At 41.2% G+C, this 141,449-nt stretch overlaps 1 protein-coding gene across 1 annotated transcript; it reads left to right on the plus strand.

Annotated features, from left to right (window-relative positions):
- Positions 1 to 12,706: 12,706 nt before the first annotated feature.
- LOC139472600 (nematocyst expressed protein 4-like) lies at positions 12,707 to 98,652 on the plus strand. Its single transcript, XM_071255062.1, has 2 exons — positions 12,707 to 12,759; positions 98,298 to 98,652. Exons 1-2 carry the CDS (start codon positions 12,707 to 12,709, stop codon positions 98,650 to 98,652), a joined length of 408 nt encoding a protein of 135 aa, XP_071111163.1.
- Positions 98,653 to 141,449: the final 42,797 nt, after the last annotated feature.

Below are 141,449 nucleotides of genomic sequence, written 5' to 3' on the forward strand. Positions count from 1 at the left end.
AGATATCAGAAATGGGCGGGTTTCACAAATTGATGACGGTGCCAGTTTCCGCCTACATCAAGAAATGTTTACCAACACAAATTGTTTGTTATCATCTTTAACGTAACAAACATTACCAAGTATGTTTGAAAGATATCAGCATTTAATTTTAAACATTCTGTCAAGTTAAGTTTTAATCAGTCAGCAGAAACACCGCACATGCTGACTCTGTGGATCGATGGATCCAGGCAGTGTGTGGCAGAAGAAATAACCTGCCAATGTTCCTGCCAAGAGACTACAAGAAGGGTTTCATTCCTGACATGCAGTGCTGATTCATGTCTCAGAGTGCCAAACACTCCCGTCTTTGATTACTCCCAGACTCTCCCGTGAGGATCCGCGTTGGAACAGGTCTTCAGCAACCCATGCTTGCCGTAAAAGGCGACTATGCTTGTCGTAAGAGACGATTAACGGGATTGGGTGGCCAGACTCGTTGACTTGGTTGATGCATGTCATTGCATCCCAATTGCGTTGATGTCAATCACTGGATTGCCTGGTCTAGACTCGGTTGTTTACAGACTGCCGACTCAAGCTGGAATATTCCTGAGTGCGGCGTTTAACACACAAAAAACAAACAAGCAAGCAAAACATCAATACTAGAATATGCAACCTAACATCCCTGATCCGAATACACTGGCAGTGACAGCTTCACAGGAACAGATATTAACATAGCGAGGTGTGAGTGAATGTGGTTTAACACAGAGTAAGCAGAAATCTACCAATATCACGACTGCCTGTAAATAATTGAGTCTGGACCTGGCAAGACTTTTTGGTCACATGGTGCTATAGATTAGCCTCTGGGGTTCGTGAACAGGATATTATCGCGACACAGACACAGCGTTCCATCAACTGTTCCGCCATGTATTGAAACACATGTGACATCATTGACTACAATCGATACAGACTTATTTCAACTGTGTCTGAGTAGTAATCTTAAAAACGTATTTGACAGCTCTTTGACACTTAAATGCTTCTTTTTCAGATTCTTTGTTCTATTATTAACAAAGACTTGTCGTTTTGTTGTTGTTTTGTTTTGTCTTGTGTTTTTTTGGTTTTTTTTGTGTGTTTTTTTGGGTGGGGCGCACGCTTGAAATTCAAAAGAGTTCGTTTTAAATGTGTTCAAACAGTAAACAGTATGTCAGTATGGTATTTGGAAAATCGACACCTCCACAAAACTCATTTGATACCCAATAAAAAAAATTTCAACACTAATGTTTTATTTATCGTCTGGTTTGTTTCAGAAACACCAACACATCAGACGACTTTGTCATCCAAGAAAGGATATTGTTGCGTTGACCCCTGACAAAACCAACATTGACTTAATTTTTTGTTGTTTTGTCTTTTTTCAAAGTGCGAAAATGAGCGTTGTTGTGTTGTCGTCATTTTTAAAAAAACAACACATTTTTCATGCATTTTAGACAATCTGCATATTTTGAATTCGTGAGGTAAACACCGAAACGTTGTGTTCCTCATAATAAAGAAATTGAAATCCATAAATTCTCTTCCTCATGTGTATCACTTCTAAATGCCTTTCAGCTACTTAAAGATGCCTTATCAGTCTCTGACTGCCTCCAAAGTCTAGAGGTAAAGCGTCTGCCCAGAGAGAGGTTGGATCCCCGTCCGCGCCATACCAAAAGATGTTCAAAGATGGTACCTCTTGTCTGGCGCTCGGCATTAAGGGGCTAAAACAAGGACTGGTCGGCTCGGAGTCGGTATGCTGTGTCTGAGTAGGAACTCCTGTTGAGCTGCGGCATGGTACATAGAGGTTATCACGCGAGTGTGTTTGGGGATGGTAAATATCCTGCATTAGGAATAAACATTGGATTTAGCGAGCCTTGGCGAGCTAAATACATAGTGTTTATTCCCAATACAGGATATTTACCATCCCTAAACACACAAGCGTGATAACCTCTTTATCATATAATGTCATTCTTCAATTCTGTGCTTGAAAATCGCTTCCCCTCACTTACAAACATTACCTAAACATTGCGAGTTTTCCTGGAATGCGCGCATTAATAGTTATCACGTCACAGGGTAGGTGATGAGTCAGTCGGACAGTGACAGTAGCCAATATAGTTCAAACTGAAATCTGTTTCTTATACAGTGGCGAAGCAACATATACGCAAAACAACAATTGTTTTTACTTGCCTTTCGCAACAATCCATCGGTCTGTCCGCTAGAGTAACTGCCCTTTGTCAAAGGGAAGCTACTCTAACCCTAGTCTATGAGACATCACGGCCAGTGATTGTTCACAGTCGGTCTGTTCTGTCATAACGTTAAGAAGTGTAGTCAGATGTATACACAGCGCCAAAACGAAACAAGGTAACAATTCATACATATTTCGCCTAAACCCAACTATTTTTATTTGTGGAAAAGGTTTCAAGCCGCAGAGGTCTACAAGCACAGATATGGCTTCTGATCCCGCTTTGCTAGGCCTAGTGCCCTCGCAAAATTGTTTCGAAATTTATATCTCCAAAGTTGCCAAAACTTATAAAATGCCTTAGTTACGTCGCAGTTCGACACTGACTTTCAGTATATAAGACTTTTTTTTTTAATAATTGTATCAATTATCCCTGTAGTTTATCCAGATTCACGATGGTTAATTCTGACTCGATCGCCGAATGACAAGTGCGACGCCATGTTTGTTTATGAACACTGAAAGTAGTCCCTACTTGAACTTTGATATTTGCATCTCTATCCGCATATGACCCCAACGGATATCGTTTTTATCCGTTGGCTTTATCCTGCCGAGAAACCTACCCATTATATGATAAATGTGTATCTCAGTGAGCTAGCACTATAAAATCGGCAACATCCCGGACAAGTACAAGCAGCCCCCCACACACACACACACGTGCATGCACGTCGCTATATGAGTGTAATGATCTGGGACGTGGCGTTAAACCCAATATCAACCCACCTACCCAGTCTCTGGCTGGTCTTCCATTTAATGACACACGTGTTTTATGGGAGTCAAATGACCAGTGAAGTGTGCTTCGCTATTTTGGGTCATCACCTCCGACGTTAATGTCATAAACATTTGTATTTTTCAGCTGGGAAGGTTACCTTAATGCTATGTTGCAAACGTTACGCTTCACCGTGAAGAGTCATGTCCGAGTGTGGGTAAAAATGAAGGGGAAATGGACATCATAATGATCAGAACGTTCGCTTGTCAGGTTGACAGTCCGGGTTCGAATCTTCACATTGGGATGAAACGTCCTACGCCGCGATAGATGGATGGCTAAAAGCGGCGTCAAACCGCATGTTCCTCCAAAGCTGTAGTACAGAATGGATACATCTATCCCTGCTGTAAAAAAACATAGCTGATGTGATCTGTTTTTCTTACAGAAAGTAGACGTTCTACGTCTGCAGTGTCTCCTGTCTGAACCTCTATGCTACGTTGTAATAATGACATTTCCGGCCGAGACCAATTTTCCAAATTAACACAATAACCGTGGCTAGTTGCCGACATCTAGCTTTGTCCGGTGTCGTATCTTGATTGAACTATATTGCAACGTACATTGAAGGAAACATTTTTCCGGTCCGTAGCGGGGTCTCATTCCTCCAATATGGATTTAAGCATTCTTTGTTTCCAAACTAATTTGATTTCCAGAGAGTTCATGAGTCTATTTTTGTATGTAGGTTGGAATCGTACCTGTTACCAAAATGAAGTATAAGGAAACTCGAAGGACGATATATACTTTGAAACCACGTAAGCTTGAAATCCATTATCTCGATACTTTGAGACGATGTAATTTAAGGGAACTTATAATTGGTTTTAGTTCAAACTCTTGAACTTCATATATTCTGTTTGGCCCCTATAAATTAAGTAAACTAGATTTAACGATATTCATGTCTCGACACTTTTTGAGGTTTTCAATGTGCTTCTGGTGAATACAATTTATAGATATGACATTATATTCTGTTAAAGTTCATATTAAGAAGATGCTGCTTATATGATAACATTCGCGAAAAGGAATGGCTGCTTTCTGTTTTCTAATGACTGGGGCAGAGGGCACACCATTGATCCAGTTTGATACAACTTATTAGAACCTTTACTTTGAGGCACATGCTTTGATTTATTAAAGTATTAGCAGACATCAATGCCATTCGAATGTTAAAAAATACATTATATATATGCCACAACTTAAGATTAAAAATATCTATATAGTGTATTTTGACTGCAAATCTTAACATAAGGAGATGATAATGCGTGTTATAGTGTATGCTATTTGTCTTATATTAGTCTGTACATAGAGAATCTAATAAAGATCAGGTGTAAAACATCATGGGTAAGACAATAGTTTAGGGAACGAAATAAGATCTGACTGGTTGAGAAGCGTATGTAAAATTGACCAGAAAGAGTAGAAATACGAGGCCTGGTCAAAACGTTCTAAGCGTACCTAACTGTCGACTGTTGGGCACAACAAAGTCAATATCGTACATTGTTTGAATAGGTTATAGCAAGTGTATTTGATATGATTGGGGCCTTTTGTAAATTGGTTACAACCAGTTGAGCGTGATAGGGGTCCGCATGAACACAGAAATGGAAATGAACGAGTACCGAGCAGTCCTCAAGTTTTTGGCTTTAGAGAAAGGTTCTCCCCAAGAAATTCGTGATGTCACAAGTGTATTGGGCTAATTGCCCTAGCTATATCACTGTCGTTGGATAGTCATGCTCAGCTGGGAAAGAACTTATGCTTCAGATAGACGTACATTGTATTACCATTGCTGAACTTGGGGAAGACGCAGGTCTAGGCCATGGGATATGGCGACAACGATGACCTCAAAGCAGCCGTGAATGGGGTTTTTTCAGTGAGGCTCCTAAAAACTTCTTCCTGACTGGAATTGAAAAGCTTCACTTTCGATATGAGAATTGTTCTGAAAAGAAGGAAGATTATGTTGAAAAACAAAATTAAAAATTCTTTCACAATTCTCGGTTTTGTTTGTTAGGCTCCGAACTGGTTGACCAGCCCTCGTCGTCAGGTTTATCTCATGGACAATTATTCCTTTCTTGTGATATTATTGTTCTTGACGATTTTTTCCTTGAATGGGTTAGAAAGGGCAAGGTTTCTTATATTTGGTAAAATTATAACATTAACAGAAGTATTTGCCCTTTATTCCCAATACAGGCAACTACAGTTATAACGAACAAATGCAAAATTATTAAATATACAACAAATGGTCGGGACTAAAGAATGAGTTTGTTTCATCGGTCAATTCGTTATTAACGTAGTTTACTTTTTAATGTTTTGCTTTGACAGGAATGTCTAGTGATCTCAATATCCAGTTTTCAATGTCTTGGTACTTGCTTGCAAACCACATGAGAAGGAAGGGTTGTGCTTTTCTGATATATTCACAATGTCAACAATGCGACGGGGTGCTTGTTCACTTACATGTCTGTTTGCTGATCAATGTGTAATTCTTTAGACACCTGGCATAACATGAGACATTTATTTGACGTTTAAATTCATTTCTTTTGTACATGAAGCATTTGGATAGCAAGGTAAGTGTAATTTTGAGCGTGGTCTTTGTCTTAAAGCGAGAGCGTTTTCGAGCTAGATTGAATTAATTCCTACAACAGTGCCTTAACACCAGATGAGACACACGCCAGCTTTGTTTCTGCCATCAACGGTTTTGTTTGAGCAGATTCCGTGCCTTTTTTTTAAGCAAACGATGAAATCATGACTTCAACATTCACATTAGAGGTTATGACGTCTTCAGCTAATTTTGTGTTATCAACTATCACTCCATCATTTATGACGCGTTTTATGACGCTCGTTGAACTCTGTGTAGAAAGAGCATGCTCCATGGGTCCCAGTCTTGTTGCAGATCCATTGAGTCTGACTGTGCATCTGAGATTTTAATGTTCAGTTTGTATTGTATATACAAGACAACAAAGAGTGGTGACATGATGCAGATCCATCGATCTTTGCATCTCATGATCAGGTTTTAATGTTCAGTTTGTATATACAAGACAGCGAAGAGTCATGGAGCCCTTGTGAATTGGGTAATCTCGTATAATGAGATTGAACAATCTGACTGCTTGTAAAAGTCCTGTCACATACCGGTCACATCGATACCAGGCCACAGTTTAACACTGTGGCAGTGTATTTTAATGTTAAACAATGATTGTAACTGCATTTCAGTGTTGCTGTTGAGATTCGGAAGACGCTCCTTGCATTTAGTTTGGGTAGCGATTAGTGTTAGGAATGTAGCACTATTCAATGTAAGCCGTCGTCAGGAACTTACTATATTTAGATGCAAGTGTGGCGTGTAAACTTCTAGTATATCGTGGACTATGGACTATTCCGTCATGTTCTTGACTACCGCTGGACTGGTGTGGGCAATGTGTAGATGTGTCCAGTTGCTAGTTGAACTGTATATATAGTGGGCCAAGAGCGTGTTTCCATATCTCTCACACTTTATATCACATCAAGACCGGCTTTCTTGTGAGGATCGCTCCTCATCACCAGAATCCCTGTCTAGCCCATCTCGGAAGCTTGACAAATGACGTCGCTGGGTGAATATATATTATTATCACTGACTTAAGCTATCACCACTGTATTGATATTTTTTATACTGACCACTGCTAACGCATTGTATATTGCCATTGAATATTGTACTACCACCCTATTGTTGACTGCCATGGTAATTGATGTGCAGTAATTTGTGTTGATTTGTAAACCTAGTCAATTTTGTTATATAATTCTTCATTGTATACCATTTGTTGGTTGTTTGATGATTTCACACTAAGTTCTTTCACCTACATATTTCACCTATTGTTTCAATTTGGGAAACGACATGAAAGAACATGGATTCTCCACTCAGACACAGAAAATAGGGACGGACAGACTAGTCCAGTTCCTTATGTACCTTTGTTGAAAAAAATTGGAGATTAGCAAAACTATACATATTCTGAAAGCTTTCAATGTACAGATGAAGAAAACCAATGTTTCCAAATTTTCCCATCATTCATTTGGCGGCCATCTTGGATTTCAAGATGGCGGCCATTTTTGCCCATATTTGTCAAGTCTAAGGCTTCTGAGGTGTTTATTTTGTCATTTAATTGTTTATATGTGATATTATGCTTACTCATATGTAATTTAGACATGCTTAAGGTAATGATTTCATATTCTTAACAAAAAACTACCTCAACTTTTCTAATATCTTAGTTGGATTTTGCAATATTATCAGTAGTGTGGATAGAATCCTATACGTTACAACAGTCTATCACAAAGTAAAATTGTTAAAGAATATATTGTACCTTAATTATCATATGACCCCTTAAAAACTGTCATTTATCCAATAATTACCTATGGTTATATGTTTCTCCAGCAACTCAGCAACATAAGAGCCATCTGTATCAATGCCTTGGCATTTAAATTTTCAAAATGTCACATAGAATTGTCATAGTCACATTACACCAAAATAGGTCCCTTAATGTCTTGAATGATAAAGTCACAATTCCTGATATGTGTCTTGATATCATATTCACAGAGAGTCATCAAACATGTCATTGCTGTCATCACCATTATTAGTTGACATATTTGTGTCATCGTCGTTCTCACACACTGAGGTGCAGAGGCAGAGTTCTGTACATGACAAGTTGTTTGATCGACATGTACATCTTTGGGTCAAACAGTCTTTCCTACACTGACACCTCACCATCTCAATAATAGCTTTGGGGGCTGGGAGAACATCCATTGTTGTTGGTTGGATCCGGTTATCTTTGTCCTTATGGAATCCATGTTGAAGTGGATGTAATTGGATCTGATGGGCGATATTGGCTTGACCCCACACAGAAGCTTGAATATGAACCCTCAGAATGTGCTGCTTTAGAGCACCCAGTGTTGGTGGTAGCTTGTCACTCTCTGCCATATGTTTGCAGAAGAGATACCATCTGAGCTCTGGAATATCTGTCTCAGAGAGGCCTTTTGGACAGTAAACACTGCATACAAATCTGGACAATGTTGAAATCATTTGGTCACAGAGTTCATCACTTGTAGTCAGCACAAGGAAAGCATTAACAATATCATCATCCGTTTTCAAGTATTTCTGAAACCATGTTGCCTTTGCTACTCGGGAAAATCTGCCTGTATTGTCAGCTCCTGTGAAGGCATGGAAGGCTGGCAAAGCTGATGATTTCCTCACACCTAGGGCTGTCCAAAGAGGCTTTATTGGAAGAACATTTGAGGCCATTGAGAGTGTGGTGTTTTCCAGGAGACTGCTGTAATTTGCAATGGTCAAAACAAGGACATCAGTGTCAGGAGAGAAGATTGTCAACTGCGAGTTCCTTGGATTGCGCTGTGAAGCTGAAATAGCAAGATATATCATGAGTGTGTCAGCTTCTTCATGATTGTTAGCTTCAAACTTCAAGTCTCTGTTGCTCCTGGTACAGCCGGATGCAGATGCAATAAAGGTTTGAGACGAATCAGCATTATACTCCAGTGTCTTTTCTGCCAGGTAGTCTGTCAGATCAGCTTTTGTTTGGTCATGAGACAGAAAACGATTTAACATGATGTGCTTGATTCTGGTGTCATCTCTAATTTGGTACTGAATGGGATCTCTTCCTTGGCGTCTCTTTTCTCTTGTTGCAGATTTGAGGGAATCTTGCTTGTATGTGTCAAAAGCAAGTATGACCTCATCAAACCCTCTTGCCAGGTTCATCACTCTGTCATTGAAGAGCTGACTGAGATCTTCAACTGTTTCCACTGTATTTGGTAACTTTGTCATCTTCTGAAGTACAACCATCCCATCTATAACAGCAATTTTTCTTGGGATGTTGTTGAAGGTTTGATTTTGTTCTGTGTCACTGTCATCAACTGTGTTCTCTGACTGACTTGCTTCATAGTTCATTGCTTCTTCATTTACAAACTTTGTAAGACTGCTGATCAACTTGGACCTGTCGGTGCATGGTAACAGAAATCCACTTGGTGAAAACAGTGACCTTGGAGTCAGCGTGAACTCAAAGTTACCAATTGCCTGTTTCAAGTCAATGTCTCTACTTGATCTGGCAAGAACCATCAGCCTTCCATACAAATCTTTTGTTTCTCTGAGATCCACATTCTTATCTCGAACTGTTTGCTTTTGGTATCCTGACATGTACATCTTGTTGTTTCACTGGTGCCCAAAGACTCACTGTCCCGTTGATTCGTTGAGACACGTACTCTTCATAGAGCTTCTTTCCTGTTTCATCAATGTGTAGGATCTGAGACACAAACTCTTCAGGGACATAGGCATGCGTCATTAAGTTAAAGATCTCGTCACCTTCAAAAGCAAATGGATTACCATGATCCAGAACAGCAGATTTGATCTTGTCAACTGCAGTGTGATCCCGACAAATGACTCCTGGTGAAAGGTCATGATGTTCTTCCATATCTTTTGCCTCTCGATGAAACTGACTTTTGTACTCACTAGCAAGACGAGAGAGTTCTGGAGAGGCCAAAAAGAAACGCTGCCTGGCATTGGAATTGTTTGAGATACCAATCAAACCTGAGTGAACTTTCATTAATCTGTTCAGATGTTCACATGCATGATCAGCTCCTATGGATGTAAATGGAATGTCATTCTTTGTAACTGATATGTTTCCAGCTTCAAACTTCAGTCTCGGGGAAGTCGATCTTCAGGGCATGCATGTCAGCAATATATCGGGGCCACAGTCGTTTGTACTTGAGTCGGTCCATAGCAAAGAATAATCCGCTCAGTTCTTCTCCAGCCTCAAGATGAAGCTTCAGATCTGCATTGCGAGAAGCTGCTATGAAGAACAGAATTGTCTCAACTCGATGTAGATAATTCATCAGTGATTTGAACATAGCGATCTTTGATTTCTCAGTCTCCCATTTCAGAAATGATTCCATGACTTCTTCATTCTGAATTTGACCAATCAGATTAGAATGTTCATCTTTGACAATTTCAGCCTTTGATGATTTATCAGTCTTCCTGCATGCTCTTTCGATTTCAGCTGCTGTTTCCACACAAACTTCTTGAAGTTGAGGATATTCCTTGAAGAACTCTTGTAATGCTAATTCATAGAGTGCCATGTAGGTATACATATGAGCCCGCAGACAACGTTTGTAATGCGTACATGTAAGAACCTGTCTTGTTGTTGTGGGGCCAAAGACATCAGCTTCCATCCATGCATCATCAATGCCCGAGTTTTCTATGGACGTGCCTAAAGCTCTCAGCGCAGCCATGACAACATGCAGTTCTCCCAGTCGTGGCACAATATTTTCTTTGGGTTCAGGCTTAGCATCTAGGAGTTTGATTACCTTCTCATAAAGGGCCATGTCAAATGTGATGACTGTAGGATGTTCATTTCCAACTGCTAGTTCTTTCAACTTCTTAGCTTGCAATATGACAGTGAGCAGTGTAGACCATTCATGTGCTACTTCTGGAAGGAGTGGTAGGGCACCAACTCTTTCTCGCAGGCTTCAGGGGAGTAGAGAACAGCCGGTTTTCTTCGGTCTTTTTGCAGAACAGATCTGACGGATGGTAATTCTGTAAGTATCCTATCTTTCAGCCACTGCCTGGAATAAGTAGGTACATGGTCAGACAAGCAGTCTATACCTCCCAGCATGTTGATATATGTAACTTCAATATCTCCCATTGACAGATAGGCCTTGTTGTCTGTCTGTCTACATACCAGATTAATAAGTTCGGTTAAACAGGCACGTTGATGTCCAGATTCAGATCGCTTGTTTTCTTTGTGGGCTTCCTGGCGCAAAACATGAAATACATTTGTAGTCCAGCAGTTTTTGTGGTATCTTACATCAATGGAATGGGCATCACTTGGAGAGATTGATGAATAAAGTCTGGTCTTTAAGGCAGGATTGTTTGAAATTTCAAAGGCATATCTTAAATCTTCCCCAGCATTTAAGGTCCTGACATTAAAAAGTGTCTGTCTGTCCTCTTCCTGGCAAAAGAAGCACAAGTCCTTGACCAATGGTATGTAGACGACCGTGTAAATGGTGCGGATGTTTCCTCATGGAGATCTGTTCTTTTCCTTTTACGGCCTCTCTTTTTTGAAGGTGTGGAATCATCAAGTATTTCTTTCTGTGTCCTGTCTCGTGCTCGCTGTATTTGATCGCTGTTGGTAGCATTGGAGTAGCAAGTCCGATGCCAGGCAGCACTGTGAGATGATAAAGTCTCTCTGTCACAGCCTTCAAGTCTTCGCCATATACCAGTATATTCACCATCATGGACATTCGCTCGTTCAAACAAAACATGGAGTAAGCGGTCCTAAGAATACAATCTTGGTTGCGATACTAGTATGGATGATCCATGATGGGCATTCTTTTGGCACAGAATACAAAGATTCCAATCTGTAGTGACTGATGTTCATATCTTCTGACTCACTTGCCCAAGCTGTGGTAATGATATCATCATTTAGGTTGAAATTTTCCTGAAACAAACAATACTGATCATAAAGTAAAAAAAAAGAAGAAAATAGAAATAGTATTTTTTGTTGGTTTTTATAATCAAACATCCTTTATTAAAAATATATGTCCAGAAATATTTTTTAAAAGTGTTTGTGCTCTTTAGTAAAAAAATTCATTTCAAGTCTTCATACTAGAATTTGCGATTATTCATAGTTGTTAGGAAAACATTACTAAAAATGTTTCATGTATACTACAATTTCTTATGGGTTTTATTTTGCAAGTGAAATTACCAAAATATTTTACGTATCGGCTGAGGTCTGCAAGCAAAAGTAATTAGTTGTCTGGACACAACAATGTGTGACATGCACAGAGCATTGCAGTGGGGCCCTTTTAAGGATGTATTGAAAATTGTTTTTAATGCACGCATATAAATTTTTTACATGTACGTTTAAAAGATAGGCATGCTACGTAAAAGTATATAAATTATCTATGAAAAATTTAAGAAACAAGAATAATTGCAATATTTAACAAAAATAATTATACTGAATCCCTAAACGGGCCCCAAGGTATCAGACATCATATAACTTTTATGTAGCATAACTTGAGCTAAATAGGATAGTTTACACTAAAATTGAAATTTCCTGAAACTGAATATACGCTAGGAAGCATTTCTAGTTAAGTTTAACATGTAGCAAATGGTTGCAATATACTTTTACTGAAACAGATCAAGCCTATGTTGTCAGTCATGTTATTATGAAGAAATCATTGCCATTCAATTTCTCAATAATTATCAATGAACCAACATAGATAGCACGCGTCATAATATTCTATAAATATTCACTTACCTATTTAAATGAATTTCAGCGGGTCTTGGTTGATGATAAGCCTTCCTTGATGATGGAAAAACTCTTCTTGTCAGAGTTGTTTCAGCCATGTTGACTTGAAAGGTCAATGTCACAAGGGGAGATAACTCATTTTCATAATATTTACCTACAACTAGTCATTATTGCTGTCATTTACCCTGGCATCAAGTGGTCAAGTTTGAGCGTCATTTATTCGCAAACTATGGACCCCAAAAATTGGAAACATTGGTTTTTATGTTGAGTAGGCTCTATAGTATGTAAAAATATATACAGATGCAAATCTCCAAATTTTTTGAACGAAAAATTAAAAACGTACACAATACAATGGACTAGACCTTGTTTTAAGTCATTAATGCCGAGCGCCAGGCAGGTTAACAACAAGTTACATAGTTTAACGTGTTTGGGTACGTACTGAGGAACTAGAGGATGGAACCAACGACCTTTCCGCTCTCCAGTCAGACGCCCAATCCAGTACTCCGGTGAGTAAGGTGTTTGTGTGAAAATGACATTGAATAACACAATCTACAACACGAGTCAACACTTACCGTGGGCCCATATACAACACGTGTCAATACTCATCATGTCAAATACACAAAACGTGCCAATATGTACCACGTTTGAACAAACAACACATGTCCAATATACTGATCTCCAGGGAATATCGACCATCAAACATTGCTATCCCCCTGCACAATGAAGGCAATTATACCTTTCCAGAGATTTCAACCGTTTAGATTTTGTCAATGATGTTCTTTGTCCAAATGTGATTGAAACTTCCGTATCTAAAGTTATCGCTTATGGTGAATAGCATTAAAGCATATCACTTGGGAACAATAACAATCAGCAATGCGTGAAAAGTGACAGTTAGAAAGCTCCAGTGAAACCTTGGGGAAATCTCTAATTGAAATGTGAAATTCATAAAATTACACCATTTCCGTTATTGACGTGTCCGGCACAATAATACAAGAACAGATATTGGAAAACATTCCTCCGATTACAATCAAACAATTTACAGGGCAGACGTGCACATTGCTACGCAAAGATTATATTAGCTTCGTGTTTATTCCCAAGCAAATACTAACGTCGATGATGATCTTATGAGTGATGATATTACGAACGAAGTTGAGACCGCCTCCGTGGTCTCGTAGAACGTCCGCCCGGAGAGCGGAAGGCCCGGGGTTGAATCCCCGTCCGCGTCATGCCAAAAGACGTTAAAAGATTGTACTTGTTACCATGTCTGGGGCTCGGCATTAAGGGCAAAAAGTCCAGAGTCAGTATGTTGTGTCTGAGTGGGGTAGATGTTTCTACTGTAGATGTTTCTAGCAAATGTGAATATTATAGATATTTTAAAATGCAAATATGCGCAGAAAAATATTTAACTGATGTAAATATAAGAAAATGCAGAATATCATTAACACAATTTAGATGCAGCTCACACAGGTTAATGGTTGAAGTTGGCAGGCACAACAAAATACCCAAATGTTTAAGATTATGTAAACAATGTTCTTTAAATGTTGTCGAAGATGAATTTCATTTTCTACTTGTATGTTGTAAATATGACAATTTAAGGAAAAAATATATTGAACAGAAATACTATGTACATCCAAATAAATACAAGTTTATCTCTTTAATTTCACATGTGAGCAAAACGGCTATACAAAATCTCTCTCTCTCTTTATATATCATGCCATGTTATTAAGAAATGAATCCTTGTAACATTCCTAACAGCTTCTACATTGTCATGTATTCTGTACTATGGGCCTGTGGCCTTACAGTTATTTATGAATAAACTGATTGAAACTGATTGAGTGGGGTATTCATGTGAAACGCACGCACGCACACACGCACGCACGCACGCACTGAGAAAAATCCTACTAAATTCTTCTAACATTGTCAGTAAGAGCGACCTGGTTAGTTGACAGCGAATTCCCTTTCCTGTCTGGTACATTGCTCGTGGCAGCATTGAAGAGAATAGGTATCCTATTTCAGTTTACAATTTCAACATGTTTAGAGACCTAACACGTTTAAACAGGTTTACATAAAGTGTATATCATCAGGACTTAATACAAATATGAATGAGATGTATAATGTGTATTGAAATTAAATGTGCAAATCAGACTTACACGCACTTGAATAACACATACCCCCAGCACTTACAACTAAATTGGTACAATATTAACAAAACAATGTACAAATACACCAAGCTGATGGTGACTGGGAACATTGACACCTGTGACCATAGCACATGTTGTAGCGTGATGGACTATACGACCAGAGGTTGCAGGTTCGAATAACGCAGAGGTAAAGACCTCTTTGTGTTCATAAGTGTGATGCTTCTGTATGCCTTTTAGTATTAACGGAATCTGAAACAGACAAACCGATGGTTTCGAACCGAGCACCGATCGACAAGACTGAGGTACTGTACCTCTTAGCCAGGCAGGTAATAGCCTCGGCCCATTTGCACAACACAACTGTTTTTTGTGTTGTCGACTGTTGATGTAACGCTGCACACATGAATACTCCAGCTATAGGAAAGCTTGTAAATAAACAGTCTGAACCTGACACTCCAGTGATCGATATTTGTGCATTAATCCACATCGTCGAGGTATGATGACGCGCCATCAACAATCTCCGTGCCTGACCACCCAATATATTTTGGTCGCCTTTTAAAACCAGCATAGGTTGTTGGGGACCTGTGGTTTGTCCTGGAATCCCCACGGGGCCAATGGGGTTTAAGCACGACAGTTGTTACAATAACCATACCTTAATATAGACAAAGATTGCAGCCTACAATTGCTTTGCTCAAGAGGTCACTGGTCCCTTTTTTAGTTTCATAAAGACAGATGGTGATATGGGCGACCAATTCTGACTTTATATCCCAACGGGGTTCATGATATTTGAATTTAAAATTCCAAATAACTAATTACCACATAAATATAGGATTTATTCTACCTTGTATCCAACAACTAAGGAGAAGGTCGAATGTTTATCCTTCCCCTGCTGGGGGACAGTTGGGTGATCGATATTTATGGCTGGGGAAGGATTTAGAACAAGGCTTTTGGTCCATACCGACTCAATCATGATTTATACTCTGAATAACCCTCTGAACGACCAAACACCGCAATGGGAAATTCTTATCTAATAATGTATTCTTTGGAGCAGACTTCAATAGATATTGCCAAGCATGATGAAAACACTCGTACAATGGTAAACCAATCTTGTACAAAACAGACAAGAGATTCAGTCGCCTTGTCCCTCCGGTGAGACTGTTGTATTAGCGTCTATTGGGACCTGCGTATCCTAATCCAATCTGGTGCAAGCGTTTGACAATTAGCCGCCAGTGTGTACAGTCAAACCAGGTTCGCTTGCAACAAAGTTATATGTTTGGATCAGCTTCAGGGCGAGCTTTGTTATTTGAATCTGGGCGTTGAAGCGTGTTATCTTAACCAACACGTTGCTACTGACAAACGATGCATGCAGATCAGATATTGGCTAGTGCAGCCAACTTGCTATAAGGTCGTTGTGTTAATTTAGGCAAATTCGTCTGGGACGGAAATGTAATTATTACAACCTATTACAGAGGTTACAGAGATTCGGCGTGGTGGTGACTTGTGGTGCTGCCGAAGTCTCCCGAGAGCTAATATACGTGTTAATACACTTCCACTACCACGCCGCGATTCGCTGTGCAGAGTTGCGTCCCTTGGGCATGCCATGAACCTATGATTGTAGGTTCGAATCCCGTTTCGACCCGATCTAGGTTTGTCAGCACCATACCCGTGTTCCTGGGTTTCACCAAAGTGTTAACGTCTGAGACCTGCATCACTTCGAGCTTTCCTCACAAATTAAGCATAAACACTGTGATTAACTAGAATACTGTTCAAAGCAGCGTTAAACTCAGTTCACTCACTCACTCGAATGTTTGTTTGTTATTTGTTTTTTGTGTGTCAGTGAGTGAATTATAAACAGTGTGTCTGTAACATCACGGCATGTCAGCTGTGTTTTGTGGCCCAAATGTTATTCTGGCCTTAAGCTTATACCACTTTGGTAGCATCCGCCAGCATATATGCATGTTGTGGGCAGACAAGGCTCTGCACACGAGTCAACTGATGAAACCAAACTATTATGGTACGAATAGGGGATTCAAGTCTGCACTGCTTATCTTTACTTTACTTCGATTGAAGGTTTGAATCCTAGATTCGTTTTGGTTATGATTCTCGATGTGTCAATATCCTTTCACGTGGGTCTCACGCGAAGAGAGTGCGTGAACATGGTTTGACACCAATTTTAGTAATATTCCAGCAATATCAAGGTTGGAGATATTAGAAATGGGCGGGTTTCACAAATGTGGCACTTCGCTGATTGATGATGGTGCCAGTTTCTGCCTGCATCAAGAAATGGTTTCCTACACAAATTGTTTGTTATCATCTTTTACGTAACAAACATTACCATTCGAATGAAAAATCTCGCATCAATACTCAAAAAGCATATTTGAAAGATATCAGCATTTTATTTTAAACGTTCCGTCAAGTTAAGTTTTAATCAGTCAACAGAAACACCGCACATGCTAACTCTGTGGATCGATGGATCCAGGCAGTGTGTGACAGAAGAAATAACCTGCCAATGTTCCTGCCAAGAGACTACAAGAAGGGTTTCATTCCTGACTTGCAGTGCCGATTCATTTCCCAGAGTGCCAAAGACTCCCGTCTTTGATTACTCCCAGACTCTCCCGTGACGATCCGTGTTGGAATAGGTCTTCAGCTACCCATGCTTGCCGTAAAAGGCGACTATGCTTGTCGTAAGAGACGATTAACGGGATTGGGTGGCCAGACTCGCTGACTTGGTTGAAGCATGTCATCGCATCCTAATTGCCTTGATATCAATCACTGGATTGCCTGGTTCAGACTCGATTGTTTACAGACCGCCGACATATAGCTGGAATATTGCTTAGCGTGGCGTTTAACAAACAAACAAGCAAGCAAAACATCAATACTAGAATATCCCTCCTAACATCCCTGATCCGAATACACTGGCAGTGACAGCTTCACAGGAATACCAGATATTAACATAGCGAGATGTGACTCAGTGAATGTGGTTTAACACCAGAGTAAGCAGAAATCTACCAATATCACGACTGCCTGTAAATAATTGAGTCTGGACCTGACAAGACTTTGGGTCACATGGAGCTATAGATTAGCCTCTGGGGTTCGTGAACAGGATATGATCACGACACAGAGAGAGCGTTCCATGAACTGTTCCGCCATGTATTGAAACACATGTAACATCACTGACTACAATCGGTACTGACTTATTTCAACTATGTCTGAGTAGTAATCTTGAAAACATGTTTCACAGTTCTTTGACCCTTGCATTGATTGCTTCTTCAGTTTTGTCCATTCCACCTTTTTTTTCTTGAAAGGAAAAGGAAAACAATTATGTTGTTGCGTCAAAAGATCTTCGACAAAAACCTGAGAGCTGTTTTATCAGCATGGGTATTCGCCTGATACAGACTCTTTGTTCTCTTATTAACAAAGACTTGTCGGGGTTTTTTTGTTGTTTTTTTTTGTTGTTTTTTTGGTGGAGAGACGTTTGAAATTCAAAAGAGTTCAGTTTAAATGTGTTCAAACAGTAAACAGTATGTCAGTTTAGTCAAGGCGTAGGAGCTTAATGTGGGAAGAAAGTCAAAGGTGCTACAGATCGTGGACGTTCACCCACTTGTATGGCTCTGACAAGCTAACAAATCCAATCACGTCTAATCCTGGGTTGAATTTATTGATGAGAAAAGGTCGTTAATCTCTTATCCGTTATTTCTATCAACTAAATTTCATTTATAATGTGTCGCGGTATTACAAGACAATACCGTGTTATTGACGTAATTAAATTGGTTGTAAAACAAGGTTCAATACAAATTGAAGCCAATTGTTCTCAATCGCAAATCAAGACACGTGGTTTTTGGAAAATCGACACCTCCATAAAACTCATTTTAGTTTTCTTTGATACCCAATAAAAAAATGTTTCTACTCTAATGTTTTATTTATCGTCTGGTTTGTTTCAGAAACACCAACACATCAGAAGACTTTGTCATCCATGAAGGGATATTGTTGCGTGACTCCTGACAAAACCAAGCAAAATTTGTCAACATTGACTTAATCTTTTGTTGTTTTGTCTTTTTTGCGAAAATGATCGTTGTTGTGTTGTCGTCATTTCAACACACACATTTTTCATGCATTTTAGACAATGTACATATTTTGACCTCGTAAAGTACCTGAAAAGCTGTAAAGCTGTAAATGCGAGATGACGACACACTTAATGAATGTACTTTTGAGGGTTTGAGGATCATATTTATAGCGTAAAAAGTGTCTGGCAACACTGTCTCATTGAAGACACATTATAGTTAATTACCCCAGGCTACCGTTTGCCCATTTTCTTTTACTAATCAGTGATAAGTGAAGTGTCCATTGCTTAGAATATACACCGAAACGTTGTTTTCCTCATAATATAGAAGTTGAAATCCATAGATTCTCTTCCTTATGTGTATCACTTCTAAATGCCTTTCAAATACTTAAAGATGCCTCATTACTCTCTGACTGCCTCTGTGGTCTAGAGGCAGAGCGTCTGCACAGAGAGCGGTTCGATCCCCGTCCGTGTCATACCAAAAGATGTTCAAAGACCTTTTGTCGGACCCTCGGCATTAAGGGGCTAAAACAAGGACTGGTCGGCTGGGAGTCAATAAACTGTGTCTGAGTAGGAACTCATGTTGAGCTGCGGCATGGTACATGGGTATCTCAATAGGCTAACGCTATAAGGGGCGGTCGGGTAGCCTAGCTATTAAAGCGTTCGCTCGTCACGCCAAAGGCTCGGGTTCGATTCCAGACATGGGTACAATATGTGAAGCCCATTTGTGGTGTCCCGCGCCGTGATATTGCTGGAATATTGCTAAAAGCGGCGTAAAACCACACTCACTCACTCACTCACTCACTCACTCACTCACTCACTCACTCACTCACTATATAATCGGCATCAGACCGGGCTAGTACAAGGAGCTGCACACACACACACACACACACACACACACACACACACACACACACACACACACACACACACACACACACACACTCATAGCATGCACGTCACTTTATAAGTGTAATAATCTAGGACGCGGCGTTAAACCCAATATCACCCCACCTACCCAGTCTCTAGCATGTCTTCCATTTAATGGCACACGTGTTTTATGGGCGTCAAATAACCAGTGAAGTGTTTTCGTTATTTTGGGTCATGAGCTCCGACGTTAATGTCATAAACATTGAAGGGTTTTGTCCGAGTGTGGGTAAAAATGAGGGGATAATTGGACGTCATAGTGGTCACAATGTTCGCTTGTCAGGTTAAAAGTCTGGGTTCGAATCTTCTCTTCTCTTGGAATGAAACGTCCTACGCCGCGATAGATCGATGGCTAAAAGCGGCCTCAAACTGCATGTTCCTCTAAACCTGTAGTGCAGAGCGCATACATCTAGTCCTGCTGAAAATAACATAGCTGATGTGATCTGTGTTTCTTACAGAAAGTAGACGTTCTAGGTCTGCAATGTCTCCTGTCTGGACCTCTATGCTACGTTGTAATAATGACATTTCCGGCCGAGACCAATTTTCCCAAATTAACACAATAACCGTGGCTAGTTGCCGACATCTAGCTTTGTCTGGTGTCGTATCTTGATTGAACTATATTGCGACGTACATTGTATGGCACATTTGTCCGGTCCATAGCAGGGTCTCATTCCTCCAATATGGATTTAAGCATTCTTTGTTTCCAAACTAATTTGATTGAATATTTCCGGAGAGTTCGTGAGTCTATCTTTGTATGAAGGTTGGAATCGCCCCTGTTACTAAAATAAAGTATAAAGAAACTCAAAGAACAGTGTATACTTCGAAACCACGGAACCTTGAAATCCATTATCTCGATGCTTTGAGACGACGTAATTTAAGGGTTCTTATAATTGGTTTTAAGTCGAACTCTGCTCCTCTCAAACTTCACATATTCCGTTTGGTCCCTATTAATTCGAGTAAACTAGATTTAACGCTATACATGTCTCGACACCTTTGGAGCTTTTGAATGTGCTTCTGGTGAATAAAATTTAGATATGACATTATATTCTGTTTAAGTTCATATTTAAAAAGATGCTGCTTACATGATAACATTCGCGATATGGTATGGCTGCTTTCTGTTTTCTAATGACTGGTGCAGATGGTGCAAAATTGAGTCGTACGTGTCGAATCTCGGATAAGTCGACCTATTTATTTCCAGTTTGATACAACTGTATCAGAATCTTTATTTTGAGGCAGTTGCTTTGATTTATTAAAGTATTGACCTGTCATCAATGCCATTCGAATATGTTAAAAATTACGTTATATGTATGACACAACTAAAGATTAAAAATATCTATATTGTGTATTTTGACTGCAAATCTTAACATGCAGAACATGCATCTTGAACATAATAATATATATCAGTAGATGAAATGAATCATTAGTTTGAAATTGTAGCTATGTAGTCATGGCAGGAAATTGTGTATCTACTGGTTCATGCGGAAGATGGCAGAACGGACATCCATACTTGTAGCTGGTTGCCGTTTGGGAAGAACTTGCCGTCAGAATTGCTACAAATTACATATTGGCATGAAAATTGCCTTTGTACCTATTATAGTTTTTCCCATTTTGACCAGTGGTACAGGCAATGTATGCCATTGATGACATATTCACCATCAATATCAATATCATACATTTATTGATGATGGACACAGATAAAGTGAGAGAGTGAGTTTTGTTTATCGCCGCTTTTAACAGTATTCCAGTTATATCAAGACGGGTGTATGTTATAGTGTATGCTATTTTTCTTATATTAATCTGTACATAGAGAATCAATTGTAGAACTGGCCTAAAATATCATGGGTAAGACGATATTTAGGAAATAAAATAAGAGAAGCGTATGTAAAATTGACCAGAAAGAGTAGAAATACGAGGCCTGGTCAAAACGTTCTAAGCCTAACTAATGTTCGATTGTTGGGCACAACAAAGTCAATATCGTACATTGTTTGAATAGGTTATAGCAAGTGTATTTGATCTGGTGGGGCCTTTTGTAAATTAGTGACAGCCAGTTGAACGTGATAGGGGTCCACATCAACACATTCAAGTCTTCAAGATCAGTGAAGAACATTATAGCCACTGTATTCTGAGATGCAAAGGGTGTAATCCTTGTTGATAACTTTGAAAGTCAAAAGATGATTACTCGTGCTTACAATGCTGATTTGCTTCAACGCCTGAGATATTCTGCCAAAGAAAAGCGTCGAGGAATGCTGACTGCTGGAGTTCTACTACTTTATGACAATGCCTCTACTCATATATCTGGACTTGCAAAGGCTGCTGTACGACAATGCGAGCTCGAATAGCTTCCCCACCCGCCATACTCGCCAGGTCTGGCACCTAGTGATTTCCACCTGTTTCCTAACTTCAAAGAACACCTTCGTGGAAAGGGATATGGCGACAACGACGACCTCAAATGTGTCGTGAATGGTTTTTTTCAGTGTGGCTCCTAAAAACTTCTTCACTTTGGATATGAGAATTGTTCTGAAAAGAAGGAAGATAATGTTGAAAAAACAAAATTAAAAACACAATTTCACAATTCTTGGTTTTGTTTGTTAGGCTCCGAACTGGTTGACCAGCCCTCGTAGTCAGGTTTATCTCTTGGAGAAATAATCATATTTTGTGATATTATTGTTCTTGACGATTTCTTCCTTGAATGGGTTAGAAATGGCAAGGTTTCTTTTAATTGGTAAAATTATAACATCAACAGAATTATTGGCCCTTTATTCCCAATACAGGAAACTACAGTTATAACGAACAAATACAAAATTACACTCAGTAACAAAAGTTTAGCAACACCGTATTTAAATACACTAAATAAGAAAACTCAACAGAGAAATGGTTTTTTTTTATTATCTTGACCATTGTGTTGTTCAATGTGACATTCATGAATGTTCGACACAGTTGTGGCAGCAATAGGAGAGATTGGGAAAAGTCACATGGGTGCTTGTTGACCATTTTCACACATGACTGTTACTATCCCTCAGCAGCGAGTGTGACGTCCACCGACCTGTTGTACCACCACACAACGTTTACGCATTCCTCTAATGAGCTTCCTGACCTCACCAAGAGTGATGGTTGCCCATGCTTGTTGGAGGGCAAGGCCAAGGTCACGAATGTTGTTGACGTTAGGATGGTTCCTTCTTAAACGTGTCCCAAGGATATCCCAGGCGTGTTCAATGGGAGCAAGATCTGGAGATCTAGCCTGCCAATCGAGGACGTCAACGTTGTGTTGTTGCAACAGATTCTGAGTCAGTCGAGCTGTGTGGGGGGCGTGCATTGTCTTAATGGAAGATGTGTCCAGGGTGAGCTCTCATGAACGGTAGAACCACTGGCGTTATCACCTGATCGCAGTACCGTTGGGCAGTCAGAGTGTTGTTCAGCACAATGAGGTCTGCTTTCCCACCCAAATGGATTCCTAACCAAACCATTACACTTCCTCCACCATATCGATCGTGTTGAATGACGTTATTAGGGTCAAATCTCTCTCAGCGTCGTCGCCATACGCGGGCTCTTCCATCCATAAACCGAAGGCAGAAGCGGGATTCATCTGTGAATAACACTTGTCTCCATTGTGCGTGGCGCCATCTTTGGTGGATCCGTGTCCATGCGACTCGGTCTTGGATGTGACGTGGCGTTAAGGGGATGCGTCGAAGTGGACGTCGAGCCTGCAAAGCGGCTGAATGGAGGCGATTAAGGACAGGCTGTGCATGTACACGTGTTCCAGTTGCGCGATGAAGTGCCTGAGCAAGTTCTGGTGCACTGTTTAGTCTATTACGTCGTGATGACGTCACAATATAGCGATCTTCCGCGGTCTACCGCTGCGGGCTCGATCTTTCACGGTCCCAGTCTGTGCAACACGTGTCTGTAGACGGGAAATGGTGATGTAAAGCACATTAAAGTGTCTCCCAACTTGTCTCAAGCTCATCCCTGCCCTTAACATGCCAATGGCTTCATGTCTGGCATTTTGAGGCATTCCTCTGCGTCGACCCCTACTTTAAATCGTGTAGCGTCCAGTGTTTTCCTTTCAACAATGAGTGCCGCTAACGTTTCATCGAGGTTTTATAGCGATTCATTTGACGAGATTCACGGGAGTCCCGATGTGAATAAAATCATGTGCAATGCACGTGTAAATGAAGATGTCACTAAAAATCAGCGTAACTTGGTGTGTTGGTGCGATATGTTCTCTCCCTGAAGTCAGTGCATTAGTCTGTTTCTGACATTTTGCTCGTTTTCAAACAATGCTGAAGAGTTGGGTGTTGCTAACCTTTGTTACATATACAAGTGTATTACATATACAACAAATGGTGGGGACTAAAAAATAAGTTCGTTATATCTGTCAATTCGTTAGAAGCGTCTTTGTTATAACCGTAGTTTACTGCATAATGTTTTGCTTTGACAGGAATGTCTAGTGATCTCAATATCCAGTTTTCAATGTCTTGGTACTTGCTTGCAAGCCACATGAGAACGAAGGGTTGTGCTTTTCTGATATATTCACAATGTCAACAATGCGCGGGGTGTTTGTTTACTCACATGTCTGTTTGCTGATCAATGTGTAATTCTTTAGACACCTGGCATAACATGAGACATTTATTTGACATTTAAATTCATTTCTTTTGTTACACGAAGCATTTGGATAGCAAGGTAAGTGTCAGTTTGAGCGTGGTCTTTGTCTTAAAGCGAGAGCGTTTTCGAGCTAGATTGAATTAATTCCTACAACTGTGCCTTGACACCAGATGAGACACACGCCTGCTTTGTCTCTGTCATCAACGGTTTTGTTTGAGCAGAGACAAAGCATTTTTTTCTTGAAGCAAACGATGTAATGATGACCTCAAAATTCACATTAGAGGTTATGACGTCTTCAGCTAATTTTGTATATTAGCTATCACACCATCATTTATGATGCGTTTTATGACGCTCTGTGAAATCTTTGTAGAAATGGCGTGCTCGATTGTATCTCAAAGTTGTGAAATGTAGACACAAAGGCTGGTGTTGCTGGAATATTGCTGGACATAAGGGGAAAGATAACTATTAAAAGTTGAAGTGTAGTTTTGTGGATCTAACTTATTTAACAGTTTCTTTGGCATTGTGTGTGTGATTGTGGGGGGGGGAGTCCTTTGTATCTCAAATCTTAATGTTCAGTTTGTATATACAAGACAGCGAAGAGTCATCTAGCGGCCTTTGATCTTGTCAAAAATCGACTTATAAGTTTTGATAAACATCAGTTTATGCCACTTCATTTTGGAAACGTTGATCCATGACGTCTTGCGATGCCCTTGTGAATTGGGTAATCTCATACAATAAGATTGAAAAGAGATTGAAACTTCTGCGAGCACAGTTATCTTATAAACATTCGTGTCTGTTGAGTCGCTTTGAAAAGGTTGTTCATCTTCATTTACAACCGCCCTTGCACCAGAACAACAGACGCATTACTATGTCAAAGTACTTCCGTGATACTAAACAGTAAGTTGGTCTAACGCAATTTCGAACAGAATTTCACGCTTGATTTGGACGCAGATCTCGGAGTCGATTGTATATCATGGGCATGTTTTATGAATCACTATTAAATAGTAATGATACCAGGTGTTCGCGAAAAGGCGAGTGTATCCTGCCCGACGGGCGGCATCCGTCACAAACACACGCAGAGGCAAGTCAATTGTTCACCCGAACAAATTTGAGAACATGTGGTACAAGTCAAATTAGGGAATTGCATTGGATATCATTTTTGTCACTGATGTGTCAAAAAATCTTTGTAAAATATAGGGTCAAACTTTAAGATTACGTCGGACTGCACGTAAACGTTGCATCATGGGATTCCAATCCGGGTCATCAGGCACCATTGTCATCCGTTCGATCCGCATCTGTTCGTATAATTGGGTGATACATTAGCATCATGCGACATGCACTAGTATAATATCTGACTGATGGTTGGGAATGATACATGATGAGGATTCTTGCTTGTTTGTTTCCTGTGATCGAAACCACCAGTGCTGACTGTTGTTCCGACCTTTTCATTAGTAGTTTTTACCTGCAATCAATCCTCATAGTGTAAGAGGATTTCCTTTCTCTGGTAAAATATATACTTGCTGTTAGATTACCAAAATTCTGTCAGTTAGAATCAACATTTCGAATGCATGTACGTGTGTGTGTGACTGCTTGTAATAGCCCAGTCACATACCGGTCACATCGATACCAGGCCACAGTTTAACACTGTGCCAGTGTATTTTATTGTTAAACAATGATCGTAACTGCATTTCAACGTTTCTGTTGAGATTCGGAAGACGCTCATTGCGTTTAGTTTGGGTAGCGATTAGTGTTAGGAATGTAGCACTATTTAATGTAAGCAGTCGTCAGGAACTTACTATATTTAGATGCAAGTGTGGCGTGTAAACTTCTAGTATATCGTGGACTATGGACTATTCCGTCTTGTTCTTGACTACCGCTGGACTGGTGTGGGCAATGTGTAGAAGTTTACAGAAGTTCTTTCACCTACAGATTTCTGGGTTCATATATTATTTCAATTTGGGAATCGACATGAAGGAAAATGGATTCTCCACTCAGACACAGAAAATAGGGACGGCCAGACCTTGTTTTAAGTCATTAATGCCGAGCGCCAGGCAGGTTAACATCAAGTAACATCGTTTAACGTCTTTTGATATGACGTGAGGATCTAGAGGATCGAACCAACGACCTTTCCGCTCTCCGATCAGACGCCTAATCCAGTACTTCAGCATTTATCAAATCGGCCTTGGAAGTGTGAAAATGACATTGAATAACACAATTTACATCACGTGTCAATACTCATCATGTCAAATACACAAAACGGGCCAATATGCACCACGTTCGAACAAACAACACATGTCAAATATACTGATCTCCAGGGAATATCGACCATCAAAGAGTTGTATCCACCTGCACAATGAAGGCAATTATACCTTTCAAGAGATTTCAACCATTTAGTTTTTGTCAATGATGTTCTTTGTCCAAATGTGATTGAAACGTCTGTATCGCTTATGGTGAATAGCATTAAAACATATCACTTGGGAACATTAACAATCAACAATGCGTGAAAAGTGACAATTAGAAAGCTCCAGTGAAACCTTAGGGAAAATCTCTAATTGAAATGTGAAATTCATAAGATTACACAATTTCCGTTATTGACGTGTCCGGCACAATAATACAAGAAAAGATCTAGGAAAACATTCCTCCGATTACAATCAAACACTTTACAGGGCACACGTGCACTTTGCGAGGCAAAGATTATATTAACTTCGTTATCATCCACAATGCAAATACTAACATCGATGATGATATTGTGAGTGATGATCTTATGAACGAAGTTGAGACCGCCTCCGAGCTCTAGTGGTAGAGCGTCCGCCCGGAGAGCGGAAGGCCCGGGGTTGGATCCCCGTCCTGCGTCATGCCAAAAGACGTTCAAAGATTGTACCTGTTATCATGTCTGGTGCTCAGCATTAAGGGGCTAAAACCCCTGATCGTCTCTGAGTCAGTATGCTGTGTCTGAGTGGGGTATTCATGTTAAACTGCGGCATGGTATCTCAGTGTGCTAGCACTACAAATCGGCATCAGTCCGGACTAGTACAAGCAGCCACACAAACACACGTGCATGCATGTTGCTATATAAGTGCAATAATCTTGGACGCAACGTTAAACACCATTTCACCTCACCTCACGAACGAAGTTGGAAACGATATAAGAATTGATGACACATGATCGGTGACACGAGCATGTACAAAACAAGAATCCGACAATAGTAAGTATCGAATATTTATGAAAACAGAATAAATAGTTTTATATAAATGATCACCGAAAATCTGTTATGAAACCATGTGTTCTAGAAAATGGCGATCCTGGCCTGTTTCTATATGCATATGAATCGGATTAGAAAAAACAAAACAAGATAATTTGGCAAAGACGTTAACCACCAGCTTGAGATATATCGATGATCTGATATCGTTAAATAACCATGAAATAGCAATTGACTTCCACTGATTTATATAAAGGAGACGAGTGAGACCGTCTCGTCTCTTTTCATATTAATCTCTGCATAAAGTTTCAGAGTGACAAAAGACTCCGCAAGACTATACAATGATTCGTGCAACGGTGTTAGCTCAAAGACATGTTGTCGTAGCTCTCAGCGCCCTGAGACCGTTCTTGTGATGTTCAAAGTCACGATTGATCTTTGTGTCAGATGACAGACCAATGTGACGACAATATACCTTCAGAAGAACACATGGCAAAAGCCAACCCGTTATCTTCCTCCAATGCGTGGATGTCTTGGCCTCGTACACCCTTTACAACATATATAAGGGCAACATAAATATCCTGTCTTACATCTACACTACTGTTCTTATGGAGTGTCCTCTCGATTGCGAGCTTGGCTGTTTTGACCAATAGTGCCAATCCTCCCATCATATGCAACTAACCTAAAGCTGTGACTAACATGGTCAAGGGTTTCACTATTTGATAGTGATTCATAAACACATGTTCATGATATAGTCGCAACCCTACGAATCCACTCTGATTGTAGCAGAGGTTCGTTATGAATATAAAAACGGTTATGTCATATTCATTTTGCATATTTTGATAAAGCGAATATATATTACCCTTGATTTATATCGACCTAAGAAATATACAATATCTGATCCCTGATAAAAGTCTACCAAGGGAATATGTATTGCTCTGCGTAATATGTCCACAAGGTGTAAATAATCCATGCATATTGTGATATATTATTCTAGTACATGATTCCTAGTAGACCTTATTCATTAATATGTGCCGACCAGAGCGAAATGTTCAGACGTTATCTGGTGTTAGTGTTAATATCAATACATGAAGAGGAGCAATAAAAGAGCAAAGTGACAAGCCATATCGCTTTACCATATGCATCAAGTAACATGTTTCAGAGAAGCAATAAGACATCCACAAAACTGTATGACAAGACAGTTTACAGTAGTCATCTTTCCCTTTATCGAGCAATATTCCAGCAGCTCCAGTCGTTGGGGCTACATTTCACATTTTTAGGAGTACAATCGAGCATGCTCTTTCTACGAAATTTCCTAGGAGAATTAACATGTGTGTCCCATGTGTTCAGTGACCCTAAAGTCTTTTTCCTAGGTGAAGTTAACATGTGTCGCCCATTTGTTCAGCGACCCTAATGTATTTTTCTAGGTGAAGTTAACATGTGTCCCATGTGTTCAGCGACCCTAATTTATTTTTCTAGGTGAAGTTAACATGTGTCTCCAACGTGTTCAGCGACCCTAATGCATTTTTCATAGGTGAAGTTAACATGTGTCCCATATGTTCAGCGACCCTAATGCACTTTTCTAGGTGAAGTTAACATGTGTCTCCAACGTGCTCAGCGACCCTACTGTCTTTTGTCCTAGGTGAAGTAAACATGTGTTTCCAACGTGTTCAGCGACCCTACTGTCTTTTGTCCTAGGTGAAGTAAACATGTGTCTCCAACGTGCTCAGCGACCCTACTGTCTTTTGTCCTAGGTGAAGTTAACATGTGTCTCCAACGTGCTCAGCGACCCTACTGTCTTTTGTCCGAGGTGAAGTTTACATGTGTCTCCAACGTACTCAGCGACCCTACTGTCTTTTGTCCTAGGTGAAGTTAACATGTGTCTCCAACGTACTCAGCGACCCTACTGTCTTTTGTCCTAGGTGAAGTAAACATGTGTTTCCAACGTGTTCAGCGACCCTACTGTCTTTTGTCCTAGGTGAAGTAAACATGTGTCTCCAACGTGCTCAGCGACCCTACTGTCTTTTGTCCTAGGTGAAGTTAACATGTGTCTCCAACGTGCTCAGCGACCCTACTGTCTTTTGTCCGAGGTGAAGTTTACATGTGTCTCCAACGTGTTCAGCGACCCTACTGTCTTTTGTCCTAGGTGAAGTTAACATGTGTCTCCAACGTACTCAGCGACCCTACTGTCTTTTGTCCTAGGTGAAGTTAACATGTGTCTCCAACGTGTTCAGCGACCCTACTGTCTTTTGTCCTAGGTGAAGTTAACATGTGTCTCCAACGTGTTCAGCGACCCTACTGTCTTTTGTCCTAGGTGAAGTTAACATGTGTCTCCAACGTGCTCAGCGACCCTACTGTCTTTTGTCCTAGGTGAAGTTAACATGTGTCTCCAACGTGTTCAGCGACCCTACTGTCTTTTGTCCTAGGTGAAGTTAACATGTGTCTCCAACGTGTTCAGCGACCCTACTGTCTTTTGTCCGAGGTGAAGTTAACATGTGTCTCCAACGTGTTCAGCGACCCTACTGTCTTTTGTCCTAGGCGAAGTTAACATGTGTCTCCAACGTGCTCAGCGACCCTACTGTCTTTTGTCCTAGGTGAAGTTAACATGTGTCTCCAACGTACTCAGCGACCCTACTGTCTTTTGTCCTAGGTGAAGTTAACATGTGTTTCCAACGTGTTCAGCGACCCTACTGTCTTTTGTCCTAGGTGAAGTTAACATGTGTCTCCAACGTACTCAGCGACCCTACTGTCTTTTGTCCTAGGTGAAGTTAACATGTGTCTCCAACGTGTTCAGCGACCCTACTGTCTTTTGTCCTAGGTGAAGTTAACATGTGTTTCCAACGTGCTCAGTGACCCTACTGTCTTTTGTCCTAGGCGAAGTTAACATGTGTTTCCAACGTGTTCAGCGACCCTACTGTCTTTTGTCCGAGGTGAAGTTAACATGTGTCTCCAACGTACTCAGCGACCCTAAAGTCTTTTGTCCTAGGCGAAGTAAACATGTGTCTCCAACGTGCTCAGCGACCCTACTGTCTTTTGTCCTAGGTGAAGTTAACATGTGTCTCCAACGTGCTCAGCGACCCTACTGTCTTTTGTCCTAGGTGAAGTTAACATGTGTCTCCAACGTGTTCAGCGACCCTACTGTCTTTTGTCCGAGGTGAAGTTAACATGTGTCTCCAACGTACTCAGCGACCCTACTGTCTTTTGTCCTAGGTGAAGTTAACATGTGTCTCCAACGTGTTCAGCGACCCTACTGTCTTTTGTCCTAGGTGAAGTTAACATGTGTCTCCAACGTGTTCAGCGACCCTACTGTCTTTTGTCCGAGGTGAAGTTAACATGTGTCTCCAACGTGTTCAGCGACCCTACTGTCTTTTGTCCGAGGTGAAGTTAACATGTGTCTCCAACGTACTCAGCGACCCTACTGTCTTTTGTCCTAGGTGAAGTTAACATGTGTCTCCAACGTGTTCAGCGACCCTACTGTCTTTTGTCCTAGGTGAAGTTAACATGTGTCTCCAACGTGTTCAGCGACCCTACTGTCTTTTGTCCTAGGTGAAGTTAACATGTGTCTCCAACGTGCTCAGCGACCCTACTGTCTTTTGTCCTAGGTGAAGTTAACATGTGTCTCCAACGTGTTCAGCGACCCTACTGTCTTTTGTCCGAGGTGAAGTTAACATGTGTCTCCAACGTACTCAGCGACCCTACTGTCTTTTGTCCTAGGTGAAGTTAACATGTGTCTCCAACGTGTTCAGCGACCCTACTGTCTTTTGTCCTAGGTGAAGTTAACATGTGTCTCCAACGTGTTCAGCGACCCTACTGTCTTTTGTCCTAGGTGAAGTTAACATGTGTCTCCAACGTGCTCAGCGACCCTACTGTCTTTTGTCCGAGGTGAAGTTAACATGTGTCTCCAACGTACTCAGCGACCCTACTGTCTTTTGTCCTAGGTGAAGTTAACATGTGTCTCCAACGTGTTCAGCGACCCTACTGTCTTTTGTCCGAGGTGAAGTTAACATGTGTTTCCAACGTGCTCAGCGACCCTACTGTCTTTTGTCCGAGGTGAAGTTAACATGTGTTTCCAACGTGTTCAGCGACCCTACTGTCTTTTGTCCGAGGTGAAGTTAACATGTGTTTCCAACGTGTTCAGCGACCCTACTGTCTTTTGTGCGAGGTGAAGTTAACATGTGTTTCCAACGTGTTCAGCGACCCTACTGTCTTTTGTCCGAGGTGAAGTTAACATGTGTTTCCAACGTGTTCAGCGACCCTACTGTCTTTTGTCCTAGGTGAAGTTAACATGTGTCTCCAACGTGTTCAGCGACCCTACTGTCTTTTGTCCGAGGTGAAGTTAACATGTGTCTCCAACGTGCTCAGCGACCCTACTGTCTTTTGTCCTAGGTGAAGTTAACATGTGTCTCCAACGTGTTCAGCGACCCTACTGTCTTTTGTCCTAGGTGAAGTTAACATGTGTCTCCAACGTGCTCAGCGACCCTACTGTCTTTTGTCCTAGGTGAAGTTAACATGTGTCTCCAACGTGCTCAGCGACCCTACTGTCTTTTGTCCTAGGTGAAGTTAACATGTGTCTCCAACGTGCTCAGCGACCCTACTGTCTTTTGTCCTAGGTGAAGTTAACATGTGTCTCCAACGTGTTCAGCGACCCTACTGTCTTTTGTCCTAGGTGAAGTTAACATGTGTCTCCAACGTGTTCAGCGACCCTACTGTCTTTTGTCCTAGGTGAAGTTAACATGTGTCTCCAACGTGCTCAGCGACCCTACTGTCTTTTGTCCTAGGTGAAGTTAACATGTGTCTCCAACGTGTTCAGCGACCCTACTGTCTTTTGTCCTAGGTGAAGTTAACATGTGTCTCCAACGTGCTCAGCGACCCTACTGTCTTTTGTCCTAGGTGAAGTTAACATGTGTCTCCAACGTGCTCAGCGACCCTACTGTCTTTTGTCCTAGGTGAAGTTAACATGTGTCTCCAACGTGTTCAGCGACCCTACTGTCTTTTGTCCTAGGTGAAGTTAACATGTGTCTCCAACGTGTTCAGCGACCCTACTGTCTTTTGTCCTAGGTGAAGTTAACATGTGTCTCCAACGTGCTCAGCGACCCTACTGTCTTTTGTCCTAGGTGAAGTTAACATGTGTCTCCAACGTGTTCAGCGACCCTACTGTCTTTTGTCCTAGGTGAAGTTAACATGTGTCTCCAACGTGCTCAGCGACCCTACTGTCTTTTGTCCTAGGTGAAGTTAACATGTGTCTCCAACGTGTTCAGCGACCCTACTGTCTTTTGTCCTAGGTGAAGTTAACATGTGTCTCCAACGTGTTCAGCGACCCTACTGTCTTTTGTCCTAGGTGAAGTTAACATGTGTCTCCAACGTGTTCAGCGACCCTACTGTCTTTTGTCCTAGGTGAAGTTAACATGTGTCTCCAACGTGTTCAGCGACCCTACTGTCTTTTGTCCTAGGTGAAGTTAACATGTGTCTCCAACGTGCTCAGCGACCCTACTGTCTTTTGTCCTAGGTGAAGTTAACATGTGTCTCCAACGTGTTCAGCGACCCTACTGTCTTTTGTCCTAGGTGAAGTTAACATGTGTCTCCAACGTGTTCAGCGACCCTACTGTCTTTTGTCCTAGGTGAAGTTAACATGTGTCTCCAACGTGCTCAGCGACCCTACTGTCTTTTGTCCTAGGTGAAGTTAACATGTGTCTCCAACGTGTTCAGCGACCCTACTGTCTTTTGTCCTAGGTGAAGTTAACATGTGTCTCCAACGTGTTCAGCGACCCTACTGTCTTTTGTCCTAGGTGAAGTTAACATGTGTCTCCAACGTGTTCAGCGACCCTACTGTCTTTTGTCCTAGGTGAAGTTAACATGTGTCTCCAACGTGCTCAGCGACCCTACTGTCTTTTGTCCTAGGTGAAGTTAACATGTGTCTCCAACGTGTTCAGCGACCCTACTGTCTTTTGTCCTAGGTGAAGTTAACATGTGTCTCCAACGTGTTCAGCGACCCTACTGTCTTTTGTCCTAGGTGAAGTTAACATGTGTCTCCAACGTGTTCAGCGACCCTACTGTCTTTTGTCCTAGGTGAAGTTAACATGTGTCTCCAACGTGCTCAGCGACCCTACTGTCTTTTGTCCTAGGTGAAGTTAACATGTGTCTCCAACGTGTTCAGCGACCCTACTGTCTTTTGTCCTAGGTGAAGTTAACATGTGTCTCCAACGTGTTCAGCGACCCTACTGTCTTTTGTCCTAGGTGAAGTTAACATGTGTCTCCAACGTGTTCAGCGACCCTACTGTCTTTTGTCCTAGGTGAAGTTAACATGTGTCTCCAACGTGTTCAGCGACCCTACTGTCTTTTGTCCTAGGTGAAGGTAACATGTGTCTCCAACGTGTTCAGCAACCCTACTGTCTTTTGTCCTAGGTGAAGTTAACATGTGTCTCCAACGTGTTCAGCGACCCTACTGTCTTTTGTCCTAGGTGAAGTTAACATGTGTCTCCAACGTGTTCAGCGACCCTACTGTCTTTTGTCCTAGGTGAAGTTAACATGTGTCTCCAACGTGTTCAGCGACCCTACTGTCTTTTGTCCTAGGTGAAGTTAACATGTGTCTCCAACGTGTTCAGCGACCCTACTGTCTTTTGTCCTAGGTGAAGGTAACATGTCTCTTCAACGTGTTCAGTGACCCTACTGTCTTTTGTCCTAGGTGAAGTTAACATGTGTCTCCAACGTGTTCAGTGACCCTACTGTCTTTTGTCCTAGGTGAAGTTAACATGTGTCTCCAACGTGTTCAGCGACCCTACTGTCTTTTGTCCTAGGTGAAGGTAACATGTGTCTCCAACGTGTTCAGCGACCCTACTGTCTTTTGTCCTAGGTGAAGTTAACATGTGTCTCCAACGTGTTCAGCGACCCTACTGTCTTTTGTCCTAGGTGAAGTTAACATGTGTCTCCAACGTGTTCAGCGACCCTACTGTCTTTTGTCCTAGGTGAAGTTAACATGTGTCTCCAACGTGTTCAGCGACCCTACTGTCTTTTGTCCTAGGTGAAGTTAACATGTGTCTCCAACGTGTTCAGCGACCCTACTGTCTTTTGTCCTAGGTGAAGTTAACATGTGTCTCCAACGTGTTCAGCGACCCTACTGTCTTTTGTCCTAGGTGAAGTTAACATGTGTCTCCAACGTGCTCAGCGACCCTACTGTCTTTTGTCCTAGGTGAAGTTAACATGTGTCTCCAACGTGTTCAGCGACCCTACTGTCTTTTGTCCTAGGTGAAGTTAACATGTGTCTCCAACGTGCTCAGCGACCCTACTGTCTTTTGTCCTAGGTGAAGTTAACATGTCTCTTCAACGTGTTCAGTGACCCTACTGTCTTTTGTCCTAGGTGAAGTTAACATGTGTCTCCAACGTGCTCAGCGACCCTACTGTCTTTTGTCCTAGGTGAAGTTAACATGTGTCTCCAACGTGTTCAGCGACCCTACTGTCTTTTGTCCTAGGTGAAGTTAACATGTGTCTCCAACGTGTTCAGCAACCCTACTGTCTTTTGTCCTAGGTGAAGTTAACATGTGTCTCCAACGTGCTCAGCGACCCTACTGTCTTTTGTCCGAGGTGAAGTTAACATGTGTTTCCAACGTGTTCAGCGACCCTACTGTCTTTTGTCCGAGGTGAAGTTAACATGTGTTTCCAACGTGTTCAGCGACCCTACTGTCTTTTGTCCTAGGTGAAGTTAACATGTGTCTCCAACGTGTTCAGCGACCCTACTGTCTTTTGTCCTAGGTGAAGTTAACATGTGTCTCCAACGTGCTCAGCGACCCTACTGTCTTTTGTCCTAGGTGAAGTTAACATGTGTCTCCAACGTGTTCAGTGACCCTACTGTCTTTTGTCCTAGGTGAAGTTAACATGTGTCTCCAACGTGTTCAGCGACCCTACTGTCTTTTGTCCTAGGTGAAGTTAACATGTGTCTCCAACGTGCTCAGCGACCCTACTGTCTTTTGTCCTAGGTGAAGTTAACATGTGTCTCCAACGTGTTCAGCGACCCTACTGTCTTTTGTCCTAGGTGAAGTTAACATGTGTCTCCAACGTGCTCAGCGACCCTACTGTCTTTTGTCCTAGGTGAAGTTAACATGTGTCTCCAACGTGTTCAGCGACCCTACTGTCTTTTGTCCTAGGTGAAGTTAACATGTGTCTCCAACGTGTTCAGCGACCCTACTGTCTTTTGTCCTAGGTGAAGTTAACATGTGTCTCCAACGTGTTCAGCGACCCTACTGTCTTTTGTCCTAGGTGAAGTTAACATGTGTCTCCAACGTGTTCAGCGACCCTACTGTCTTTTGTCCTAGGTGAAGTTAACATGTGTCTCCAACGTGCTCAGCGACCCTACTGTCTTTTGTCCTAGGTGAAGGTAACATGTCTCTTCAACGTGTTCAGTGACCCTAAAGCATTTTTCTAGGTGAAGGTAACATGTCTCTTCAACGTGTTCAGTGACCCTAAAGCATTTTTCTAGGTGAAGGTAACATGTCTCTTCAACGTGTTCAGTGACCCTAAAGCATTTTTCTAGGTGAAGGTAACATGTCTCTTCAACGTGTTCAGTGACCCTAAAGCATTTTTCTAGGTGAAGGTAACATGTCTCTTCAACGTGTTCAGTGACCCTAAAGCATTTTTCTAGGTGAAGGTAACATGTCTCTTCAACGTGTACAGTGACCCTAAAGCATTTTTCTAGGTGAAGGTAACATGTCTCTTCAACGTGTTCAGTGACCCTAAAGCATTTTTCTAGGTGAAGGTAACATGTCTCTTCAACGTGTTCAGTGACCCTAAAGCATTTTTCTAGGTGAAGGTAACATGTCTCTTCAACGTGTTCAGTGACCCTAAAGCATTTTTCTAGGTGAAGGTAACATGTCTCTTCAACGTGTTCAGTGACCCTAAAGCATTTTTCTAGGTGAAGGTAACATGTCTCTTCAACGTGTTCAGTGACCCTAAAGCATTTTTTCTAGGTGAAGGTAACATGTCTCTTCAACGTGTTCAGTGACCCTAAAGCATTTTTCTAGGTGAAGGTAACTTGTCTCTCCAACGTGTTCAGTGACCCTAAAGCATTTTTCTAGGTGAAGGTAACATGTCTCTTCAACGTGTTCAGTGACCCTAAAGCATTTTTCTAGGTGAAGGTAACATGTCTCTTCAACGTGTTCAGTGACCCTAAAGCATTTTTTCTAGGTGAAGGTAACATGTCTCTTCAACGTGTTCAGTGACCCTAAAGCATTTTTCTAGGTGACGTTAACATGTGTCTCCAACGTGTTCAGCGACGTCTTATGCTTTTTGCTAGCTGAAGTTAACATGTCTCTCCAACGTGTTCAGCGACCCTAATGCATTTTTCTAGGTGAAGTTAACATGTCTCTCAAACGTGTTCAGTGACCCTAATGCATTTTTCGAGGTGAAGTTAACATGTGTCTCCAACGTGTTCAGCGACCCTAATGTCTTTTTCCTAGGTGAAGTTAACGTGTGTTTTTCATGTGTTTAGCGACCCTAATGTCTTTTGTCCGAGGTGAAGTTAACATGTGTTTCCCACGTGTTCAGCGGTCCTGTTATCTTTTTCCTAGGTGAAATTGACACGTATCTCCTGTGTGTTCAGCGGTCCTGTTATCCTTTTCCTAGGTGAAATTAACACGTGTCTCCTGTGTGTTCAGCGGTCCTGTTATCTTTTCCCAGGTGAAATTGACACGTATCTCCTGTGTGTTCAGCGGTCCTGTCATCTTTTTCCTAGGTGAAATTAACACGTGTCTCCTGTGTGTTCAGCGGTCCTGTCATCTTTTTCCTAGGTGAAATTGACATGTGTCTCCTGTGTGTTCAGCGGTCCTGTCATCTTTTTCCTCGGTGAAATTAACACGTGTCTCCTGTGTGTTCAGCGGTCCTGTCATCTTTTTCCTAGGTGAAATTGACATGTGTCTCCTGTGTGTTCAGCGGTCCTGTCATCTTTTCCTAGGTGAAATTAACACGTGTCTCCTGTGTGTTCAGCGGTCCTGTCATCTTTTTCCTCGGTGAAATTGACATGTGTCTCCTGTGTGTTCAGCGGTCCTGTTATCTTTTCCTAGGTGAAATTGACATGTGTCTCCTGTGTGTTCAGCGGTCCTGTTATCTTTTCCTAGGTGAAATTGACATGTGTCTCCTGTGTGTTCAGCGGTCCTGTCATCTTTTCCTAGGTGAAATTGACATGTGTCTCCTGTGTGTTCAGCGGTCCTGTTATCTTTTCCTAGGTGAAATTGACATGTGTCTCCTGTGTGTTCAGCGGTCCTGTTATCTTTTCCTAGGTGAAATTGACATGTTTCTGAACATAAGACCGTAATCAAGTAACTATCATTGGGTATATCAGGCAATGTCATGAAGCTAATCTCTACTTTACTGCTATATTTCCTCACTTAAGGTGATGGTGTTCTATCCTGGGCATATGACCTGCGTTGCGTGATGAATAAACACATATACGTCAAACACACGTGCATGTACATCCATTGAACAATTGATAATTGATGTCCACGGGCAATATATAGTTCCGTCCTTCTCCTTTGGACCCAACACCATTAATATGCTCTGGAATTTGTGGAGCCGAATCCAAGACACAGATATGTTCCTTATTTTACTATCATTTTCCGTTAACGTGTACGTATTTATAATAACCTTTCTTTGAAAAACATGTTTGCCATTCTAATATACTAATTTCCTAAATAAGCTTTAATTTCATCAGCTTGTAATGTGTGACGATAGGAATACCTCAGCTTGGTGTGCTGTTTATTCTAGAAAAGCATAAGCTGAGAAAACATTGTTAGTAAAATAACGTTAATGTCATTTGTCATTTAAAATGTGTATCTAAAGGATCATAATGTACGTGGTCGTGTAGCCTCATAGTTAAAAGGGTCTTCTTCTCATATCGTCCTTCCTACATTTCTGTCCGACGGTTCCACCAAGAGGCAATGGGTACGAATTGCGACAACCGATACGCTGTGATGTACCTGGAACAGCCACAGCTCAAATAAACTCCCTGCCCGAATGAGTTGCGGCGGCATCCCATTGTCGCTGTTGGTAGGCCTAGGAGTGAGTTTGGTTTAACGCCGCTTTTAACATTCTAGTTATATCACAGCGTTTCAGCTTGATGTGAGAGGAAAGTCCGAAGTGGTGCAGGTCTCAGACGTTTACCACTTCGGTGAAACCCCCGAGCACGGGTATGCTGCTGACAAACCTTGAAACCCGGAATTCGAACCCATAATCATAGGTTTCTGGCATGTCCAAGGACGCAACTCAGCATAGCGAATCGCGGCGCCTCAGACGACTGGGCCACCCGTGCCCCCTTGGTTGACCTAGGAATTGGCGACAAACTTTTATATGTTAATATGAATACTTGCTGGTGTAAATGTTGTTAAACATGTACACATTCATATAATTCGTTTGTCCATCTGATCGATGCCATTCATCAAGCAGGTACGTGCGGAGTAAGTATGCATATATCACGGCGCGGTATACACAGCGCATCTGGACCCGTCAAACCACACTCTACTACCTGTGACATGACTACAATATGAAACTATTGATAATAACAAAATCGATAAAAACCTTCTGCAGGAATGACCTCTAAAAATAGCCATGTCTAAATAGAGATAAATTCCCAACATCTCAGACATGAGGTCAAACATTACTGTGTTTGATTGAAGCTGCAGATATTGTTTGTACACAGATTGACATGGTTCCCTTTCAGCACCCGATCTCTAGTCTCGTCAAGATGCACTCCACCATATTAACAGTTTCGGGATTACATCGCGGATCACCACAATGACCTTCCAAGAATAGCATGTCTGTGGTGGGATTTCGACCTTAAACTGTAATATCTTAGAGTCCATGTACAGTGTGGCCTTTCAATGTAAACTGATTGCAGCGTTCGGAGATTTAGTCTGTATTCGCCTTTAGAAGTATTTCAGGGCGCCATTTACCAAAGCCAAAGTTCACGTTAACCTATACACTTGGCCGTTTTACTTTCTCGAGAGTAGGCAATTTGCAGACACAATTCATTTTCCTGACGTTACAAATCTTCCTTTATCGCATGATCTTGTCTAATTTTCAAGATTTATTGAGTTTGTTAGATTGATACCATATCCTGTGCGTAAAATGTGCAGATTAGTGAAATGTAGTGAAAAAAGTTTCATCTTAGCCATGTATTTTCCTTATATTCTCAATTATCGGGTTGTTTTGCTTCTCAAAATGTATTGCTTGACATACTCAAATCCAAATTAGAATTTTTGTTTTTTTCATAAAACGAATTAAGAATAAACATATGTATCAACTACCGAAAGTCGGCATGAATATATCAGATCAGAAGCTAACAATCTAATCACGTTTGTGTCCGGGTTAAGATTCCGGTACCTGAGATTTTTTAAGAACACATTGGCTATGTTTTATTACTCTTCTGCATATCTTTTTAGCGGCTTCCTACTTTTTACAAAAAATTATAACATAATACACTTTAACATCCCAGCTTTCATCTGACAATGTGCCATTGAGGGCACACAGAGAATTCATTTGCAGTGTTTCCCAGACTGATTAAGTGTTTCGATCGTTTTGATTGATGGCGATGTCACTTGTTAACAAATTTTGTTTAAAGAACACAATTTATCAAATTCACTAATCATTTGTTGTAAAGGGGGATTGATTCTATTTAGCAACAAACGGTGTGTCTGCTGTCTTCTGACTCAGTAGGAGCGGTCGGGTAGCCTAGTGGTTAAAGCGTTAGCTCGTCACGCCGAAGACCGGGTTCGATTCCCGACATGGGTACAATGTGTGAAGCCCATTTCTGGTGTCCCCCGCCGTGATATTGCTGGAATATTGCTAAAAGTGGCGTTAAACCATACTTACTAATTCTGAGTCAGCGCTGCAACGTGCACTGTTGCTCCATTCGCAACTTTATTTAGTCATCCTCAAACTTCAAACAAAGAACATAACATGTTTTATAACATTTGGTAATTTCTAAAGAAGACAATTGAAAAAAACAGTTCGATGTAGGACTTGTTGCTATTTCATTTGACATCTTTTATTCAAGCGAAAATTAACATTGTGGTCAGATGGTACTCTTGTGAAAGCATCTTGTGAGTGGTAAATTATGTTGTATTTTGGGTTTTTAGAAGATGTAATTTATTTTGGTGGTTTGGGTTACTGGAATTGAAATTATAAATATATTTTTTTCCTTTCATCTGCATACAAAGGACATTCAAATAAAATATGGAATTCTTGCAAGTGAGTGAGTGAGTTTGGTTTTACGACGATTTTAGCAATATTCCAGCAATATCACGGCGGGGGTCACCAGAAATGGGCTTCACACATTGTACCCATGTTGAGATGCGAACCTGGGTCTTCGGCGTGACGAGCGAACGATTTAACCACTAGGCTACCCTACCGCCCCTACTGCAAGTTCAATGAACCCTGGCACATAGTTATTCTAATAGCATTTAATTATTCTAAACAATGGAATATTTCAATTAAAGATATCATGAAATCCAACACTGTAGAGTTATCACTGTTGTTTTCCGTATGGGACACGTGTAGGTGGTAAAGGGGACACGTGTAGGTGGTAAAGGGGACACGTGTAGGTGGTAAAGGGGACACGTGTAGGTGGTAAAGGGGACACGTGTAGGTGGTAAAGGGGACACGTGTAGGTGGTAAAGGGGACACGTGTAGGTGGTAAAGGGGACACGTGTAGGTGGTAAAGGGGACACGTGTAGGTGGTAAAGGGGACACGTGTAGGTGGTAAAGGGGACACGTGTAGGTGGTAAAGGGGACACGTGTAGGTGGTAAAGTATCTGTCAGGGTGGATTCAATACAGTTTGACCTAAACATAAATATAAAAATAAAACTTTCAAAAGGCTTATGTTTTAGCAACGAAATAAATGTCGATCGTTGTATTTTTGTTTTGTTTTGTTTGTTTTTTAACGCCGCAATCAGCAATATTGCAGCTATATGACGGCGGTCTGTAAATTATCGAGTATGGACCAGACAATCCAGTGATTGACATCATGAGCATCGATCCACGCACTTGACATACAATGACATGCATCAACGAAGACAGGGAGCCTGACCACCCGATCCCGTTAGTCGCCTCTTACCACAAGCATAGTCGCCTTTTACGGCAACCATGGGTTTGCTGAAGACCTATTCTACCCCGGATCTTCACGGGCCTGGATCATTATAGAAAACAATGGTACTTGATATGAGCCGTGTAAGAAATGAAAGGAATCAAACAGAAAATAACAAAAGGGCTATGAATATTAGCTATGAACTATAGTAAGAATCCATGGTACTCGTCCACAACCTATTGCTGCACGATCCAAACCTGAGAGCTTCTTTAAGTTTCTTGTTCCATTCCTTTACACGTTCGAACAGTAAGAGACAAACATCGTCAGTAACAAGTACCAACCGTAACATGAGCATGTATAATAGCATCTTCATCACAACCACATGATCGATGTGTTTGGTCCATTCAGTCCCCCAGGAATACTGTTTAATGCGTGTTTGAACATCTCTGATTCACGGCGGTAACATGGTAATGAATAGCTCCCCCTTCCGCACCGAGTGTTGGTTTTGTCAAGTCAGCACCCTCCGATAAAGCTTTTGTAAATGAACCGATCTTATGATCACGTTAGATGTGAGTGATGTATGGATTACTTCAGATGTGCGAAGCACTACGGCTAATAGATTAATAACTGCGTAAGCGTTATAACTCGGGCTCAAAGCGCCGACATGTCTCATGAAGCTGACATAACTTTGATAGCAGAGATTGGGAAGGAGAAAAAATGGTTCAAGTTTGTGTTTATTTTTTAACAATTACCAAGCTTCATCAACTACGGAAAATCGCCATAAATATTACTGATATTACTAACAATTTTGAGAATGATTATTGAGGGTCTGTGATCAGGTGATTATACTGAAATTGACTCTTGAAGTTTAAGTTTCTCTCTGAAACTAAAACAATATTGACATTGTTTTTAAAAACAGATCTTGTCTCTTCTCAATTCCTTAAAGGGCAAGTAAAGTCCACATTGCAAATTTGCAGATTTTATAAAGAAATTGATAAACGGAACTAGTGTAAAACAAACGATAAAAAACGACAGGCGAAATCGTCCCCAAAACGAAACAATCTGCCACTGAGGGTATTCCTATTACTGGGGTTAAAACGGGTTCTCGGTGTTTGACGGTCTGGTCAATTTGAATGATCAATGACACCCAGTCTGCCTGCTTCCGCCTTGGATTGCTTAATAAATTACGTCTTTCTCTGTCTGCTCATTGCCGTGTGCAAAAAGTATGACAACTTTTGCCTTATTAGAAATAACACGGAAGAGGCGTTCGGTTGTTTACCTAGGGAGCTAATTCCTGACTGGCATTCATTGTGATGAATAGAACCTAATGCAGCTAGAGTTTTGTTACCCAAACAGGATGTTAGTACTAAGACGCAAATAACGATTGTTAATTGTTATTTTTATTATTCATGCTATCACAACAAAGGCTTGTTTAACATATTCAGCAATGTATTCAACTTGTTGTTTTTGTGGAATTAACAGAAATAGCAGAAACAGTAAATGTATTCCGTGTGAGAATCACAAGAGAGCTGAAGACGGCAAAAATATCAACCAATGAAAACAGCTGTTATCTGTGCTCAGGGAAGCCTAAGGCCATGCCATCAAACAGGTGTGTTTGTAGCCGTTTACTTGGAGTGTGATTTCAGCACTTTTACTGAATACTGTCTACGAATATTAAAAATGTTGTCTCTCGGATATTGTCTGAATGTATCTTGGATTTCGTTGGTTAGTTGGTTTGTTGTTTAACGCCGCAATATTCCAGCTGTATGACAGCGGTCTGTAAACAATCGAGTCTGGACCAGACAATCCAGTGATTAATATCATGAGCATCGATCCAAGCAATTGGATCGATGCATCAGTCATTCAAAATAATCATAAATATTACTGGTATTACAAGGTGAGGTGAAATTGGGTTTAACGTCGCGTCCAAGATTATCGCACTTATATAACGACGTGCATGAACGTGTGTGTGGCTGCTTGTACTAGTCCGGACTGATGCCGATTTATAGTGCTAGCTCACTGAGATACCATGCCGCAGTTTAACATGAATACCCCACTCAGACACAGTATACTGACTCCGAGCCGACCAGTCCTCGTTTTATCCCTTTAATGCAGAACGTCTGGCAGGATAACAACAAGTACCATCTTTTAAAGTCTTTTGGTATGACGCGGCCGGGGATCGAACCCCGGACCTTCCGCACTCCGGGCGGACGCTCTACCACTAGACCACGGAGGCGGTCTGATATTACAAACAATCTGACACTTTTAAACGAATAGTGAACGTTAGTTATCAGGTGGTTGTACAGATTGTCGCGTTTTACAAAACCCTTTCCATGTGATGATCTGTTGGTGTTCGGTGAGTCAAAGCACTGATGATGGATACATGTGAAGACAGTTGTATGAAGTATAATGCATAACAAGTCGATATAGGAATTTCAGAAGCGAGAATAATTCCCATCACCCAGACAAAGACAGCCGGGCCGCGGAAAACAAGGGAAATACATTTATATTTCTTCTAGGATAGTGTCAGTAAGGCCGCTGAAATCATTGATTTGATTAGTATGATATGTGCATCAAAACATAATATATTGTCCTGGATAGTATTATACTTTTTGCCATGCTTAATATTTTCGAAACCTAGAATTATGATTTCCCGCACATGTGGTATCTTCAAACGGCACTCCCCTACTTGTTATGTCAGCAAAACCTACGCATTGTCAAGCAATAGCAAACTGATCCAACATTAATGCTCAGGTTTTAATCTTAGGGTGATTAAAGACAGAATTATGTCTTTCAAAGTTTTACAAAATGAAATAGATAGAGAGTTTAACCAAAACGGCTTTGACAAAAACTTTGACATAAACGAGAAAGGTTCAAAAAACGTTTCGCCGGATATTACATTTCTGTGAACAATTGTTAATCGCAATTGTTGTTGATACATAATAATTATCATCGATTTAACATGCCCTCTTTAAACTGGTATGGATCATCCTTATCCCGACTTGATAGTGATGCATGACTCTAAGTACCTCTTCTGTTGCGTTCTGGATTTAATTCTCGGCATCCATTGCTTTGCGCTTTGTCTTCATTTCGATGTCCTTTAGTCCTCAATCTTTAGTTAACATCGTCAAAGATGTCCTGCAGCGTAAACACGGTGGCACGTGGTCCTGTGCACAACGCGCAGGTCACAAGTCACGTGAAGTCAAGCAAGAGTTCTGGGATGGCTGACGTGTCCGGCTACTTGGTTCCTAGGAGTTTCTTGGGCTTCGGTCCTGCCCCATGTGCCTCTAATGCCTCTAATGACTCCTGTCCCACACTGAAGCACTTGTGCATCTTTTGACTCTTCAGTTAGTGGGTACCCGGTAGGATGAGATGGCTTTGTGGCTGTTAATCTTCTTGCGCCTTTCAGGCACCTTGGGTTGTATACTCCGCAGGGAGCTGAAAATGATTGATCAATGCACACTGTTCCATTGACAGGGGTAATAATTATAGCTGCTTTGAGTAACAGCAGTAACTGGAAACAGTGCCAAACAACGTTTATTAATAATGGTATTATTTACAGATTAAAATACAAAAATGCAGCAAAGAGGGTTTGGGTGATCCTGGCACAGTCAGGCTGGTTAGGCTCATCATCAGCTGAGGGCCCTTGTCCCCTCTTCACACAGCCCAGACAGTGAATGGGACTTCTCCCAGAAAGCGCTGCCTAGTCAAACCCACCCAGAACTTTTCGGAGAATGTGAAGACTCCCCAACACTGCAGCCGTCTGCATTACCTAGATTGTCAGAAGGGCTGTATTTCTGGTAGCAAACCTGGGTACTCTCCCAATGTCAGACAACAGATCGGGAGGTACCAACCTAAGGCACCAAGAACATTGCGATGACTTGGGATGCAAGCGTGACATTCAATATTTGGGTAGTGTTTGACACTATTTAAAGCTTATTTAATAAGGTTAAGGTGAGTTCCTCACAATAAAGAAGTTGACGTCCATATATTCTCTTCCTCATGTGTATAATTTCTAAATGCCTTTCAAAGACCTTGTATTCATTGGTCATACACAGTAACACAATTCAATTCTACTCCCACGGTTTTTGTGGTGGGGCTGCTAGGCTGGTGTAGTATGCAATGACGACAATAAATATCCAGTTAAACGTTGCCTCCGTCTTAGATCGCTACTATAGGCAGGTCTTGAGATCATGTTTCGTTCGTTTTCAAGCAATTACATTTTCTCCATGTTGTACATCAAAGGTATTTAATGGCCACATATCATTTTCTCTGGATATAAGTTACGTGTATCAAATTGCGTTGTCCATATATATATATATATATATATATATATATATATATATATATATATATATATATAGTAGTTATATGTTCTCGACTTTTAATTCACATGTATACAATTACGTTGTTTTATATTTGGAATATCAACGCAGAAATATACACTTCACAATAACATGTTTGAAATTGAAGCTTTGACTTTTTTTTCTGAGTCTTTTAAAGTCTTCATGCGTGTATTCCGAGTTGATCACTAACATTGAATCCGAACATCACGAAGAACAACGCCAACGTGTGTCACTGAAGACGTCATAACGTGATCTCCCAAAGAAAACAACAAACAGCTTTTATAACATCAAAGGTGATATAAACCTTGATAGGTCTTTGGAACAGATCAAGAGAAATCTGCTTTTGTTAAAGCGTCTTACTCAGTATTGTTGAAGGTAGATCGCCTGTTGAGTTCGTCAGAAGACTTCTTTGGATTAAATTCAATGCTGACTTGTGTGTTTCGTTTTCGCTTCTCAGTAATATGTTATGTCTACACATGCTTCAGTCCTCAGTCTCCAGCTCTCCTTGTGTAAACTGTCAACATTTGTAAGTTTAATACTGGATCATAAACGGCTCATATCACCTTTTAACATTTTTAGTGAAATTAATGCCAGTCATATGAGATTTTAATGTTGAACTCCTGGCACGGCGCATTGTATTATATTATGCAATATTCAAGACTTGTTTCATGGTAGTGACTTATAACTCTCAATAGCACTATGTCACACTTTGCAGCCATGACCTCCATTACAGTCTACAGCATTGGTAGACTAGTAGTCTGAAGCACCGCAACTCGTTGTGCAGAGTTGCGTCCCTTTGGTACGCCAGAAACCTATGATTGTGGTTTGAATCCCGTTTCTCAAGGATTATGTTTCTAGGTTGTCAGCATCATACCCGTACTCGTGGGTTTCAGCGAATTGGTAAACGTCTGAGACCTGCATCACTTCTGGCTTGACTCCCACATTAAGCTGACACGCCGTGATATAACTGGAATACTGTTTAAAGCGGCGTAAACTCACCAACTGTCGCTTGGTATTAAGGGGATAAAACAAGGACTGGTAGGCTCGGAGTCAGTATACTGTGGCTGAGTGGGGTATTGATGTTCAACTGCGGCAAGGTATCTCAGTGAGCTAGCACTATAAACTAGTACAAGCAGCCACACACGTGCATGCACGTCGCTAAATAAGTGCAATAATCTTGGACGCAACGTTAAACCCCATTTCACCTCACCTATACACGTCAAGATGCAACACTCCCACCCCCACCCCCCACCACCCCCGTATGACCAGGGAAAGGATGGATAATTTAGATCAATGACCTTACCAAGAATAACATGTCTGTGTGGGATTTTCGGGATTAAAATGTAATATCTTTGAGTGCCGTGTGGTCTTTGAACATAACGGATACAAACGTATTTTAACATTGGGAAGTTTCAACGTTAGCCTATACAAACTGTCGTTTAAGATATTCAATACTAGAGAGTTTGTCGACACTATTCGTGTTCATGACGCTACACTTCTGCCTTTGTTGTATGAATGAAAATAGCTAGGAAAGCAGAATATGTTAAACGTCAATGAAACTAACTTTTCAAATGCATAAATATGAAAAGTCTAGTGACCATGGCTGTGCTGACAGTCTATGGAACTCCTGTAAAGAAGACTTAGATGATGAATACCATGCACTGTTATATGTCCAGCTCATACTAACTCAAGGTATTATTATCAATATCCTACCCTGCACAAGTTTGTATTGTTACTCACAGCAAATGACGTGAGTGTTTTATTTCAGCTAGCTCTTTATCTAAATTGTTTAAACTTAGAAAGTCCAAAGCCAATATAAACTGAAGCGCTCTGTCACAATATTCTATATATTATTCAATCACATGTACTATTAATATTAACTATACAGACACGAGGCAAACACGAGGCATTTATTACTGTAAGTGAACACTCAGAGACAGAGTACAGACTTGGCATCTATCACTGTAAGTGAACACTCAGAGACAGAGTACAGACTTGGAATATTATCACTGTAAGTGAACACTCAGAGACAGAGTACAGACTTGGCATCTATCACTGAAAGTGAACACTCAGAGACAGAGTACAGTGATACTGGCATCTATCACTGTAAGTGAACACTCAGAGACAGAGTACAGACTGGGAATATTATCACTGTAAGTGAACACTTAGAGACAGAGTACAGACCTGGCATTTATCACTGTAAGTGAACACTCAGAGACAGAGTACAGACCTGGCATCTATCACTGTAAGTGAACACTCAGATACAGAGTGCAGACTTGGCATTTATTACTGTAAGTGAACACTCAGAGACAGAGTACAGACCTGGCATCTATCACTGTAAGTGAACACTCAGAGACAGAGTACAGACCTGGCATTTATCACTGTAAGTGAACACTCAGAGACAGAGTACAGACTTGGCATTTATCACTGTAAGTGAACACTCAGAGACAGAGTACAGACTTGGCATCTATCACTGTAAGTGAACACTCAGAGACAGAGTACAGACTTGGCATCTATCACTGTAAGTGAACACTCAGAGATAGAGTACAGACTTGGCATCTATCACTGTAAGTGAACACTCAGAGACAGGGTACAGACTTGGCATCTATCACTGTAAGTGAACACTCAGAGATAGAGTACAGACTTGGCATTTATCACTGTAAGTGAACACTCAGAGACAGAGTACAGACTTGGCATTTATCAATGTAAGTGAACACTCAGAGACAGAGTACAGACTGGGAATATTATCACTGTAAGTGAACACTTAGAGACAGAGTACAGACTTGGAATATTATCATTGTATGACCCAATAGTCAGCAATAGTTTGTACATTATTCTAAGCCATGATATAATCTCAAAGTCTCTACGGTGATGACATCAGGTGTAAAGTGTAAGAATGCTCTACCGGTTGCACCAGACATTCACATAATTAGCATAGAAAATAACCGTTTGTGTCCGACTCCTGCCACACAGGGTATTGTAAACAATCCAGTTTTGACCAGACAATCTCAACGACACGATAATGCATATACAAATTTTGTTGAAACTGAAAACGACATGTTGATACTGAATTATGTCTTCTGTGTGCACTTCCTGGTTAGGAGTAAAGAGAAAGAGAAAATATGTTCGTGGGGGACACTTTTTTTAAAAAATGTGCAGTTTATTATCGCAGTCAATAAACAGTTAACATCAATGAAATTTCTAATTCACTTGCAAACATTTTAGCATATTTTCCGAACATTGATTAATATTGACTGCCAAACTGTTTTAATTTTTCGTCTTTAAACTGTCAACAGGGAAATCATAGTTCGGTAGTTTTTATGTTTGTGATTAATTGTTATGTTTTGAACAAAACACCACTAGAACATAAACTCCATTCAGATTCAATCTGATGGGAATAAACGTTTGTTTAAATTTACATAGGTTTAATTTTATGATACCCTTGTGTAAAGTAATGATTTTATACCCAGTTTTATTTTCATCGATCACTCTCACTGCATGCATTGAGTGCATGGGACAACTCAACGACGTCAAACACAAATTTAGCTGTTAGTTCATGCATACCCCGTATTAAGTCTAAGTTTATTTTCAAATGCATTGATGTTGTTTCAATTGGTCTTCATCAGTCACAACAGCAATTGGGGGCGAGGGTGGCCCAGTCGTCTAAGGCGCCGCAATTCGCTGTGCAGAGTTGCGTCCCTTGGGCACGCCAGAAACCTATGTTTGTGGTTCGAATCCCGGTTCGCCCAAATTATGTTTCTAGGTTTGTCAGCACCATACCCGTGCTCATGGGTTTCACCAAAGTGGTAAACGTCTGAGACCTGCATCACTTCGGGCTTTCCTCCCACATTAAGCTGACACGCCATGATATAACTGGAATAATGTTAAAAGCGGCGTTAAACTCACTCTCTCACAACAGCAATTATATATTATCAGTTAAATAGACTGTGTAATATACAATATTCGATAAAATCGGAAAATAAGAGAATGGTGATTCTTATCCTCTATCAACTAATGTACACACCACTCCTGCCAATCTCGTGTATTCCTCCTAGCATCTGACATTTGCAACAAATCAGGTCAGTAAACAAATCCTACAGAAACAGGAAGAAGCATAACAAACTGCATAGTCCATCCTTTCATTATCAAAGGAAAACTTTTTTTTTTTTTTAACGTGTCTGACTAATGACGACTCAGTGCACGTGTTAGTTTTGACAAGTCAGCAATCTCGATAAAGCCCTCGTGATGAGCAGATCCTTTGATCAATTCGCTCATGGATGATATATGGATTATTTGTGTTTGTGATAGGCAATACGGTAAATAGATTTATAACTGCATCGAGACCCAACGCGCCGACGTGACGTAAGGCAGGACTTTGGTGTAAGTGAGTGAGTGAATGAGTATGGTTTTACGCCGCTTTTAGCAATATTCCAGCAACGTCACGGCGGGGGACACCAGAAATTGGCTACACACATTGTACCCATGTCGGGAATCGAACCCGGGTCTCCGGCGTGACGTGCGAACGCTTTAACCACTAGGCTACCCGACCGCCCACTTTGGTGTAAGTCTTTGGTTGAGAGGAAAGGTCAAAGTCTGTGTGTGGTGTTTTTGTAAAAGTAAATTATGATTACACACAGCATCAATGAGCAAAAACCGACGCAAATATACATCCTCAATATTCCTGACCAGAAGCAAATCATGTTTGTGTTGAGATTTGAGATGTTAAGTTTAAATAACTTAAGCCGTCATACCGTTAGGCAGCCTCTGACATCAAGAGATATGACAAGATATGTTAGTTTTGAAACAACACTGTAAAAAATGGCGATGTTCATTTTTCCCTGGTGTTATACGTCAGTGTTTCTTGATCTGGAGAACACACTCCACTACACTAAGTATCAGATACCATCCGTCAGATTTATGTATAGAATGTTTTCATCATAATGTAAAGCTTAGTCCGCAGTACATAACTCATCAATCTTATATATACTCTTTCTTAATTAGGTATTGTAGGCCACAAGCCCATTATAGACTACAGAGTATACAGTGAGTTTGTGAGTGAGTGAGTGAGTATGGTTTTACGCCGCTTTTAGCAATATTCCAGCAATACCACGGCGGGGGTCACCACAAATTGGCTTCACACATTGTACCCATGTCGGGAATCGAACCCGGGCCTTCGGCGTGACGAGCGCACGCTTTAACCACGAGGCTACCCGACCGCCCCGTATACAGTGAGAGAGTAACATAATACAAAAGTAAATTTTAGGTGATTTACACAAGACGTAGTTTCATTGCTTTGTAAATGAATACGGATAGATTTTGAATGATTGATACATTATTTGATGCCATTAAGATATTATACGTATGTATAGACGGGTACAGTTATTTTTTGTAGGAATATATTTTCGTCTTAAATGTACTTATCGATCACAAATTATTCTAAAATATACTTCATCTTCAATTTGATTTTGATTGCAAGCCAGACACAACCTTCTAGATTTTAACTCGTTTTTATACCCTTTTACCCTTTTACCCTCATTGATAACTCAATGAATGGCACACGTGGATCTGTCGCGTATTGGTCGCCACAAAGGAGTAGAACGTAGATGGACATGTCTGGTCTATGTAGTAGTGTAAGGGACATTCTCGCGATCTTGCATTCTCGCAATCTCGAGCTTTGGAAACGAGCCAAATATGACAAAAGTGTCGGAATGTGAGAGATCGCAAGATTGGCCATAATCTCGCGTTCTCGGATTATTGGTGTGTTTTTTTACATAGCACTTTTGGTGAAAGGTCGACAACGCGAGAACGCGACTGTTGGACATGATGAAAAATCGCGCAGTATCGCGGTGTTTCTGGTCAATGCTTTTCTTTGTCAATTTCTTAACCTTTATTCTTACATCTACAGCATCTCTTTATGAATGTCCTAGTAGTATGGACCTTAACACATCGAAATGTAAAATGTGAACACTTGAGAATGACGGTTACTGTACGTTGGGTGTGACCATCAAGTGAGGTATATGTTCGTCAGTGAGGCTAATGCCTGCTTTATAGTGCTAGCCCACTGAGATATCATGCCACAGTTTAACATAGATACCACACAGTGTACTGACTCCGAGCCGACGATCTCTTGTTTGAACACCTTAAGGCTGAGCGGCAGGCAAGGCTACAATAAGTACCATTTGTTGACGTCTTTTGTTACGACGAAGTCGCGAATCGAAACACCGACATTCTCCACTGTCGGGACCAGGGAAGCCGTTACACTTTATTGACCAATCGGGTCACCTGTGAGGAACGTGATAATTGGTCCTAGAGTGAGTGAGTTGTATTTAACGCCGCTTTTAACAGTATTCCAGTTATATCACGGCGTGTCAGCTTAATGTGGGAGGAAAGCCCGAAGTAATGCAAGTCCCAGACGTTTACACTTCGGTGAAACCCAGGAGCACGGGTATGGTGCTGACCTAGAAACATAATTTGGGCGACCCGGGATTCGAACCAATAATCATAGGTTACTGGAGTGCCAAAGGGACGCAACTCTGCACAGCGAATTTCGGCGCCTTAGACGACTGGGCCACCCATGGCCGTATCAGTTTTAAGGAGGAGGAATGACGGATGTCAGAAACGTTAAACCTCATTTCGTCCTGGAGTGAAAGTCCTCACTTTGTCACAAAGATGCACACTAAAGATGTGCGAGATAACCGGAGCGTATATATTGCACCGTCGTGACAATACGGATTACAACGGTACCATGGACGCCCATCGTTTTGAAAAAATTATCGAGTTCATGAGGTTTGAGTTCATGTCATTGTAATGTAATTGTCACCACTACTGTCATAAGCGACAAGCCGCTTACAGTAAACAACGTTTATGACGAACACGCTTATAACGAACTGACTGATATAACGAGTCCCGGCCATTTGTTGTACATATGATGTATATATACCTTTAACGAACTACGGTTATTACGAACTTAACTTAGTGGTCCCTTTGAGTTCATTATACTTCACTGTACATTTCTGGGAGGCAGGGAAAGAGGGATGGACGCCTGATATTTTGCTTTTTCACAATGCGCACATTTTAGACTCCTCCCAGCATGTTAAGCGAACATTTTGGGGGGTAAAACCTGGTCAGCAAGTGCACAGATTCTGAAAAAAAAAATTTAAACAAAAAAAACCACCCTTCTATGTTGGCACTGATGATGATTATGATGATGATTACAATCGTAAAGAAAACCAATTGTTTGTGATTGATCCAAAAGTTTATTTCGCTTGTTTGTTGTGTGATACCGCACTTAGCAACATTCAAGCCATATGGCGGTGGTCTGTAAATAATCGAATCTGGACCAGATCCATTGATTGATACCATGAGCATCGATCCACACAATTGCGATACGACATGCATCAACCAAGTCAGCCAGTCTGACTACGCGATCCCGTTAGTCGCCTCTTTTGACAAGCATGGGTTGCAGAAGATCTCTTCTAACCCGGATCTTCGCGGGTCTCAAAAGTTCTGATTAACAAGGGTAACACAACAGTTTCCCTCGTTAACATTGATGGCGAAGGCGATGCTGATGTGGCCGCTATTGAACCATATTTTATACAGATGTACAGTAACTTGTGAATATTATATTTAGCTTCAAGATAATGAGACCGCCGCCGTGGTCTAGTGGTAGAGCGTCCGCCCGAAGAGTGGAAGGTCCGGGGTTCGATCCCCGAACGCGTCATACCGAAAGATGTTAAAAGATGGTACTTGTTGTTACCCTGTCTAGCTATCGGCATTAAGGGGCTAAAACAAGGACTGGTCGGCTCGGAGTCAGTATACTGTGTCTTAGTGGGGTATTCGTGTTAAACTGCGGCATGGTATCTCAGTGAGTTAGCACTGTAAATCGGCATCAGTCCGGACTAGTACAAGCAGACTCACACACACACACACTTGCATGCACGTCGCTATATAAGTGCAATAATCTTGGACGCGACTTTAAACCCCATTTCACCTCACCTCACCTCACCTCACCTCACCTCACCTCACCTCACCTCAAGATAATGAAATACAGAAATGAGGAAAGTTTCCGTGTTCAACAATCGTAGAGCAATCACGTCATTTATATGCATCTTCCATCGATACCACTGGATCCGTCAGAGTCAGAGATCTGTTTTCGCCTTTTCATAATAAACCTCGCTTTTTATCAAGTCTTTCAAGAATGATGGATGGATTATTAATTCCATGAGAAGCAATACGGTAAATATATTGATAACGTAAACGGGACTCAACGCGCCGACGTGTCTGCCACGGCTGACGTAAAGCATGGCATGGTGTGAGAGGTGGTGGTTGTTGATATGAAAGGTTGAAGTTCATGTGTGGCGTTTTTGTAAAACGAGATAACGATTACACAGCTGCATCCATTTCCGAAAATCTAAGAAAGTGACATGGCCTCAATATTCCTCCTCAGAAGAAATCGTGTTTGTGTCTGCGTTTCAGAATGAACGCTGAAGGTTCGGGAAGTGGCTTCTGACTACTCCAAACTTGTGAAGCCTGCCGCTTCACTCAGTCCGTTTTCTTTGATGTGAAACAAATGAAACTTGATCTACCAAATTTGATTTTTTCCAGTCATTTAAATTTGACATTTTAAACAGAAACGTCAATAATATAACGGAACACTGGGTTATAAGTGAATTAAGATGGTCGAAACATATTTTTCTCAATTTGACATGTCATCAAGTTTTCTGTTCAGTAGCTAAAAAGGTAGTAATATTTAGGTTGAGCTTGAAAATGAATGCTGATTGTATCTGAGAAGACAGATGCTGAAACCTATCCTTTGGCGATTTAAAATCCAGGAATGCTGATTGTACCTGAGAAGACATAGTCAAGGATGTAACTTGATGGGAGTTAAAACGTTATCTACCATTGACAAGCAGCCCGCTCAGTACAACTATTTGCATGGCCATAATTATAGTTATTTCGTTTCGGCACACGGTTTGCAATTTTGCACGTACGCCAGTCAGAATGCGCGGCAGGAGTATGGTACTTGATCATAAAAGTCCCGATTATGTAAATCAGTTATGGCAATATGCGTTTGTATAAAAACATGGAACATGTGTATTGTCGGTTTCTCAGCACAAGGTCTACGAACACGGAATTGAGTTGCATATTTCGAAGGCGATAAAATATACTATGCTGTACTGTAAAATCATAGACTTTTTTGAGAACTATTAAAAGAAGAGAAGGATGTATTTGCGGAGGACATGTATTTTTGTTCACGGTATTCGTTGTTCATATCCAAAGGCACATGAACATGAGCCAATTTTAGCTTTATAATAAACCTCTCTATGATATGAGTCAAATATTACTAAGGGTACGCATTGAATGTGTACTATTGCTCACAGCACTAATTCATAGAGTACTATGGTTTTACGCCGCTTTTAGCAATATTCCAGCAAAAAAAATATCACGGCGGGGAACACCAGAAATGGGCTTCACACATTGTACCCATGTCGGGAATCGAACCCGGGTCTTCGGCGTGACGAGCGAACGCTTTAACCAACAGGCTACCTGACCGCCCCTAATTCCTAGAGGGCGGTGATGGTAAATAAACAGTTTGTTCCCAAATATGCCCAAAATGGATAGTGTGTTGGTCGTGGTGAACCAAAAATATTGTGTCTTTGGTTGAAAGTAGCCAAACGTCCACATTTAGATGAGTTAATGGTGATAATGAAGAAATTGTTTGATGGTACGCAGTAAATAGTTTGTTGGTTACAGCTGGGAAAGATATATTGTTGTCAAATAGAAGCTTCCTAAATAAGAATTTTTAACCAAACATAAATAAATTGTTTACTGTTGTTTAATGCTGTCCATGAAAGGACAAAGTCAATCATCACATGCATAAGTTTAAATTGCGGCTTCAAGTAAAAACAAAAACGTGATTAATATTTTTAACTGAAGAATTACTAGTAAAACAAGTTTATGGATGAACAACTTCTTTATTACAATTAGTGAGATGTTTCGGGAAGATCCTAACACCTTTATCAAGCAAGTGATGATGATGAATAATTCTAAGACCCTCACTGAAGAAACTTGAAAATCACCTTATTTTCTGCATCTAAACATAACATTTTATTTTAGAAACAATAATTTGCAAGCAAAAGATACGCTTACACCAGTCGGCTTCCATGTTAATCCTTTTGTGACAGAAATGAGCGAGCGCTGCTGCAGCGTATACACGTACTTAAGGTACATTATTAGGAGGCGGATAGATACAGTGAGTGAGTTGGGTTTAACGCCTCTGTTAACAGTATTACAGTTATATCACGGCGTGTCAGCTTAATGTGGGAGGAAAGCCCGAAGTGATGCAGGTCTCAGACGTTTACCGCTTCGGTGAAACCCATGAGCACGGGTATGGTGCTGACAAACCTAGAAACATAATCGAGGCGAACCGGGATTCGAACCCACAATCATAGGTTTCTGGCGTGCCCAAGGGACACAACTCTGCACAGTAAAACGCTTAGTGTCAAAATTGGCTTGTTTCCATATTTGTGTATGTCTTTCCTGAGCACGGGCCTCTACCAGCACCTCTGTTTTCGCGCATTGTGTCCACGAGTAATTTCTTTATTTCAAGTTGCTCATAGAAATATTTGGTTAGGGAAAGAGACGCTGATGGGCTCAGGGATGATGCTATTCATTCTCTTTTATTTGACGGAAGCTCGACAGATGCTGAATTTTACCGAGAGATATGAGTCGATGATATCCAAACGTTTGAAGCGAAAGCATGTGAGACGAGGTTTTAATGATGATGACCAACCTTCGAATGACGTCATTCGCCTTGCCAATCAAATGTGTTGTCATATTTACGTCTGTTGACGCGAGATTACGTTTGACAAACTGGAGGTGAATAACGGTGGTTCACACAAAAACAAGTGCAGCACAGTCGGAAAAAGGGAGATTGAAACAAGGATATTGATTTTGTAAATTGCATGTTTTTGTATATCTACTTACTGTACCAAACAGGAGATTGACGACGAGTTTCATGTTCTATTTTCTATGTGAAAAATATAAAACGTTGAGATTTATGTTTCTATCTAATTTAGATATTACACACAAACAATCAATTAATGATCAATTTGTTGAATTCAATGAAGATGGTATCAAAATAATATTTAGCAATGTATTTAAAACATGTATTTAGACAAAGGTGAATATAGTTTGCTATGTTCAAGATCACGTTGATTTTCATGTATCTGTGCAAACTGAATAAACTGTCTGTCTGTCTGGTTGTGTTAAGAGTTCAATCTCAAAGAGTCTTGGTGTAATTAAGCCTGTTCTTCACACAATTTTGACACAGTTCTGAAGGTTGATGAGATGGTTGAGCTGGTGGTTGAAGGGTCAAAGGGTCAAACATGCCCAACGATTATGCCTGCTGACGAAAACTTTGCGAGGTGAGGGGAAATTGGGTTAAACGTCGCGTCCAAGATTATTGCACTTATATAGCGACGTGCATGCACGTGTGTGTTTAATAGTGCTAGCCCACTACCATGCCGCAGTTTAACGTGAATACCCCACTGAGACACAGTAGACTGATTCCGAGCCCACCAGTCCTTGTTTGAGCCCCTTAATGCAGATTTCCTGAAGGGTAACAACAACTACCATCGTTTAACGTCTTTTGGTATGACGCGGGCGGGGATGGAACCCTGGACCTTCCGCGCTTCGGTTGGACGCTCTACCACTACCATGAGACCCCTACTTAAATTTTACATTCATTTGCCGGACCAAATCAGTTCTTTCGCGTGCGTCTATACATCTCACTAGCTATCATCTCACTTGCACTGTCCTAAGTTTATCCATATTGCAGCTTGATGTAAACAAAAAAGCATGTATGCCCTACGTTTGTTTGTTTGTTTGTTTAAGGGCACACTCAGCAATAATCCAGCTATATGACGGCGGTCTGTAAATAATCGAGTCTGGACCATACACTCCAGTGATTGACATCATGAGCATCGATCGTGATATAAATCGTGAATATCCGGGTTAGAATTGGTCTTCAGCAACCCATACTTGCCGTAAAAGGCGACAATGCTTGTCGTAAGAGGCGACTAACGGGATGTGGTGGTCAGGCTCTCTGACCATGATGCATGTCATCGTATCCAAATTGCGTGGATCGATGCTCATGATATTAACCACGCTGTTGTCTGATCTTATGTACAGACCGCCGTCATATAGATGGAATATTGCGGAGTGAGGCGTTAAACAACAAACAAACAAACCAAAAACAAACGACAAATCATCTCCCATCATGTTTCATATTCAGATTGCTTGTTATTCTGTCGAAGACCAAAATATCCACTAATTCTAAAATGACTCCCAGGCCAAAGGAATGTTTCGAGTACATAAATAGCATCTGGCAGCGATAACCTATTTGTTCGAAAATATTTGGAACTTTCTCCATGTGTGATTAGACTTTAGGCATTCTACTGCAGTGTGGTCAGTGACTCTATCTACAAGGCCGCATCCATCATTCTGCCTCAAGATGTAGCACACTTCAAATACAACTGGGAACATCGATTTGGAGTTTTGCCGCTGAGACAAGGCGACTGATCTCATCATCCTTGGTAGTTGCATTAAAACATCAGGCAATCACCTCAAACAAAACGCTGGAAAGGTTTGAAGAAAAGTATCAAGGATGAAACTGGCTGCTTATAAGTGTTGACTTCAGAAGTGAGGTGGATTTGATTTAGACTGCTTGGAATCTAACACTTGTGATTGCCATTTACAAACATAGGTAGGGTTAAACCCAGAGATGGATTTAATAAGACCTGAGCGGGATTCAACTCTTTTAGTGGCTTACGAAAAATTGGCGTTTGAGTTTTACAAACACGGATAGGGTTAAACCCAGACTTGGAGGTAATAAGACCAGATGGGGATTCAACAATTTTAGTGACTTGCAAAGAATTGGCGTTTGAGTTTTACAAACACAGGTGGGGTTAAACCCAGAGATACATTTAATAAGACCTGAGCGAGATTCAACACTTTGAATGGCTTGCAAAGAATTTGCGTTTCAATCAGGCATGTTGGACAGTAACTCCGAAGTAAATGCAGCCATATTACCGCACGAACTTCATCACCTGGTGCAGATGAGGTGGGCTGTGAAATGTTTAAGCATATGCCAGATTCTGCTCTGGGTGTGATTCAGGAAATTGTGAATTTAAGTTGGTGTTCTGGATCCTTGCCTAAGACCTGTAGACGTGCTTAATAGTTCCAGTGACCAACGAAGGAAGTGATCCATCCCTTCGCACCTTCGCTCTAACTCCAATCATTAGATGAATAGTAACTAATCGCCCGGACTATCGCCTTCAAAGAAATGAGCTTCTTAACCAAAACCAGAGTCAGAAAAGAAGGCCAAGTGTCTTTCTTGATATTGAAAAGGCTTATGACCTAATGTGGAGACAAGGCTAGTCTTTTTTATATATTGCAGAAACTTGGAAAATGTGGATGTGGTCATTTTATTCACTTCAATTTCTTCAAGAGTTTCAGCATGCATTTTATTACAGGTGTAATGAGGTCATCGATCTGTTAAATGTATTTCAAAAACTAAACGCAATGCAGATAAGTCCCCTTTGTTATTTCTTAAGAAGGCCCTGATCTTATCCTGACTAAACTATGGTTGCAAGTTGTTTATGTCTGCGTCTCAATATCATCTTGATAAACTTGAACGCTTTCAGTCAAAAGCTTTGAGAATATACACAGGGGCCTCCAACAACTCCAATATAAGCTTTTGCAAGTCGAGTGTTCAGAAATGCCTCTTCATCTTCGTAGATAACACGTATCCCTGAAATACCTCCTAAATAGGAAGACCAAGAGCAAGACCCATGCAGTCACAGATATTGATAATGACTGTGTGGAATATGTGATGTGTGACTGGTCTCATGGCATTGTTCCTTTTGGGTTAAAGATTAGCTGTTCAGCATGGTCTTGTAACAAATTAGGTTCTTCTGCTCTGCCTGCCACATCACAGTAGCTTCAGTTTAAGCCTGGATTGAGTTCTGAACTCAATTGAACTGTAAATAAGAAAATGGACCAAATCATAATAGAAGCAATAAGTCAAGACTTTCTATCTGAACGGTATTCGAATTTCACATGTCAAAAGGGCCATCCAGTGATCGTTCTGCTGTTTCCCCCTCCTTTTTATAGCTGATTTCTTCATCGTCTCAAAGGTTTTAGATTCGATAATAATCTTCCAGTATTTACAGCTGAAGTTTATCCTGAGATGAAAACGAGCCTGAAGCAATTATCTTTACAGATCCTCTAACAGCAATTATAGATGCAGAAGCTGGTGCAAATTGATCAAGAGATGCGATTGTTTTAGTGATATTAACAATAGAAGCATATCTAAACACGAAGTATGTTGCATGCGATATTGTTTAGGTTCAAACACATGTTGTAAAACATGGGAATACGATCGCAGATCATTTGGCTAAATCTGGATTATAAAATCCTAAAGTCGATGCATCAGATTTTCGACTGATGCATGTATAATATTTTGATTGAAATCTATTTCAATAAGTTGGCAACAATTGGGAGTGCTAGCACCACTGGCCAACATATGTATGGACTGTAAAACCGGGTTGTTAACATCGCCAGCGCCAAAGCCGTGATAAGGTCATTCTGACACGACACTGTTCTAAATGCTCTAAGCATAACATAAGACAGAATCACAGAAGTGCTGTGCTTGAACTTAATGAAACATTTTCTTTAGCTACAGTTTTATGCCCCAACACCATGTATAACTCCGTGCAGCGACCAGTATTAGGTTTCCTCTCTTCATCTGTACCATTAAATCATTTTGATAGGCTCTCTGATGGCTTAAGCACATTTAGTTCCATGTTCGTTTTTCATTTTAATATTCTTTCATGTTGATCTGCTGTTTGTTTATTACTAGTATTTCATGTTGATCTGCTACTTGTTTATAACTGGTATTTCATGTTGATCTGCTGCTTGTTTATAACTGGTATTCCATGTTGATCTGCTGCTTGTTTATTACTGGTATTTCATGTTGATCTGCTGCTTGTTTATAACTGGTATTTCATGTTGATCTGCTGCTTGTTTATTACTAGTATTTTATGTTGATCTGCTGCTTGTTTATTACTGGTATTTTATGTTGATCTGCTGCTTGTTTATAACTGGTATTTCATGTTGATCTGCTGCTTGTTTATTACTAGTATTTTATGTTGATCTGCTGCTTGTTTATTACTGGTATTTTATGTTGATCTTCTGCTTGTTTATTACTGGTAGTTTATGTTGATCTTCTGCTTGTTTATTACTGGTATTTTATGTTGATCTGCTGCTTGTTTATTACTGGTAGTTTATGTTGATCTTCTGCTTGTTTATTACTGGTATTTCATGTTGATCTGCTCCTTGTTTATTACTGGTAGTTTATGTTGATCTTCTGCTTGTTTATTACTGGTATTTCATGTTGATCTTCTGCTTGTTTATTACTGGTATTTCATGTTGATCTGCTCCTTGTTTATTACTGGTAGTTTATGTTGATCTTCTGCTTGTTTATTACTGGTATTTCATGTTGATCTTCTGCTTGTTTATTACTGGTATTTTATGTTGATCTGCTGCTTGTTTATTACTGGTAGTTTATGTTGATCTTCTGCTTGTTTATTACTGGTATTTCATGTTGATCTGCTCCTTGTTTATTACTGGTAGTTTATGTTGATCTTCTGCTTGTTTATTACTGGTATTTTATGTTGATCTGATAAACAAACAGCATGTTTCATGTTTCAGAAATTGAAGTGTGTGCGAAAGGTTTTTATCCATATCATGAAGCAGAGGTTATTCTTCTGTCTTCAGTTTTCATGATTATTTTCTTTTGCAATATAGGCGTCTATCCAAAAGAACTATACTAATAATACCGACGTCTCCATCAAAACGATTTCGTGTTGCTGTTTTTTAATTGGAATATAATACTGAAGTGATTCTGATCATATTAAGTCAATGTGTTGGGCAAACATATGCCATCTGTTGACCCACGTCGCCATCAAACTATAACACCGTCGTTGCCACTTAATGTATACTGAACAATCTAGTTATATGAGTGGCAATAACGAATAATCAACATGCACGCATCAACTTTTCACTTTGTGAGATTGAAATGGACCGTGTGTCACCGTGCTGCGACGGCGTTGGATCTTACTCATCATAAATCACTGAATTGCCCAGTGCAGACGCGAGTACTTTTATCGCTATACATTTGAATATAATTATGTCCATATTGCAGATCATGACATCAGGAACTTATATACAATTAAGGACTCAATGATACTGGTACTACATGCAGAGTGAGTGAGTGATCTGGGTTTAGGCATCTTTGTTTGTTTGTTGATTAACGCAGCACTCAGCGATATTCCAGCTATATGACGGGGACTGTAAATAATCGAGTCTGGACTAGACAATCCGGTGAATGACATCATGAGCATCGTTCCACGCAATTGGGATCGATGACATGCATCAACCAATTCAGCGAGCTTGACCACCCGATCACTTTAGTCGCCTCTTACGACAAGCATGGTCGCCTTTTAAGGCTAGCATGGGTTGCTGAAGACCTATTCTACCACGGATCTTCACGGGTCTAATGCATCTTTGAAAAGTGGAAGGAAACCATGAGTTTACAGGGCCGGGATCCAAACCCACGCCTCACGGACCCTTTCAGGACAAATTGCTGCAACTAGTGACGCCATTGACAGCTCGACAACCTTGTCCGACTATAAGTATAGAGCCATTTACTTATTAGGATGTCAAAGTTGATGTTCAAAGATGATCAAGATTTATCAATGAATGTTTGACTGCTGTTTGACAAGTTGACCAATGGACGCTAATGGTCATCTGGTTGATCACTGATATACTGATGAATGTTACCACTGGTTGACCTTTGGTTGACTTCTGGTTAATCACGGGTTCACTAATAATAATAAGAAGAAGAAGAAGAAGAAGAAGAAGAAGAAGAAGAGGAAGAAGAAGAAGCAGATCTATATCCGTCCTTTCATATTATTTTGGTGTTGTTGATTGGACGAAACAAGAAATTCAGGCTACTGACACCCTCACACGAAGAATCATGTCAGGCAATAGATCCTACCACGCTCGCTCTTCACTCAATTTTTGCACACATTTGTTTGATGATCCTCTTGTGAGGCATGTCAAGACTCATGATGAAAACAAGGCATTCCACAGTTTTCGTAAACGAGCCAAGGATGTGGGACATGATCTCAATGTCAGTGTTGATTTTGTTGATGGTTCTGTACTGCTGTACGATACAGAAATGTGTGTCAACCAAGCGAAGTGTCATATCAAATCGGCCCAGACTCAGTTTAGGCTATATGAACGACCACTGCATCGGGTTGATATGCAGTGTGTTGAGAAGATCAGTAAGCCCGCAGAGTCCTTCGTTTGGATGAAGTCGTCTGGCCTGAAAAGTGAAACAGGCTTTCTGTTTACTGCTCAGGACCAGTCACTTCACTCTCAAAACCGTCAATGTGTGATTTTGCATCAAAAAGTAAATATGAAATGTAGATTGTGTAATGAATTTAATGAGGCTGTCCAACACATTGTCAGTGGATGCCCAGCTTTGGCACAAACACAGTATCTTAAACGACATGATGGTGTAGCTCTATCATTAGATTACTGTCTTCGTCATGCTTGTGGTTTTCACACAGAGGTCCATCCAGGGTAAAACCCAGAATATGTAAAGGGCGTCATGGAAAACGACAAATACTCAGTTCTCTAGAATAGGCCCGTATTCAACCTCAGACGTATCCAGGCCAACAAACCTGGTCTTGTCCTTTTTGATAAATCAAAAGAAAGCATTTATATCATTGAATTTTCTGTCCCCTTTGACACTGATGTGATTGACAAGATTCAGGAAAAAACATGAGAAATATGTGGACCTCACTTTCGAAATGTCACGCTTGCATCCCAAGTACCAAGTTGTCCAATTCCCCATTGTTCTGGGTGTCTTAGGTTTGGTACCTCCCAATCTGTTGACTGACATTGGGAGAGTACCCGGGTTTGCTACCAGGACTACAGTCCTCGGACAATCTGGGTCATGCAGAAGCACGTATGTAGCGCCAACATTCACATAGTAGCGAATGCACTGCGCGTTTGTTGGAAGAGTGAGGAAACAGTTTATCAGGAGAAAGCCTGTCTAAAAATGGAATTGAATCCGTCTCTTAAAAGATGATACGTTTGGGGATTGTTTTATTTCCAGTGATAGATCATTCCACAAGGACGCTGCAGCATGTTGAAGGATCTTTTTCCTTTTAATGTCTGTGTGTTTGAGATGAGCATTTTGTCTCCATCAATGGTTGACTGTTTCAGTGGTTGACTCCTGGTTGAAGACTGGTTCCCAGAATGATGTCACCACTGGTTTACACTCGCTGACTACTGGTTGAAGACTGGTTCCCAGATAGATGTCACCATTGGCTTACACTGGCTGACTACTGGTTGGAGACTGGTTCCCAGATTGATGTCACCACTAGTTTACAACTAGACTTTACACTGTCTGACTACTGACTGGCCACTAGTCGACGACTCTGATATTACCGATCAAAGAGCTTTACTAGGCATCCACTCACCGCTTAATACGCATGAATAATCTGCCACAAATCATTCTGACATCCAATATTACAAATATAAAGTGGCCGTTAAGTACTCAAGTTCCCTACATGAAATATATCATACAGTCGACACACAATCCTAAAGTAATTCGATTCGAAGGCCCCTTACGTTCCTTTACAAACCAGGAAACGTAGACGTTTTGACGATCTAAATTTCCTCTAGAGCACATGCACCGTTATCCGATTTGTCAAACCGATCTTAAGCACATCCTCATCTATCACATCTGCCAGATGAAAGCCAGATGTCTGTTTGAACTTTAGGATGATGTATGAAGTGTTCTTGATCTGCTCCTATTGCTTCATGCATCATTAACAAGCCAGTTACATATACGGACACTTCAGTCGCAATGTCTATGTCAAGATAGCACCGCATTCCAACAGCGGCCATCAACAATGGGGATATGCACCAGTAAATTAACTGCCAACAGAATCAGAGGGAACCATAAGTCAATTGCTTAGAGATGCCAGAAAGAAACAAAGACCGATTATACGAGCAATGGTGGTGAAGAAGCCACTTGTGTCCCTTAGGGCTCCATGTATCAATAATGTTTAAAGAAAGACTCTAGTAAAGGAACACCATTGTTTCAGGTACGAAAACCCAATTTCAGTACCTTTTTGTGCATACAAATTTCCTAAGGTAATTCAATCTTTTCCAAGCTGTTTGATCCGGACAGTGATGTTTTCAATGAGACTGTTCAATTTGCCTAATTCCGGTTTAACAGAATAGTAATATCCGTTTTTTTTTTATATGGATCTTCTTAAACATGAGGCCCACGAAGAGGCTGGTAATAGTTGGTCTTCGGCCACCCATGCTGATTGGGTGGCCAGGATCGCTGACGGGGTTGATGCATGTCATCGTTACCTAAATTGCCCCAGGTTTCAATCACTGGATTGTCTGGACCCGATTATTTACTGGCAGCCGTTGTATGGCTGGAATATTGCTACGTATGCAACAAACACTCTGAAGTGACGGGGATCTGTGCTTGCTCTGTTATTGCTTGACATCATGGAACTGCCGTTTTTACAGAAGTCGGACACATTAAAAGTTCTAATAGCTTCTATGGCCCGGTAACTAACACGCAACTGACCAGACGCTCGTGTTATGGTCCATTATCATTCGCTCTGTCTCCAAACAAGGCGGATAGTAAGTGCTCAATTCATTCTCCTGTGATCGGATTAGAAAGACGGAAATGGAGTTACATTTTTTTTAATGATCTTTTTATCAAAGCTGAAGGGAAAATGTTCTCCCGTGCTACTTCTACGAGAATCAATCACAAGATAAACTGATAAGACTATGTACATCATCACATAGAATAGAAATAAACTATCTGACCAGACACCAGTATCTATTTTAGCATTAAAAACGACAAAAGTACCGCGACTCTCATGTATGTGGTTATTCTACCGTATACTGTTACGATACCCCAACGCAATTCAATTTGGTATGTGCTTTGTATAAATGGGCCTTTTATCAGCATTGTATGCACTCTCTATACATGCATGCGTGTTGCCAAGGAACCGTTCTGCACTATTGATTGAAAACGAACGATATTCGTTCATTAACTAACATTAATTGCTGTTTACTTGTAGTCTAGATAATTTCCTCTGTTGCCCAGTAACGGACTTTTATGTCTCCTTCCTTGCCAATATTCCCTGTCTGTCCATCAAGGCCGATACTGAACACCAAGTCAACCCAGTGCTTGTAGCATATACGAGCTATTGAAAAGAGAAATTGTGAGAGACAAGACCAATAAACGGTTCACCGTGAAAAGATTGTGCAGTAATATTTTCTCCCCCAGAATATCTATTTTCGTGGTTTCATCATGCCTCCAAATATACTTATAACAGTAAGTCTGTTTGTGTACACTTTGTAATCTGGGTTTGGCCATTGGTTTCACTTAATTGAAAATAGTAAGTTGATGTCATGAATATAATTTTTCAAATAGTGATCCATTAGTGGTTGTGTTATATTGATAATATATTTTCATGCAAATGAAAACGACAAAAGCCTTCCAGTATCATTGGAAGTCTCTGCTAAAGTTAGAGATCTTTTTGCCATTCAGACGATGTTATTAGCCTATTAAGTTCCTTTGGCTTTTGACTGCCTCCGTGGTCTAGTGGTAGAGCGTCCGCCCGGAGAGCGAAGGTCCGGGGTTCGATTCCGGCCGCGTCATACCAACAGACGTTAAAAGATTGTACTTGTTGTTACCCTGTCTGGCGATCGGCATTGAGGGGCTAAAACATGGACTGGTCGGCTCGGAGTCAGTATACTGTGTCTGAGTGGGATATTCATGTTAAACTGCGGCATGGTATCTCAGTGTGGCAGTACTATAAATCGGCATCAGTCCGGACTAGTACAAGCAGCCACACACATATACGTGCATGCACGTCGCTATATAAGTGTAAACTTGGACGCGACGTTAAACCCAATGTCACCTCATTTCACCTCCTTTGGCTTTTCGTCACTGTTGCACGTTACATATTGTACGACAATCCATAGAACTAGTTAGAATAGTATAATAAAAGCCACAAGACCATTTCCATATGCATAAGAGAGACAACATAGAAACAGAATCCGCTGTGTGCCAAATCATGGGTGAACGAAGGAAATCAAATGATTCACATTGGTGTGAGACAGGGTTGCCGAGAGAAAAGACGATAAAGAACGAAGCGTGTGTAGCGGGGCGTGCAGTCATCCCACAGATGACATCCTTACCTTGTCAGTGTTGCAGGGCATGGAGTCATCCCACAGATGACATCCTTACCTTGTCAGTGTTGCAGGGCGTGCCGTCATCCCACAGATGACATCCTTACCTTGTCAGTGTTGCAGGGCGTGCAGTCATCCCACAGATGACATCCTTACCTTGTCAGTGTTGCAGGGCATGGTGTCATCCCACAGATGACATCCTTACCTTGTCAGTGTTGCAGGGCATGGAGTTATCCCACTGATGACATCCTTACCTTGTCAGTGTTGCAGGGCATGGAGTCATCCCACAGATGACATCCTTACCTTGTCAGTGTAGCAGGGCGTGCAGTCATCCCACAGATGACATCCTTACCTTGTCAGCTTGCTGACGGGGTTAACCTCTTTGGTCATGTGGACAATGCGTCCGACATCGGATCAGAAGGTCCGTGGTTCGTATCCCATAAAGAGACTCGGAAATTGTATGGCCGCTGCACGTGGTTTATGTAATGACAAAACTTTTGTCTATCATAACGTCATTTCTGGAGATGCGAATATACGCTTGCAACTTGATGGCGTCTTACATTGGACGATATTATTGTTTAGAGGGATGTGTCTAATGTCCGTTTGTTGCTCATAGATTTAGCCGGCTGAACGATCGCAATGGACGAACTATCTCTTCCAAAAAAGGACGTAATAAGACTACTGGATGATGTAATGATGTAAACTATGTAAGTTAGAGAAATGATATCTTACAAACTGATGTTACTGGTAACGATCTTATACGATGCCGTAAATTGGTGTCTTAAATATATTTTAAGAGAGTAATGGCCCTTGCTTAATGGTTTTCAATGGTGTATACTGCGTGAAATGGGGACAAGTTTTCTCAGAAACTAACGAAGTTACATGAATGAAGGTGTGTATGCTTATCTAAGAGATACTTTCCGAGACTTTGAAAATCGGAGCAATATTTTTTGGGGCGGAGTTACATCCCTTGCTTTTACTCAATGCATGGGGTTTGCAATAGGGATATGTTTTCTCAGAAAGTAGTGAAGTCATGTAATGAAACTTTGCAAGCTTATCAAAGAAATAGTTATCAAGACGAAAATTGATGCCATATATTATTTTTTTCCGGAGAAGAGACCTTTTGTGTGTCTGAATTTCATATTTAATAATGCGTTTCTGATAACATAAAGCGAGTCTTGTGTCTATCTCTTCTTAAGGTTTAAAATGATTCTATTTTTATGGTTAACTTAAGCGTTTTCAAATGTCACCGATAACGATGCTTCCCGTTCATTGACATAATAACATGCAAGCTGAATGTTTGAGTGAGTGAGTATAGTTTTACGCCGTGTATTCATAGTGTATTCCTCAGGGAGCATCCACTTAATTTCTGGAATGAGTGAGTGTGTATGGTTTTACGCAGCTTTTAGCAATATTCCAGCAATATCACGGCGGGGTACACCAGAAATGGGCCTCACACATTGTACCCATGTGGGGAATGGAACCCGGGTCTTCGGCGTGACTAGCGAACGCTTTAACCACTAGGCTACCCCACTGCCCCTGAATGTTTGAGTATAGCACTTAGGCGATAAGAGTAATTCACTCACACACAGAAACCGTTATTCGGAAAGTATTGTATGGAGTGCCATATTAGGACAATCCTATTAACAAGTGTTCGTTCCAGATGTTCGCGAAAAGCTGAGCGTATTCTGTTCGACATGGGATATAGAGCTTTAGGGAAACAGAGGCGGTGTGAAGGGTTGGCTTACCACGACAAAAGCCTTGGTATGATTCATGGATACAATACGTTAAGCCTTTTCACGGCGTCCCCTGCTGAAATAATGCAAACAGCGGCGTAAAACCATACTCACTCACTTAAAGTGATAATGGATGAAGAAGCAAGCAACAACCCGCAGCTGCTGTATCACGAGGTAATTTATACAGAAATGGCCTCATCAATATGGAAAGGGTATTGTCACTTTTATTTCTCTTGAGCCAGACACCTATTCACTTTATGAACATTGTTAAAATAAGCTTGAAAAAGGACCCAACCGCCCATGTGTTTAATTATCCTCTTGAGGCTTCCCCCAGACTAGACACAATGTACCATTATTGCAATCGCTTTGACATGGTCGCTCTTAACGCTTTAAATGGGCCTGCATCCTTGTCTAACAGATGATCGCAGGACAACGCGGCGCTGAACGGACGACGTGGTCCGAATGCAACACACATGGGTTCAAGACAAATCGCTTGAAGTTAGCAGACCAATAGATACAGTTTGACATCTAGATCATACTGAATCAAACAAGCTGAGATCGTGCTATTGTAACCCAGAGCAGCTTGGCTTCTAGACGTCATCGAGTGGGTGGGCTGGGGGCGTGGACACCATTGACTTAAAGTTCAACTATATATTTGGGCGAGACTTTAAAACTGCGCCCCTTTGTGTTGTAGTGTGAATGAGTTTGATTTTACGCCGCTTTTAGCAAAATTCCAGCAATATCACGGCGCGGGACACCAGAAATGGGCTTCACACATTGTACCCATGTCGGGAATCGAACCCGGTCTTCTGCGTGACGAGCGAATGCTTTAACCACCAGGCTACCCGACCGACCCTCTGTATTGTAAAACGTCGATTCTAAACGTCTTTCTTTACTTAAAAGTAAAATCTCTGCACGTGTACACAGCAGTCGTAATTCAAAATTAACAAACTTTTCTTTATATTTCAACAAAATCCGGAATGGTACTCTCGTGTTTCTGGATTTTCTGGTTCATCGATCATGTGATTGTCTGGTTTGTTTACAGGCTGACGTTGCATGACGTCGCTGACGTTGCATGACAGGAGTACTGCTGTGCTTCGCCAGGCAATAAAATACATACTTTCTTATGTAACTTGGATGACTGGCGGTCGGTACCGGTCAGGGAGGACATGCTAACTCTATTTGCGAGCACCTGGTGTCTTCAGTAGTTTTCAGTGGTCCATTTATTTCATCTCCACAGCAATTTGTCCTTTACGCCAAGGTGAATTTGTTTCTGGTGAAAATCGAGGCTGGTTATTTTCTTGCATTGCATTTGCTACGGAAGCGTAGTAGGGCTACGGTGAAATTCTTTTCTGTCTAAGTATCTCCTACGTAGGACTTACTATCTACTACGTAGGACTGACTATCACCTACGTTGGACTTCCAATCTACTACGTAAGACTTACTATCTACTACGTAAGACTTACTATCTCTTACGTAGGACTTACTATCTCCTACGTAGGGATTACTATCACCTACGTAGGACGTACTATCTCCTACGTAAGACTTACTATCTCTTACGTAGGACTTACTATCTCCTACGTAGGACTTACTATCTCCGACGTAGGGATTACTATCACCTACGTAGGACTTACTATCTCCTACGTAGGACTTACTATCTCCTATGTAGGACTTACTATCTCTTACGTAGGACTTAGTATGGCCTAGAATCACTATCTCCTACGTAGGACTCACTAACTCCTATGTAGGACTTATTATCTCCTACGTAGGTCTAACTATCTCCTACGTAGGACTTATTATCTCCTACGTAGGACTTACTATCTCCTATGTAGGACTCACTATCTCTAACGTAGGACTTAGTATGGCCTAGAATCACTATCTCCTACGTAGGAATTATTATCTCCTATGTAGGACTTCCTATATCATACGTAGGAGATACTAAGTCCTACGTAGGAGATAGTCATTGTGGACCACAATAAGTCCTACGTAGGAGATACTAAGACAAAAACAATTGTCACCGTGGCCCTACTACGCTTCCGTAATACGCATATGTATATATAATTAATTATTTAGTAAGTGAGAGAGGGATGGCGAGGCCTCCGTTTCATGAGTGAGCGAGGTAGTGAGTAGTTGGGTGAATGAGTGAGTGAGCGAGGGAGGAAGTTAGGTAGTTCATGGCTGGGTGTGTATTTAAGTGGGTTGGGTTGGGAGGGAGTCAGAGGCTGGGTGTGTTTTAAGTGAGGGAGAGGGGGGAAGGAAGGAGGGAGGGGGAGTGGTTGGGTGTGCTTTGATTGAGTGAGGGAGGCAGGGAGAGATGGAGGGAGGGAGACAGTGGAGGGGTGCATTTTGAGTGCGTATGGTTTATGTAACATAATGTACTTAGAACAGGCTACAGGTGCTTCACTCATGTATACCAATGCCTATGGTCGATGCTCATGATGTCAATCACTGGACTGTCTGGTTCAGACTCGATTATTTACAGACCGCCGTCATATAGCTGGAATATTGCTGAGTGCGGCGTAAAACAACAAACAAAACCAGATGATTCATATATAAGTCATAATTGAGAGCGACCACATGGCCACATCACACCAAAAGACGTTAAAAGATGGTTCTTATTGTTAGCCTGCCTGGCGCTCGACATTAAGGAGATAAACAATTTTTTATCAATTTCCATGACGCCCTCTACATATTCCGGGTCGTACCATGGATGGACCTCTGTGTCAAAACCACAAGCATGGCGAAGACGGTAATTAAATGATCGAGCCACTCCATCATGTCGTTTAAGATACTGTTTGTGCCAAGGCTGGGCATCCACTGAGAATATGTTTGACAATATCATTAAATTCATTGCTTATTCTTCATTTCCTATTTAAATTTTGATGCAAAATCACACATTGACGGTTTCGAGTGGGAAGTGGCTGGGCCTGAGCAGCAAACAGAAAGCCTTCTGTTTCACTTTTCGGGCCAGCCGACTTCATCCTAGCGAAGGACTGGGGTTGCTGTTTTTTCTCAAAAACATAAACGCGATGCTGTGGTTTTCAGATAGCCTCTCCTTGAAAAACTAAGTCTGGGCCGATTTAATATGGCACTTCGCTTGGTTGACACACAATTCCATACCGTCCAGCAGTACAGAACCATCAACAAAATCACCATTGACATTGCGATTATGTCTCACATCCTTGGCTCGTTTAAGAAAACTGTGGAATGCCTTGTTTTCATCAAGGGTCATGACATGTTTCACAAGCGGATCATAAGACAAATAAATGTTTGCAAACGTGCACAAAACAATTCTATCAGGAAGAGCCTCACGATAATCAAACCTTGCCTTCCAAGTATAATGGGTAAATAGAACCCATTGAGGGAAGAGCGAGGATGGAGGGTTCGATGAAGTTTTTTCAGCCAATCAGGTGTAATCAAAAACAACAAGGGGGAACTTATTTTGTTATGTACTTAATTATTGTAGTCCTAATATTAGACGCGACTATGCTTGGCGTAAGAGGCGACTATGCTTGGCGTAAGACGCGACTATGCTTGGCGTAAGAGGCGACTATGCTTGGCGTAAGACGCGACTATGCTTGGCGTAAGAGGCGACTATGCTTGGCGTAAGACGCGACTATGCTTGCCGTAAGAGGCGACTATGCTTGGCGTAAGACGCGACTATGCTTGGCGTAAGAGGCGACTATGCTTGGCGTAAGTCGCGACTATGCTTGGCGTAAGAGGCGACTATGCTTGGCGTAAGACGCGACTATGCTTGGCGTAAGAGGCGACTATGCTTGGCGTAAGAGGCGACTATGCTTGCCGTAAGAGGCGACTATGCTTGGCGTAAGAGGCGACTATGCTTGCCGTAAGAGGCGACTATGCTTGGCGTAAGAGGCGACTATGCTTGCCGTAAGAGGCGACTATGCTTGCCGTAAGAGGCGACTATGCTTGCCGTAAGAGGCGACTATGCTTGGCGTAAGAGGCGACTATGCTTGGCGTAAGAGGCGACTATGCTTGGCGTAAGTCGCGACTATGCTTGGCGTAAGAGGCGACTATGCTTGCCGTAAGACGCGACTATGCTTGGCGTAAGAGGCGACTATGCTTGCCGTAAGAGGCGACTATGCTTGGCGTAAGAGGCGACTATGCTTGGCGTAAGAGGCGACTATGCTTGGCGTAAGAGGCGACTATGCTTGGCGTAAGAGGCGACTATGATTGCCGTAAGACGCGACTATGCTTGGCGTAAGACGCGACTATGCTTGGCGTAAGAGGCGACTATGCTTGGCGTAAGAGGCGACTATGCTTGGCGTAAGAGGCGACTATGCTTGGCGTAAGAGGCGACTATGCTTGGCGTAAGACGCGACTATGCTTGGCGTAAGAGGCGACTATGCTTGCCGTAAGAGGCGACTATGCTTGCCGTAAGAGGCGACTATTCTTGCCGTAAGAGGCGACTATGCTTGCCGTAAGAGGCGACTATGCTTGCCGTAAGAGGCGACTATGCTTGCCGTAAGAGGCGAGTATGCTTGCCGTAAGAGGCGAGTATGCTTGCCGTAAGAGGCGACTATGCTTGGCGTAAGAGGCGACTTTGCTTGCCGTAAGAGGCGAGTATGCTTGTCGTAAGAGGCGACTTTGATTAGTTGGATGGAGGTGATAGTCAATTCATCGTGTGTTAATGTCACCCTGTGTCTATTCCCATGTGTTAATGTCACTCTGTATCTATTCCTCGTGAGTTAATGTCACCCTGTGTCTTTCTCGTGTGTTAATGTCACCCTGTATCTATTCCCCGCGTGTTAATGTCACCCTGTATCTATTCCCCGCGTGTTAATGTTAACCTGTGTCTATTCCCGTGTGTTAATGTCACCCTGTGTCTATTCCACGTGTGTTAATGTCACCCTGTATCTATTCCTCGTGAGTTAATGTCACCCTGTGTCTTTCTCGTGTGTTCATGTCACGCTGTATCTATTCTTCGTGTGTTAATGTCACTCTGTATCTATTCCTCATGTGTTAATGGCACGCTGTATCTATTCACGTGTGTTAATGTCACCCTGTGTCTTTCTCGTGTGTTAATGTCACTCTGTATCTATTCCTCATATGTTAATGTCACTCTGTATCTATTCCTCGTGTGTTAATGTCACTCTGTATCTATTCCTCGTGTGTTAATGTCACTCTGTATCTATTCCCCGTGCGTTAGTGTCACCCTGTATCTATTCCCCGTGTGTTAATGTCACTCTGTATCTATTCCCCGTGCGTTAATGTCACCCTGTATCTATTCCCCGTGTGTTAATGTCACTCTGTATCTATTTCCCGTGAGTAAGTGTCACCCTGTATCTATTCCCAGTGCGTTAATGTCACTCTGTGTCTATTCCCCGCGTGTTAATGTCACTCTGTGTCTATTCCCCGCGTGTTAATGTCACCATGTGTCTATTTCCCGCGTGTTAATGTCAATCTGTGTCTATTCCCCGCGTGTTAATGTCAATTTGTGTCTATCCCCCGTGTGTTAATGTCACTCTGTGTCTATTCCCTGCGTGTTAATGTCACTCTGTATCTATTCCCCGTGAGTTCGTGTCACTCTGTGTCTATTCCCCGCGTGTTAATGTCACTCTGTGTCTATTCCCTGCGTGTTAATATCACCATGTGTCTATTCCTCGTGTTTAAATGTCACCCTGTGTCTATTCCTCGTGTGTTAATGTCACCCTGTATCTATTATCCGTGTGTTAATGTCACTCTGTGTCTATTCCTCGTGTGTTAATGTCACCCTTTGTCAATTCATCGTGTGTTAATGTCACCCTGTGTGTATTCCTCGTTTGTCAGTGTCTCTCTGTGTCTATTCCTCGTGTGTTAATATCACCAAATGTCGATTAATCGTCTGTACTGAATATGTCTGATGATTATGATTAATACATTGGGGAATATCTTGCTCAATATTATTTATTTCATTTTTGTATATTGTTGTTACTTAAACTAACTGGGCTATAAATATCTCTTATACAAGAACTTGTATCATGCTGCACACGGCACACAAGACGTAGGAACCATTACACTGCAGTGTCTATTCTGAGATCGGAAGATACTATTTCAGGCAAACGTGTAGACAAGCCCCGTGAGGTGATGCTCTCCAAATGTGCAGTGATCAACATATGGTGTCAAAAGCGATCACACAAGGTCTGTTCCCACAGATGTATATCAGTATCTGTTTTATTATCAAATATTTTCTTACGGCAGTGATATGTTGAGTACACTTTTAACTGAAGTATGAAACAAATTAAAGAGGGATAAACGCGAGTGAATGAATGGATGCAGATTACCACAGCTTTTGGGAATGTTTTTGCTTGAAAAACCACACATCGAACCTTACTGACTTGTACGGTACAGACATTAGCGCTACCAGCTTCTATCACATGTTCAGCAACATGGGCGCTACAGAAACATAGCGCTACCAGCTTCTATCACAGGCGCAGCAACATGTACGGTACAGACACATGGCGTTACCAGCTTCTATCACAGACTCAGCAACATGTACGGTACAGACACGTGGCGCTACCAGCTTCTTTCACAGATTCAGATACATGTACGGAACAGAAACATGGCGCTACTAGCTTCTATCACAGACTCAGCAACATGTACGGTACAGACACATGGCGCTACCAGCTTCTATCACAGACTCAGCAACATGTACGGTACAGACACATGGCGCTACCAGCTTCTATCACAGACTCAGCAACATGTACGGTACAGACACATGGCGCTACCAGCTTCTATCACAGACTCAGCTACATGTAAGGCACAGACACATGGCGCTTACAGCTTCTTTCACAGACTCAGATACATGTACGGTACAGACACATGACGCTACCAGCTTCTATCACAGACTCAGCAACATGTACGGTACAGACACATGGCGCTACTAGCTTCTATCACAGACTCAGCTACATGTACGGTACAGACACACACAGCTATGGGTGTGATTGAAAGAATGTGTTTTAAGTGTAATGGGGAGGGTGAGAAACACCTATTGTTACACTGTCATTTGTATAATTATCTGCGTGAAATCTTGTCTTGAAATGTCAGTTACAAGATTACCTAGATTTGCGTCACAATGACAAATTAATTGTTCTTTTTAAACACAGTGTATAATACACTGACCAATCAATGCAATTTTATATGTCATGATTTGTACCTGTTTAAGTATATATAAACCTTTACTGACTTTTAGGGGGCGGTCGGGTAGCCTAGTGGTTAAAGTGTTCGCTCGTCACGCCGAAGACCCGGTTCGATTGTGTGAAGCCCATTCCAGGTGTCCCCCGCCGTGGTATTGCTGGAATTTTGCTAAAAGCGTCGAAAAACCATACTCACTCACTCAATTTGACGTCTCTCATAACTCCGTAAGACTGGCTATATGCACTGTATATATTATGTATAAAAATGTGGTATAAAATTTTAAAAATCAGTCTGTCTATTTTACGCTCGGAGTTATTAGCACAACCGTGGTCTAGTGGTAGACCGTCGGTGTTGGATTCCCGGCCGCGTCCTACCAACAGACGTTAAAAGATGGTAGTTGTTGTTACCCTGCCTGGAGCTGTGCATTAAAGGTCTAAAACAAGGACTGGTCAGCTCTGGGTCAGCATACTGTGTCTGAGCGGGGTATTCATGTTGCAACTGTGGGAGGGTCGCTATATGAGTGCTATAATCTTGGACGCGAAGTTAAACCCCATTTCGCCTGGCCTCATCTAATAGTACAAGAATATGAACACACTGACCTCACAACCCGTTCTTCCACAAAGGATCTGGAGTCCTGGTCCCTTGCGTGACTGCCCCACTTCGTCTGGACATGCTGTACTATGTTATACCTTCATCTCAAAAGTCAGTCAATTAAAGACACGTGATTTAGTACCAGGATGAAACATGATCCCATCTTAACATTTCCCCCTGTTTTCTTACAACCATGCCAGCTCTCTTAGAACTCCAACCGCAGGCTGTGATATCACACGCGATCTGTAACATAACATCTTTATACAATTACACAAATGTCACATTTTGTCCAAGGTCGTACCAACCACATTATCTGTTTAAAATATGTTTTTTGTAAGACGGTCGGAACAATCACATCGTTATTCGAGGGCTGGTCAAAGACTCCGAAGCCTAACAAACAAAAATAACAATTGTGAAAGTGTTTGTAACTTATTATTCAACATAATCTCCCCGTTCTTAAAACACCTCTCATATCGAATATATGAATAATAGCGTCAGTGGATCCATGGCTTACAGCTGTGTCTTCCTCAAGTTTAGCAATGGTACTAGGTCTACCTGACATCATAAGTGTTTCTATGTCCTTGATTGAACATGCACTGGTGGAAGTTGAGGGACGTCCAGACCTAGGGTCATCATCAAGGCTTGTCCTCACAGACGTAAATATGTCAGCCCAACGTTTAACATTGGAATCGTTAGAGCGCTTATCCCCACACACTTGTAACATGCAGTCATGAATTTCCTGGGGAGTACTTTTGTCTAAAAGTTCAAAACTTAATGACAGCGCGGTACTCGTTGGTTACCCTATAGGTGTCCATGTTGACCCCTATCACGTTCATCTGGCTGTCACTAATATACAAACGACCCCAAAAGACTAAATACACTTGCAATGAACTAACTACTCAAACACTTTGTTAGGCCCATAGTTGGAAGTAAGTCAGACTTAGAACTTTTTGACCAGCCCTCGTATAAACAAGGAAACGTAATCTTTATGCATTAATACCAACTTCGGGTCTTATTGCATATAGCGACGTTTCGGTGTAGATTCTTGCACAGTTATTAACCTGGAGTGATAACGGTGTAAGAATTATTCAAGATTGATAAGGTATATGCAATAAACCAAGTGTTGTTATCCATAAAGTTGTACATTTTCTTACTCACCGACTTCTGAATGCCAATCACACAGTTATATGAACACATATCCCCAAGAACGTTCATATCGTTTAAACAAAAGTAATGATGACAAGTTGATATTTGAAGAGAAGATTAACATCCACTTTGAATCTTTATATGGCCATTCCTTGCGTCTGAGCATGCCGCAAATAGCTGCTGGCATATTTGTTGATTCAGCGGTAAGAACAGTAGCACGTGGTTTGTGACCGTGAGCCAAATGTTCCTGTTATATTAAGCCTAATGTTTGAGAAAGCTCTAAACGACTTGGAGAAGCAATGCTGTTGCTGTTGTTGTTTAACGCCGCACTCATCAATATTACAGATATATGACGGCGGTCTGTAAATAATCCAGTCTAGACCAAACAATCCAGTGACTGACATCATGAGCATCGATCTTCGCAATTTGAATGCGATCACATGCATCAAACAAGTCAGCGAGTCTGACCACTCCATCCCGTTAGTCGCCTCTTACGACAAGCATGGGTTGCTGAAGACCCTATTCTATCCCACATCTCCACGGGTCTGAAGAAGAAATGATCTCAATCGGGTAGGTGCTGACAGACTTAGGACAATAAACGGCGCGTCATGAATGCCACCTAAGACCAGATCCTTGCACCGCTTAGGGACGCAACTCTGCTTATCGGACCCAGGGTATCAACTTCGTCAAAGGCTAACTGTGAATCAAAATATCAACTATAAGTTGGAGTGTGTGAGTTATGTTTAACAACCGTTGCCGTTTTGAATAATATTCCAGTTATATCACGGCGTGTAATCTGAATGTGGGAGGAAAGCCCGAAGTGATGCAGGTTCAGAAATTTGCCACGGTCGTGAAACTAACGAGCAAGGGTATAGTGCTGACAAACCTAGCCACATAATCGTGTCGAACCGGGATTCGAACCCACATGTCCCTAGTAAACCTGCTGTGCTCCTCTATAGGCTTGAAGCACAACAGTTGACCACATTAACTGTCCCTGGGTAGCTAAGTGGACAAACATGTTGCCGTGATCAACTTGTAGATTCGAATCCCAGGTTTACCCTGTCTAAGTTATTGCTTCTTCAAAACCATACAGAATTCGTTGGTTCTAGAAATAAGAAAGAAAGAAATTATGTAGCTATAACCCTCGGCATTCTTCACACGTGATATAACTTTAAATCCGTTACCACAGCAGAGAATTTATGCCAGTTTGAAATACCATAAAGTACATCGCCGCGTTGTCCCGATCACGACTACGAGTGAGTGAGTGAGTGAGTGAGTGAGTGAGTGAGTGAGTGAGTGTTTTTTGCGCGGCTTTTAGCAATATTCCAGCAATATCAATATAAAACGGCGGGGGACACCAAAAATGGGCTTCACACACTGTACCCATGTCGGGAATGGAACTCGGATCTTCGGCGTGACGAGCGAACGCTTTAACCACTAGCCTTCCCGACCGCCCCCGACTACTAGTAAGACGTCAGAGATTTCTAAAATTTCGATATTTGTTTCGTTCTTACCAAAGGTGTAGAGTATATATTTGGCCTGAACGCGAAATCGCGACAATGTGCCGAACAGTCTTTCATACCTGAGAGGATTGGTTGGGTAGCCTAGTGGTTAAAGCGTTCGCGTGCCAGGCCGAAGACCCGGTTCGAATCTCAACATGGGTACAATGTGTGAAGCCCATTTCTGGTGTACCACGCCGTGATATTACTGGAATATTGCTAAAAGCGGCGTAAAACCATACTCACTCACTCCAAACTCGAGGACAAGCGTACTTTCCCAAATGGGTCGTTTATTGACATGCACCGTCGAGGGAATGTTTTAAAAGTCGATACAAATATTTCTGGCACATTCATTTCAGACGTTGACCACATTGAATTATTTTTACTTTCACCGATCGTATTGGTTAAACTCTGCATATAATTCCTGGAAAATAAATATATACTTAAAGTGTTTCCTAAATCGGTGGTAACTAACTGTAATTCTCTCGAGACGGAGATGAGAAACCACAAGGTAGATCCCTAAGCCTGGGAAACACGCACACACGCGGAGACAGATTAAACTTGATCTCAACATCAAAGTAAGATAATAACAGAGATGAGTTTCAAAAGATTTAAAAAGATCTGGCCCAGCTTTGGACATACTTCACTAAAAGATTAAAGGCGATTTTCAAATGCACAGACTCATGTTATGAGTAAAGTGGTTTAACCTCTGGTGAGGGTCACGTGTGAGAGGATGATGCCGGTTTATACTGCTGAGGCCCCCCACTAAGACAGTCCTTGATTTAGCCCCGTAATGCCGAGCGCCCGGCAAGTGCCATCTCCGGGAAGACCTCCATCCACTCGTCCACGCAGGCGGCCTTTGGCGTCCCATTACTTACATCCTCATCGCGAATGGTCGTCACTTGGGAATCATTTTTTTTTAGATGAAAGGAAGAATTGTATCACACATTTTGTTCTTGTCTTTGAGAACAGCAAACAATTTTCACACCATTCTTGTGACATAAATATCTGCTTGAAGACAGCCATCGATGTTTGATTTTCTGTGATATCCGAGGCGCCGAATAATATAATATCGGTTCTGTTAATGATAACGAATTATGTCAATGATGAAATCATTAATCAGTGATAAAATTATCAGTCAATGATACCATCCTTGGTCAATGATAACATCATCGGTCCATGATAACATCATCAGTAAATGATACCAGTATATGTCAATGATAACATAATTGGTCAATGATAACATCTTCGGTCAGTGATACCAGTATTTGTCAATGATAACATCCATGGTCAATGATAACAACCTCGGTCAATGATAACATCCTCGGTCAATGATAAAATCATCGGTAAATAATAACATCCTAGGTTAATAATAACATCTACGGTGAATGATAACATCTTCGGTCAATAACAACATCCTCAGTCAATGATAACACCCTGGGTCAATGATAACATCTACGGTCAATGATAACGTCCTCGGTCAATGATAACAGTTTCTGTTAATGATAGCATCATCGTTCAATGATAACAGTATCTGTCAATGATAACATCATCGGTCAATGATAACAGTATCTGTCAATGATAACATCATCAGTCAATGATAACATCCTCGGTCAATGATAACATTCCCGGTCAATGATAACATCCTCGGTCAATGATAACAACATCAACCCCCTAATCTACTATTCACGTCATATCACTTTGGTTATATCCTTGTTTTATAATCCTGTTAATAACCCTGGTGTTAAACTGATATTATATACAAGTGGGGATATATATTGTGTGCGCAGTTATGTCCAAATTGGAGGGCAGAGAGTAGCTCAGAAATCGATACGCGCGGTATTAAATTGTGAAATTTGTAAATAACCACATTAAGTCACTTATAATCAAGCACAGAGCAGCCTAGCAATCGATAAGCACAGAGCTAAGTTGTGACAACAGTTCATGGACACGTCCACATTACGTCAAAAAATAACCAATAAATCATACTTAAACAAACACTTTTAGTTTTGCAATCAAAACGGGAATAAACTGTGTGGAATAAGCGCCAGCAGCAATTGATAGGACGCCGAGAATTAATGTGACTGCACTCGCGAATGTACAGAACAATGTTCCTGTTGCATGTCTGTGAGTAGGCCTTTCTTCGTGCTCGAATCAAGAATACTGATGGAAGCTGGCAGGTATTCGGTGTTTCTAAACAGGTATCCAACCCACACATGACAAGTCGATCAGAAACAAGCCAGGTTGCAAAAGGCTCTGAAATGCCCTCTTCTTCGTCTCATATAGGGTCTGTCTGCCTTCAAGAAATTGCCCTTCAGAAGCTTCTCGAACGATCAAGCCTGCCATATTCATGTAAACAACCCAGGGTAGATAATACTGTTTGAACAAAACCATACTGGAAAGCTCAACTCGCTCCTTCACTGCTATTCTAATCCGGCCACGACTACACTTGGTGTTTCTTTTACCTGTTCAACCATTTGATGCAACAATTACAAACATATTTACCACAGTTTCTACCTCTTTACATATACCTGTAAAGTAGAAGGAAAATATTAACTCGCATGCAAAGGTGCGTACGAATTGCGAGCCAGAAACCTATGATTATTGGTTCGAATCCCTGATCGCCCTGATTATGTTTCCAGGTTTGTCAGCTCCAAATCTGTTCTCTTGGGTTCCAACAAAGTTGTAACCGTCCAAGAACCACGCCACGTTGGCCTCCTGATGGACACGTCAGATGTTAGCTGGTTAGGCACTGGCGTTGACTTTTTATATGTCCATTTCGTCAAAAACAATATCACTTTTTAGATTGACAAAATACTTACCAAGAAACATATACATACGCACTAAATATTTTATTTAACAGAGTTTTTCAAAATATCAGACCGCAGCGAACACTCCCTTCATTTTATAATGTATCTGTAAATATACGACAAGTTTTGAGATAATCGATCCCCTACACTGTACTGTATCCGCGAAGGGATAAAACGGTCAGTGACACATAAACGGAATACTAAACTCGCTCCCGTGTAATACAATATTACACTTTAAGCAATATTGCAGCAATATCACTGTGGGGGAGATTCAAGAGGGATTTCTAAATGCTCATCTACAGCATTGTAGAATATCGTACTATTCCAACTCCGTTGGGACTCCGAGTTGGTCTTGGTCTGCAGTAACCCTGTTTGTAGTGATAGGTGACCTAATGGATGGGTCAGGCTCAGAGACTTGATTGATTTGCACGTCATCGTATCCTGATTGTGTGGATACTTGCTCACAATATCAAGCACTGGTTTGCCTGGTCAAGTCTCCATTATTTACAGGATGTCGTCATCAAATAGTGATAGTGAGTGAGTGAGTATGGTTTTACGCCGCTTTTAGCAATATTCCAGCAATATCACGGCGGGGGACACCAGAAATAGGCTTCACACATTGTACCCATGTCGGGAATCGAACCCGGGTCTTCGGCGTGACAAGCGAACGCTTTAACCACTAGGCTACCCGACCGCCCCTTCCGTGTAATACCAAGTTTATAAAACGAAACCAGAACTAGTCAGGAGTTTGGGTCAATTGGTATTACACAGGAGCGAGTTTAGTATTTAATCCATAATCTGCCTCTCCTAACTTTTTAAAACCCCATTTTATCGAACTATGGGAATTACAGTCATAAACCTCATGTGGGACAAGCTTTTAAATACAATATATATGCAAATAGGAAGATCCACATCATAATCCAATCGTAAAATAAAACTTCAAATACAATAAAAGTTGACAAGTATCCATTTAATACCACAAAACGGCCTTCGTTTAGAATTCAGCAACATCAAGTTTACAAACCCGTCACAAAACCCTATGACGTAATTTGTGAAAAGTATTTGAAGAATCCCCCGCGAAACAATGTCGTGTGACGTCGGCCTAGCAACAGGGTTGCTGGGGTCATCGACTGTGCATGAGCTCCTTTCAGTGACCTATCATTTTCAAACGGAATGTCTTTGAATAAACGTAGCGACGTTCAGAGTTTTCAATATTTATTGTGAAACTAGTTCCGGCAGTTCATGCACGTAAACATAATACTTTAAGGTATAATTAATCACAAATACCTGACCAAAATTAGAACTTTGGAAATAGTTGAAAAAAAAGACAATACAAAAACGACATGCGAAATTGTCTACCAAACGAAAATCATCCTTCAGTTAGGGGATTCCCCTTCCTGGCTGTTAACACTAGTTCCTGCTGTTAAACACGCTGCGCATTTTCAATGATCGGGCCGGTGTCACGAAATATATTCGCCCCCAGAATAAAATCTACCCCCGGCGAATTTATACCGGTAGAGTTCCGCCCCACTCGAAATAAACTCTCCCCCACCCTGCGTAATAAAATCTCCCCCCAGAATATGTCCTGCCCCGGTCGTTTTAAAAATACTTGCCATGCAGTTCAATAGTTGCCAAACACTTCTGATAGAGACGATGTTGAGAATGTGGAGTGAAAGGTCTTCACTTTGATTACTGTGTTTTCTTTAACTACCGCAATATGAGACAATAAAGTGGTATATAGGTAGATATAATATTAGTCGTTAGATATAAAGAATGTCTCGTAACTTTAGAAGTTCTAGGACAGTTATTAACACTTGTCGTGTCAGCCCTATGACATTCGCGATTGTCCACTTCCAGAAAAAATCCTGTGTTGGTATAACATGAATTAGTAAAGGTTAATTAGGGATGCCCAACACGTTAATTGATGAAAGACGAGTAACTTCTTTCAGTGGCATTTAGAAGTTGGTGTGATGAAGCAAGACGAGTTCTATGGATGAACAACTTCTTTATTACAATTAGTGCCACGTTTCGGTGTAGATCCTAACACCTTTATCAAGCAAGTGATGGATAGTGCTAAACAACATAGGTATATATACTTATCAACATCAATGTTTATACAGTAAACGATTGATGGACACAGACAGCTGATTAAGATGATTGGAAGCCAGTGGATGACTAATGAACACAGAGTCAACAAGCAACATTCTCATCAAAGAAAACACAGTCAAGACTGTAGATTCCCGTAGTCTAGTTACACATCCTCTGATGTATTAAAGGTTGAATAATTTTGAACTGAACTGTCCGAAAGTTTATATCTAAAATTTTGGAATTGGATACAGTGATAAAGTTTTATATCAATATGTAGACTCATCAATATTGGTTTTATGTTTCAACGGAGATATGATATTTTCTTATGAAACATCGTGTATGAGTGTAATTTGCATGCTTTACCAATCATTGTACCATTCTAAACCATGTGAATGTTGTAATATCAGTCAATCGGGTGGGAAAACAGCCCAATCCTCGCTCTATAAAGGACTGTGTCAATCATTTTGCAAGTTGAAATGACCCCTGATACTTTATGAATACTTTATGACAGTTTATGGAGTCAAAATCAATGCTGATTATGCATAAACTGAATGCTTCTTACTATAGGCCTGTGGCCTCTTCAGTGTTGAATAAAGATTGACAATACATCAGTCAATCAAAGATGAAGGTAACTTTATACATCAGAGTTCTTGAGAATTAGTTCATGTTTTGTTCTTGGACTAACATTTCAACCATCGATTGTATTCACATGTAGACTGAAACTGGTATATGAAAAAAATGTATACAGACAACAACAACTGTACTAGAAACAACAAACTCTGTAGAGACTCTTGTCTCCCATCCTTTGTTTGGTATGATTATGTCTTATAATTATATTAGGATGGAAGGTACAGTTATCAACGAAAATATGCTGAAATATCACTTCATGTCATATTTGACCATATTTCATAATCTATTTTTTAACCCTCCTTATATTAAAGATAACTATTTATAGAATATAGTCTCCGGGGGAGAATATGGACCGGTATAAAATCTCCGGGGGGAGAATTTGTACGGGGGAGAGTTTATACCGGGACACCGGCGCCCAGTCTGCCCACCCCTGTTGTTATGTTATCTGAGAAAACAACTGAACTGAATCTGAATCTGTTATGTTTACAAGTTCACTCGAGCGTGGTGACGGGTAAGTCAATAGGAGACTAATGGGGGCATCTCACTGAGACAAATAATGCGTGAATTTCTCACAAAAACATAACAACAAACCTAATTGGTGGTCCCTATTCACATACACTGTGCTGAGTGAAAACATTTAATATATATCAATGAGTGAAGGAACATATTAATCATTTAGACAGACACAAACAGTATTCCACTGTTCCAAATGCGCAGGTTGATTAACGGTTTATCCTAAGACTAAGAGGGGTCGGAAATTGACAGTTTAGCTCGGACAATTGATATTCGAATCATTCTTTTTTCACTTAACTGCCCTTTAAAACAGCTTATTGTTATCAAACAGTGGTATCTTCAACGAGCGAGGAATTAAAATACAAACGCAAATTGTTGGGAAGACTGGAAGCTCTGTCAGGAATGTACGTATGTCACCTTACACCAATCACAAATTAACGCACAAGGTGACAATACAAGGCGGGTGATTTGTGATCTACCTATATAGATTCGTTTTACCTTTCAAAAGGAATACTCAACTGTTGTTGAACAAATATAGCACGACAGAACGTTCACTGGCTCGTGGTCCTGTGTGCAGCATACAATCCAAATTTCAGGTGAAGTTAACAACGCTGGTGGCGGAGAGTAGTTGGATGGATGCCCATGTTTTACTGTCTGAGAGAGAGGACGCTTTGATCAAAATCCGCCTTCGTCCGGGTAATGGGTACCCGGTAGGATGAGAAAGTAACATGACTGTTAACTTCTTGGCGAATCACAGGCAGACTGGGTTGTTTACTCCCCAGGGAGCAGAGATGAAAATGTATTCATCCACGTCACTAAACAAGACAAATAGAATAAACGCGTCGCCAAACCCAATCCCATCCCTTAACTTTGAGCACAAACTCAGTCTGCCCTGAATTTCTTCTGTTTTGCTTTGTTCAGTCGAATATAGATTTATCACCATAATGACGCCAACTTCCACTGATAACTGAACAAAACGAATATTGGATTACTAAATCGAAATCACAGCATTGTCGTTTTGTATTGCTTTAGACTTCAAACAACGTTGTTAAAGTATTTTCACTTTCCCTGAAAGCTGCAAGATTTGACCTTATCAATACCTTTCTTGGCGTGAACGTGAATATGCTTTTAACAACTGGAATCCTAAATTAATATAGCTTTGCGGGGATCAGGAAGGCCATCGCGTCTAAAAAAGAACAAATTGATAATACAATCAACTTAATTCATTTTCATCCTACAGAATCAATTTTATCTTAACTTTAGCCAAATCACTCAAGATAAGTTTCACAATGCCTCCATAGTTTAACTTCATCCCACACAATTATTTTTATCTCAACTTGAGCCAACATACTCAAAATGCTTTTCTCCACATCTCTACTGTCACACGCGGTACCACGCCTACACACGCATACAACATGCACGTCGGCTTCATCATGCATAATCAAGTTCATCCTACACAATCCTCAGGCATCCTCTTCAGCGCATCCAGGCAGGACCAAGGGGCATGACTCTGCACAACGAGTTGCTGTGCCTTAAAAGGCTGGCTCAGCTACGTTCTCAAAGTCTCGAGGAAATGACATACGTCAAGGGTTCCTCATATAAGCGTCCGAGCTACTCCCCAGGGAGTTCAACTGACGGCGACCATTAGTACTCTCTCACATATCACCATACAACACTTAAGAATTGATTTGATGCCAATGACATATCAGATTTGTCTGGGCGAAGCGTTACGGGAAAGATGTATGCCACTTGTAGGTGTTGAAAGTGTCTTTATAGTGCCTGGGATGCAAGTTTAGTGCAATGTTTAATCTTGGAGTATGAGGAACTGGGTACCTTGGGGTGTTTCTACATTCCTTCCAAGGAAAGTAATACCAGAACAACGCGAAAATCAATATAACAATAAGCTTACTGTGTATAGTTTATAGTTTTATATATGCGTTTATCAGCACACGCAAAATGTCAATTTGTAGAACCTGGCTCGTATAGACCTATTTAATCCGAAAACCCTGCTAATCGGACCAGTACTGTAAGTAACGTTTACATGTATACATGGGGACCTAACTCCATAAATAATAGCCCATTCTCCACTGTCTTTTATTATTGAAGGGATAATTCTTGTTAAACAAGTTCATGTGACTGCTTGTGTTTGTTATATGTATCATGAAGCAGAAGTTATTGCTAACATTCCCTATAAAAGCTCCTACGTCATATATTCCATTTCCTCCATCATATATTCCACTCCTCCATCATGTATTCCATCTCCTTCAACATATATTCCATCTCCTCCATCATATACTCCATCTCCTCCATCATATATACATCTCCTCCATTATATATACCACCCCTCCATCATATATACATCTCCTCCATCATATATACCACCCCCTCCATCATATATACATCTCCTCCATCATACATACCACCATCTCCATCATATATACATCTCCTCCATCATTTATACATCTCCTCCATCATACATACCACCATCTCCATCATATATACATCTCCTCCATCATATATTCCATATCCTCCATCATATATACATCTCCTCCATCATATATATACCACCCCCTCCATCATATATACATCTCCTCCATCATATATACCACCCCCTCCATCATATATACATCTCCTCCATCATATATACCACCCCCTCCATCATATATACATCTCATCCATCATACATACCACCATCTCCATCATAAATACATCTCCTCCATCATACATACCACCATCTCCATCATATATACATCTCCTCCATCATATATACATCTCCTCCATCATATATACATCTCCTCCATCATATATACATCTCATGCATTATATATACCACCATCTCCATCATATATACCACCACCTCCATCATATATACCACACCCCTCCAACATATATACATCTCCTCCATCATATATACCACCCCCTCCATCATATATACATCTCATTCATCATATATACCACCATCTCCATCATATATACATCTCCTCCATCATACATACCACCATCTCCATCATATATACATCTCCTCCATCATATATACATCTCCTCCATCATATATACATCTCCTCCATCATATATACCAACCTTTTCATCACATATCCCCCCCCCCCTCCATCATATATACCACCATCTCCATCATATATACATCTCCTCAATCATATATACCACCCCCTCCATCATATATACCACCATCTCCATCATATATACATATCCTCCATCATATATACCACCCCTCCATCATATATACCACCCCCTCCATCATATATACCACCATCTCCATCATATATACATATCCTTCATCATATATACCACCCCCCCACCCCCCCATCATATATACCACCATCTCCATCATATATACATCTCCTCAATCATATATACCACCACCTCCATCATATATACCAACATCTCCATCATATACATGTAAACATATCCTCCATCATATATACCACCCCTCCATCATATATACATCTCCTCGATCATATATACCACCCCCTCCATCATATATACCGTCAATTACGCTACAGACCAAGTCAATTCCGACACATCCTGTCTATTCAGTTATAGATACCTTCTGCCTTCGTGAGCTACCAGAATGATCCTTTGTCAGACATAAGAGTTCGTAATCAAGGAGAATTAATTAACCCTAGGACCAAGCCCTGTTTCCAAACAGTGACCACTCAATCATCTTCACGCCCTTTGCCCACCGTGCGGGAGAGTCCCCTTTCATGACTCCACAGCCAGGTCCAAGTTCTTACTTCATCAGACCCCGATGATAGCAAGCAAGACGTCTGTATGCTTCGAGGCGAATATATTTTTTTTCTCAACATTTAAAGATGTTTAGATTTCATTGAGTTCTCTTTTCATTACTGTGGACGTCGTGCACAGCTTTAACACTCATGTCTCATACAGCCCCCTTTATTTATTATCGACTGGCTATTACTTCAAAAGGACAAGGGGAACATGCCACGCCAATGTATCAAAGATTTTAGCGATCACGATGAGTTGTGTCATTTCATAATCCACTTTATCGAAGACGATGTCCTCCCTCGCAAATAACTTTGAACTTTTTCGGCAATCACAGTGCAAGTTCTCTAGCAAATATTGACGTCTGTGTTAGTGTAACGGGATGGAGCAATTTCTCCTTGCGTGGTATTCAATAAATGGATATCACTTGGCCCCTACGCTTAAACGATGGCTCGTATTACAACTTAAGCATTATTCGGCATGCGTAGAAAAGAACTAAAAGAGGCCTATGCATAGTATATTGGTTTGTGTTGGTGCGTTTTAATCATAGAGTGTGAGATCCATAGCTTATCGATTACGACAGGCGGGTCTGTAGAGCTTGGCAGGGAGCGAGAATGGTTTATGTCGCTTTTACCAATACTCCAGCAATATCACGACGAGAGAACTCCAGAGATGGGCTTTACACATTGTACCCGTGTAGCGAATCGAACCCGGGTCTTCTAAGTGACGAGCGAATACTTGCACGACCTTGTGACCTCAATGCCTCATTAGAACTGAATGCTAATAATTGTAGGATCAGGTAAGTGCACGTGCTCTCTCTCTCTCTCTCTCTCTCTCTCTCTCTCTCTCTCTCTCTCTCTCTCTCTCTCTCTCTTTCTCTGTGTGTATCTCTCTGCGTCTCTATGTATATCCCTCTATAGCTCTTATTTCTCTCGGGGGCACGGGTGGCTCAATCGTCTAATGGGCCGCGATTCGCTGTGCAGAGTTGCGTCCCTTGGGCACGCCAGAAACCTATGATTGTGGGTTCGAATCCCGGTTCGGCCAGATTATGTTTCTAGGTTTGTCAGCACCATGCCCGTGCTCGTGGGTTTCACCGAAGCGGTAAACGTCGGAGACCTGCATCACTTCGGGCTTTCCTCCCACATTAAGCTGACACGCCGTGATATAACTGGAATACTGACTGTTAAAAGCAGCGTTACTCACTCACTCTTATTTCTCTCTCGCTCTCGCTCTCTCTCTCTCTCTCTCTCTCTCTCTCTCTCTCTCTCTCTATAAAACGCTGTTTCTCTGTGTGTATCTCTCTGTGTCTCTATGTATATCCCTCTATAGCTCTCATCTCTCTCTGTCTCTTTCTTTCTCTCTCTCTCGCTCGCTCGCTCTCTTTCTATAAAACGTTGTTTCTCTGTGTGTATCTCCTTGCGTCTCTATGTATATCTCTCTATAGCTCTCATTTCTCTCTCTCTCCCTCATCCTATACCAGCATTCTTCATTGAAATCGCGGAAACACAAACCGACATAACAAGTACAATTACCCAGTAAATAACCGCTGAAAGTAAACATCACTGCCGTACATGCTCCCTTGTGTCAATCAATTAAACAACGCGACGTGTTTGTTCCCACCAACAGCGGCAGTTGGACGTGAAATTAGCAAGTAATTAATAACCGTTGATAACATTCAACCAATCACGCGGGACAGATACGAAACCTGTGTCTCCAGTAGCGCTTTACCGCTGGTGTCTGTATCCCCGCTACATCAATAAACCCAGACTCCGGGCTCGCTGCATCAGATGAAGCTCTCAACGTGAACGTGGCTGACATTTGCAGCCAGATGATACGGTGTCCACAATTTGATTAATACACCTGATAGATCACAGTGTTCACAAATATAAACAATCGTAAAAAGTTAATGTGAATGTATTACATTGTAAACATTTGATATTGCCGATTTGGTAGTTTTGTATTTCATTGCAAATACGGATAAAATCTTGCTATCTAAATAACAAATTATGGTATTCATTTTTTTATGAGGAATGCAAATATTCCAAGGAGGCGAGCACCAGTCACATCATGGTACGCTGTGCAGAGCTCCGTCTCTTGTTCAAGCCAGAAACCTATGATTGTGGGTTCGAATCCCGGTTCGCCCCGAGTATGTTTCTAGGATTGTCAACACCATACCGTGCTCGTGAGTTTCACCGAAGTTTAAACATCTAAAACCTGCATCACTTCGGGCTTTCCTCCCACTAAGGCTGACACGCCGTGATATAACTGGAATACTGTTAAAAGCGGCGTTAAACATAACTCACTCAAAATTATTTAGCCGAGCTGAGTGACTGCGTTGACGAGGTTGGTTACTTTTTTTAACACACTTCTGCAAACGATGCTCGAGTGTCTGTATTCCGCTGTGGCAGAAGGCGCCATGGTGATGCAAAACACCCTCAACAGCAGACATGAGATCATCATAATTTACACAATGCTTGCCAGATTCCCTGGTGAATACGGAGGATGTGGAATGAGTTCAAAGCTAGTCATACATTGCAACCATGGCGACAAGACACCTTTAGTGAGTCTTCCACGACGTTTACTCTTAATACGTTTAAGCAGTTGCCAAATCAGATTAGCATATTATTGGCCATGAAGGGTATGCCCTTGCGGGATTTAATCCACCAAAAGGATTTCTTCGGAGTCCAAGGAAGCCAGGCCCATCATCTTCTGATGGAACAGATCTTGTCTTCTTCTGAGTAGGAGACGTAAGATGACTCCACTGCATGACCGTTGCTTCGTCTCTGACTGACACTTAACTCAAACAGCCATGGTTACAAATCGCTCGACAAAAGCAGTTGGGTTTTCTTCAAGACCACGTACATTCTCGCGAGAGTTGATGAATCTTGGGAACGGGCGTGCTGAACGTGTCGCCATGCTCCGTGCATTCCTCACACTTGTCTCAACTCTCTAATGAGAGATGTCTACTATATCGTCGACCTTACATAATCATATCAGATATCTTATCAATATTTTTCTTAGTGGTGTCCTTTGAAGGTGTTTCTGATCTGTGACCTTCTGCCTCTCTTGCCATCTGCCACTCCGCAGCCCGCCTGTCCACGTGGCAAAGAAAGGAGCACTCTACTTATTCCCTAATGGTGACACAAGCATAGCGGAATGTTAGAGTTGGAACCCTTTCTGATGAAGATGCTTGTTTGCAGCGTTGTAGTCACGTTTTTCTGTGTTCATCAGCAGAGAATACCTCGTCACATTGATCCCTGCAGACATATACCGTCTGGTTGTGTAATTAGTCCATGTGCAGCCTTTCACAATGAAAACTATTGTACTTAGTGCATGCAAAGTACTGATGGTGTACTATACATCCTTCGTAGTCAGGCTCAGAACATTGGAGTCATCTGTCTTGTGAGACCCGTGAAGATTCGGGGTAGAATATGTCTTTAGCAACCCATGCTTGCCGTAAAAGGCGACTATGCTTGTCGTAAAAGGCGACTAACGGGATCGGGTGGTCAGGTTCGCTGATTTGGTTGATGCATGTCATCGATCTCAATTGCGTCCATCGTAGCTGATGATATTAATCACTGGATTGTCTGGTCCAGACTCGATTATTTACAGACTGCCGTCATATAGCTGGAATATTCCTGAGTGCGGCGTTAAACAACCAACAAACCATCTCTCTTGTATGAGTGTGTGTGTGTGTGTGTGTGTTTCTTAGATAGAAGCAACAAAATTATTTCCATACCTACAAGAGCATGTGTTCACGGGTCACTACCAAATATTGATGATACCAGCTGTTGCGAAAAGGTGAACTTATCCTATCCCATCGGCGGCAACCGTCACAAACACATACAAAGGCAAGTCAATTGTTCACCTAACAAATGAGTGAGTGGGTATGGTTTTACGCCGCTTTTAGCAATATTCCAGCAATATCACGGCGGGGGACATCAGAAATGGGCTTCACACATTGTACCCATGTCGGGAATCGAACCCGGGTCTTCGGCGTGACAAGCAAACGCTTTAACCACTAGGCTACCCGACCGCCCCTCACATGAAACGCATCGGGAACATGAGACATATTTCTATAAAGCTGGTTAGGTATTCTTGAAAAATGTATCTGAAAACATTTAGAAATTTAGAATGTCGTCATCGGCGAATTTAACTGGCTATAAGGTGCCTGTTTCTATGATATGTGGTGTATAGAGTGTGCTTGGAGAGCGAAAGGTTGGCGTTTCGATCCCTAAGACGTTAAGAAATGAAACGTGTTGTTGCCCAGCCTGGAGCTCGTCAAAAAGGGGATAAAACAACGACTGGTCGGCTCGGAGTCGGGACACTGTGGTGAGGCATGGTATCTCAGAGGGATGGCACTATAAAACCTGCATAAGCCAGAACAAGTCTAGGCAGCCATACTCACAGCGTCGATGTATGAGAGAGATAATCTTGCGACTATATTCCCAATTCCACCTGACCTGACCACTTCACAAGACAATGTATTCCATACGACAATCAACTGCTAGTTGAACCGATCTGATAGACTGGGTTGTAATAGAATCTCGCGCAGTGGGATATAGACACAGACGTGTCGACATGTGCGCCCGACCGAGGAGAAGGGCAGCGATTACCTCCCGATAGATCCTCGATAACATTTTCCTAATGCTGCTGTTACTCACGGTTTATCATACCCTAAACTGTGTTAGCTCTTACTTTATGAATCTCCGAGGATTAGGAAGGAATCGAGGCTGAATAAGACACTGATTGAATGAGGGTATTTAAGGATAAATGGTGGGTGTTAACTACGAGGAAGCCGGGAGCGGCTTCTATTGAAGCCACTGTAACGTAAGGGAAACTACTTTCCCGAAGAACATTTTTCGGAATTCCAAAAGTTTGTAAGAATTTAGAGTAGCAGCTGTAAAGGAAGCTGATTTGGTTTTCATTTTGTTTTAACGGCACACTTTTCGTATGGGTTTACCTCTTGTGAGATAGCTTGGTAATCTGTGGAAACAATTAAATGATATTACTTGTACAGCGATTTTGCAAGTGTAAATTGGGCCTTTTGAGATATAATGGGATAAAGTGGTTCATGAGACGTTAATGGGGATTTTTGGGCATCTGTTTGTCACGATCTCAAAAACGACAGTGCAAAGTCCTAGTACCGTGTGTGGCCTCCATTAGTCTGCATGGCTGTACGAAACCTCCTGTCCATGGAACCAGGAAGTCTGTGGATGGTACAGTCGAATGGAAATCCATTCTTCCTAAAGAGCTTACCTTAATTGGTACAGATTCTGTGGCGTTGGTTGACGTTGACGTAAACGTTATTCCTGGCTCACCCCTCAGATGCCAAATTAACGACGGCCACGGCAGTTCTGGTACGTTTGTATTCTGAGCTCCCTGGAAATCGCAAGAATCGTGCTGTTTGGAGGTGAGCATTGTTGTGTTGAAAAGTGGCGCCTGGTGCCCGTAGAGTCGGGATAACGTAAGATCTATAAGAGATGGCTTCAATAGATCATGACACTTCCTGCAACGATTTTGTCGACTTTTGTACGCAACATATTGTATATCCTTCGCCGAAAAACATGGATTTGCCTGTCTCTCTTTTGAAGAAGGAAACAAGATTTGTCACAAAACCAAACGCGACGCAACGTTGGAGAAGCCGCTGATGACGTAATCGACACCACTGAACCACTTAAGTCGATTCCGTTGAGGTAGAATACCGCCAACGTAGAACCTTCTAACTCGGATACCGACGGCTCGAGAAAACGGTTACGAGCTGTGCAGATTTTGGACGTGAATTAGACGTTTGTGATACAGTGTGCTTTGCGGTTAGCGTCATTTGACGAAGCTGAAGGTCATGGATGTAAAGATCCTTGGCTGATGTGGTGACCGGGGTCTCCATTAACTTGGATGACCTCTAGTGGTGCCATGTTGCCGATATTGTGCCAAAGGTCTTGGAATTGTGTTCTTGTCAATGTTCCCACGAGTGCTTGTGATTCACAGCTTCAAGTCCCCCAAAAGCATTATGTCTCGCATTATTATTGAATTTTGGCATTGACGACTTTCAAAATTCACTTTGTTAACTGATCATGAACACGCCCGAGAAACGCGTGACAAATCCCATACTTTTCAATTTCCCAAGCAAACGCATGATGCAAATGTCCAAGATCATCACTATTATATTTATCAACGTCAAGAATATTTTTTTTATCTGTAACCAAGTACATGTAGACTTTGGCACATGGAATGGTGTCCACGTTTGAAAATATTATAACCACAATTGCGTTACCATTTTGGTATATATCATTGCTGTATATATCATGGCTGAATGTAAGTTTGCCTTTTCGAAAGTCTTGGTACTGCAGTGACACTTTGAAAAACGAACAAAAAACATGTCAACAGCTCAATTTATCTTTGTCATACATAAGCCAAAGGTGAAGCCACTGTGACCTCTAGTATTCTATTTCTGTTTGCAAAGCACAGCAGAGCTATTTAGTCAGCGCGTTTCCGCGTAATATTTATCACTTGTCGAGAATACAAATGGTATTATGCGAACCTTTAGCGAAATTAATACATACTTTATTTTTCCTCAGATATATTATACGGAAACATTAACAATGTCTATATTATATAGTAACGGGCAAGAGAAAGTATATTGAGTTTGGTTTTTTTTGTAACTGAAAATTGAAAGAACCGTTATTAATTTGATTATGTCTATTTAACCATCACTCATTCCTGCAACAGTTTGTAAAATGTAATCGGTGCCTGGTAAGAAATTAATTTGAGTCTCACAGCATAGTTCATTCTTTGGATGTAAGGGGGCACGGGTGGCCCAGTCGTCTAAGGCGCCACGATTCGCTGTGCAGAGTTGCGTCCCTTGGGTACGCCAGAAACCTATGATTGTGGGTTCGAATCCCGGTTCGCCTCGATTATGTTTCTAGGTTTGTCAGCACCATACCCGTGCTCGTGGGTTTCACCAAAGTGGTAAACGTCTGAGACCTGCATCACTTCGGGCTTTCCTCCCACATTAAGTTGGCACGCCGTGATATAACTGGAATAATGTTAAAAGCGGCGTTAAACCTAACTCACTCACTCACTCACTTTGGATGTAATACCGCTAACAAATATTTTCAATTGAAAGTCACACATATGATAACATCAACTAAGAGGTATAGTTTCATCTGCTCCTCGGTTTATAAGGGCATTCTTGAAAACATTTATTGTTTAAAACTTACTTTAGAAGCCACGCATGAATACAATGTTGGCAGGGATCGCCCGGTTTAAAATATAGTGACATTTTATTAAAGTGTAAATATTTGTGTTTGTATTGCCAAAGCAGACATGTAGTATATTAAAGTGACTGAGCGCCTTTAAAGAAACAATTAGAACCATGCAATTAAATTGTGTATCCAATTTAAAAACTTAAAAGACCAGCTATGGTGAGTTAATCATATGTATTTGAATTAACAGAGAATGCACTGCGTCGATATAAGGGACTTAAAGGTAGTTCCTACATTTTATCGGATCGTGACAGCAAAGTTTAACATACATTGATAGATATATCGATGCGATAAACCAATCCGATAATATGGGTATCACGATCCGATAAATATGCAAACGAGGTCATCTAGCAAGAACTACTTTTATTAAGTTCCGGACAAAGGTGTGGGGTTTACACCTTCGAGAGTGGACTCCCTGAGTGATTGCTTATGTTAACAGCCATGGGAGCAACGCATTTGGCACTATATCGTAGTGCCGGTTCACTCATCCTTAATATTCCTACGCGTTTTTTGAAGGTACTATATTGTATTGCAATGTGTCTTAAACTTTAAGTATTTTAGAATAACATTGTGTGATGAAGATATTATTACTGTTTCCGTCACGTAAATATCATACATTAGAATTAAAAAAATATATACACGGGTGACCCTTAGACACGCCAGAAACTTATGATTGTGGGTTCGAATCCCTTTTTGCCCCGATTATGTTTCTTGGTTTGTCAGCACCATACCCCTGCTCGTGGGTTTCACCGAAGTGGTAAACGTCTGAGACTTGCATCACTTCGGGTTTTCTTCCCACATTAAGCTGACACGCCGTGATATAACTGGAATACTGTTAAAAGCGGCATTAAACCCAACTCTCACACACACACACACGCACGCACGCACGCACGCACGCACACACACACACGCACACACACGCACGCACGCACCCACGCACGCACCCACGCACGCACGCACGCACGCACGCACGCACGCACGCACACACACACTGACAAACACACACACAAAATATATATTACGCTCGCCAATGGTTCTCATAAAACAATTGTATTCCTAGTTTATGATATTGAAGATACGATAACGCACTGGACTGATAATGTCTATTATTCGGATTGGTTTTTACCTTTAGATTACAAATGTCAGCTAACATCATTACCTTACATGCTCACATTTTAAGAGAATAGTTTTTTTTTAATTTTACATTAACTTTTTGTAGAGAAAAATATTAATTGTATGTTTTGTTTAGGATTGTTTTTACCGTGAACATCACAAAAAATCAGTCTTGTGCTTCCTTACCACCGTGTAATTATAATTGCTAGCACCATATAAGGGGGTCAGGACTAACGAGGTATCACAAGTTAACCAAATGGGTTGGAACGTAACACCTCATTGCTCGGTCATGTTACTCACGTTGGGAATATACTGACACTAGTTTCTGATGAAAAACCGCCCCGAGAAACCCGCCCAATAACCTCTAATCGTGAACAAGGCACAAGTCATTTCCCAGTCATTAAATATTGTAATTGGATACCAGAGACCATATTCAGTCAATCTCTGTCTCATCGTAAACCGACTTACTTAAGATATCAGATCGCGTATTGTTCAATGACTGCGTTCACTTTGAGCCCAGGGGAACATTTAACAATCTTGTGCTTACAACGCTTCAGTCTACTTTAACAGAGACACTATAGGTCTGTGGAAGTCATAATTATCGCTGAAAATGTATGGGAGGTGATATGACTCAAGTTGAATAAATGTGTTTTGTCGTAGGAAACTGAAGAAACTTATTTTGCTCCCTACTCGGATAGATAGAAAAAAGTGCGAGTGAGTGATGTGTTTTTACCTCTTTTAGTGGGACGGTCGGGTAGCCTAGGGGTTAAATCGTTCGCTCGTCACGCCCAAGACCCGGGTTCGTTCCCGGCATGGGTACGACGTGTGAAGCCCAGTGGCTCAATGACTGAGTGAGTGAGTGTGTGAGTATGGTTTTACGCCGCTTTTAGCAATATTCCAGCAATATCACGGCGGATATGTCTGGAATCGAACCCGGGACTTCGGCGTGACGAGCGAACGCTTTAGCCACTAGGCTACCCGACCGCCCATACCAACACACAACCCCTACCCACACAACCCCTACAACCACTACCCACACAACCCCTACAACCCCTACAACCCCTACAATCCCTACAGCCCCTACCCACACAACCCCTACAAACCCAACCCACACAACCCCTACAATCCCTACCCACACAAACCCTACAACCCCTACCCACACAACCCCTACAACCCCTACCCCTACAGCCCCTACCCACACAACCCACACAACCCCTACCCACACAACCCCTACAACCCCTACCCCTACAGCCCCTACCCACACAACCCCTACAAACCCAACCCACACAACCCCTACAACCCCTACCCTCACAACCCCTACCAACACAACCCCTACAAACCCTACCCATACAACCCCTACAATCCCTACCCACACAACCCCTACAACCCCTACCCCCACAACCCCTACAGCCCCTACCCACACAACCCCTAAAACCCCTACCCACACAAACCCTACAACCCCTACCAACACAACCCCTACCCACACAACCCCTACAATCCCTACCCACACAACCCCTACCCACACAACCCCTACAACCCCTACCAACACAACCCCTACCCACACAACCCCTACCCACACAACCCCTACAACCCCTACCCACACAGCCCCTACAACCCTTACCCACACAACCCCTACAACCCCTACCCACACAACCCCTACCCCTACAACCCCTACCCACACAACCCCTACAACCCCTACCCCTACAACCCCTACCCACACAACCCCTACAGCCCCTACCCACACAACCCCTACAGCCCCTACCCACACAACCCCTACAACCCTTACCCACACAACCCCTACCCACACTTCCTCTTCCCACACAACCAACTCCACACAACCAACCCCTGAGCCCACAACCCGCATCCACTGGATTGAACAACAGTGATACCTAAGAGTATGCTGCAGTAGTGCATCTTGAAGATACATCGTTTTAATGACTCGGTCTGGAACACAGCAGATTGGCTGAAAGATCGATGCCTTGTCTCTTGTTGTCTTACATAAACCCGAATCACCCACGTTCAGTATGCGTGACCTTGGCCTGAGTCATAGGTACAGCATACAGGTACACTACTAAGCAAAAGTATCTTCCGCTCGACGGCTATACTGGCGTCCAACAATACAGCTGTAATAAATATAACATTCTTGTCGGCTGCTGCTTCAAGACTACAATCTGCTTTTCTTCTCTGAATGGTTGGTTGTTGGTTGGTTTGTTGTCTAACGCCCCACTCAGCAATATTCCAGCTATACGACGACGGTCTGTAAATAATCGAGTCTGGACCAGACAATCCAGTGATCCACGCAATCCACGCAATTGGGATCGATGACATGCATTAACCAAGTCAGCGAGCCTGACCACCCGATCCCGTTAGTCGACTTTTACGACAAGCATAGTCACCTTTTACGGCAAGCATGGGTTGCAGAAGACCTATTCTACTCGGATCTGCACAGAACTATTAATGTTCTAACAGTACATTTATTCTATTCTAACCCGGAATCTTCACGGGTCTTCTCTGAATGGATGATATGAACGATGTTATTCAGGACATATGTTTTTGCAAAGCTAAGACAAAGCTATTTTTCAAGTATTTTCGTTTAACGAACTCTTCTTTTTTTAAATCTCAACTCGGACCCCCTTGAATGGTTGGTTGTACAGTGATTTACCATTCAAAAAATAAGCATAGCTGAACCGTTTTCCAAAATATAATTGATGTATACTGATTGATAGGTAGTTATGATAAGACAAGTTTATACAAGAGATAGGGTTGATGTACAGTGATTGATGGGTATGGGATTAACACAAGGATTACTAAGAAGGAATGTATGGGAAGCCAGTGGGGAGATAATAGTTCAGTGTTCACATTTCACCTCTCCTCACATGTAAAAAACCAGTCAATTATTACTCGACAATTAAAATCAAACATTTAGATAAAAAGAAGACATTTAGGTTCTAAATCTTCTAAACCCATGGTTAAAACGTGTTAATGTTAAAATGTTTATTTTCATATTTCATTGTCATTGCTATGTAAGTCATCGTTAATCAAACGTATAGATTAGACTGCGCCAAAATAGCTCAGCGGTATCACTAAAGCCCCCTTTTAACACTTTTTTCAAATTAAAAAAAGCAATTTTAAACTTCAAAAAGTCTCTTAAAAACGCCAGCAAACCTTTATAAAAAAAATCAACTGAAGTCGTAATAGCATTGCCTGTCGTGATACATCAGCTCACTGGAACTAATCCTGTGGTATTGGACATGCAACGATCCGCCACACATCCCCAAGAGAATAATTATTGCATATCTGGTCTTCCATAAACTATCGGACCAGTTGTATTTGACGTGTTGACAGTATAATAAATATACGCACGTAGAATAGATCTCACTCCGTGGCTGTTCACACTGAAGTGAACCAAGGAATATCTCCAATATATGGCTCGAAAGACATGTAATGCTGCAGAATAGATAAGCTGATCTATTGCGGGCTAACATTTCCGAGACAAATATTTCAAATGTTTTAAAAATTCAACTTTCATATAAAGACTGTCGATTGAAACATTTGACAATCTTTTCAAAGGTACATTGAGGAACCGTTCGTAATTTTAATCTGCGTTACCTGCGGCACTCGTGAAGATCCGTGGTAGATTAGGTCTTCAGCAACCCATGCTTCCCGTAAAAGGCGACTGTGTTTGTCGTAAGAGGCTACTTCCGACGTTGCGAATAAGGATAGAAACATTCTTGTTAATACTGTGAGGTGAGTTGAGGCGGTTGAGGCGGTTGAGGCGTTCGCTCTCCACGCCTAACATCAGAGTCGATTCGCCACATTCCACGATCGCCTCCGAGATTGACCAAATAAAGGATTCTGCATGCAATGAAAATCTAGCATACGACTGCAATTTTCTAGGAATCGTGGTCTGAGACCTGATTCCAGGATTCGAAAATAGTATACAATTTACAGAAATATCTGCAGCTAAATCTAAAAGTGTAAAACGGGAATCCTCACGAGTTGTAATCGGTAGTGCGTTACAAACCGGATAGGGAGCAGCCATTAGATACTCGAGATGGGGGTTCGGGGGTGGTGGGGTGGGGGTGATGGGGCGTGACGGGCGATGGGGCGTGGCGGGCGATGGGCGTAGGGTGTACGTGATTTGGGTTTGAGATCGACATTTCTTTTGTAAAGGTTCAGGAGCTCAATCATCGTTTTAAATAACTTAAAATAACGTTTATTTTCTTCTTCAGTGCGAAATGATAATATTCAAGCCACTGTCTCACTGGGGAAAATGGACATGTGCCTCGTATTGAAGTAAAAAGACATATGCACTTTTCCTGTTGTCTAAGTGTCTAAGAGTTCATCATTTGTATTTATCTAAAAAAATAATAATTGAGGAACAAAGTGTATTTAAAAGTAGGTATGTAGGTAGGTTGGTTGGTTGGTTGGTTGGTTGGTTTGTTGTTTAACGCCGCACTCAGCAATATTCCAGCTATATGACGGCGGTCTGTAAATAATCGAGTCTGGACCAGACAATCCAGTGATTAATATCATCAGCTACGATGGACGCAATTGGAATCGATGACATGCATCAACCAAGTCAGCGAGCCTGACCACCCGATCCCGTAAGTCGACTTTTACGACAAGCATAGTCACCTTTTACGGCAAGCATGGGTTGCTGAAGACCTATTCTACCCCGGAATCTTCACGGGTCAGGTAGGTAGGTAGGTAGGTAGGTAGACAACTATATAGACAAACCGCTGACATCGATCACAGCAATAAGACAACACAAGCCCCGCCCACAATAATATCAGCCAATCAGTAAACAGTAGTGAGAATGGTTAAGAAACCCATGGTTTATGGGCAAAAAAGTAACTTAGTTAGCCATTCAAATGCCATGGAATCACTTTCAATTAATTATTTCTTTCTTTGATTAATTAATGTCTTATTCGTTTGAAAATTGATGTCCATGTATGTTTCTCAGCAAAATAAGTTTGCTTACGCCTTTGGTAAAATCAATTTGGTATGTGTCCTTCTGTATAATATATTAGCACAGTTCTCATTTAGCTATTTCTGACATCCGCTGTAAAGTTTATGACACAGCATTGAATTTGAATCTGAAAAAAATCTAATTTGATTGAGATTATATGTGTATGTTAATAGTTTTTCAACATTTCTTAATAAAAGGTTAAGCACTCTTTCAAGGTTAAGTATTTGCTGTTCGCGGTGGTCGGATAGCCGTTGCTGTTCGCGGTGGTCGGATAGCCGAAGACCATTGTTCGATTCCCCACATGAGTACAATGCGTGAGGCCTTTTGTGATGTCCACCGCCATGAAATTGTTGGAATATTAAGCGGCGTAAAACCGTACCCATTCACTAGAATTCAGGATCACCGTAGATTGGCTTATAATACGTGATCAATAGGTGAGTTAAGCCCCACTCTAACTGGTTACGACCAAAAAATGTTGGAATCGCGTGAAAATCGAATGAAGAACTCACGACTGATCGCAGAGCAAAATCAGTCGCAGCAAGGTCGATGGTCATGTTCAAAACATATCCTTCAAAAGAAGGACTCTGCAGGATTGCTGATCTTCTCAACACACTGCACATAAACTCGTTCAGATAGACTTTCCTTTAAAAACTGGGCCGACTTGATATGGCACTTCGCTTGATTCACACTCATTTATTACTATTATTATCATTATCATTATTACATGTATTATTATTATTATTATTATTATTATTATTATTATTATTATCATCATCATTATTATTATTAAGCAGTTGCTTACAACTGCGAAGTTAATGTGTCAAGGGATTAATTCCTGACGACCATTCCCATTTCGAAGAAAATATGGGCGACATATCTCATTTTCCAGCTGCGCGCCGTCTCCGCTCCCCGCCGCTGACGTGTCCAAGCATTGCTGTATGGTAATAACCAATTATCTGTGAAACAAGACTCAAATGGTTGTCATGACCGTTTGCGGCAAGCGAACGCTTTGTATGCAGTCCTACGGAGCAATTTCCGCTCAGTACTGTATAGTGTCCTTCGGTTAATTAAGTGATATTTACACATACTGCGACAGGTGGGCCCGTGCATGTTTGTTTTGTGCGGCGTGTCCGAAGTAAATTTTCACCATTGGATGAAATATCTAAAATCTAATATCTAATGCCACTGTCCCGGAAATGATAACGTGATTTGTGATTTGCGTGTGTTGTTCTCTATCCGCAGGATATAGAAATAGAAGCGGCCACAATATAATCGAAAATCCAGTTTCGCGTTAATTTGCAGCAGCAATTTGTGAAACCCATATGTCATTAAGGAAATATTGCTAGAGGTAGCATTAAAACTGTAACTCGTCCACGGAACGAAATATCGATAATGTATACATCCTTCAAAAACAGGTGATACAAAATATTGCATCGCATAGCTTCAAGTCGTGATTTAGAATCCCAGATTCAATTTGGGCTCAACCCACACTATTAAATCTGACACAACCTTCTATTACAGATTCAGGAGCTAAATTTAATATCAAGAGCTCTACGATTAACGGTGACAACATTGTTTGACTCGCTCCTGTGTGATGCGCGTGGTGTGTGTTTCCTGAGGATTTCGCCTGTAGCGACTCGGGTTATAAAATACATGTGCCGGGGCCAGTGTACAATACATATAGGACCAACTCGAACACATTTATCAACCACCTAAATATTACTTTCTCATGTTACCAGGCTTATTAAGTCTATGAATAACTTCCGAATTGAAGATAGAATGCCATTCTGTGAAAACACTAATATTTCCAATCATAAACGGGTTAACTAAGATTATTGATCTAAGTCAATATTTAATTCCTTTCATGTTTCCGTGGCCAAAGATTACATGTTTTTGCATCGCGGCAGGAATGTTGCGTCTTCAAAATAATAACAAGTCCAAGATCCGTCATTGCCAAATTGACTCTACATAACAACTGATTTTGTTGAAACCTCAGTGTATACAGCACATGGGTGTATCGATTTAAATGTTGTCCCTTTTGTATATTTTACACGTTTTCTTAATTTATTTTGACATTTTTACTTTCGGATTTTACTTTCGGTTTCCACGATTACTCCTTTCTTATGACCTCCTCCTTGGTCCAGCAGTAGAGGGTTCACCATGAGAGCGGAAGATCCGGGGTTCGATTCCCGGCCGCGTCATGGCAAAATACGTTAAAATATGGGACTTGCTGTTGTTGCCCGGCGCTCGGCATTATGGGTGTAGAGCCAGGACTGGTCGACTGGGAGTCAGGATACTGTGTCTGAGTGGGGTATTCATGTTAAGCTGCGGCATGGTATCTCAGTGAGCCAACACTATAAAATCGGCTAGTGCAAACAGCTACACACACAGGAATTAAAATCCTAACGAAAAAGACTTCAGAATAAATAGGAGCGCAGATTTGTTTTCTTAAAATATGAAACCACTTCTCTACTGTATGGATGTATTTTTTGCTTAGGCATCGCAGACACATTAAAATAATACAGTCCGTTATTTAAATTTAATTAAAAATATAATTGAGCACCTGGACATGCTTTTAGCAAACCGCCCCGCCCCTGCTGCAAATCGAATGGTTTCACTCTTGATACCTATGACAATCCAAAGTCGTGCTTCGACCAACTCATCCATGGGTAAGCCTACCGAACGTTTCCTCCGCCCTATGATTCAGCTGTTCATAAATAATGCTGTAGTTTACATGGAGGGGAACGCACGATTGTCCATAATTAAGGACCGCCTCCGTGGTCTAGTGGTAGAGCGTCCGCCCGGAGAGTGGAAGGGTCGAAGTTCGATCCCCGGCCGCGTCATGGCAAAAGACGTTAAAATATGGTACTTGTTGTTACACTGCTTGGCGCTCGGCACAGGGACTGGTTGGCTCGGAGTCAGTATAATGTGTCTGAGTGGAGTATTCATGTTAAACTGCGGCATGGTATCTCAGTGTGCTAGCACTATAAATCGGCATCAGTCCGGACTAGTACAAGTAGCCACACACACACACACGTGCATGCACGTCGCTATATAAGTGCAATAATCTTTGACGCGACGTTAAACCCCATTTCACCTCACCCCACCATAACAAGGACCGCAGCATCGTCTTCGCCGGCGGGCTTTGATGTGTGTATGGTCATGAGGCATGGCTTCAGCGAAGACTGATTGACGGGTATTTTATGACGCTTCAAGCTCCGCGCGCTTTTTCACAATTCAGCTGTTTCAATCTACTGCATGTCATTGTGATAATACATGATATTACAGTCTGTTACAGGTCGCTGTGATAATATATGATATTACAGTCTGTTGCAGGTCATTGTGATAATATATGATATTACAGTCTGTTACAGGTCATTGTGATAATATATGATATTACAGTCTGTTACAGGTCATTGTGATAATACATAGGTATTACAGTCTGTTACAGGTCGTTGTGATAATATATGATATTAGAGTCTGTTACAGGTCATTGTGATAATATATGATATAACAGTCTGTTACAGGTCATTGTGTTAATACATAGGTATTACAGTCTGTTTCAGGTCGCTGTGATAATATATGATATTACAGTCTGTTACAGGTCATTGTGATAATATACGATATTACAGTCTGTTACAGGTCATTGTGTTAATACATAGGTATTACAGTCTGTTACAGGTCGCTGTGATAATATATGATATTACAGTCTGCTGCAGGTCATTGTGATAATATATGATATTACAGTCTGTTACAGGTCATTGTGATAATATATGATATAACAGTCTGTTACAGGTCATTGTGTTAATATATGATATTAGAGTCTGTTACAGGTCATTGTGATAATATATGATATAACAGTCTGTTACAGGTCATTGTGTTAATACACAGGTATTACAGTCTGTTTCAGGTCGCTGTGATAATATATGATATTACAGTCTGTTACAGGTCATTGTGATAATATACGATATTACAGTCTGTTACAGGTCATTGTGTTAATACATAGGTATTACAGTCTGTTACAGGTCGCTGTGATAATATATGATATTACAGTCTGCTGCAGGTCATTGTGATAATATATGATATTACAGTCTGTTACAGGTCATTGTGATAATACATAGGTATTACAGTCTGTTACAGGTCGCTGTGATAATATATGATATTACAGTATGTTACAGGTCATTGTGATAATACATAGGTATTACAGTCTGTTACAGGTCGCTGTGATAATATATGATATTAGAGTCTGTTACAGGTCATTGTGATAATATATGATATTACAGTCTGTTACAGGTCGCTGTGATAATATATGATATTACAGTCTGTTGCAGGTCATTGTGATAATATATGATATTATAGTCTGTTACAGGTCATTGTGTTAATACATAGGTATTACAGTCTGTTGCAGGTCATTGTGATAATATATGATATTACAGTCTGTTACAGGTCATTGTGATAATATATGATATTACAGTCTGTTACAGGTCATTGTGATAATACATGATATTACAGTCTGTTACAGGTCATTGTGATAATACATGATATTAAAGTCTGTTACAGGTCATTGTGATAATATATGATATTACAGTCTGTTACAGGTCATTGTGATAATACATGATATAACAGTCTGTTGCAGGTCGCTTTGATAATACATATATATTACAGTCTGTTACAGGTCATTGTGATAATACATGATATAACAGTCTGTTGCTGGTCATTGTGATAATACATATATATTACAGTCTGTTGCAGGTCATTGTGATAATACATGATATAACAGTCTGTTGCAGGTCATTGTGATAATATATATATATTACAGTCTGTTACAGGTCGTTGTGATAATACAAATATATAAATGTCTGTTGCAGGTCATTGTGATAATACATAGGTATTACAGTCTGTTACAGGTCATTGTGATAATACAAATATATAAATGTCTGTTGCAGGTCATTGTGATAATACATAGGTATTACAGTCTGTTACAGGTCATTGTGATAATACAAATATATACCTGTCTGTTACAGGTCATTTTGATAATACATAGGTATTACAGTCTGTTACAGGTCATTGTGATAATACAAATATACCTGTCTGTTACAGGTCATTTTGATAATACATCTATATTACAGTCTGTTACAGGTCATTGTGATAATACAAATATATAAATTTCTGTTACATGTCACTGTGATAATACATAGGTATTACAGTCTGTTACAGGTCGCTGTGATAATATATGATATTACAGTCTGTTGCAGGTCATTGTGATAATACATAGGTATTACAGTCTGTTGCAGGTCATTGTGATAATACAAATATATAAACGCCGTTTGCAGGTCATTGTGATAATACATAGATATTTCAGTCTGTTACAGGTCATTGTGATAATACATAGATATTTCAGTCTGTTACATGTCACTGTGATAATACATAGATATTTCAGTCTGTTACAGGTCGCTGTAGTGATTGTAGTCATCTCAGTTATCAGTACATAGGAAAAGTCCAAGGTGAAGGTCAGCTTCCATCAATAACATGTATGTCCCCCCCCCCCCCCCCCCCCTTTTTGAGTCGATAGCGGCCTGACATCCCCTGCCCAAGGCGAGACGTGTACGCGAATCACAACCTGGGGAAATTTTTCACTGACACTATAACACTTTAAACCTCTTCATCTTTCACCTCTTAGTACGCTGGTTTTGTTTTTATGACCAAAAATATCCGTATTACGTTTTATTTTTTGAAGAATACATATATATTAATTTATTGCGGGTCACTGTGATACAACAGCGTTCGTCATTATATTTATGTAGTATATTACGAATGGACGACGCGCACCCTTGAAACACCTGGTATCACCTGTGTGGATTCAAAAGCCGATGCTCATGATATAACCGGAACGGTACATTCGGTAATGGAATGAATTTTGTAGGTTCAGTTTGTGGAAGCCAACACAAAATGTATATGCTTTTAAGAGAACGATTATTTGTTAACCTACCACCAAAATTACATTGTTGCAAGGGGATTTTCTTAACACATAATTCAAACACTTTTCTTTTTCTTTTTTTTTAACTTTATTTCTGTTGCATTTTTACACATGGGCTATACAATGTAATACATAGGCAGTAAAAATTATTGTGTGGGAAACAAAAGATGACAAGATGACCAAATTTGTAGAATTTATCGATACTATTACTTATGAGAGCTGTGCATTTTGTAAGCATGTAAACACATTTCTTTCAATAAACAAATATCTGGTTTTGCAGATGTAGCTGAAGAAGTATCTCATCTCGATTCTCATCCCCACCCACCACGCCGAGAAGAGGAACTGTTGAACCCTATCAAGTGTTGCACAGAACTAGATATAAATCTTTACTTCATTACTCGTCGTGATCTCTTCACAAGGCTAGACACTATGTCCTCCAAGCGCTGTCAGCGACACAACGTCATATATGGTTCCAAAAGAGCTCTGTATTTGGTTACCAGATACTGGGGTTATTTCTGCCATCAGATAGTCTCTGAAGAGAGGCCGTTTGCCTGAAATAAATAATTGAAGCCATAAACTTTCTTGCAGATTTTGACTCGGGCATAAAACATCTCCCCTCTGCTGATGAGTACATTGTCAAACATTGCCTCTGACGAAGTGCTTGGGCACCGTGTTACTACGAAACTCTAGACAACGGTGGGGCTGAGCCAACGCATGCTTGCTAATGTTGGATCGTATGTATTAATAGAGGTGATTACTGACAGTGAGATGAAATCTACTGTGGGGATGCAAGAGCAGAATAGGTCCCCAGTACAGCATACTTCTATCATCTGCGGGGATTCAAGAGCAGCATAGGTCCCCAGTACACCATACTTCTATCATCTGCGGGGATTCAAGAGCAGAATAGGTCCCCAGTACAGCATATTTCTATCATCTGCGGGGATTCAAGAGCAGCATAGGTCCCCAGTACACCATACTTCTATCATCTTTGGAGATTCAAGAGAAGAATAGGTCCCCAGTACACCATACTTCTATCATGTGTGGGGATTCAAGAGCAGAATAGGTCCCCAGTACACAATACTTCTATCATCTGCGGGGATTCAAGAGCAGCATAGGTCCCCAGTACACCATACTTCTATCATCTGCGGGGATTCAAGAGCAGAATAGGTCCCCAGTACACCATACTTCTATCATGTGTGGGGATTCAAGAGCAGAATATGTACCCATTACACCATACTTCTATCATCTGTGGGGGTTTAAGAGCAGAATAGCTCCCCAGAACACCATTTGTGTGTGTGTGCATGCGTGCGTGCGTGCGTGCGTGTGTGTGTATGTGTGCGTGAGAGAATTCTCTCCATTTCGAGCTCGCAAAACAGAGATGATATTTTTCGGGGCCAGCTTGTATCAAACTTTAATAGCGTATTAACCTTTATTAACTAATATATTATTAAATCCAAAGGTTAGTTACGTTGTGCGGTCATTCTCGCGTCATGAACTTAATGAAAGTTCTGGGGTAGCATCAGCATAAGGTTTCAAGGACGCACAAGGAAAGACCGTGTTTTCAGACGACGAACTCAGCTTCTCGAATCCATGAGCGACGAAAAGTTTGGGCACGCTACTGTTTTGAGAAGACAAGCATCTGATATAGCTGTGATCTTCAGAGAGATGAATAGCAGCCCAAATCTGCAACATCTTACGTACAAAGTGATGAACAACGGGTGAATGTGTGATACTTAATACGTCATTACAAGAAGTGAGTGAGTTAAAATTCAACGTCACATCGGCAATAGTCATTACAAGAAACTCAGCAAGTTTGAAATAAATTAAGAAAAGAGTTATACTTACAGCGCAAAATATTATATTAACATTGAATGTTTTGTCTCGTTCTATAGGAGCATTTACTAACTTAGTGACGAGAGGGCCAAAATATAATTGTCATATAATGTTCGGCAACACCTCGAAACACACCATGGAACTCTACAAGCCTGCGTTATTTCTCGGTGACTGGACACACATTCAGTTCGTATTTGATGACTCCGTATCTAAATCCATCTACCCCCGAACAAGATCAATTCAACTCTTCACATAAGAAAGGTCACATATAGGAAGAGCATGTGGAAGTTATGTCGTCCCAAATACCGTATTTTCCTGAGTATAGTGCGCACCCAAGTATAACGCGTAGCCCCCTCTAGCAGATTCAGTATTTTAGAAACAAATTCGATTATAATGCCTATACAAAATCCGGTAAACGAACGGGGGATAAGAAACTTGATCAGTAAAAAATTGAAATGTAAGATATAAAATCACCAGACATGTTGATTTACCGTTTAAATTGTATTTTTAGTTCTGCTAAGGATAGCACTTCGGTATTGCTGATCGCTATTGCCGGTTATTTTCTTTCGCATGGAACAATTTATTTTATTTCGTTATTTTTCTTCCGTGTGTAACTGTGCTGCACAATGTGTGGAGATATATTTCTCTACCAAATTTTTGTTTCTATTCTCAGGTTTCGGGGGATCTGATGCCACTTTGTCAGATGACCGGAGGTAACGCGTACGTGTTTTCTATGGGGAAACATTCAAGGGAAAACCCGAATTTAATGACAAGTTAATGAAAGCACTTACATTTGGACGTCATTAGTTAATGAGTGAGTAAGGTTTCACACCGCTTTTAACATTATTCCAGTTATATCACGGCGTGTCAGCTTAATGTGGGAGGAAAGCCCGAAGTGATGAAGGTCCTAGACGTTTACCACTTCGGTGAAACCCACGAGCACGGGTATGGTGCTGACAAACCTAGAAACATAATCGGGCGAACAGGGATTCGAACCAACAATCATAGGTTTCTGGCGTGCCCAAGGGACGCAACTCTTCACAGCGAATCGCGGCGCCTTAGACGACTGAGCCACCCGTGCCCCCTCATAAGATAATGATAAGTTGAAAAACCGATCGTTAATGCTTCCATTAACTAATGATACATTAATGTATCATAAGGGTTTTATATAGCCATTAGTTAATGAAGGTTTCACACAACCGGGGCCAGAGCATCACAGGTGCAGAAGCCATCGGCCTGTTAAACTCTCTTCCTCTGCCTTGCAGATAACGGCAGACCTCGGGCTTCTGCAAATGATAATGCCACGTAAATGCGTTATCCTTCCAACAATTCAATAGCAAGTTCCTGATAGGGAAAAAAAGTTCAGTTTCACATGTTATCGAAATTCGATCTCTCTGTGGCACTCTTAGCTTCAACATAGCCTGACATATTGATGGACGCACTTATATCAACATAATTCCCTGCTGGTGTTTTATCACCATGAAGCACTGAAAACATGGACTGAAACGGAGTTATGTGGACTGCAATATGGAATCTTATTAGAGAGTTGGGTAATACATTACCGCATGTGTCTGGCGCATGTGTCATGTGAGACAAATGTCGTATCTGAGATAAGTGAGATACTTATCCGCATTAGAGACAACTCGTCTGTTTTATATCCCGAAATATGTTTTGTCTCTTAAAAGAGTCTAGCAAATGCTCTTCTTTCATTTGTGTCTAGTTATAATTGACCAATAAATCTTCTCAACATGTGGTCGATACAGCGATATTTTCTTGATGAGATCACTGTCCCTGTGTTACTGTTTCTCCATACACACTATAGTGTACTGAGGGCTGAATGTCTTATGTCAAAACGATATTTTCTGGACGAGATCACTGCTCCTGTGGTACTGTTTCTACATACACACTATAGTGTACTGAGGACATCATGTCTTCTGTCAAAACGATATTTTGTCGACGAGATCACTGTCCCTGTGTTACTGTTTCTACATACACACTATAGTGTACTGAGGGCTGAATGTGTTATGTCAAAACGATATTTTCTGGACGAGATCACTGCTCCTGTGTTACTGTTTCTACATAAACACTATAGTGTACTGGGGACATCATGTCTTATGTCAAAACGATATTTTGTCGACGAGATCACTGCTCCTGTGGTACTGTTTCTACATACACACTATAGTGTACTGAGGGCTGAATGTATTATGTCAAAACGATATTTTCTGGACGAGATCACTGTTCCTGTGTTACTGTTTCTACAGATACACTATAGTGTACTGAGGGCTGAATGTGTTATGTCAAAACGATAGTTTGTCGACGAGATCACTGTCCCTGTGGTACTGTTTCTACAGATACACTATTGTGTACTGAGGACATCATGTCTTATGTCAAAACGATGACATCATGTCTTATGTCAAAACGATATTTAACGAATAATGTAATTGATTTTCAGGTGTAAGAATGAACAGACGAATGAATAAATCTTCAGGTGTAAAAATGAACGGTTGAATGAATGGTATGTGTAAGAATGAGGGAATGAATGAATGTTCAGGTGTAAGAATGAACGAATGAATGAATGTTCAGTTGTATTAGAATGAACGAATGAATAAATGTTCAAGTGTAAGAATGAACGAATGAATGAATGAATGGTCAGTTGTTTGAAAATGAACGAATGAATAAATGAATGTTCAGATGAATGATCAGTTGTATTAAAATGAACGATTGAATAAATGTTCGGGTGTAAGAATGAATTGATTAATATCCGAGTTTACGATTAACCGAATAAATGAGTATTCAGATGTACGAAAGAACGATGAAAGACCGAGTATAAATAATAGAACGTCGGATGCTACGGGTACGGAGGGACATAGTTACGCGTTTCGAGAACACCTGGTGTCATCCCTGATTATGTCATGGCGTTTCAATGATCCACCCCTTTCACTTGACAGCGTGAAGCATTAACACAGGTACACCCCCCCCCCCCCCCCACCCCTTTACGGTACGAGCTCTAATAATTAAAATAGCTATTGGGATATTTATTCAAAACCATTGATTGATATTTTAAAAATCGATCTTTGAGAAATTTAGTCCGAGCGTTATGTGCGTTTGTTGAAATATTTCAAACTCAGAGGCCTGTCAAAGGAAATGTACTTAGTGATCGGTTTCGTTGATCTTTGATTAATCTTTTCGTGGTCGATTTTGTTGTTTAATGTGCCCTCGAGATTACCAATAGAAGCCATTGTACTTTAGTGCACGACCCATTAAAACATTTAATGAAGTTTCTTCTGTTCAAAGCCAGAAAAAATATTCAAACATGGTACCCAAATTAGTTTTCTTTGTCTCTCGAAATTGATTTACAAAAACATGATTACTTCTGAGTAGAAAAAGCTAATTTCGTTCGACTTGATTAAGAAATATTCATTTAAACGTTAAGTGTTTTTTTCAGAAACACAGGATCCTTGAAAAAATGCCATGTAAGGTTTTATGTCCGGAGGTATTGGAAGACAAGAATGCTCTTTCAATAACTGAAAGTAAATGAGTTTGCATTGATGGAAACTTTTAACCATGCGACAACAAAAGCGACACAACTATTTCCAAAGTCATAGGACTCCATTCCGACTACATCATAAGCATGTGATTTTTGAATTACTATCACTTGTGGCACTTGTCACAAAGACATGCAAAGGCAAGTCAATAGCTCACCTGAAATAACACTGGAACAAATAGTGCAAGATAAAATATTCATTAACAACGGACATCCCTTTTACACATGGATCAGGGCAGCTTGGGATGTATACTCCCCAGGGAGATGAGAATGAAAATCGAGTACTCACTGATCCATTGACCGGTGTAATAATAGTGTAGCGCTACTTAGCGAATGGAATCTGGCGCATTATAAATGCACTTTATGTCCCAATAAAGTACTGGCGCTCTTCGAACAGGTGAAGGTCCGGGGTAGAATAGGTCTTAAGCAATCCATGCTTCACGTAAAAGGCGACTATGCTTGTCTTAAGAGGCGACTAGCTCGCTGACTTGGTTGATGCATGTCACCGTATCCCAATTGCGTGGATCGATGCTCCTGATATCACTCACTTGATTGTCTGGTCCAGACTCGATTTCGTACTGACCGCCGTCATGTAAGTGTAATATTGCTGAGTGCCGCGTTTAACAACAAACAAACGAATAAAACTGTCACTCTTCTTTTCTATCACGTAAATAAATGTCAGTCTCTCGGTTATAATTGCGCCGTCGGTTCTAAAATAAAGTCTGAGACATAGGCGAAGGTGACTATTTATTATCACTTCAAGACAATGTCATATATCAGATGTCAGATGTCAGATATCAGATATCAGATATAAGTGAATGTGAAAAGTAAAATTTAATGTTGTTTTAGGCCGCATTTAAGAATGTTTCGCCGAATATCTGCATTACAACATGTGTCAATAACGACCAACGAAGATAGGTCTGGCGTTCCCCGCCGTGAAATTGTTGAAATATTGTTATAAGTGGCGTAAAACCATACTCACTCACTCACTCACTCACTCACTTAAACGTCTTTTCTGAAAAGAAACAGGTTCTGAGAGCCTATTGTGCTCTGAATCAACATCTCAACATCTTCATTTCATTCACCCACCCTCTGGTAAGATCAGTACACCAACGCATAAGAGGTCGAGTCTCGTATATCAGTGGTCTTTTAATTTCATCATGTATTAAATAAACTGTCAGTTTCCTGAACAAGATACATGCCCTACCCATGGTCTCATTAATCTCAAAGAGTTCCTTGTGGTAAACGACGCGGTGTTTTGGGACAGTAAATCTTAGCGAGGTAAAATAAAGAGACAGGTTATTCATTCTGATCTCAGAATTTAATGGAAAATATGACAATCAATTACAACCTTCTGAAAATACCTTCTCAGTTCACTGTGTATGTTAATTTTCATATTCGAAGATATCGACATACAGTGATACGAACACAGTTCATAGTGTATGTATTTGAACTAACAATGGTTCTTTACCTAGAAAATTATATACTTGTAATACAAATTTTGGTGTTGACTTTCTTGATTTAACAAGAACATGTGTTATACTGACGCCTAGCAGAACAGTCTGTTTCATGCTACAAATGCCCCAAACCAGGACGTTATTTTTGATAACGTAGTTTGGTACGACGCGGCCAGAGGATCAAACCACGGCCCTCCGCGCCTCGGGCAGACGCTCTATCCATTGGACCACCGAGGTTGTCCAAATTTACTAGAACGGACGTTGTATTTCGCACCTTGCTTGTATTTCGTTTTCACAAACTATCGGTAACTAATTTCGCGCAGAATAAACTGAAACATGCGTTATCTGAAGGAGTACATTATAGTGGCGATAGATCTAGATGTAGCGACATCATGACCTCACTCTGCGTCGGTATGACGTCAATACCGAATGGCTGTGACGTCATTACGTCACATGGAAGAAACCAGCGACGCAACATACGTGTTTTAAAGGGCGAGCCCTCTGATATACCATCCCGCAGTTTAACACGGATACCCTACGCTGACACAACGTACTCCGAGCGCCAGGCAGGGTAACATAATGAACCATATGTTAACGTCTTTTAGTGTGACGCAGCTTGGAATTCAACCACCGACGTTCCGCCATACGTTCAGACGCTCTATCCACTACACCACGGAGACGGCCACTAGTAGTAATAGTGATTGTGATACTACGGCGCGCAAAACTCAGAAAATGACAAAATAAGTCCACGAATGAAGATGTAAAGAGTCAACGGATCATTGTGCCAAATATCTACTGCCACCCTCACAGACTAGCACTACCCTGATATGACGATAAATAGTCAATCTCAAGGAGTAACCTTCATCCTCAAAGACTAGTCCCGTCTATGATGTAATGATCATAGGCGGACTTCAAACAGTAACCTCCACTCTCACATACTAACCCAACCTGCCATGACGATCATTGGCCAACCTCAGTGTGTAACCTCCATCCTCACAGACTAACCCACCCCGTCATGACGATCATAGGCCAACCTCAGGGTGTAACCTCCATCCTCACAGACTAACCCACCCTGCCAAGACGATCATAGGCCAACCTCAGGGTGTAACCTCTGCACTCACAGACTAACCCACCCTGTCATGACGATCATAAGCCAACTTTTCCACCTGACCTCCAGCCTAAATTTTATTAAACAGTGACCCAAATTCCATTACACCCCCAAACCAACAAAACGCCCCCTACCCCTAAACGCCAGACCCACCCGGAAAGCAAAATCATTGCTATTGATTCAAGCAAGTAACATTTTGAGGGTCGAACGATAAGCTAAACACCGCCATGAACCTTGTAACAAGACATCACTTACATGTATAGTTTGTTTTGTTTATTTATTGTTTAACGCCACACTCAGCAATATTCCAGCTATATGACGACGGTCTCCAAATAATCGAGTCTGGACCAGACAGTCCAGAGGTTGATATCATGAGCATCGATCCACGCAAATGGGATACGATGACATGCATCAACCAAGTCAGCGAGCCTGACCACCCGATCCCGTTAGTCGCCTCTTACGACAAGCATAGTCGCCTTTTACGTGAAGCATGGGTTGCTGAAGACCAGTTCTACCCCGGGTCTTCACGGGTCTACATGGTTCGCAGTACCCCTCCGCGATTTCGGGATGGAATTGATCCTAAGTACCCCTTGCTTGTCGCAAGAGCTGATCAATGAGGATTGGATGGGTACAATGTACTACCAGATAAAATGTGTGTGAATGCGCCCGATGTCGTCAATATATGTTCATGCTATCAACCACTGGGAACTTATAATCAGGCTTCATTTTAAAAACAGACCGATAAAAAATGAAAAATGAAAATGTTAAAATGAACCAAAAAGTGAGTTTGATTTACTTTGCAAACTCATCACTATCGTAATTACGTCATTAAATATAAAATCGGGGTTATGTCACAGGAAAGAGTACATCATCGCTTGCTGGTAATATTGTCATATTATTGCCCCTCTCGTAACCCCTCTCATTATCCTATTACTGCTTCACGCTGTGTATCCGCACTCGACGATTTTCCAGCTATATGACAGCAGTCTGTCAATAATAGAGTTTGGTCTAGACAATCCATTAATTGACATCATGTGCATCGATCTATGAACTTGGGATACGATAACATGTATCAACCAAGTAGGCGAGCCTGACCACCCGATCCCTTTAGTCGCCTCTCACGACACACATAGGCTGTTGAAGACCAACTCGAACCCGTATCTTCAAGATGGCAATTTGTATCAAATTCATCTGTATGAGTTTTATCAACCTTCGGGAATTGCGAAACATATCGACTGTTGGAGGAAAGCCTAGTGTTATTAATAACTTAGACAGGTTTAATCTTGGTGTTAATTATGTCTTAATAGGATATGGTTGGGGTTATTGATGTATCTGTTTAAAGTTTTAAAACTTTATGAAGTCAAAATGACCGATAACTGCCTTTGTTTCTTTCCCAAAACTGTATGTTGTTGATATACAAACTTAATTCTGGCGCAGAACCATTTTCATTTTTGTTTATTTCTAAAAAAAACATGTCAGTTTAAGAAGGTAGAAAATTATTTTATAATTTTAAAATATTCGGAACATTACAGCAATGAAATTGTCTCCTGCAAACCATGCATGCTGAAAGAACAATGCCAATACCAGGTTTTATATAAAATATGGGACCGAAGAAAAATATTTAATCAAACCCCTAAAAACAATCGGACTTCAAATCCTTTTAACAGAATTCGTAACACAATCACTTGAATGTACAATGAAAATACAGCTTCACCTATCAAGATGTGTCTTGTTCTGAAAAAAAGGTCATATCCGTTACTTTCAGCAGCAGATTTAGTACATGTTATTTTGTTGTTTTTCGGGACACAATTCTATATCTCTCAGTACAAAGCCATAAGCATTACGTGTGTATTGCCCTATGTCGGTGAAGCTGTCTCATGATCAGATTGTGCAAACCCATTAGTAGGCATGTTGATGTGAAGATTATTCAGAGAAACATAACACATTGCTGGATACAATGTTTATTGCGTTGTGGATAATGCTGAGTAAACATTCCCACGTCAGCGGTCGTTCTAGATGGCCATACGTGTCTGTAAGGGGAGGATTATTTGTGGGGAACGGGGTTTTATTTCATTTTATTTTTCAAAGTATAACTTCGAAAGAGCTTCAAGATGCGGCTGCTGTTATTGGAAAACATGTTTTGTAATTCTTTTTTACAAGTCATTTCGGGCATGTGTTGCTCGTTGATTTCGGGTTCAAAGAATTGAAGAGTTGCCTCCCTTACCATTGTCGGGATCCGATGAATCTCGGGTTTGCACCACATCTTATTATCATGATGCTTGGTAAACATTTACGACCTACAAATCTTCAAGCTGGCACGCTGAAATATAACTGAAATGGCTGTATCATGTTTGTAATATTGTTGTTGTTGTTGTTGTTGTTGTGTGATACATTTACATGGTTTCTGGGCCTATTCCTCAACCCACATAAGTAAAAAATGTGACATTCTGTGATTTCCCTTCCAAATGCTGCATTTAGTTAGAAAATATATTATTGAATGTATACTTTAAAATTAATTATATTTATTAAATAAAACAGAACCACTTTATTTAAGGTTCATAAGTACTGACCTGTGTTTATTGCGTCACATTCCACAAATTGGCATTCTTCAGCTCAGTTGATAATTGACACTGAGGGGATGTTGGATGGGGGATGGGGGGGGGGGGGGGGGGGGGGGGTCCTACTCCTTCGTATTGAAATGGACGATCCGTAGACCAAGAGGACCAATCGTCAAATGATACGAATCCTGATGAACGGGTATATACTGTTGATGGGGAGGCTGACCCACCATATACCACAGCTGAAGACCAGAGTTTGCATGAGCTGCGATGTCACCTGCTCGTCCAACTTGTCTAGTCACCGTCTAGTGACCGCATCTCTCCCGTCGCGGTCGTCTAATATTCCTACACCGCTCGGCAAAGCCCGGCGGTCGTCATTGTACCGAGTTATCGCATTCTTTGCTGGAGAATTAGTGACCCGACTATATCATTCTCTTGTGATTTAATGACTGATGTATGTTTTCTCATATATGTTTGGTGCCTTATTCATGTGTTGACAATTTTTCGAGACTTTAAGTGTACGCTGCAGCGCGATTTTCTTATGTAGTTACACATATGCTCATGTATTTATAATCATTTTGCCTCCTCAATAATTGTACATAGATTGTTGTAAATCTGTAATGATACCGTTAGATAGCTCTTGTTTAGTGCTTTATACTTACATCGTCAGTATGGATATAGTAGTCAGTTTGCTTCTCGTCTTTTTCCGTGTCAAGAAACACACTTTGGCTAAGCGACCCTGACTATCGTATTCCAAGGCTGACCAGGAGAGATTTCCCTGACCGAGGTCCGCGCACTAGTATACTTTTGTTTAGACTTCTGATTCGTGAGGCCGTTTTACGCTCGAAACTCTGGTTTCGTTGGTAAGTGATTACGCCGCACTTTTGATCTAGAACAAACTAACTCTGGTGGTCTTGATCTGAACCTATTAGCTAGAGTTTTTTATACTCCATATTTCTAATAATCCGTGGATAACTAACCTTCCCCTGATTGTGTAGCTTTTGGGGAATTTTAGAATTTTCTTGCACAGTCTTTAGTCCATTAGACCAGTTTAATATTTAGTCATTTTCGTCTGTTTTATTGTCCACGTGACTTATTTTAGGGATGAGCCCTCTGTGTTTATTTCCCGTTCTTTAACCCAGCCGAGGTTATTCTCTCATTTGAGTCATGAGTTAATTAACTCAGGTGTTATGGATAGCTAAGTATATTTGCTCTGACCTATTTAATCAGGGATCATTGACAGTATTGTTTTTTTTATTCTTCATGTTGTCATCTGCTGATACAATCATCTGTTATTAATAAACCTGTGAAGCTATTACCACGTTTTCATTTGCCCTTTATTCTTGCTTAATGACACCCCTGATCATTTGAGCATAGTCTCGTCGATCCACCACAGAACAAGAGAAAACCTTGATGCTGATAAGAGCCTGGCATTGAACAGTAGGCTTACAACCCATCATGAGTAGACCGCCTCCGTGGTCTAGTGGTGGAGTGTCTGCCCGGAGAGCGGAAGGTCCGAGGTTCGATCCCCGGCCGCGTCATACCAAAAGACGTTAAAAGATGGTACTTGTTGTTAACCTGGCCGGGGCTCGGCATCAAGGGGCGAAAACAAGGACTGGTCGGCTCGGAGTCAGTATTCTGTGTCTGAGTGGGGTATTCATGTGGGGTATCTCAGTGTGCTAGCACTATAAATCGGCATCAGTCCGGACTTGTACAAGCAGCAACACACACACACACACACACACACACACACACACACACACACACACACATACACATACACACGTGCATGCACGTCGCTATAGAAGTGCAATAATCTTGGACGCGACGTTAAACCCAATTTCACCTCACCTCACCTCACCTCACCTCACCTCACCTCACCTCACCATGAGTAGCCGGAGACCACATTCTGCTCGTGTCGGTCAACAGAAACAAGCCTCCGGGAACGTCTACACATGTCACAGAATTCTGCCCGATGGGTTTCTTGTATTATTTAGATACAGTGAAGGCTTTGAATCATCACCGTGAATGTCACGTGCACTAGACGTAATCACGACCCAGGAGATTTTCAGTTCAAACTTATGACAGGTTATGAGACCTGGATACAGTACTGTGTCCCCAAGAGGAATGAAGATTCCACGGCGTGCCAACACTTCGATTCTCACAAAACCAAGAAGTTTAAAGCAGCCAGATCTACACGAATTCATGGCCATTTTCTTTAGGGAACATCAATGACAAAATAAGCATTGATCATTTACCACGAGGATCAACTACTGACAGTGCATATAATGGCAGCTCATTGACAGATTGTGAAATCTTAGACGTTGAGCTTTAGTGCACACAAGAATGGTTGTTGAACGGGTATTTGGATAATAACTTCAAGTCCACCCGCCTTAAGTTTATTCACCATATGCGGGACATAGTGACAATTTTAAATTTGAAAAAAGACACGTGCAGGGTCAGTGATTTCATTATTTAACATCCGGGTAGAGGGCAGGTCTTCAGAAGCCCATGATTGACGTCAGAGGTGACTGTTTGCCGAATGGGGCGACTAACGGGATCTGGTGGTCAGGCTCACTGCCTTGGTTGATGCATGTCATCGTTTCCCAGTTGTGCAAATGAATGCTCAAGATGTCAATCATTGGATTGTCTCGTCCAGAATCGATTATTTGCACACTGTCGTCATATAGCTGGAATATTGACAGTCCTGAACCTCACCACCCGATCCCGTTTGTCACATGTGATGCTGAAAAACAATTCTAACCCGGGTCTTCACCGTGTGAAGTGTGAAGAGAATATACACATAGAGAATTGTCGTCCTTTTGGCTGATTTTGAGCCGAAACAAAGTCCTCGAGCCCTTATTTGTTTTTGTTGAAGTTTCTATTTCCATATTGAATATTCCCCTCTTTAATACGCGACACAACAAACATACTTGAAGTATATCTAATGAGTGAGTGAGTATGGTTTTACGCCGCTTTTAGCAATATTCCAGCAATGTCACGGCGGGGGAACCAGAAATGGGCTTCACACTTTGGACCCAAGTCGGGAATCGAAACCGGTTCTTCGGCGTGACGAGCTAACGCTTTAACCACTAGACTACCCGACCGCCCCTATATCTAATGCACATAATATGATAGCCATGGCTCGCTGAAACTAATGTTGTTGTTACACATTGGTTTATGTGTAAGTATGTGTTGATCAATTCTACAATTCATAATATTAATATTTATTGAGATTTTACGTTTTAGAAGAATATTTATTGGTTTTTAATTTTCTTTTAAGTATACAGTACAGGCAATATTGGAAAAGTCCAATGTTTCCAATAAATGTTTTTCGAGCTTCCTGGAGTTTCACAAGGCCGATCTCCATTCTGTCGGCTTTGAACAGCGCAATAATCTTGAAGGCGTCTTCAAACCCGCTTCAACTCACCCCACCGAGAGAAATGGCATAATGGCGTATAACTTCATTGTGTATGACGTTTCATCTTGCTGTGCAAAATGTCTACCTCAGACTGGTGGGGGTCTATTGATTAGCTTCTATTTGTCAACACCATACACATATATATATATATATATATATAGTGTATCACGTCGGAATTTCAGTGTTATCACTGACATTCAGTGATCCATTCCTCATTTTTTCACAACTATTACGTCTAATGGAATCGCTGTCGGCAGATAATCGAGGCAGGTTAATATCTGGCGTGACATGGGAGCACGGGTGGCCCAGTCGTCTAAGGCGCCGCGATTCAGTGCAGCGTTGCGTCCCCTGGACACACCAGAAACCTATGATTGTGGGTTCGGATACCGGTTCGGCCCAATTATGTTTCTAGGTTAGTCAGCACCATACCCGTGCTCGTGGGTTTCACCGAAGTGGTAAACGTCTAGGACCTGCATCACTTCGGGCTTTCCTCCCACATTAAGCTGACACGCCTTGATATAACTTGAAGAATGTTATGAGCGCCGTTAAACCCAACTCACTCACTCACTCTGGCGTGACGTCATACATTTTCATATAGGTGTCACGCCGTGACATAACTGATATACAAAGCAACATGGACTAGCATTCGTGGAATCTAATGGTTTTTTGGATGGACAATTGACTTGCCGATACATATGGGCATAATACACTCACCCTTCCGCGAACACATGCTCATGATAAAGTCGGCACCAGAACAATCCACTCTGCTTTTAGCAGTGATTTCTTATGATCAAAGAAAGGGTTTTGTCGCTTTTAGTAACCTCACTGTCGTCATATATAGTTGTTGACAGTCGCTTGCAACATGAAATGATGATGGTAACTGACACAGATTAATTAAACTGTATGGATTATGCTTATACAACTTTTGTAGAAAAAATTATATTTGTCGTAAAAGCCGGCGAATGACTACATAGTGGTCCCCTGACTGTATACTCACCCCCAAAAGAAACGCGAACGATAGACATACATAGAGAAAAGTATTGCGTTAGGAAGAGATGTTTCCAATGTGTACCAATTAAAGACAAAACTAACAATCAGCTTCTATATTCTTATCACGATATGCTGCACGTAATTTTCAAACTTTACACGCTAATCCAGCACGAGACAAATGGTGCATCTCGAGTCATGAATCTATGACGTCACATGTGGTGCGTTCATGAGCATGGGTTTAAACAACCTACCACTATGTTCGTCTGTGCATCGAACAAATCTAATATTGCTTCAATATGAGTAATTCTTCACCTATTGAATATTGCTGACTGCGGTATTAAACACTATTCACCTACTCATTAAAAGTGAACAAGCAAAATACAAAAAAATTCATTATATAAAATAAGATTTTCAAACATTTTTCCGGTAAATTTAGGATGTATTTTGAAATAGCCGCTAACCCTGATCCTTCACACTTAATCACTGATGTGAACAGCCACAGGAAATTTGTCTAGTCGAAAAATACATGCAGAGCACGAACTCTACGTGCAACGCGTAACATCTCCTCTCAAAAAACGCTTTATTCACGAAAATAATTGTTAAGTTTGTTTAGCAGAAGTATTGGGTGGTGCATCTGGATTCAAATCATATCCTTAAAGTGTCATCCTGAAAATTTCGAATCATATTTATCATCGTAATGGGTTTTTTTACTGGTGATCTGGGGGTTTTCATTGTTTAGAGAAGCGCAACGGAAAACAATTAAACGAGCAATTTCCTACAGTAATGGCTGCTTTGTAAACATAAAAGTCCTACTGATGGAATGTGCATCCAGAATAGTTGCCCTCGTTTGTTAAACCTTTCACGGTGAAGTATATTGCTTTGCACTTGCTGAATGAGTTGTGTAACAGATGCGGTTTACGTTTCATTTGTTTGCTTTTACGAGGCAGAACTCCGATAGTGAATTAAATTCCTTCCTGTGTTAAAGCAATGAATGCCGTCCATAATACTCGTAAACAGTAAGACTTTTAATTATGGACATGAAGGTCGTGGAGAGGTCATCGAAAGTTGAGTTGAAGTGCAGCACTGGGAGAGATGAACAAACTGCACTGCTTAAGGTCCTTGCTGTGTTAGACGAAGGTCATTGTTGTGCTAGACGAAGGTCATTGCTGTGCTAGACGAAGGTCATTGCTGTGCTAGACGAAGGTCATTGCTTGACTGAAAGAGATCATTGCTGTGTTAGACGAAGGTCATTGCTGTGACCGAAATAGATCATTGCTGTGTTAGAAGAAGGTCCTTGCTGTGACCGAAAGAGATCATTGCTGTATTAGACGAAGGTCGTTGCTGTGACCGAAAGAGATCATTGCTGTGTTAGACGAAGGTCATTGCTGTGACCGAAAGAGATCATTGCTGTGTTAGACGAAGGTCATTGCTGTGCCCAAGGACGGTCATTGCTGTGTTAGACGAAGGTCATTGCTGTGACCGAAAGAGATCATTGCTGTGTTAGACGAAGGTCATTGCTGTGACCAAAAGAGATCATTGCTGTGTTAGACGAAGGTCATTGCTGTGACCAAAAGAGATCATTGCTGTGTTAGACGAAGGTCATTGCTGTGACCGAAAGAAATCATTGCTGTGTTAGACGAAGGTCATTGCTGTGACCGAAAGAGATCGTTGCTGTGCTAGACGAAGGTCATTGCTGTGCTAGACGAAGGTCATTGCTGTGTTAGACGAAGGTCCTTGATGTGACCGAAAGAGATCATTGCTGTTTTAGACGAAGGTCATTTCTGTGACCGAAAGAGATCATTGCTGTGTTAGACGAAGGTCATTGCTGTGACCGAAAGAGATCATTGCTGTGTTAGACGAATGTCATTGCTGTGTTAGACGAAGGTCCTTGCTGTGCCAGACGAAGGTAGTTGCTGTTAGACAAAGGTCATTGCTGTGATAGACAAAGGTCATTGCTGTGCCCGAAGAAGGTCCTTGATGTGTCCAAAGGTGATTGCTGTGCTGGACGAAGGTCATTGCTGGGCCCAAAGAAGATCGTTGCTGTCCCCCAAGAAGATCGTTGCTGAGCACTATTTTTCTAACAGCCGGACTATAGCTGGAACATTGCTGAATGATGTGTTGATCAACAGCACGCAAACAACCACACACAAACAAACACACACAAACAACCACACACATACAAACACACTCAAACAGCCGCACACAAACAGCAACAGCCCTATCTGACAGCAGGAACTTAACGTCACTCTGAACATCATCTTCAGTACATCATGCTGCCTGAAAGTGCCACAGGAGGTAGACGTTCATCACGAGCGTTTGAAACCCACTATTACACGTATAGTGGTAAGCGAGGATCAAGATCAGAGCGAATCTGGGATTCGAACCAACAACCATAGAAGAGTCAGTAAGTGAGCGGGTACGCCACTTTTAGCAATTTGCCAGCAGTATCATAGCGGGGGACATGAGAAACGGGCTTCACACATTGTACCCATATGGAGAAACGAACCCGGGCTTTCGTCGTAACTAGTGAATACTTGAAGCACGGGGCCACCCCATGGCCCCACAACCATAAAAGAAGGAACACTATGCACACCAAATTGTAGCGCTGTGAGTTGACCACCTGTGCCTTTTCCGACGATGGATATGAAATACACAAGTCATAGATGATTGTCGTATGGAGGACCGATAAATAGGCGGATCCTGGGACGTCTAAGGGACGAAACTATGCACAGTGCCACCAGTTTAATGTATCAATACAAATGGTAAAAGTACATGTTTTTTTACGCTGTAGTCAGCTGACATTTACACGCACTGTACAAAACAGCGCCAGTCTCACTCAATGAGTGTACCACTGTCCTGTCGTAGTGCAGTGGATAGAGTGTCAACGGGTGCGGGAGGTCGATGGTTCGATCCCAAGCCGCGTCTTACCAAAAGATGTTATGAAATGGTGCGTGGGTGTTACTAACCGAGATCGAGAAGTTCAAGATGTAGATGTACATTGCGAAAGCTTTCTTCTAACTTGAACCTCAAGGTCAAGGTCAGGAACTGATAAAGAAGAATGCATTTTCATGCTTCACCTGCTTGACCATCCCCATCCTCATCAAATGAATACCTATACACGTGCAAGTTCTATTGTAAGACAGTGATTCACGAACTGAGCTCGTGTGTAACTGTTGTTACCCTGCCTGGTGCTCGGTCTAAATAGGGTAACACAGCGACTGGTCGGTTCGGAGTGAGTATAACATTTCTGAGTGAGGTATCCATTTTAAACACCGGAATGGAATCTCAGTGGGTTACAACACTACAAAACCGACTTGACTTCGGACAAGGAGCTACACCAACTCGTGTAATAATCTTGAACGCGACGTTAAAATCACCTCACCTCACCTCACCTCACCTCACCTCACCTCACCTCACCTCACCTCACCTCACCTTGACGCGCCTCACCTCGCCTCGCCTCGCCTCGCCTCGCCCCATCTAACTTTATCCTCGTGGTTACATTTTCAGTCCTACTGACAGAGGCGTTTCGAAGTGTGGCCTGTGATCCCTTGCATTACTGGCAGCGGAGTGTAGCTGGATGGGTGATGCTTCATATGTAACAACATGTACTATATTTTATGTTGGTACGAGGCGGCCCGGGATCGAACCACAGATCTTCTCCTCTCCAGTATTTACATTTTCATTCCATTCAGAGGACACGGATCTTTCCCACTTATTGATACAGATTCAGAGCTATTTAGATTCAACGAATTATCTAGTTTCTTTCTGAAACTAATGAAGACACGAGTGGCCCAGTCGTTTGAGAGTTACGTCCCTTCTGACCAGAAACCTACGCTCGCGTTTTCGAAATAAAGATTCGATCCGATTATGTTTCTAGGTTTGTGTTCACGAAACTCATCAAAAGATCTGCTTTCCTCCTGGCATTGCATAATGCAACCGAAATACTCTTCACGACGCTGTTTAGTCATTGTGTAACTTGCAATAAGCTGTATGGTTTTGCCAGGAAAAGTACGCATGAACAAGTCTTTTACATTTGTAAGGATTCTCTATACAAACAAGGGTGATGGTTGACTACGTGATAATAACACCGATAACGTGTTGTGTACGCAATCTTGTCCTTGATCAACGAGAAATAAGTACAACTGACTGCACTCTTCTTCCGTAGCTGACACCGTGTAGTCGGTGCCGGTGCAGGCAGTGCCATTTGTTGCCACAGACAACGTACCAGACGAACACATTCTGCAACATAGAAAATCAATGCTCAATCTCCGAAAGATATCTCCAAGACGGTGAGAGGCCTATGTGCCATCTGTTCAGGGAAGCTTTCAGAGGGGATGCCGTGAATACACAGTAAGGTGAACACAATAGAGTGTAAGCGTTGGAGAGATTAACGTTGTGTGGGACATATATCCTGTAATGCTTACCGTCATGGAAACGCAGGCCATGAAGTCTCGTTCTGAGATTCTGTTCCGCTGTACCTGTCCTAAAACATGCGGGTGTATTGAGAAGGTATAATAACGATTTTGTATACACACTGCATCTGCCAAAATAAACCTTTTAAAATATGTTATTAAATTTATCACATCTGTTCGAATCACTGACAACTTGCTTCTTTCCTTATATGGCATGACTTCAAGTAAAGGATTGTAAAGCTTTGGGTATCAGGGACCCAACAAATAAAACCACGGGTTCGTGAGGATTGGGTTGGTTGGTAAGTTGTTTAACGCCGCACTCAGGAATATTCAAGCTATATGACGGCGAACTGTAAATCATATTGGCTTGGGATGAGAAAACTTCGCGTTTGATCAATGATCTAAGTGAAAGCCTGGATATGAACCTTAAATAACGCGTATCTGTCTATATATTTACTGATTATTTTTAATGTTGTGTCTTTTCTGTAATGCCTTCTCCAGCTAGATATCTCAGATGATGTTAATTGAAGTAACATTGGAACTAGACGTATTATTTAGTCTTGGTATATTTACATTGTCTGATCTTTGAATACCTCAGTCAAAACCAGAGACCTAAAGGTCACATACGGTATCCTCAGTGCTTTAAGGGAACGCTCGTCAGAGGATCCTAGAGATTGCAGTCATCAAACGCATCCTCTTTTAACATGCAGCTAAAACTCCAAATGCTTTTAATGCAAGCAATTATACCTCGTAACAGGAATGTCAATATCAAATTCCATTTTTAGCTTCAGAAGCTGACATTTCCAAGTCCTTCATTCGTCCCTGGAAAGCACACACACAATCCGTCACAGGATTTGTCAGGGGATCTAAGAAAGGTGGTGCATGGAGGACATCCCTATCATAACACTAGAACGCTGTGTCATCCTAGGTGTACAGCTATGCGTGATATTTGGGCATTCTTAGTGTCTGGTGTGACATAAACCCACATCGACTGGAGCCATTTGTGTCTAATTGCAACGCTGCTAAAGCAACAACGCATTTGGCATGCCTCAACGAGACTTGCAAAGTTAAAAAAACGCCTCAGGTGTAAAAAGCTCGTGTTTGAGGATGACCAAGGGTAAACGAAGCTATCAATATTGATTTCACATGGCGACTTAAATAAATAACCCGTGGTAGGAATAACGCCCCCCAAAAATTCCTGTAAATTGTCCTGTGTGGATTACTAAGAACGTTCCATGGTCAAAGATGTATACATTAGAAATCTATGGATTAAAAGCTCCTGAAAAAAGCTCAATTTTGATGCGCTTTCATATACGTTTTAATTTGGGGCTGTTGCTTTAGTGAACAAGAATCTGTTTCAAAATATATTCACACACGATGCATTATAATATAACTGCTATCAAAATTGCCACTTTACAAAAACATGTTAAGTTTGCACAATTATTTTTACAATTATCTGTTAAAACGTTTTGTAATTAAGTACGTGGTGGCCTTCTATTTAAAGCATTGGGAGTTGCAAATTGAAAAGGTTGTCATGACTCGATGAAATTTACCTCTCAAAGCGAATTTCCATACCGTGATATCGGCGCTCGAAACAGGGCGCAACTGACTGCATCACAATCAGGGAGCATTCTTCATCGTCTCTTCCTGCAATAATTGTGATATTGTCAGCAATGTATTTTGCTTATCGAATGTAGAACTTCAGTTTCTTTAGGTGCGTGTTACGTTTTGTTCGTGCTTGTACTTTGAATTTGATTTATGTGTTTCCCCTTGTGATTAGATGATCTGAAGACTGGTAAACAGGTCTTCAGCAGTTGTCACACAACCAGAAATATATAAATCTCAATTAGACGTTGTTAATACATATTAACGTATCTCTCATTCGCAATTTTGCGCCGATGTGACATCCTGTCACTAGGGAACGCCCGGCAGTCAATCACAACTACAGTCGGAAATCTACCACCAATAAAGTAAATAATTTACAATAGTGAGTGAGCGAGTATGGTTTGAAGTCGCTTTTAGCAATATTCCAGCAATATCACGGCGGGGTACACCAGATATTGGCTTCACACATTGTACCCATGTCGGGAATCGAACCTGGATCTTCGGCGTGACGAGTGAACGTGTTAACCACTAGGCTACCCGGCCGCCCCTATTCACAATAGATTTTATCAACCGAAGCCAATCTGGTCGACTTCTGTGCTCTATGGATAATACTATTATATAGGCAAAGGCTTCATGGCGCGATTCCGCGCAGGTGTCAGTACACAACTTCGGTATCTGGAGATGTTGTTTTAGGGAATAAAGATCATGTATTGTTGTGTGTGGATTACGCAGTTCTCCAACTGTACCTGACGTAGTTGTGTAATTATAACGCTTCTGTCGAGGGATAAAGATATCCACTTGCTTGAATTGATCTTACATGGAATCCCAACAAGTCCTAAAACATGTTGCTCGGTACTACGAACAGTCGACGGTGAAGATCCGGGCTAGAACAGGTCTTCAGCAACCCATGCTTGTCCCGCCAGTGAAGATCCGGGCTAGAACAGGTCTCCAGCAACCCATGCTTGTCTCTCCAGTGAAGATCCGGGGTAGAACAGGTCTCCAGCAACCCATGCCTATCTCGCCAGTGAAGATCCGGGCCGGGGTAGAATAGGTCTTCAGCAACCCATGCTTGTCTCGCCAGTGAAGATCCGGAGTAGAACAGGTCTTCAGCAACCCATGCTTGTCTCGCCAGTGAAGATCCGGAGTAGAACAGGTCTTCAGCAACCCATGCTTGCTGTGACAGGCGACTAAATGGACCGAGTGTCAGGCTCGCTGACTTGGTTGATTCATGTCATCGTTTCCCAATTGCGTAGATCGATGTTCATTAGGTCAACCACTGGATTGTCTGGTACAGACTCGATTATTTACAGGCCGCCTCATATAGCTGGAATATTGCTGAGTGCGGCGTTAAACAACATACACTTAGAACAGCCCCTCCAAAGTACCTCACTTACCCGGATGTATTAAGGTGCTGTTTGAGGTACCATTAAGTGAATGTTGTTTTGCCCCGCAGTCAGAAAACAAATACAAAACAACATGGAAAATTCATCGACCTTCACAGCACTATGGCTACTTGTCCGTAATGATTCAAGAGATACTCGGAATTGTAAAAAGCTGTATTATTTATATCGATATTTAAGATATTAAAAACAATTGTGAACAAAACAAACAAAACTGAATGCAGCTATATCACGAAGCCTGTAAATAATACAACGCTACGTGGAAATTATATTGACCTGAAGAATACTATCAGTACCAGTGTGGAGTGATTACAAAAATAAAAATCCTTATCATATACTCGGAATTGTTCAATAGCCACTTTATTTATATAGACATTCAATACATTTAAAGCATTTGTGATTATGTATCAAACAAACTAAACTGAAAGAAATGTCTCAAATGTTCTCAAAATAACATTCAACCTCGTCAACATGCGCTGGATATTAATTTACAACATTACCGAAGAGTCTCGACGCTCTACTCCAACCGTCAACAAAATGCCACCACAATATACCTAGACCGAGGTGTGGGATCTACTTTGCTCAGCAATTCATGGCTTTGCTGAGATGTAATTTCCGGAAACATTCAGAAGGCGGCTCGGGGCTATTCCTGTTTGCTGATATATTTGGACAGTGTTTGCTTCATTGGGTATTGCTCATGGAAGTGTGGTAAACGCCACAGACATTTGAATGCTGGAGTGAGGCACCAGAAGACTTTGTGTGGTTATCACCATGGTGTTTCCTTCACAGAAGAGGTTCATAATATCAGAAATTGGTCATCAAATAGTTGAATAGCCTTCTTTTTATTGGATGTCGTAATTTTATTGGACACCTATCTTTGGAAACGCTGCAGGGTCAACTGTTTGACGATCGAATGGTAGGCATTACATGGTTTCAAGAATAACCTCATGTCCAGTCAAGCATTATAAAGATTCTGAAGTGGAATATTCCAGATACACATGCCTTGAAGTGTTTTATCAAGATATGACACACATGTAACAGTGACAAGAGTATCCTACCTGCATGTTTCTCATTCAGCGATGCTGTCAATATTGATCATGTCCAAGCCCCGAGATCTGCTCTCAGAGAAAAGGAAGATGAGGTTGTATGTTTAAGATATCTGCGCAGATATGCCATTTTCTGATAGGAACTGTTGCTTTCTGTTTGTTACATAGAATATTTTCTTAACGAATATTTTTGCCCACTTAAATACTAAGTCTTTTTATCTATTAGTTCTTGTCCTGTCTGATGCTGTTCTTATATTATTGTCACATCTCAAGAAATGGTTTTCTTGAGATACTACTTCAAAGAACTCATTATTTGAGCGTAAAATAAAATCTTTTACTTTACCATATAAAGTAATAAAAGCAATGTAGTATTGATAATAACAGTCAACATCTCCAATACGAATAAGCCAGCAGAAAAGCATTTATCGATCTCACATTAAGTGTTTTTAAAACTTTCACGTGTAGCAATGTGTTTGATTAAAAAACACGGCGGCCTAAATTAAAGACATAATGTTTTACTGATGCTTACCTTAAGATAAATGTTTGATAAATAAAAGCAACTAAACCGTTTTCATATTTATGAGTATGGGTAACCATTTTACACTATGTAATGACACAGTATCACTCCCTTCATTTCCTCATAATGTGTACACTATGTAATTACACATTGTATATCCCTTCTGTGACCTTGCTAGAACATTTGTGAAGGAAAATGTCAAATGAAGACGGTGACTGAAGATTATATGGAAGGTTAATTACATGACGACGTCATCAACGGCATGGCTACGGCCTTGACACTGTACTACACCAGCGATGACAGTTCTTTGGGGTAACTGCGCAATGTTGTGCCACGCAGAGTGAGTGTGTGAGAGAGTATGATTTTACACCGCTTTTAGCAATATTCCAGCAATATCACGGCGATCGCTCCTGTGCCACGCAGAGACATACTTATGTTCTGAGAGCAGTTTGAGGGAAGTCCATCGTCATTGATTGATGACACTCACTGTGTATTGAACCGACACACGATCGTGCATCTTTATAACAAGTATTCATATATTAACCGTTCGTGGAGACAACTGGCTTCCTCCATGAAATCGGCTTACTTCAGAAACGAGTTAGGTCGTAAAAAAATTCGACATGCTTCTAGAAAATAAGAAGACATAAAAATGTTCTGACAGACGACTCTCCTCATCACAGCCATGAAGACAACATAAACCCTTTAGATATTTGTGAAGCTATATTATGAGAAGAACACGTTAATTGATTACATTTCCACTTAGTTTAATCGACGCATCGTAGAGTATTTTCTTCAGGTAAATATTCAAATTTGACCTTTTCTTGAGTGGACTTCTTTATTCATTTTATCGGTTTACTTTGAGAATGTCATTGTAGAATTGTTTGATTATAAAAGTGGAGAAAAATATCCCTCTAATGTAAGTAATCAAGTGTAAATGTTTGAAACACAAATATAAAAATGGCCTTTATCGGTATTTGCTCTTGCTGTATCTTAACATAGTTCATGGTCACTGTCTGTAAAGATAGTTCATGGTCAGTGTCTGTAAAGATAGTTCATGGTCAGTGTCTGTAAAGATAGTTCATGGTCACTGTCTGTAAAGATAGTTCATGGTCACTGTCTGTAAAGATAGTTCATGGTCACTGTCTGTAAACATAGTTCATGGTCACTGTCTGTAAAGATAGTTCATGGTCACTGTACATGTCTGTAAAGATAGTTCATGGTCAAGCAGGAATCTCTGCAATATAAGAGGTGAGGAGAAATGGGGATTAACGTCGCGTCAAAGATTATTGCACTTATATAGCGACGTGCATGTACGTGTGCGTGTGTGGCTGCCTGTACTAGTCCGGACTGATGCCGATTTATAGTGCTAGCTCACAGAGATACCATGCCGCAGTTTAACATGAATACCCCACTCAGACACAGTATACTGACTCCGAGCCGACCAGTCCTTGTTTTAGCCTCTTAATGCCGAGCGCCAGACAGGGTAACAACAAGTACCTTCTTTTGGTATAACGGGGCCGGGAATCGAACCGCGGACCTTCCGCTCTCCGGGCGGATGCTCTACCATTAGACCACGGAGACGGTCATCTGCAGTATAGGATACTGACTAGATATATGAGAAAACATTCATGCTCAGAAGTTGTTTGCTCAAGATAAAGCGACCAAGGCCCCAGTAAAGCTTTCAAAATGTTTTGTGGTCGACATGTAGAGGAAATTTCCAAATATGACTCACAAGTGAAAAGAATTTTGTCCGATGCAAGTCCCTATTTTGACTTGGACCATATGTTCCCGTTTCTTTTAGTGTGTTTTTTTCAGGTTAACAAGTGACTTGCCTTTGCATGTGTTTGTGACGGGTGCCACCGGTGGAGCATGGTACGCTAGCCTTTCGCGAGCAGCTAGTATCGTTACTATTTGATAGTGATTCATAAGCACATGTTCAACATATACTAGGAATCGTACAATCGACTTTTGCAAGACTTTTCGCAGATTCCTTATGAATAGGATAAGGGTTGTTTGTTGCTTTTATTCAGAAAGAAGCACTGTACCTGAACGTATGCTGGTGAACTATTACGTATTTTATAACAGATGCTATATTTGGGATAACACTTTCTTAGTAAAGTACAGATTCTCGTAATTTTTTTTGGTTTGAGTCCCGTCCGGGACACAAAGTCAGCGATCCAACCGACTAAGCCAATGAGGCTTCCACAAAAATGAAAGTCCGACAACTGGTAGTCTAGATCACGTACTTTGAGTACCCCTCTGACAAGTGTAAATGTTACTAAGAAAGTGTTATCCCAAATATAGCATCTGGTACATTTGACCACTTTCTAAATGGCATTGTGTGTTCATATTACATATTTTGTCTGACCATGGCTCAGGAATAAGAATCTGTTTTGCTTTGCTAAGATAATAAGTGAACATAATGAAGGAGCATGCTTCTTGAAAAGCGGATGTTCTCGATTTAGTGGCATAAACGCAAAATAAATTGTTCTGTTTTGGGCAATACAATCCCCCTCGCGACACACATGATATGTCGAAAAGCATGTCTACTGGACGGAAGCATGTGGAGTATAGACATGAAGTTTGTTTGATACATGTGAAATTATGTATTTCTATCCTGTCACTCCACGTCGTCCGATACCCTTCTCAGTACTGTGTGATCTTACTTCAAACTGTTATAGTAACAAGTCATTAAAGAGTTTATATTTGCTAGAATCCTTTAAGATGAGCTGTCTTGTCTTCAAAGGTACATAGTGTATCGACGTGTGTTTACTACTATACATAACATAGAACCAGAGCAATGTATGGCTACGTGAGACTATTATACAGATAAGAAGTTGAGTACTCAGTTTTGTCCTTGAGGATCAGGCTGCACTCTTCTTCCATGGCGGACACAATACAGTCGGTGCCCTTGCCGACGGTGCCGTTATTTGCCACAGACAACGTACCAGACGAACCAATACTACAACAAAGAAAATCAATGATTAAGCACCGAGTGACTATAGCTATGTCCAAGACGGTAAGGGACCCATTGCTTTGCCATATAATCAGTGGAGCTTTCAGAGGAGATACCAGGAATTAGCAGTAAGGCGAACACAGTAGAAAATTATGAGCGTTGGGGAAATTAACGCTGTGTCGGACATTCATTATGTGATAGTTACACACCGGAATCCCACTAAGACATGAAGCTGTTTCCTTTCTCGTTCTGTGACACTGTATCTACCGTAGAACATCCGGGTTTACTGAGCTGAAGGAAGAGGTATCATAAAGATTTTGCACTGCACACCACATTTGACAATTTGATACATTTAACGTAAATGACTACATCTCCTTTCGTAAATCAATACCTTAATTGTTTGAACAAATTTATCCCGTGTTTAGTAATACCACTAGGTCGGGTGTCGGTTATTGAGTATATGTCAGTCATATGGACTTGTTTTCGTCAAAATTAATATTTGCACTGTTAGTTGACTCTAAATGGTCCTTACAATTGCTTATCCGCTTTTTCTTCTCTTTCCAAGGCACTGTTAACTATAATTGATTACATGCTGAAATACAAATGAGTGTTTTTCCCCCGGGGAAATAAGCTTTTAATTCTGTTTGTCTGGAATCGAATGTCAAGTGTGGTGGACCACTTGTCACGACAAAAATAGGCTCAGTACATTGAAGCATATGTGTTCCTATTTGTGCGTCTTCGGACTGGCGATACCATGATGGCAACGCTAATGACTGCCTGATATGTGATGGCAACGTAAATGATTGCCTGATCTGCGATGGCAACGTTAATGATTGCCTGTTTTATGAAGGCAACGTTAATGATTGCCTGATCTGCGATGACAACGTTAATGATTGCCTGTTATGTGAAGGCAACGTTAATGATTGCCTGATCTGCGATGGCAACGTTAATGATTGCCTGATCTGCGATGGCAACGTTAATGATTGCCTGTTTTATGAAGGCAACGTTAATGATTGCCTGATCTGCGATGACAACGTTAATGATTGCCTGTTTTATGAAGGCAACGTTAATGATTGCCTGATCTGCGATGACAACGTTAATGATTGCCTGATCTGCGATGACAACGTTAATGATTGCCTGTTATGTGAAGGCAACGTTAATGATTGCCTAATCCGTGATGGCAACGTTAATGACTGCCTGATATGTGAAGGAAAGGTTAATGATTGCCTGATCTGCGATGGCAACGTTAATGATTGCCTGTTTTATGAAGGCAACGTTAATGATTGCCTGATCTGCGATGACAACGTTAATGATTGCCTGTTTTATGAAGGCAACGTTAATGATTGCCTGATCTGCGATGACAACGTTAATGATTGCCTGATCTGCGATGACAACGTTAATGATTGCCTGTTATGTGAAGGCAACGTTAATGATTGCCTGATCCGTGATGGCAACGTTAATGACTGCCTGATATGTGTAGGAAACGTTAATGACTGCCTGATATGTGAAGGCAACGTTAATGACTGCCAAATCTGTGATTGCAACGTTAATGACTGCCTAATCTGTGATTGCAACGTTAATTACATCAGATCTGTTATGGCAACGTTAATGACTGCCAGATCTGCGATGCCAATGTTAATGACTGCCTGATATCTGATGGCAACGTGAATGACTGCCTGATATCTGATAGCAACGTTAATTACTGCCTGATCTGTGATGGCAACGTTAATGACTGCCAAATTTGTGATGGAAACGTTAATAACTGCATGGCTTGTGAGGGCAACACTCACGATTCATTGAACTATGAGCGATAGAGTGTGTAAGACGATGTTGTATCAGGCGTAATGATTGACGTGCATACCACGACTGTTCTGCCAACTTTTCTCTTACCGAAGACACAGGTTTAAAGCGCCTTACCAATGCATGTAGGGCCCATGCTCTCACAGACAGCTGAAGGCACCACAACACAAACGAGACATGAGTTATGTCAGGCAACGTATGTTGTCTTCTGGTCCTCGTTCCAAGACGTAAATCAATGGTATAGCGAGAGTGTGATTAGCAATACTTTAGCAAGACTTTAGCAATACTTTAGCAATACTACATATATATCATGGCTGGTGAAGGTACAGGAATTTAAAAACATTCAAATAGCCAATTGCCTTCCGCTTCTTTACACACCTGAACCAGTAATGGAAGAGACCAGTGGAACCGCCGCATCTGTTTCATGTATACACTCATGTAGATCAATGCATGAAGATTCTAGAAACAAAACATCAATTCACGGCATAAAATGAGGGACGTCTTCAACTTTCTAATAGTCAACATTATGTCGAGCAACTAGACGCATTACAACACAAACGAGACATGAGACATGTTCAGCAACGTATTCATCTTCTCCCGAGCGCCATTACAGAAATCAATCTTATAGCGAGTGAGTGAGTAGCAATATGTTAGCAAAAAAACCATGGCTGAAGAAAAGACTTAGATTCAATAGCAGTTAAATAGTCAATTCCCCCCCCCCCCCCCCCCCGAACTAGAAATACTACAGACCAGTGAATTTATTTCATATTTAGATCCGTGCGTATAGATTCAGAGTTTCACAAACGTAATGTCTTCTCGTTTCCAACAGCCGACGTCGCCTTTATGTTAGAGCAATATTCCAGTAGCTAATACATTTGGTGTATACACTTCACAACTTTTTAGAAAAGACATTTACATATTTCATCAGTGACGATTTCTTTCAGGTGAACAATTGTCTTGCCTTGCATGTGTTTGTGATGGGATATGTTTTGAAGCACATGTTCATGAAATAATCACACACAGAGAATTAATTATGAATATGGAAATGTATTTGTCACTTTTTATTCAGAAGGGCTAATACCACACATTAACAACGGGATTGTGTCTCCGACTCTTTCGATATAGTCTGTAAGATAACTGAAGGAGTGACTTTTCTGCCACTTAGAACATAACTGCAGATACGTGTTACTCCATTTTAAAGTTTCATCACATGTAGCTTAACGTTGGTGGAAAGTCCGAAATGTTGCAGTTTTAGAGTTTTCCCAAGTAAATATAATCAGTGTTCATCTTATCTCCGTTGTGAAGTGTGACGTGTCAACTGGTCCTCCGTCGCCGACTTTAACACGAGGGGAGGTGAGGTGAAATTTGGTTTTACGTCGCGTCAAATATTATTTCACATACATAGCGACGTGCATGCACGTGTGTGTGTGTTTTTTTGATGGTTTTTATTTTTATTTTATTTATTTTTTAGGGGGTGGGTGGGGGGGGAGGGGGGGCGGGGTGCTTGTTCTCGTGCGGACTGATGCCGATTTATAATGTTAGCTCACTGAGGTACCATGCAGTTTATGTAACATGAATACCCCACTCCGACACAGCAGACTGACTCCGAGCCGACCAGACCTTGTTTTAGCCCCTTAATGCCGAGCGCCAGACAGGGTAACAACAAGTACCATCTTTTAACGTCTTTTGGTATGACGCAGTAGGGGATCGAACCCCGTACGTTCCGCTCTACCACCAGACAACGGAGGCGGTCTCCAACGAGAAGAACGAAAAGAGGATGTTTCAATATTCGCTCTGAAAATAATGAATCAACTTCATAAGACGTAAAGGAGAGAAGGTAGATTTTGATTCAATTCAAGCCTCGCTCACATATGAATATACACCGATTGGGTTAAGCGTGGCTCTGTACAGTATTTCAGTTATATTGCTATGCTATGGGAGGAATGTGATGCTAACGAGATTCATAGCCATGACCAGCGGATCCTGACATGGCCAAGGTACGCAACTCTGATAAGCACTTTATGGCGCTCCGATGAATACAATGAATGTCGAGCTGTGAACCTTCATTCATTAATTTCAATTGGTTTGTCTTCTTTACATTCTCACAACGGGAATCTCAGATTAAGTGCGTTGAAGTAAATACTGACAAAGAATATTATCGATGTCTTATCTTGAATATTTCATTTATCTTTAGCATTTTACAGCTTACGTTATTTAATCTCGGAATATTTACATCGTCTGACCCATCAGGATCTCAATCAAAACCATAGACCTCAAGATCAATCACAGTATCATCAATGATACACGGGAACGCTCGTCAGAGGATCCTAGACATTGCAGTCATCAAACGCATCCTCTTTAAACATGCAGCTGAACCTACAAAACATGTTTAATGCTAGCAATTATACCTCGTAACAGAAATGTCAATATCAAATTCCATTTTTAGCTTCAGAAGCTGACATTCCTAACCCCTTCCTTTGTCCCTGGAAAGCACACACACAATCCGTCACAGGATTTGTCAGGGGTTGTAAGATAGGTGGTACATGGAGGACATCCCTGTCATAACACTAGAACGCTGTGTCATCTTAGTGGCAGCCCCATGCGTGATATTTGGATATTATTACAGTGTCTGGTGTGGCATAAACCCACATCAGTTGGAGACCATTGAGTCTAACTACAACGCTTCAAAAGCAACTATGCATCTGCCTTGCTTCAATGAGACTAGCAAAGTTTACTAAACGCCTCAGGGGTCAGAAAACTCGTTTTGAGGATGACCATTGGTAAATGTAGTTATCAATATCGATTTCATGGAGACTTGGAGAAATAACACGTGGAAGAAGAACAGCAGGAAGAACGCGATGGAACATTCTCCTGTACGCGAGTTTCATGGATGGACATGTGCAAGTATACATATACAGTCATAAACGTTTGAAATTTGGAACTCATCGGACTAAAAGTTCCTTCAGATTCAATTTTGGGGCGGTCAGGTAGCCTAGTGGTTAAAGCGTTAGCTCGTCACGCCGAAGACCCGGGTTCGATTCCCGATATGGGTACACTGTTTGAAGCCCATTTCTGGTGTCCCCCGCCGTGATATTGCTGGACTATTGCTAAAAACGGCGTAAAACCATACTCACTCACTCATTCACTCACTCACTCACTCACTCAGATTCAATTTCGATTGTCATGCCTCTTCATACGCCTTTCATTCTTTTGGTGAGAAGTTGAAATAAATAGACCCACGAAGCATTATTAACTTTCTAACAAACTTGTTACATTACAAATTCCTGTGACAATGAATAAGATTTTAATGCAAAGTCATGTTTTTTACCAAATCTGAAACAATTTCGGTTTGCAACAAATAACAAACTCCTGTAAGTGATCAAATGGTTTAATTTGCCATACTGACTTCAGAAAATGCGTGATTTCATAAAACAAAATATGAACATGCCAAAATGTCAATTTATAATTCAATAGCTTGTGTGTCCACCTCTGGTTGGCGATGCAAGCAATATATCTTCGTCTCATTGAATGGACCAGGCGTCGCACAAAGTCCTGTGGGATATCTGCCCTTATCTGCTGGAGCATGTTCCGAAGTTCCTGGAGTATCTGTGGAACACGTGGTTGACATCGAAGGCGCCGATCCATCTCATCCCACATGTGCTCGATTAGTGTGAGATCAGGGGAGCAAGCGGGCCAGAGGATGACATTCACGCTGTTTTGTTGAAGAGAATCCTGAACAAACGAGCAATATGAGGCCGGGCGTTTGCATGTTGAAAGGTCATGCCTGGGCCATGACGACGCAAAAACGGTAGAACAACAGGCCCGATGATCTCGTCGTCGTAGCGCTGTCCATAGAGATTTCTCTCTACCACTATCAAACGGGTCCTCTGTCTTGCTGTAATCCCACCCCATACCATAACAATGCCGCCCCCGAACCGATCTCCTTCCATGACACAAAGATTGACGTAACGTTCACCTCGACGTCGGTACATTCGAATCCGTTCATCGCTGTGGCTGAGGTGAAAACGAGTCTCGTCAATGAATAGAACTTGACCCCATTGCATGGCCGTCCAGCGTAGACGCTGTCTGCACCACTGTAGACGTGGTTGACGGTGGTTTCCTATCAAAGTGGGACGTCTGGCGGGTCTTCTGGTGACAATCCCTGCACATCTGAGGTGACGACGTACGGTTTGTGAAGATATACGTGGAAGGCCAGGGGTGTTTCTTGCAGTCACAGTTGCTGGCTGGAATCGATTTTGTAGGTGTGTTCTTCGAATCCAGTTGTCTTGTCGATTAGTGGTTACGCGTTGCCTGCCACTCCGGGGATGGTCTCTGACTGCATTCGTCTGTTGCCAACGTTGCCATAAACACCAAATGGTGTTTCTGTGGACGTTAAATTGTCTTGCAACATCACGTTGACTCGATCCTTCTTCAAGCATACCAATGGCTCGCAGACGCTAATTTTCGGACAGGCGTGGCATTTCGTAATGTTGAATAATTGCGTAATTTTGTTGTTTTTCTGAGTAGTTGTCAGCACGATGCTAAACAATGCATATGGAATCCCGTTCCATTCTTGGCTAGTGAAATGCATGGGGCTTGCATAAAAGTCAACTTTTGCATGTAAATTGATGCA

The sequence above is a fragment of the Haliotis cracherodii genome, unplaced genomic scaffold (assembly GCF_022045235.1).
Source record: "Haliotis cracherodii isolate W230 unplaced genomic scaffold, xgHalCrac1.p SCAF_25, whole genome shotgun sequence".
In the NCBI taxonomy this organism is placed as follows: domain Eukaryota; kingdom Metazoa; phylum Mollusca; class Gastropoda; order Lepetellida; family Haliotidae; genus Haliotis; species Haliotis cracherodii.

Coding starts and splice junctions, on each gene's coding strand:
- LOC139472600 (XM_071255062.1), top strand. CDS start 12,707: ATGGAACCAACGACCTTTCCGCTCTCCAGTCAGACGCCCAATCCAGTA. Junction 12,760..98,297: donor ACGCCCAATCCAGTACTCCG/GTGAGTAAGGTG, acceptor CAATCCCTACAG/CCCCTACCCACACAACCCCT.